Raw genomic sequence first — 107,624 nt, forward strand, 5'->3', positions numbered from 1 at the left:
CCGATGTAAAAATCTCGCACTATTTTCTCTCGTTATGGTAAATTAAAGTCTAATAATCAATAAATTATGTGTTTTGTAAAAAAAAAATAGAAACTCCTAAATTAATTATAGGTCACCAGTAGAGCTAGAACCAGTCAGTGTATATGTGTCTTAACTTGTTGTTTATTTTCTCCTATACTGCATAGAATGCTTACTGTTACATCGTATGCTTTAATTTATTAATTTTAATCGCTTTCTCGTTTATTTAGTTTATCTACCCATGTTGTTCTCATCTGTTGATTGGTTTGTAATAAATACCTTGATCATATCTCCCTTAGTTGTTAACCTATTAATTTATACTACTCATGTAATTATCACTCTATTTTTATGTAAATATGGAATGAATTAGTTGTGTGTGATTGATGGCTGATGAATGATATGAATATGTATGCTAAAGGACTCATCGGGTACCCTGGGCATGGGTGTACGGACCCGGTGTATAAAAAAATCCTCCTACCGTAGAGGTTACTTACGGGACTGAAAAATCTCATACCGTAAAGAGTTAGGAGGTATAGATCACCCTCATACCGGACGGGGTATCGAGATGGTGGTATATTTGGCGTCCATTACTAGATGGGGTATGGGGACGATCAATTAATTGATAAATTGGATATTGGGTTCACGCGCAGGAAGATATCTCTATAAACCCCCAGAGGTACTGGTAAGCAGCTAAAAAAGTAAGTTTATTATTTCTATTCTTTTAAATGTGAAATAAAAAGGCTATTCAGATTATTGTCTTCATAGGTCAATTTTGAAAACTCATAGTGGTAAGTATGAAATGACGGTTTTTAAGTTAAACGAATTTATTTAAAAAGGAATAATGGTTCCATTTGTTATTTGAAGATTTTTACCAACTTTTAATTTTTTGTATCGGTGTTAAGTCTGATATTCTTACTGAACTAGTGTAGTTCATCCCTCTTATTTAATTATTTTAGATTAAGAAGACCAACATTCAGATCTTGATCCACTAGAAGGTTGTGAATAAAAACTACCTCCTACATCCAATCAGAGTTGCCTAGCGGAGGTTAACTTCATAGGACCTTTAGTTGCTTTTTCTTTTATTTATTTCTTTCGTTGCTAAAAACTCCCTTAAAAAAGCATTTTTGAAACTCTATTGGGTACCATGATTTATTGAGTAAGGAATGTAAACTTTAAATTTCTTACGCTTATAGTTACTTAATTCAATATTTTCATTTTCTTAAGTTCTGGGCCTTTACGAAGAATATATGCAATATTTACAAAAAAAGAAAGAAAACTCAACATATTATATACCAATTCTAATCACAAGAGTTAATATCAACATATCTGTGTTTATGAATAAGATTTTTGAAAGTGTGTAATCTCGAACAATCAAACTTGCTCAAGTAAGATCTGAGACATACTTATTAAAGGAGATTAACAAGATCTAACAAGAAACATAAAAAACAAGTGAGTCATCAAATAGGGTTATACACTTTCATTTTTCTCTCTCTCTATTCTTTTACATGTCGTCTAGAGGAGAAAAGTTGTAATACATATACATATATATAGTACTTAAATATCATTTTTAATAAAGATCCACTCTCCATTTTATGGTCCTCTCGGGTTGATTGAATCCCACAATTTATGCCAAATAATATCACATATTACATATATTTGTTTGCCAAATTATTAAATCACAACTTTTGGACACTGCAATAAAAAGATAAATATGTAATAAGATTATATAAATGTTCTAATAACCAACAATGTTTGACCCAACGATAATTTATATTGTTGATCAAATTAGAAATTTACATTTCAACCAAGTAAAAATAGCACTTCAAAATATTAAGGTAGCAATAATTTTTTTAATGAAGAGGTAGTAGAACTTAGTCTACATTAAATAAATAATTTAAGTAATTTCCTCAACCATTACTATTTACACCGTTCTATATAAGAAACTAGTACTAACTTATAGCTACTCTGACTTTTAGGGCCTATATTAAAAGTGATGCCATATGCCAACTCATAGTTCGTATATTTCAATGGTGTTTTTAAAAAAATTCTACATTTAAAATGTTACATGTAATTATGTGGTTAATATATTTTAGGGACACTACTATTAAAGTGCAACAAAATAAATATGATTTTTATACTTTTTGTTTTATTTCCAAATTACAATATAATATTATATATTCAATTTTACACTTTTCATATACTCAAATATGTACTTTCAAAAACAAAAGAAAAAAGTTCATTCACCATCCATAAAAACAATATACAAACAAAATAGTATATTAATTTAGTTTCACAAAATCTAATTCTATTATAATATCTTATAAACTTATAATATAAGTTAAATCACAATATATATCTATTATCAACTACTAGTGTGTGTGACTTGCACCTGAATGGTCATGACTATAGTTATTATTAACTTGTTAATAATTTAAAATATATATTTATGATTACTATAAGCAAAAGAAATCTTATACAAATCCATCAAAAGCAAAGTTTACACTATAATAAATGTAAAAAAATAATGATAATAAATTGAACTAAGATATATAACATGTTATCTTGAGAATGATTTTGTGATTGATTATCCTTCACACTTTTCTTGGTTTTTTACAAAATAATTATAACAACTAATGTACCTTTATATTTAGAAATCAAGTGCTTGCACATCTTACGATAATAAGTACAACAAATGCAAAGAAGAGGAGATAAATAAAAGATATGAGAGGGAAAGAGAAATAAAAAGAGGATAAGCCTATGGGGGCAAGTGAATAAATGAAAAGGTAGATGACATTGGAAAGATGAGAAAAGTGAACAAACCTATAACGCAAGGCCATAAAGAAGGAAGATGAATAAACCTAAGAATGAAAGTTGTACATACTTTGGCATCCACAAAATTAAAGTCCAATTGGCAAAAGTTTAGACTCCCCAATAGTGTTAAGTGGTCATTAATCGACTCTCTAATAGTGTTAAGTGGTCATTAATCGTACTTTTATTAGAAAATATGTCTCTCAACTTATTAAGTCTAAATCACCTATAGGCATAGATATTGGTTCATCTCTTAAGGCTTTATGACATTAACACTAATGACTTTCAAGCTCTGGAGTATAAAATTAACCTCCACATTAATTAAGACCATATATGTTGATTAATATATTTATATAGTTATGATTAAGCTTGCATGATGAATTTCTCAATCAAATCAAATATGAACGAATAATTTATTTATTGCTACTTTCATAATTAGAATTCAAAAAATAACTTATTATGTTCGTCTTTTATGAACTGAATTTACCTCTTAAAGGGCATGAAAAATTTAATGTTGTCAGCTCAAAGTGAAGAAGGTCTGGACCAGCTAGTATTAGTATGTAATAGCTCGAACTCCAATGTCGATTGGTATAAATAATTACAGGTCATAGTAGAGTTAAGGAGACTATAAAGGTCATTCTTCCTTTATTTATTTTTAAGTTAGGCTTAAGCTCTTAATAGATGATATCCAACAGTATGACTTTTTCCCCCATTTCTATCTTCTTCCCCTAACCTTTTTGTCTCTCAACTTAAATCGTTTTTCTTTCCTTTTTCTGTCATCAACACCTCAAGTAGTTGGTTCTCTTTTCTTCTTCCAAAATAAAACTCTATTTTCTCTCTTTTATAATAAAAATCCCAGTTGACAGCCTCTCTAAATTTATTCTCAAATCAATACAACTCTCCTTTACTTATTCTCAGTTCAATCAACCCTAATCATTATTGAAGTATCTGATTTCTCTTCTTGTACCTCTAATTTTTTGCAACTACAAGATTTTGTATTCTCTTTTTAAATCTTTTTTCATAGATATAAGTCGTGAATGTTATAGAAAAACAATAAAGAGCTCATTAGGGACTTTATGTAGCCGTCAACAAATGGAATACTATCAATTTTTATATTAGTGAGACATGTGGTTCATAAAAAAAAAATGTTGTAATTGTGAAATATCCAAAATCAATATAAATCAAATTTAAAATTCAAATTTCTCTGTAATTTTTGTACATATTTCCTATTCTTCTTCAAATATTTCCTTTTTCGTTTATTTCTTCACAAACCAAGTCCAGATTCTTGACATCTACTTGTATTGTAGCATAAAGTAGCAATATTTCTTAAATGGGTAGATATCATTTGTGACACATAACTAGAAACGTTATATTTAAAACGCGTAATATTTCCAAAGTGGACCCCACCACCACGTCAGCAGCTTTGTAAGCTTGTGTTCCATCCCTATCGCCCCCATGTAGTGCCTGTGTGAATATTTAGACATGATAAAAGAGCCACTATTTATCTTGTGACTTATAATTATATTAATTTTAAATAAATTAAATACGAAACTTTAGAAATATTACATACTAATTATACTATATATTGTAATTTTTACGTTAAATGATAAAAATTATGATATAAATTTTTAGTCTACTAATAGAATTTTTTTCTATATCGGACTTCCTAATTGGCCGTTAAAATTTTTTAAATAATCACCATTATTATTTTTGTTTTCTTTACTAATGCTAAATAAAAAAATGCCTTTTTATTAAATATCTAAGTAGTGATTTTGATCAAAAAAGAAAATCTTAGTAGTAATTAAGGACAGTGAATTCATGTTTTCGTATCATTATATTCACATTTTTTTCTCACTGTATATATAAATCTATACTGAATCTAGACGATGTAGATATACTAGCTAAACACTCCTATTATAAGTATATATATATACACACACACACACACACAAGAATAATATTGCATCACAATCTTTGGGCAAATCATGTCGACTGCGGAGATATCTTCAAACCTTTTTAGGGGTATGGAGGCGCTGGTTAAAGAGGTGAAAGAAGAAATGTTGCAAGACTTGACGGAGAATCCTCAACGGTTCATTGCAGCTTCTGCTTATGACACTGCATGGTTAGCCATGATTGAAGACCCTGACCATGGAGATAGTGAACCGGCTCAACCCATGTTTCCTGGTTGTTTGAATTGGGTGCTCAACAACAAGACAGAAGAAGGGTTTTGGGGCGAGCGAGATACTCATGGAAACCCCGCCGTTGAGTCTTTTACTGTAACTCTTGCCTGCATTCTTGCACTCCATAAATGGAATACTGGCAAATCTAATGTCTGGAAAGGTATATATATATATACACACATCTAAGTTCATCTACGTATATTTATAGAAAGACATGTACACATTATAACTGAATTATAATTTTATATAATATAATTGATCAATATTTGCAAGGTTGGTTTACATAGAGAAAAATGCAGAGAAGCTTATTGGGAAAATTTATGAGAGGTACTATCCTCGTTGGTTTGCCATTATTTTTCCTGGAATTATCGAAATTACACATTCAATTAGTCTGACTCTTGCTTTTACTAGTAAATTCAGTGTGTTAATAATGGAGATGATCTATAAATTACAACAAATTATCGACAGGTTCTCATGCATTTCATTATACTGTATATATAAATATATATATATACACACAAATGTTGAGTACATATAACTTTTTTAGTAATAATTTACATTGAGAAATTAGATGAATGCGAGCAGTATGATTATCCTCTATTATCATACTAGGAAGCATTGCCCTGGACATATGAAATTAATAAAAAAGACTTGGTTAAGTAACGATGGATCTTTATTCTAATCACCCGCAGCCACCGCAAAAGTTTTTATGCTTACTGGGAATAAGAAGAGTTTAGCCTACTTGAAATCTCTTCTTCGAAATTCTTCTGATTATGGAAGTAAGCTTAATTCATTGGTTGTATAGTAGATTTAAATCGTTAATTGTGTTTTCCATGGGTTACTGTTGGGAAATTGCAGTGCCACCTGTTCATCCAATGGACAACGAGTTGATAAACCTATGCATGGTTAATCAATTACAAATATTTGGATTAACTGAGCATTTCAAATGTGAGATTGAAAGAATTTTAAAACTAAGTTTACAGGTAAACTAATTGAGTAATAAAAACATTTCTTATTTATTTTTTTTACCTTAAATTCAAATGTTGTTAAAATAATAATTTCTATACATATATGGACTTTGAGGGTGTATAGTAATTAAATTAATTTACATGCTTAATTTTGGATGTGGGGAAAAAGTAGGAATTACAAGAATAAAGAATCAAATGTAATTATAACTGTAACATTCGAGTCCGAAAATTTAGTCCGAAATAATTTAATATTAATAAAATAATAAATTAAAATAATTTAATTTTTAATTTTTTTGTAAATTTTTAAATAAAATTAGGGTTTATATGCATTTAAAAATATTTTCGAAAATCAGAACCAAAATAGTAATAAAAGAGGATGTATTTGTAAAGAAATCTGAAAAATTGAAGTAAAAATAAAATTAACAAAATTTTAGTCATGTGAACCGCCACGTCAGCAGCATAGCCAGTCTCCATGTCCACATGTCTGCCACGTGGGCGATCTGCGTGCCAGCATATCCAATGCCCCAGATCACATCCCTCGTGTACGAATGACCCAGATCCGTTTCCTCTTCAGGCACGATCAAACAACTGGATTTGATCAGATCGTGCAGCTCAGATTAATTCTTCAAATAAGTGAAATCCAACAACTAAGAATGGATTCAAATTTTACCCATTATTCCTAAAATTATTTTCAATTTCATCCCTAATTCATTTTTTTTCAAAATTTCAATCAAATTAAAATAAAATAAAAATTTTTTAATTATATATATTTCATAATTTGTAAAATTATCCTTGGCCAATTTTCGGGCCCGAGTGTTATAAAAGTAGCCAAAAATAACCAAGCTGAGAAACAGTGGCGCCGCTATGCCGAAACCCTAAATCGGTCGAAAAAAATCAAAAAAAAAACTCATTTTGGCCTTTTTAGGGTATTTTAGAATACGTAACGAGTATTTTTTTATTTTCGCAAGAAAAAAAATCCAAAAAACTTGAGAACTGCCAAAGGGTGCAATGAAAAAGACGGTGTTTCGAACACTGATCCTGGGTAAGAATCTCTCACCATTTTTTCTAGTTACAGTAAATTAAAATATAATAATGAATTACTATGTATTTTATAAATATTAAAAATTCCTAATTAATTGAATACAAGTCATTAGTAGAGCTGGTAATCGGTCAATGTATATTTGTCCTAGCTGTGTTATCTTTTTATTTCTATACTACCTAAATTGTTATATTTATTGATTTAAATTACTGTCTTGTCCATTGATTATTTGGCTGATTATTCTCACCTATTGATTGATCCGAAGCAAATTTCATAATCACATTTTTTTTTACGTATTGTTTATCTGCATGACTTACTGTTGATATATAAATATGAAATGTTGGCATGTAATTGGTGATTGGTTGATGATGTTGATATACGTATGAAAAGCTCATCGGGTACCCTAGGGAAGGGTGTACGAAACCGGTACATATGAAAAATCCTACCATGGACATTATCTCAGTTGAATGGGACTGAAACGTCCTATATCGAAAGAGGTTGGGAGATATAGATCATTCTCATATCGGATGGGTATTGAGGTAGTAGTATGTTTGGCGTCCATTACCGGATGAGGTATGAGGATGGTTGGTTAATTGATAAATTGGATATTGGGTCCACGCGTAGGAAGTTATCCCTGTGGACCCCTAGAGGTACTGGTATGTGGGTAAGAAGGTAAATTTACTGTTATTGTCATTTAAACGTGTAATAAAATGTTATCCTGATTATTATCTTCATTAGGTCAATTTTGGAAACTCGTAAGGGGTAAGTATGAAAATAACGATTTTTATGTTAAATGAATTTATTTAAAAAGAGATAATGGCTCCATTGGTTGTTTTAAGATTTTTACCAACCTTTGATTTTCCGTATCAGTGTTAAACGTGATATTCTTACTGGATTAGTGTAGTTCATTCCCCCTTATTTAACCATTTCATATCAGTAAGACCAACATCTAAATCCTAAACAATAAGAAGGTTACGAATAAAAGTTGTCTCCCGCATCCCATCAGAGTCGCCCAGCGGAGGTTAACTCTATAGGATCTTTAATTGTGTTTTCTTTTATTTATTTATTTGGTTATTGAAACTTCTTCAAAGAGATATTCTCGTACCCCTATTGGACATCCTGATTCATTGTGTAATGAATATAAACTTTAAACTCTTAATTGCTTCCACTATTACAATACATATTCATTTTTTTTAAGTTTTGAGCATTTACAATAACGACAATGAGTTTAGTCGCAATGCAACTATACAAGAACTCGTTAACATTTAGAATACTACGGATGCAAGGGTAAGACGTATCATTACGTATGTTATATTTATTATAACTGAACATTTAAAATAATGGTAAGAAATAAACTTTTACCAATAAATATCTGTGTACTTATAGGAATGTTCTGTTGGTTCTTAAATGAGGAAAAACTTCTGAACCACATTGAAGTTAATTGTTAGAGTTTCTCCACTGCCATGCTTAATGTTTATAAAGCAATGGAACTTATGTTTGCCGGAGAATATGAAGTTGAGGATGCAAGATTATTTTCCAAAAAATTACTACACAAGACTCTACAAATTACCTCTTTGAATCAATTTAACTTTGATGGTGCAATCCCCAATTTTTTGTACAATGATAAATTTATTGTCACCCATCATGCATATATATGAATTCAACATTATTAGGTACAACCCATATTATACAAGTACTTAATATACTATTGTCATATTTTTATACTAACTTATTATAATTTGAGATTTTTTTATTTTAAATTTTGTGATTTTTTTTTTATAATTGATTATCTTGTGATTCAAACATCATTAAAAAAAACTAAATAACAAGTTAGTGAATTATTTATTAAAGGAAAAATCGTAAAGTTCTAAAACTGAAAAATATTAAATCACAAGAAATCAAATTGAATCTCTTATTTATGAAAAGATTTTATCTTAGAAAAATTAAAATAAAGTTGGAGAAAGAAATATACACATGAAATGACATAAAAATTTCAAATTGGGTGGCCATTTTATTATATTGCTTATATATTTTTATGAATTATATTTTTTTAAAAAAAAAATTTAAAGCAAATTGAGTACGAACTGAGAAGTCCATGGATTGCTCGGTTGGAGCATCTTGAACACAATGTGGATTGAACAGAAAGACTCGAATGCTTGCTGGATGGGCAACGCATCCTTTCATGGGTTTCGATCTTTCTCTCTTCTCTTTATAAATAAATATACATTTAGCTACATAATATAACTATGAGCATAAATTTGTGGGTATTACTCATATTATAAATAATAATAATAATAATTGATGACACCAGGTTATCTAATCTTCGAATGGACAAGCAAACATGATTAAACGACAAGGCATCCCCATGCAGTTTGTTCGTCGGGCCCAACCCCATTTGATACGCTTGACACGTACTATTAAATATTTTGCAAATGGTTTCCAATTAAGGTAAATATTAAATAAATTATGCTATAAATTTAATAATAAATTTTATCTATTGTAAATAATAGGTAATAAATAATTAAGATTTTTTAGTATAATTATAGCGGCAGGGTAGCTTTATTGTTAATTAATGTGGGGTAGGGCACGTGGTGAATTAGTGAGAAAGTAGGTTGTGAGCGTGAGAGGTCCCCCCCACGGCCAAGTAGTAGGGGACATGCTTGGGTTCGTGGACACTTAACTACAATCCACTTCGCTTCTTTCCCCCATTAATCTCTTCGAAGCCTTTTCCGTATAATAACCACAATAAATACATTAATTAATTTATAAGCCATTAAAATTAGCTTTTTAATGCTAGTACTTTTAAATGGATTAAATCACATTTTATTTAAAACAATCAGGAGAGTTGTTAATGTCACGTGAGTACATCACGTGATCGCTGTCTACGTGTCATCGCATCAATGAAACGACGGGTCAACCTGCCCGCTTTGACCACTCCCGTCTTTTTTTTTTTTTTTTTTTTTTCTTCAGCCCAACCCAAGCGAGCCCAAAAAATTTAAAAAAAAAACAAAAACAAAAAACACCGAGAATAAAGCAGAGAGGACACGCGTACGGCGTACGTTGCGTTGGATATTACTTGGATTGTGGATGCTTTGAGAAGCCTACGTGGTCGAATTTGATAGGTAGAAATCGTAAGGTAAATCAATATGTCACTCCGTAAGTACCTCGGTTTATAAATTTTAATTTCTAAAAAATTAAATTCTAATTTCCCCATATATTTTTACTCAAATTCGATGCCTAAAAATAAATATACTTATTAATAAAAAATTAATTTTGAACATTAATCATTCTTAACGTGCTATATCAGGAATTCACGACTGAATATCTCCCACTCAGCTCTTTTTTTCTTTTTGTTGGGGGGGGAAAAAGGTTCATTTAGCTAATTAATATTAATATATTTCTAAAAATGGAAATGGAAATGGCATATCCAAAATTGATGATGGCAGATGACTCTATGACATGATATAATTTAAATTTTGGTTGTTATAATTTTTTTCAAAATTATTTACTTTAAGTTCCTTTATGGGTTTTTAATTTATTTCCTTTAAATGCTAGTTTATTATTTATATGCTACGTTATTTAATATATATATTTATATATGGGTACGTTTATCAATGTGATAAAATTATGTATCAATTTTGAGTGGTTCAATAATTTACTTTTCAAGAACTTCGAGTAGTTTAATAAGGATAACATTGTTTAATATTTTAAATATTTTGGACAGATATTGCGTGTAATTATAATTATAATCAAATTTAACATAAAATTCTCACTCTGGAAAATAAAATAAATGTTGGGTATCATTTTTAAAATTACTTAAGAGTTATAATAATTATAGAATTATATAAACAATATTTTATACTTTATATAGGTATAAATATCTTCCAGACAATATGATCACGTGGGTAGGCGTCTGGCCCCCCTAGCTACAATTACAAAGCCGTAGGATATCCAAGAAAAGGATCCTCTTGGTACAAAAATTAATAAGCTCCGATGGAAAATAAAATATATTTACAATTCCAAATCCCCAAAATGCCCCCGCTATTATTTACCAACACGATATCTTTGTCCATCCAGCAAAATATATTCCGAGAATCAATTGCGTACTAATAAATAAATAGTTTTTATATTTCTCAAATTTATTGGATAAATATTTGTGTAACATAATTTATAAAATAAATAAATAATATTAGAAAAAGTTTGAAGGAATTAAAAAATACAAAATTTAAAAATAATGTAAAGTTTTGTAATATGTTACAGTCAATGTGTTAATTCTAAGCTTATAATAATACTAATATTTATATGCACAATTTTTATTTTTATTTTTTTAATAAATTTACTCAATAAAACTATCATAAATATGGGAAAGAGAACAAAGATAAGTGAAAATCTCACCAAAATTAAGTTAAATCACCAAGAGTATAAAACATATTAATCATTGTTAAAAAGCATAACAAAAATGTAGGATCAAAACAAAAGGCTAAAATTTGATATATTCTACCTTAAAGATTAAAGATTGAAGTAGTAGATGTTGGATTTCATAGAAAATAGAAGTTCCAATATGAGTTGAAAAATAATTTTTTAAAAAAATAAGTAAATAAAATTCATAAAATCTCAAACTTATTATTGTCATATCTCAATGCTCAATATATACTATATTTTTTTATACTTTTGTTGAGATTAAACATACAAAATGTATAATTTTTTTTTATAAAATTATATTTTTAAATGAATTATATCATTATATTTATTAAATAAATAAAATTAAATATAATATCAAATATAATTCAAACATAATATATCATTCGCTACTGAAGTGGGTACGAAGTAAAATTTAGTATCATATATAAAATAACAAATGTAATATTCGAGTCCGGAAATTTATTCGAGATAAATCTTAGCAATTTCAAAATGTATAAAAAAAGAATATTTTATAATTTAATTTAATTTAATTTTTTTATATTTAAAAAAAATAAATTAGAGATGAGATTGAAAATAATTTTGAAAAAAAGTTGTGAAAATTTGAGTTTTATGGGTGTTTTTGAAAGAAAAATTAGAAATAAGGGGGTCAAAGTATAAATACAAAAAGTTCGATCACATAGAATCATCCAGTCAACAACATTAACGAACCAGAGCGCACCGCGTGGCATGGCACGCTGACATCGGTGCCACGCGAGAAGCCATGCTAACGATCCGCGTGCCCTGCGATCGGTCGGCCAAGGATCGATCCCGTGCACATAGATGGTTCATATCCGTTTTCCCCTTAGACGTGATCAAACGATCGAGATCAAATGCGATGAATGGTACAAATTCGTTTCTTCCTTATGCGCAATCGAATGAACAAGATCGATCGCGATGGACGACTCGAATTAACGCATAATAGGTATAAATATTTCCCATGACGTGCAATTCGATTCTGAGTACCCTTGTAGCCATATTTCCCATGACGTGCAAAACGAATGGTAGGTGAGCCGAAAACTGCAAGCAAAACCCAGCGGAGCCACCACAGCCAAAACCTGAAACCTCCTCCAATGAGCTCCTTCCTAGTTTCCGTTTCGTACAATTTTTTCTCATTTGTGTTTACCATTCTGTTTTCTGTAGGCTGACCGAAGGAGGAATCTCAGTAGCGAATGAGAACTGACAGAGCCGCTGCACCCGGAACCGGTAAGTTTTACTTTCCTAATTTTTTTGGCCAACTAAGGCTTCCTAACGTGTTTTTTCGCAATGATACGTGTAAAGTCGGCCGAAAATGACAAGGCCGAGGCAAACCACTGGAACACAGTGCCGCCACCGTACCAGAATCCCGAAATTGGCCAGAAAGGATTTTTAAGACCGATTTTGAGTTTTTGGGGTATTTTTTAGTTATGTAAAGCATGTTTAATCTCCATATAAAAATTCAAAAAATCTGAGAACCGCCAGAGGCGCGGTAGAAAGTACGGTGTTTCGGACATCGATTCGAGTAAGAATCTCTCATCTTATTCTCTGTTTTGGAATTGAAGCTTAATAATCAATATATAGTATTTTGTGAAATTTAAAAAATTTTGAGAATAATTACAGGTCACTAATAGAGTCAAAACTAGTTAATTATTTATTTGTTCTGTTTAATTGATTATTTACTTGTACAGCCTTAAATACATGATAATATATTCAAATAGTTAAATGATTCAGTTGTGTTTTCTTGATGCATATATCATTTATTTTTACGTGATTTACGGTTGATTTGTGAAATGTAAAATTAATATACAAACAAAAAATTGTTAAATTATGTGAATTAACAAATGGTTGTCTTATTAGATATCTTAGGAGATGGTGAACGGACCGGGTACATAGAGAACCTATCGTGAACATTACCTCATACCGGACGGGGTATCGAGCGATTGTATTTTTGGCACTCATACCGGATAGGGTATGGAGACGGCTCGATTCATCCTCGTACCGTATGAGGTATCGAGGGATGACACTTTTGATGCTCATACTAAATGAGATATGTAGACGGCCAGTTAATTGACAAGTTTAGATATTGGATTCACACATAAAGGGATATCCCTATGAATCCCTGCAAGTACCAGTAAGTAGATAAAAAGAAAATTTGTTGTTTTTACTCACTTGTATAAGAAATTATAATGTTATTTAAGTTATTGTCTTTATAGGTTGATTTTTAAAATCTCCTAACTATAAGTATGCAATAAATAATTTTTTTTATGATAAATGAACTTACTTAAATTAAGAGTTTCATTAGGCATTTTATGTTTTTTTTTTATCAACTTTTAATTTTCGTATTGGCGAATAGTGTGATATTTTTATTGGGCTAATGTAACTCACCCCTATTAACCATTTCAGATCAAAAAGATTAAGATTTATATCTTAATCAGCAATAGGGTTGTGAGTAGGTGTCCCCCGAATTCTATCAAGAGCTAGTAGAGGTTAACTTCCCTACAATATTTATTTACTATTTTCATATATTTTTTTATTTTTTTATAAACCACTATGAAATGGACATTTCTGTAACCCTATTGGAAATTATAATTTATGTGTAAAAAATGTAAACCCTAACGTTATTATACGTTTCTGCATATTTAATTTAAATTTATTTTATCCAAAATTTTAGGTCTTTATAATTGGTATTAGAGTCGCGTTCTTCAAAACCATTCCTTACATAAAGTCTTAAAAACACTAAATACAAAATTATCACTCAATCTTTTCTTGTGAAAAACATGTACAAGAATGAGGAGAGGAAGACATTCACTAAACCGAGTAGCCTGGGATGGCACACTTCGAGAGGATGTTGATCAACTCTTTGAGATGTTGGAGAGACTCATCTCTACCCAGCAGGGTCGAGAGGAAAGGAGGGAGCTGCCTGACCCTCCTACGCTGCCACAATTTGAGCCACCCTTGCAACGGGAAGATTCGGAGCCACCCCAGTACAACTCTGCTCCTCCACCGTACTATCTGACACCACCACAATATAATTCGGTGTCTCCATTGTAACATATGGTATCGCTACAGTACAACTCGGTGCCTCTACCATATCATCTGGTACTACCACCGGGCCACTCGGTCCCTCCCCGGTACGATCCAATTCTTCTTCCACAGGACTCAGTTCCATCCACGATGGATCCAAAATACATTGAGAGATACAATAGACTAAACTCATCTACCTTTGCAGGAGCATCCTCTTTTGAAGAGGCTGAGTTATGGTTAACTGAGATAGAGAAGGTCTTTGCGACTCTTGGGATGGTTCCCGAACAGAAGGTTATATTTGTCACCTACATGTTTGTCGAAGAGGCAGGCCACTGGTGGCAGCTCAAGCAAGCCATCCTGCTAGTTTCAGTCACTTGGGAACAGTTCCCAATGGCCTTTATGCAAAGTACCTCCGGTATTTTAATGAGATGAAGTTTGCACACCTAGTCCAAGGTAAGATGACTGTCTCGAAGTATGTCCAAAGGTTCATAGAGTTGGACCGGTATTCCCCTGAGAGCATGATGAATGAAAGCAAGAATGCAAGGAAGTTCGAATGGGGTATCCACCCTGAGATCAGACAGCAGCTGTACGTATTTGAGATCAGTACCTACTCAGCCGTTCTGGCCAAGACACAGTTACTGGAGTGGAACTTTCGTATCTTTCCTCCAGTAATAGAGAATCTCATACCCCTAGTTTCATAACCTAGACCAGCACTCACTGCACCAGATCAGCAGAATAAGAGGTTTAGGTCAGTGACTTAGACTCCTCTTTAGACTCCTGTAACAGGATGCAGTAGGACTTACCAGCACTGTGATAAGGATAATGGGGATCGACCTTGTCATCATATCAATAATACCTGCTGCATATACGTGAGTACCCAATACTACGCGAGAGAGTACCCGCCAACCAGAATCAGATTAAACCTCTTATCTAGGACAGAGCTTACAACCTCACTCAACAGGATGCTGAAGCTAACTCGGACATGATACAAGATACATACACAATCTGTAATCACCTTGCACATATTTTGATTGATACTGGTGCTTCACATTCGTTTATCTTACACACTTTTACACAAAGCTTAAATGTATCACCATAAAGACTTATTTCTATGTTGTTTGTGTCAACTCCTGTAAATATGACACTACTAGGAGATGTTATATATAAAGCTTGTATCATAGACATAGCAAATAGAAAATTAAGTGTGGATCTTGTAGAGATTGACATGGGGGAATTTGATGTAATCCTGGAGATTGACTGGTTAGCACCGTACCACACCACCGTAGATTACTTCCACAATAAATTTATATTCAACTCTCTTAATGAAGAGGTGTTTATAAGTTAATGAAATTTTTAAATGTAATTTCCTCATTTTATAGGGTTTTAACTATCTTATCTTCTCTATATTAGGCAAATCTAAGAAAGAAGTCTGCATTTAAGAGATTTTGGCAATCTGTCTCTAATGTGTTTCCTAACGAACTACTTAAACTGCTGGTGGACAGGAAAGTTGAGTTCGCCAAAGATCTCCAGCCTGACACCCAGCCTATCTTGGTGGCTTCTTACCGCATGAACCGTATTGATATGGAAGAATTGAGGAAACAAATCAATGAATTATAGGACAGTGGGTTTATCCGGTATAATGTATCTCCTTAGGGTGCCAGAGTCACATTTACAAGGAAATGGAATTGGACATTATGATTGTGTATTAATTACAATGGATTAAACAATGTTACTATCAAGAACAAGTACCCTATCGTCAAAATTAATGGCATGATCAGACGGACGAGATCGATGATGAGTGGTTCAGATTAATGTGGGATGAATATAAATATTTTGCATCACACAAAACCATAACCCTAGCTGCTAGCCCCCCTCCCCCCCGGTTGGAGAAGAAGGACCAGATGCTGGAGAAAGAAGCCAACTGCTGACCACCACCGCACCGGAGCTACTTCTGATCACCAAAAAAGGTAAAAGTATTCTCCTACCCACTCAAAATTTGATTCTAAGCACCCATGTGGCCATATCGGAACAAAACGAACGATAGGTGAGCTGAAAACCATGGGCGAAGCACAACGGGACCGCTGCGGCCCAAAACCCGCAACCTCCTCTAATGAGCCCTTCCTAGTTTCTGTTTCGTGTATTTTTTTATCGTTGTGTTCATCGTTTTGTTTTCTATAGGTTGACTAAAAGAGAAATTCCAGCCGTGAATGAAAGCCGACGGAGCCGCCGCACCCGAATACAATCCACCGATAAGTTTTAGTTTCTTGATTTTTTTGGTCAACCGAGGCTCCCTAACATATTTTTTCGCAGTAATACATGTAAAGTTGGTTGAAATTGGCCTAAACCGGCCGAAAACGGCCTGGCCGAGGCAAACTACCATCGCAAGCGGTAGTACTGTCATCGGAGCACGGCAGCACCGTCGTGCCGAGATCCTAAAATTGGTCAAAAAAGATTTTTAACACCGATTTTGAGTTTTTGAAGTATTTTTTTAGGTATGTGAAATGTGTCTAATCTTCACATAAAAATTCAAGAAATTCGGGGACCACCAGGAGGTGCGGTAGAAAGTACGGTATTTCGAATACAAATTCGAATAAGAATCTTTCACCCTATTCCCTGTTATAAAATTGAAGGTTAATAATCAATAATATGATATTTTGTGAAAGTTAAAATTTTTTGGGAATAATTACACATCACTAATGGAGCTAGAATCAATTATTTATTTATTTGTCTTATTAAACTGATTATTTACTTGTACAGCCTTAAATACATGATAATATATTAAAGTAGTTAAATAATTTTTTGTGTTTTTTTAATGCATATATGGGTTTTTTTGCGTGATTTATGGTTGATTCGTGAAATGTGAAATTAATATACAAATGAAAAATTGCTTGATTATGTGAATTAGTAAATGGTTGTCTTAATGGATATCCTGAGAGATGGTGGATGGACTAGGTATATAAGGAACCCTACCGTAAACGTTATCTCATACCGAATGGGGTATCGAGAGATTGTATTTTTGGCATTCATACCAGACACGATATGAAGACGGTATGATTCATCCTCATACTAAACGAGGTATTGAGATATGATATTTTTGGCACTTATACTGGACGGGGTATGGGGACGGGTGGTTAATTGACAAATTTATATATTGGGTTCACGCGTAGAGGAACATCCCTATGGACCCCCAGAGGTACCAGTAAGTAGATAAAAAAGAAATTTGTTGTTCTTACTCACTTGTATAAGAAATCATAATGTTATAATTATTGTCTTTATAGGTCAATTTTTAAAATATTATATTTTTTACTAACCTTCAGTTTATGTACCAATGAATAGTGTGATATTATTATTGGACTAGTATACTTCACCCATATTAACAATTTCAAATCAATAATATCAATATTCATATCCTAATCAGCAAGAGGACTGTGAGAAGGTGTCTCCCGGATCCTATCAATAACTAGTGGAGATTAACCTTCATACAACATTTATTTACTATTTTCATACGTTTATTTCATTTTTTATGAACCACTATGAAAGAGACATTTCTGTAATCTTATTGGACATTCTAATTTATATGTAAGAAATGTAAACCCTAATGTTATTATACGCTTTCGCATCTTTAATTCAAATTTATTTTATCAAAGGTTTTGATTCTTTACAACAAACTTATTACATATTCGATTTTTTTGCTCAAAAGTATTAATTTTTTATGTTTTGATTTTTTTAAAAAAATTTAAAATACTACTTTTTTGTATAGCACTACCAATATGTGATATGAGAAATTATAATGTTATTCAAATATTTATACAGAAAGAGAAGAAGACGCGTATGCTATTAGATATATGCAAATTAAGTAGACCACCCGTATGTGATTAATTTATAATTAAACATACATAATCGTTTAATTTATGTAAAAATAATAATATAAATATAAAAGAATAAAAAATAATTAATATACTAAAATTATGTATATTTTATTTATATATTAAACTATATCATTTAGTTAAACACAATAAAATAAAATTCTTCATGAAAAATTTGAATGTGAAAAATATTTTCTTAAAAATATTATAGAAAATATTAAAATGTCATGTATGCAAATCACATAATAATTTGTATTAAAATAATGAAAATTAAATACTTAAAAGTATTATTATTGTTTTATCATGTATGCGGATGAACTTAGGGTTAAAAACAATTAATGTCATATAAAATTTAATCATTTAAAATAAAACGATAAACAACCTTAATTAGATACTAAATTATTGAAAATGATAAAACCAATAATAATAATAATAATATTTAGATGTGATGGGAGATGCCGTGAATTTTGATGTCGCGGGAATGGTAGAAAAGGAGTTTAAAAGTCTCGTTCATTTCCAACGATGGACCGCCTTTTTTTGGTTTATTGAATTAGTTGGTTTAATTATCATATTTAAAATTTCGGTTAATTAAATTTACTTTGGAAATTATTCAACCGTATCCAATCTATACCTCATATTATATTTTTATAAATTTATAGGTGTTTTTTTTTTTTTAACTTTTGCATTTTAAGAATACTTTTAATAATTAAAATGATAAAAATTAAAACAATTAAAATAAAAAAATTGAAGTCATAATCTTGTTTTAAAAAACCAAAATTTATTAAAACTTTATATTTAAAATTTTAAAAGTTATTTTCATTAAATATATAATTTTTATTTTTAAACAATATTTTCACATTTATTCTCATTAAATATTATATAATTTTTTATTAAAAATAATTTAATAATGTTTTAAAAATTTATATAATTTTTTATTCGGAACACCAGTATCTTTAAATCATTCTTAACTAACCACCTTTATATATATATATATATATTATTTTTTCATGTTTTTTTTTATTTTGATTTGACAAGGTCGGAAGTGGTGTTTTTTGGGGGTTTTCTTTTTCTTTTTCTTTTAACCAAATCATTATTGTTTTATAAAACTTATAAAGTTTCTCAGTAATTTTCTACTAAATTTTTATTATTCAAATTAATAATTTGTAAATAAAAACATATTATATAAACTTTTATGAGTCAATTTAACCAACAATAATATATGCTATTGAATTATGCTGAATTGACACACATATTTATAAAGTAATGATTGAATTTCATAATTTAACATTTATAGATCTCATTATAATTCCACCCAATTTCAAATACTTTAGTGCAATTTACCAAATATATATATATATATATTGGGGACAAATGTTCATAAATGCTAAATGATAACGTATGGAGGAGAGAGACTGATAGAGCGGACGGGAAACCGGGAGCGACGCCGTTTAACAAACCCAACATGGTTTTGTTTTGTGCAACAGGACAAACAATCTGTGTTTCTAACTCCTCTTTATCTCTTACAATCCTGCATTACGTTACCAAATTCCAAATAACAAATTTTTAAATAAAAAAGAAATTTAAGATTAATAAAAACATATATTTTAATTTTTTATTAAATATTAAAATGAAAAAAAATGTATTTTTTAATTTTCGCTGTTGTCATTTTTACTGGTCTATTATTATTATTATTATTTATTTTTTGAAGTAGAAAGACAAATTTGGCAAGAAAATAGTATCTTTATAAATTTTCCATAAAGAAAGAGGAAGGCTCTCAAATAAAAACAAAATCCAACAAGCTGAAAATATTTTTAATTTTAACCTCGTGATTTCCGCAAAACAGAAAAAAAAAAAAAGACCACTAAATTTATTTAATTTATTTTTCACTTTGGAAAAAAAAACATGGGTATATATATATATGTGTGTGTGTGTGTGTGTGTGCGTATATATGTGCTAGCATGTTCGAGATGTAGACCGTGTTTGGTTTGGGAGTAGAAGTAGTCGTCGTCTCCTAGCCTTGTCTGTTCTCCCCCCTCAGTTTCAACTCCTCTTTCTCTTTCCCTTTCTCACTCTCTCTCCAATTATTTTAGCTATTCTTAAAAATCGCTCCTTTAAAATCAAATTCCAAACAGTACAAAACCAAACCTTTCTTTAAGATGCCCCCTTCTTTCTCTTTCTTCTTCTGCTTCTTCTTCTTCTTCATACTCATGCTCAAGGCTTCAACTTTATGTTCCTTGTCATGAACTCATGCTTTTTGAAGACTATTTTTAGATTGTTCTTGTCTCCGCTATGGATTTCGGTGTTCTCGGGTTGGAGGGTCTGGTGGGTCCTGAGAGCGCCGGCGCTTCATCTCAACCGCCGCCGGCCCCCGACACAAATCACAACGTTCTCGGATCTGGGTTTGTCAGGCAAGAGAGATCTAGGCCCGGCGAAGATGACTGGAGGACCTCCAAAGTCGCTAAGACAATGCCGTTGCACCTGGCAACAACTTCTCCTCTCTTGAGATCTAATACTAATTCCGCCGTCGCTGCTGATACATCCAGCCAACAAGGGCATATGCTGAGCTTCTCTTCCGCACAATCTGAAGTTCCATTTCTGACTAGAGATTGCGGAATGTTGCTGCAGAGAAGCTCGCAGAATACTCCTCCATACCACCAGCCTACTGCTGCTACTGCATCTGGTTATGCTAGAAATGCAGGTCTGTGTTGTCGATCTTTGCGTGGTTCGGATTTAGTCAAATTTGATGAGTGTTATTTGATGCTTGACTTAGAGAGATGGGTATTGAAGGAATCTATCTGAGTTCGGGGAGGAACGAATTTAGTTAGCCACATTCTTGTTATGCTTCTCGTTTCAATCTTCTGTGTGATTGTCTTTTCACGGGGAAAATTTGTTGAAATGTAATTTTGAGGACTATTGGGTCTTGTCATGAAAAGGATTATTTATTTTATTTTTCCTTTTATTTTTATTTTCCACTCTCATACACACTTATGCCGATTTTCTCGGTGTAATGTTGTCAAAATTTGCTGCTACAGTAAGGATTAGGAAAGAAAATCTGTGGACTATAGTCTATACCATATAAGACCTGTTTGGTTCTGTTTCTTTACTTTTCTTTCCTTCCTCTTTTGAGTTTTTTCTCTTTTCCATTTGGTCAAAACTGAAGAAAGTCTCCAGCGTATATGCTCCGCTTCCATGAATATTAAAGTCAAGTGTTTTCTTTTTCTCTGTTACTTTCAGGTTATGTTTCTGGAAGCTTGAATGCGACCATGCACGGGCATTTTGCTGGAGGCAGAGGCCCATTCAGTCCATCTCAGTGGATTGAATTAGAACATCAAGCCTTGATCTACAAGTACATCACAGCAAATGTGCCTGTACCCTCGAATTTGCTCATGTCTCTCAAAAAGTCCCTTTACCCATTTAGCTTGACCGGCTCCTCTGCTGGATCCTTGTCTTCAAATTCCTGTAAGCTCCTAACTTTTTCTGGGTTTGTCTCTTTTGTTTTTCCTTATTCTTTTTTTATCCAATCATGTCTTCACATCGGTGCTTCTGTACAGTGTAATCTCAAAGTTTTTTTCCACAAGCAGGATATACCCAAATGTAAAAGTGAATTTTCTGCTGTAAAGTGAAACTGGGTTTTGAAATTTGATGCTAAATTCTCTCTCATTTTTTTTCCTCTTTTCTGTTCTTTTTTGCCTTGTGTATCTTTATAATTAATTATTCTATGATCATGATCGTTTTTAAGTTTAATTTTGTTACTTTAAAAAAAATGGACGCAGTGGGATGGGGGTCTTTCCATCTGGGTTTCTCCGGCAGCACGGACCCTGAGCCAGGGCGGTGCCGACGAACTGATGGGAAGAAATGGCGGTGCTCCAGAGACGCGGTTGCCGATCAGAAGTACTGCGAAAGGCACATAAACAGGGGCCGCCATCGTTCAAGAAAGCCTGTGGAAGGCCAGATCGGCCATGCAGCAACTGGTCCTGCTGCCAATTCAAAGTTGGCAGTGGTGCCGCCGATGACTTCTTCCATGTCATCAACATCGGCGATAGTACCCAGTAGCGGCGCACCCAACAGTCTTGCAATCTCGCAGCACCAACTCAAGAATTTGAAGCCTGTCGTGGCCAATCGGCCCAATCCTTCTGCTGACTCTCTCATCAACAGGTGAAAAATCACATTGTTTTTTTTTTCGTTTGCATTATGATTAATCTCTTATTATTGTTTGTTTGCATAGCTTTGTTTTCTTTCCTTTTCCTTTACTTTGAAGTAGGACCCCATTATTTTTCTCTCATCGCTTTGGTGATGGTGACTGGTCCTGTAGAACTTGAAACTTTGGATTCCATGTCTGGGAAATTATGATCATCGGTACATTTTTTGTATTTCAATTTTCTTTTCATAATTCCGCAAGATCACAGCTTATCTTGATCCATTTTCCTAATTAGAAACCATATCTTGGTTTATTAAATTCATTTTGTTGTTGTTCGACATCGGTAAGTTGTCGTTTTCGTAAATAATATAGAATCTGTTTGGCAGAGTACAAGATCCGTGCGATCTATCAACTTTGTCTTCCGCGATCAATGGGAAATCTAACAACACTGCTTTTAGCATTCAAAAACAAGACATCCTGTTGGAAGAATCATCTCACTCAGAGTTTGGGCTTGTTTCGTCGGATTCCCTCCTTAACCCTTCGCAAAGGAGCGGTTACATGAGCTCAAAAAACTATGTGTCATACCTTGACTTCGGAGATCAAGAAACGCAAGAACAACATCCGTTTCACCAATTTATGGATGACTGGCCAAAAGATCAATCTAATCATTCTGTTATTACTTGGCATGAAGAGCTAAAATCGGACTGGACCCAGCTCTCGATGTCAATCCCTATGCCATCTTCGGAGTTTTCATCATCTACATCCTCCCCCACGCAAGAGAAACTTGCCCTCTCACCACTTAGGTTATCTCGCGAATTAGATCCAGCAATACAAATGGGTTTGAGGCTGAACAGCAACATTGGTGAGCTGAGCAAAAAGCGAAATAACATGGTGCCACCGATCTCTTGGGGAAGTTCAATGGGAGGTCCTTTGGGAGAGGTCTTAACCAGCACCAGCAACAGTTTGGCTACAATCAAGAACTCATCAGCAGCACTTAACCTGATTAGCGAAGGCTGGGATGGCAGTCCACAGTTAGGCTCTTCGCCAACTGGTGTCTTGCAGAAGTCAGCATTTGGCTCTCTCTCAAACAGCAGCTCAGGGAGCAGCTCAATAGCTGAGAACAAGAAAGGCAATGAGGGGGCCAGCCTCTGCGATGACGTGCTTGGCTCTTCGTTAGCCAGCTCCTCCATCCCATCTATGTGATGCTGAACAATCAGAAAGTCAGAGACCAAACAAGAGGCTTTGTTGTAACTTTGTTTGATCCAATTTGGTTGTTTTGTCTTTGTTTCAAGACGTTTTAGTGTATGAATTTTTAGAATTTTCGGATTAGGGACTTGGGTTAAAGCAATCGAGAATATGCGTTGGCCCGTTCTGACTGATCTTCGATTTCTCAGTAATCTCTCTATAGTTTGTGAATCTGAAGCAACTAATTAATACCCTTTTATTATTTTCTTTTATTCTTATTTTTCAGTTGTCTTATACTTGTTGGTTTTATTTGCATTATTGGAAAGAAATGACAGCTGAAACTGATGTTTCAATACAATTATAAGGATTGATATTTTACTGGCTGGAACCCAAAATCTGTGGGGTCGTATAATGATCAATATGGAGATGAAACTTCCTTTATGATCTATATATATATATATATATATATAATATACATAAAAGTTAGTTGCGGAGAAATACATATAAAGTTCCAAAATACATATTGATAATTGACTAAATGTTGGGCCATAATGTGACAAGTTTTTTTTCAGATGGGTAAGATAGCTTCAAAGAAATGAACATAATTGTATATATACATATAAGTTAGTTGGGGAGAAATACACATAAAGTTCCAAAAATACATATTGTAATTGATTAAATGTTGGGCTATAATGTGACAGAGGTTTTTTCAGATGAGTAAGAGATGAGCATAATTGAGATGAGTGAAGCAGATTGGAATGGAGTTTCCTGGAGTCCAGACAGGAGGCACCCTTGTGGCCTGGCCACCCAGCACAGCCCCCACTTGAGTTGATTAGCCCATTCCTGCCCCATCTGGGGTCCTAGCCACGGACCATACCATTGACTCGACTCCTGTCCTCTTAAAACCATGGGACCAACTGTTGGTCCCTCAAATTTCAAATGGAATAAATGTTTCATAGACAATCTGCCCATCATCATCATCTGTCTTCCACCTAAATATTGGAACAAAGAACTTCACTCCATCTAAACATATTGCAAAACTAAACAAAATGAGATTAACAGACATTGATAATTTTGTGTAAACTACAGATTTTAAACTGTAATAAAGTTAAATTATCTGGGTAAAACAAGAATTTGCTATCTTTATGAATTAAGAAGTTGAATTATGCAGAAACTTATTTTTGATAATGGGCAGGTTTTATCAAATCTAAAACTTGATTTGAATCCTAATCCGTCCTTAATTCATAGCAGGTTTGAATTTTTTTTAAAAAAATTTTGAACGAATTATTTGATCTAAATTCAATTCAATTATTTTATTACGTGTAGAAATTGAAAAGATATTTAGTAACATATAATAGTATATTAATTTTTAGAAAAGAGAGGAAAATATATTATTACTTTTGGAAGGAAGTATAAAAATTTTGTTATAAAAAGTTTTAATATTCTTTATTATTAATTTCTATCCAAACTAAACTTTAATAAAATATCATTAACAGAACAAATTCTTTTTTATTTTTTCATTTGCACGTCATTAATCCATCATCATCTACGTCAGCAGTTCACTCTTTACTTCTTCGATACAGCGTCTTCCTCTCCGCTAATGCGACTTCCATATCTTGCTTCTGCTATTTCCATCTCATGGAATATATATTTTTCCAGCCTCCGAACCCCCTAGTTAGCCAATCGTCCCTGTAAGAGATCCGATCCACCTCTTCCTCCGCATTCAATTTTTCAGCATTCTAGCACATTTCTTCTTTTTCCATTTTCCATTCTTCCAGTTACTTGAGCTTTTCAAAAAATAATAGCTTCCAGTATAGTTCATTGTTCCAACATCTATGTCATCTTTGAGGTTTCCATGGTAGTGTGCTTGCAATTTACTAATCCTACCATTTTCTTTAATTCAAATCCTGCTATTTAAAATGAAGAAAAGTTAAACCCGAGAAAAAAAACTTATTTTGAAAAAGGAAGATTCGGGGGAAAAGCTCATATTCTATGGGTGTAAATGGAGTCTGTCATGCCGGAATCCAGCATTCAGAACGAGGAATTATTTTATAATCATCGCTGTAACCCCCTCCATCTTCCAAATCCAGCAAACGAAAACTACATTTTTCTCTGTTACTTTTTACAAAATACAGAGAGAAGAAAATCATAAAAAAGCAATTCAAGTCATGATTAATTAATTATTCTTCAGTGCATAAAAACGTCAACATTCTGCATTCGACGCTTCTTGCCTCTTCAATCTTCACTTTACATCTTTCCACTTAACCTTATCCTGCATGGTTGATTAATTCCCATGCTGCTATTTTAATTGGATTACACAATCGGACTGATTCAAATCCATGTTTGGAACTTACAAGACAAGTTAAGATAAAAAAACAGATGCAGAAACACACAAATCTTCTTTTAAAAAATTGGTGGAAGAGTGGGGGAAGCTCATATTCTATGGGTGTAAAAGAAGTCTGTCATGCCCAAATCGAGCGTTACAGATCGAGGAATTCTTTTATAATCATCGCTGAACCCCAAATCTTCCCAAACTCAAATTTCAATTATCAAAATTTAAAATACAAAATCATGAAATTAATGGAAGATAAAATTAAGCTAAAAAGAAAGGCTCAGACACGCACAAACGCAGTCATCAAATAGCAATACACACACACATGTACATATACATACACCATTTGCATATCGCTTTTTGGTCCATCCAATTTCAGCATCGAGAAATGTTATCGGTCATCATCGCCTGCTCAAGAGCCAAAATAAAAAGAAATAGTAAACCCTAAAGACCGACATCAACCAAAAAACTACGGAAAGGACTACGAAAAAACAGATTCGTAGAGAGATGAAGACGGCCGGAGAAGGATAGAAATGCCACAATCGACAAGTGCGAAGCACAAAAGGGTTTATGGCATTATATACAACCACGAAACCCTAAAATGGAAATGAAATGACATTCCTGTCCCTGTATAAACTGGGTTGGGGTAAAACGACACCGTGGAAAATGAACTTCAAATTTGTATGGGCTTAATGCAAAGCCCAATTTGCTTTCAGTGAGAATTAGGATTGGATCTTTTACGGCTAGGTTTAAAGCCCATTAAGATTAATTTATACGTAAAGTTTACATTTCCATTTTATTAATATTTTCATAAATTTATTTTATTTTAATTGTAGATGTTTTGTTTTTTAACTGAAGTCAGAAAAAAGTGAAAAATACTTTTACCACCGTAAATATTTCCAATTACGTCCGTGTTGGTGAGTTAGCACCATTGCCCACAGTTCATGCATCTCATCAGTAACTGACCATGTTGACCAAAATAAGTTCGTTGATTTTATTTTTAAAATTAGTATATTACTAATTAATATGTATTTTCATTTTTCTTTGCCGTCAACTTTTTTTTATTTTATTTTACTTGTATATATATATATATAACTATTTGTAAATTATATGATTAGAAAAAAATAAATAACCTAAAGATGACATCGTGAACTATTTAGGAGATTAAGCACTACACTACATAGGAAATGGGTATATACTAATGCTAAAACACCAAATTAAAAAAGAAATTAAAGATTAATTAATAATAAGGGAAATTAAGATTATATTAGAAAAATATATAAGGACATATATTATATACAAAATGTTTATAATAATTCATACTAAAAAAGATTTGACTGATCTAATAAGACAATGGAAATGATTTTTTTTTTTTTTTTTTAAGAGAGAAGTATAATTTCCATGACTTATATAATAAAATAAATTATTTGATTTAATTAATTATTGATTAATCAACTTCATCTACCATAGACTAGACCCCAACTAATTAGTTAAATTGGTGAGTAGTCACAAATCCATGCGTTAGTGAAAATTAAAGGCACACACTGTTTTAGCATTTCTTATTTGCCATATATTAATAACAATGAATTATAACAAACACTGCCTTATTTCCTTTGCTTTCATGATCGTATCTCCCCTTCAATTTTTCATTCCAAAACAAATTCAATCTTCCCCTTCACTTCTTCCTTGTTTGGCTTCCCTCATATTAATCTTGCTTTTAACCGGTAGTACGGTGTGGATTGCATGAGGATTCTAATATAACTCCATAACCCACTTCCTCTATAAGAAAACACATATATGCATGTATGTATATGTGTGTCTTTCTGTATGCAATCTCCACTTGTTGTTCTTCAACAAAGCCATGACTTATCAAAATGTTCACTCACGATGGAGCATACCCTTTTCTTGGGAGGACAAACCCGGTGTCTCCAAGAACAAAACCAATCAAGATTGCCCTATAGGTCTAGGACTTCATACCCTTAATCTCAAATTATCATCCTTGCTAGCACTACCACATTCTCCAAACTTACCTTCTAGTATCACTTGTATAAACGGTTCAAATAAAATTAGGTGTTCAAATGTTACCGATCAAGAAAAACAAAGTATTCCTCTCCCACCATGTTTATCATCACAGACTCTACATCGAAGCACATCTAAGAAAATTCTGAAGTGGTGGCAACAAGATTACAATGGCGATCCCTTTCTCGCAGCTTACAAGGAGTGCACAAAGAGTAGTATCGTTGCAAATGGTAAGTCAAGTCGCAAAATAAAGAAAAGTAATGTAATTTGTAATAGTGATAAAGGAAGGAGGAGCACACGGTCAATTTTCTCTTGCAAGAATTCTTGTGAAGTTAGAGACGATAGTTTCATGATGCATTTTACAAATTTTTCTTCTCTTCATAAGGATCAAATTCGGGTGTCGTCTTTGAAGCACAGACATTAAATTCTTTTTCTATAATTTTTTGAAGATGTTGATGATGTATGCACAAGAGTTAGGAGAAATGTTTTGTCAATCTCTTGTTAATTCTACTTTAGTTTTGCAGGTAGGTAATATGTTGGAGTGAAATTTTAAACATATAATATTATCATGTGGCTGATATGTTCTTCTTATATATGACTTCTAAATTTGGAGGAAAGTTACGAATTCTCATATGAATAAAAGGGCTAATATGCATATGTCTGTGTATATATATATATATATATATTTGTGTATCTACGCATACACACACACATATATATACATAGTGAACGAACTTTCTCGGAATATAAAAAATAGTTAAAATTTATTATTTAAATAATTAACAAAAATTTGGTTTGTTCAAATGTCTTAAGAATTAATAAAAATTGAATTCATTCAAAATATATTTGTTTAAATTGCATCCGTAACTCTAAATTACTTTTTATATTCTTTAAAATTATTTGTTTATTGATAAAATTAATTAAATTGTTTTAAAAAATTAATATATTTTCATAATAATTAAATATAATTTTTTTGCCGTTAAAAATATTTATAAAAAAATATAATTGTGTAATTAAAAATTAAAAAAAAAAAAAAAAAAAAAGAAAAAGAAAAAGCAAACTGATAGGTGAGGGTGTAATATCTTATTGGATGTGGGTGGGTCAGTTTTCATCCAAAAATTTGACGCGATTAAAAAAAGAGAAATGATTTGGTTGCTGTAACACGTAATTAAAATTAGTGGTACCTACAAATTTTCTGGTTTATTCCATAATTGACTACCAAATCATCTTATTGAAATTTAAATTGGAAAATAATTTCAACATACAAAGTTGATTTAAAAATATTTAAAAGAAAACACGATTGTTGTGTCAAACAGGGATCGAACCCGGGAGACGTAGCTCCTCCGCACCCAACACCCGGTGGTTGATAACTTGGGAGTGAAGGAAAGAAGACAAGGCAACGGCACCTTCACGAATCATGTCGTAAACTTCTAAGAACCCTTTTTTTATTTGACAGGTGATTCGATATGGGTTCTAATCTCTACCTACTCCAACTTTGTTTTTACTTTTGTATAATATGATACATATATATATATATATACACATATCGCATATTATAAAGTCTGAATCAAATCATGTGATTCATTCAATTAGGACTATATTTGAACAAATAAATTTTTATCTGAATTTATTTATTTATTTATTTATTTTGACTATAAGAATATATATGGTCCTATAATTTTAGTTCTCAAATAATTTAAAAGTAACATTTTTTACACATATGTTGTTAAGAAATTTGTAGTCATATATTAGAAAATTAAATATTAGTTAGGGTTATTTCAGATATTTAATTAATTAATATATTTTAAGGCTACTTTTTGAGAATTGAAATAAATTATCTACAGTAATTAGAATAAAACTCCAATTTAATTATGTGATGAGAAAAATCAAACAAGAAATCATTAAAATAAACAAAAATACAAAATATATATATACAAACATACAAAAATACTTAGCACGTGCGGTAGGAGAATGAATGTATACATATATATGAGAAGCCAAGATGGGTGGGATGTCTTGCCCGTGTCCATCTGACCAGGGTGGGAGACTAAAAAGTTTTGTATTCATTACTCTTTTTTGCTATATTTATTTGATGTATCGATCACTTTATGTTACTAACATCTACTAATGTTAATATATGATGTCGTGTTAACTAATTTTAACACGCATCATTTTTTGATAAACTATTAAATCACGTAAAATAACACGTTAAACATTTAAATTAGTTTATATTTATTATAAACATATAATATCATTAATATTTAATGTTATGCGTAATTAATTTTGATGTCTAACATTTTTTAGTAAGTAATTGATTCTCATAAGATACTATCTCATAAATTAATAGTTTCTTAGATCAACAAAAATTTATATATGTGTCCGCTGAAATTAGTCTAATATTTTAAAAAATAAAAAATAAAATGTATTTTAAATATTACTAACATGATAGCATATTTTAACCTGTTAGTATCCGTAGTTATTTTGAAGTCGAGGCAAATGGTGTAGTGGAAAGATAATTTATCGAAGAAACCATACAAATAACGTTTATCCTAAAGGTCGAACAAGCATTCCTTGCCCTCTTTTTTAACTATTGATCATGTTTGCTCAATTCGATAATCGTATGTCAAAGAATATATTCTTCATGCACGATTTCTTGAATGAATTATTACGAAATTAAATGCTATTGGTAGATATAAAGATTTTGTATATATTAAAAAATATCACGTAAAAGTAGATAAATTAATAATGTTAGAGGTTAATGATAGGGATTAATTAATTCAAATATTTTTAAAAATATATAATTAATTTAATTAAATTTATAATTGAGGGGAAATAAAAAGTAGACAAGTTAAAATTTTATATTAACCTATAAAAAAATTGTACATATTCTTAAATTTTACTTTCAAATTTTCTTTCAGCTCTGTCTTATACTCTTATTGAAGATAATATGCGAGGAATATCCATTGCACTACTTGATAATGCGCTCTTATATATATATGTGTGTGTGTGTGTGTGTGTGTGTATATATATTCCACCAAAAGCTAATTAAAAAAAATCCAACAAGCTTATTAAATTAACAGTTTATTATTAGGAAAGTAATTAAAATGCGAGTGACGAAGGCAAACTCCTTTTGTTTTCCATTATTCATTTTAACAATATAATTTTTTTGGCTAAAGTTTTGGTTATTATAAGATTGGATTACGTTTGACCAAATTTATGATTATCCACAACATTTTTTGTTAATTATAATAATTAAGAATTCATGTAATAAAAATGTAACTATATTTGCCTCAAATTTATTTTACTTTCGTAAATTGTAGTTAGTATAGAAAAATCATTCATCCTTTACGTATTCAATATAATATAAAATAAATAGTATTTGTGTATTTAATTTTATAATTATAGATTTTGTTTTGTATTTTTATTTATTAAAAAATAATTTACCCATATATCTAATTTAAATTTGTCATACCCTTAACTTAGAATTACCAACTATTTCTATTCAAATTTATGTCATATTTATATTTTATATAATTCAATTATAAATACTAATAATAATAAACTAGCTCATTAGTAAAAATATAATTACACGTTAGAATTTTTTTGCAAGTATATAACAATGAAGTTTGGTTTATCTAAACAATGGAAACCATATTTTAAAAAATACGTATAAAAAATCGAATAATTAGAAAATAAAATTGAATATTTCTGCCCACAAAATAATAATTTTCAAATCTACTCTCTCTTTTTAAAAAAAAAAATATATATATAAATTGGATTACGTCTTTGATCACAAATTTAGAGGGCCCAATTAATTAAATTTTTAAATAAAAAAAGTCGCACGTCACTTTATTATTATTATAATTATATGCACACTAAAGCTTGTTTCACATTTGTACTTATTCCCAACCCAATCATTCTCACAAGAGAAAAAAGAAAAGTAATTAACTTTAGGCTATTAGTTCTTAATTGCTTTATATTTTGAGCAATCATTTAAATTAAGATCTTGTTTGACATGTAATTAACTTTTCTAGTAAATTAATGAGGTAGCTAATTACCTATTATTTTAACACGTTTTGACATTACATTGCTACCAATTTTTAATCTCAATGATGAAGTATCTTTACGTATGTGTATTAGTGTATCTACTTTCACCCATGTTGTCTAACTTTATTTTAATCTGACTGTAAAAATTCAATTACTGCGGTTTAACTTTTTTCATTATTTTACTTAAAATTTTTACTTCTTTAAAAAAAAAAAAAATTGTAGGTTTAGTTTATTATTGTTTTGAACGTCTAAGCAAAAAATTTAAAATTTAAATAATTTATATGACCCAAAAAATAATTATTGAGTTCTACATATTAAATTAGAATATAATAAATTTAAAGTAAACGTGAAATAATAATTAATTTGATTTCATAAATTATCGTAAACATTAATTTAAATAAAATATATATATATATATATATAAAGGTATTATAATAATAAAATCACAATCAAATTATATCAGAATATTTCACAAGCAGCCCAAAATGAACATTTGTCATTGTAGTTATTGCCCCTGCTTTTTGGCCGGTGGATTTATTTGTCAAATACTAACGACTATGATTAGTAATGTAATGTTGTTGAGCATTTAGTTTCAGCATATTCCTCTTTTATAATCCCAAATATAAACAACAAAAAAATATGAGGGGGTGGGAGAGAAATTACAATATTATCCCTGTTTATTTTGGTAATGATTAGATGCCATCGGAGGACATTTAGGACATTACACTTCCTTTATTAATTTACTATTTGTCAAGGCCGGCAAAGTTGATGGACTTGGCACCACTTAGAAATACTTGGGCTCATTGTTTGCCAACCTTAATATTTTTACAATAATTATTAATTAATTATCAAAAACTAAGGATTTTGTAGGTAAATTAGTGATTAATTAATTAATTAATAATAACAAGGCAGAGAAAAATAATTTAATAAACCACCCACTAATTAAAGCCTCTTTTTTTTTTACATAATAATAACACCGGTTTTCTTTTTTAAAAAAGAAAAAACCGCTGATTTTCACCATTTTCAAAAATCACACCAATAATTTCTCAGCCTATCAAACTACCATTTTTAATGAATTTACATAAATATATAAACTATATATATATATATATATATAATAGTATAATGATTTTGTAATTACGGAGAGAATTGAAAGAGAGAATCTGGTCTTGTTCGGTTCTTGTTTTAGGAGTTGATCCAGCGACGCCGTTTATTATGTGTTCAAGATTACGTGATTACTGATTAATGGTGCTGTAAATTGTTCGTTAATACTGGTCACTGTACTGGCGGCGGTTGAATTGCACGGCCAAGCAAAGGAAGACAACTGTTGGACCTGCCGGAGGAGCAAGATTTGTCGTATCTCCGACAGCTTTTGTCGGAGTAAGGTGTGCTCCGATCGAAGCCGATCGTTTTCATTACGCACGCGTTGGCAGTGATACGCGACGAACCGTAACCGGTTGGAGAATTCCCGGTTTTCCATCCTTAGCCGGTTCAACTGGTTCCGTAGGTTCTCCAGGTGCTTCTGTTTCCGCATCCTGGACCGGCGGGCCGATTCCCGGTTGGACACCATACGCCGCAACTTCCTTTCGTCCACCACCGACACCGTCTTGGTCGAACCAGCTGTTCCATCGGAGCTTGACTTCAACTTGGTAGCTGTGTGTTTAGGGGTAGGGTCATCGGAACCGGAGTTGGATTCCACGGGTTTAGGAGATGGGGAGTGCATGGGAGAAAAGAGGTCCGACCCCGAGAAGTCCCATGGGGTAAACCCGGATTCGAAAGCCGAAAACGGGTTGTCAAGAGCCGGGTCAAAAGAAGAAACAGGTGGCATAACAGCAGACAACATGGTCATATAAATAATAGTAAATTAAAGGGAGGGAAAAAAAAAAAAAAAAGAGGAACGAACAGGAAACAAATGGAAAATGCTTTATGCTAAGAGATAGGAAATAGAGCGGAGGAGGAAAGGGAAGAAATGCAGCGTAGGGGGCTGATATTTATGGGCAACGAGAAGGGGTAGTAATGGGACCCACAACAAGGGTATTTTAGTACATTCATAACAATACTGGAGATAGTAAAACGTGGTAAGCGCTCTCTCCGTATTTAGCTTTTGAGTCAGGGGGCACTTGGGTGGGGTTTAATCGTAATCTTAATAAACATAAGATACTCTTTTTTTTTTTTTTTTTTGACAATTCAAAAATTATGGGGTGACGTCACCGCGAGGGGTCCACGACGGTGGCTTGATTTTGTAACTTACTCGCGAAGAAACAAAAACAGGGGGGAGGATCCAAATGGATACGTGTCGTGACGGGGTACGATGACAGTGTGAGAATCCAGTAATTTTTTTGGGGGTAAAAAGTTTTTACTGCGTAAATTATTTGAATGGGAGTGAAATAATAATTAATAAAATAATAAACACTGAAGTTGTGTTTGATTGAGAGTAAAAGAAAACACTAATCGGTGAAATCGATGGCTACACATCAAGATCAGTGACGTACAGTTTGTTTGATTGTTTATTTAAATATTAATCTTTAACATTTTTATATATATAAACAATATTCTAATTTTTAAAAAAATAAATATAATGTATATTGTAAAAAAATAAGAATTAAAAATTAAATTAAATTATTATAATTTACTATTGTAAGAGTAAAAAAAAGAAAAATTAAACATTCACATTATAGAATATTCTGCCAATCTACCTGTTTCAGTTAAATTCGATTTCAAAATTTAAATTATTATCATACTCTTAAATTTTAAAATAATATTCTTATAACACCCCAAATTTGAATGAAGACTATATATTATGACAACAAAAATAATGCATTTTGAACTAGTAAAAATCTTTTGTTAATGTCATTGTTTTCTTAGGAAAGGAAAGATCAAAAGTTTTATTAATCTCTTGTAATTGTCATGACGCATGCACGCAAGTATTGAGCACCAAATTAATTTAAAACAAATACCAACTTGGATCATGACATACATATAAATATATATATTTATGAAAAGGATTTTAATTAATTAATTGACTTAAATAAATATAATTTAATTTGGTGCAACATAGAGATTAATTTTATTTAAGTTAATTGATCAACTTATAGAATGATAATGTAAAATATCATCTAAAAAAATTTAACCATTTTTTATATTTGAACTATATAAAAAGCTTTAGAAATTAAATTTAATTAATTATATCATTTTTTTATCATGAAATTAATTAAACTCAATTAATAATTATTTACATGTAAAACCCTTTATATAAATTTATGTATAATGTAATACTCGGGCCCGAAAATTTGATTCGGGATTAATTTAATATTAAAAAATGTATAAAATTTATTTTTGAAATTAATAAATCTTAATTTAATGTGAAATTATGGAAAAAAAAAATTAGTTGAATATGAAATTGAAAACAATTTTGAAAAAAAAAAGTAAAAATTTGAATTCAGATAGTGTTTTTGAAAGAGAAATTGAAAATTATGAGTCAGAACGCAATTGAAGAAAATTAAGCTACGTAATATTGTGCAGTCAGTAGCCTCGACGAACCGGAGAGCGCCGCGTGACACGGTACGTTGATTCGATGTCATGCGGGAGGCTACGCTGGCGATCCGCGTGCCCTAAGATCGGACGACTCGGAAGTGTTCCCGCACGCATGGACAATCTGGATCCATTCCTTTCTCAGGCGTGATCGGACGGTCGTGATCACACTCGATGAACGGTTCAGATTCGTTCCCTCTTTAAACAGAATCGAACGATCGAGATCAAATCGCGATAAACGGTCCAAATTCATTTTTTCTTTAAATGCGATTGAACGATTGAGATCAAACGCGATGAACAGTCCAGATTAACGCGATACGAGTACAAATATTTCGCATTACATTGAACCTAAACCCTAGCTGCCAGCCTCCCGACGGAGAAAAAGAATCAGTCATCGAAGAAAGGAGCCGACCACTGTCAGCCACTGCGCCGAAGCCACATCCGACCGCCAAAAAAGTAAAAATTCTCTTATTCTCTCGAAATTTGATTTCGAGCACTCCCATGACCAAATCGGAGCAAAAGGAAGGGTGGGTGAGTTGAAAACTGCGGATAAAGTCTGGTGGCATTGCCGCGGGCAAGACTCGCAACCTCCTCCGATGAGCCCCTTCCCGTTTTTCGTTTCGTGCAATTTTTATACCGTTATGTTCATCGTTATATTTTCTATAGGTTGAAAGAAGAAAAATCAACCACGAAGTTGAGTTGGCAGAGCCGTTGCACCGAAAAATCCCACCACCGGTAGTTTCTTTTTTTTTAAAACTTTTTTCGGCCAACTGAGGTCCTTTAACGTATTTTCTTGTAGGGATAGGTATAAAACAGGCCGAAAAATGGCCAAGCTGATGTAAATTGCCGCTGCAGGCGGTTGTGCCGTCGCAGGAGCAAGGTGATGTCGTCGTGCCGGAACCCCGAAATTGGCCGAAAAAGAATTTTTAACACCGATTTTAGATTTTGAGGTATTTTTAGGTATGTGAAGCATGTTTTAATTCCCTACATAAAAATTTAGAAAACCTGGGGATCAAGTGGGGACCAAGTAGGCACATTATAAAGTTCGGTATTCCGGACACAAATTTGGGTAAAAATCCGTCACTTTATTCTCTGTTATGGAATTGAAGCTTAATAATTAATAGTATGATATTTTATGTAATTTAGAAAACTAGAGAATAATTACAGGTTACTAATGGAGCCGGAACCATTTAGTTATTTATTTGTCATGTTTAACTAATTATTGAATTTGAAGCTTTAAATACATGATGATATATTGGAATGGTTGGATAATTCAGTTGTGCTTTCTTGATATATAAATTGCTTGTCTTGTGTGATTTACGGTTGATTTGTGAAATTAAAAATTAATATACAAACGAAAAATTATTTAATCATGTGAATTAATGAAATGGTAGTCTCACTGGATATGCTGAGAAATGGTGGACAGACTGGATACATAGAGAACCTACTGTAAATATTCTCTCATACCAGACGAGGTATCGAGAAATGATATTTTTGATGCTCATACCGGACGGGGTATGTGGATGACCCGATTCACCCTCATACTGGACGAGGTATTTAGAGATGATATTTTTGGCACTCAAACTAGACGGGGTATGGGAACGGTTAGTTAGTTGACAATGTTGGATATTGGTTCACGCGTAGTGAGACATCTTTATGAGCCCCCAAAGATAATAGTAGACAAATAAAAAGGGAAAATAATTGTTATTGCTCGCTTAAAAATGAGATTAGAATGTTATTTGATTTATTGTCTCTATAGGTCGATTTTAAAAATCTCGCAACGGTAAATATATATAATAAATGGTTTTTCTTATGATAAATGAATTTACTTAAATCAAGAGCTCCATTAGTTATTTTTATAATTTTTAACAACTTTCAGTTTCTGTATTGATGAGTAGTGTGATATTCTTACTATGATAGTATAACTCACTATTTCATTAACTATTTTAGATTAAGAGAATCAAGACTCAAATCTCGATCAACAAGAGGGTTGTGAATAGTTTACCACTCGAACTCATTTCAAAAGCTAGTGAAGTTCGTTATATAATGCTCAGTATATTGTCTATTGTTTATTTCTTTAATTTTCGTTTATTTTTTTAGAATAGATATTTACGTATTTCTATTGGACATTCTAAATTATTTTATAAAGAAAAATAAACCTTAAACTCTATTATTTCGCTTCCGTATTTAATTTTTGACTTTATTTTTTTTTAAGTTTTAGGTATTTACATATAATGTATGTACTCTAGAACAAATTAATATTGGAGTGTAAATGAGAATAAAAATTAATCTTTTGATATTTTTATAATAATTCTAACATATTCTTTCCATAAAAGTAAATTATATGAAATTAATTAACCGCTTAACCTATTTGTTTCCTTTTATGTATTGGCTTTCTAAAGTTATTTCTCCATCATCGCAATTTGCGCAAAACAGTATCATGTGTACATATACATATATGTTTATAGGTATATATTATGTTACACAGAAATAGTGAGGAAAAGAAAATCTCCATAACAAATGGAGAAGCTCGATTAAGCAAAAATGCCTGCCAAAGTTTATTGCTAGTTGATTAGTGAATCACACATCACTTACGGCCTAGTTGCCTTATAGACGAATGCATATATATATATATATACATATTTTTAGATCATGAAATTTAATTGAAAATTATCATGGATGATTAATTAGTGGATTCATATATACAATCTTCGTACATATATATATATTGTATCATCATTAATTGCATATTTGAATGTAAAAATTGAAAATTATATATGATTATTATATGTGCTTAATTAACATGTCATACTTGATTATAGTACATTGATCACGACCTAGTTAATAAGTAATTACTTTTAAAAATTTATCAAGATTTAACTTTTTTAATAATTTTTTTTAATAAGAAAGATTAGAAGTTTAGACAAGTAATTATAATTAAAACTTTAATAAAGTGATGTTAACATACCAGAAATTAAAAGTATCGTAAGCAATTAAAGTCAACAGTTGTCGTCAAAAAGGTAATTAGAGGCTGAGTCGAGTGGCTGCTGCTGTCAATTCACTGAACATTTAAGTAGAAATTACGAATTGTAGAGAAAGACACAACTTGTAAAGACCAAGTTAATTAATTAATTAATTAATTTTTAATTAACCCGATTAGTGAAAGTAATTGGGATTTGAAAAGAACCTAATTAATAATTTACTTTTGGCATTCTACGTAGTGGATAAGTAAGTATAATTTATATCTATATACAGTTTCTAATATCTTGGTATAAAAATATTGCTTCATTATGTGACTATTTATAGATACGTCCTATAAAAAAATTGAAGTTAACTAAGTCCAATTTAAAGCTCAGTAGGGAATATATAATACATATATAAATATGTATGCGTAGGTTATATAGGTAATGGGTTCACTGGAATTGCAAAAGCAAAACCCCCCCAAAGAACTCTGAATGAGAAAGAAGAAGATATAAAGATAAAGAGAAAAGCAAAGCTTCTCCTATATATGTTGCAAGATAAATGGTTCGCATGAGGCCGACACTAGAAAAGTTATTGCCTCTACCTAATCATATAATATGTATGAGCAAAAGGGTATTTGTAGCAATAATAATAATATATTATAAGTTTTGTAAAAATATTTCTCTTATATATTAATATTTAACGCATAAAAATTTATTGTTTACAATTAATACTTCAAAACTTGAGCTTAATATAGCAGTCTTTTTGTGTATAATAATAAACAATAATAATAATTATCATAATAACAGTAACAATAATAATAATTATAACATAATTCTGCATCCGCAAAAATAGTTTAATATTTTTTATGTGATAAAAAATTACAGATCCAAAACAGGTAAGGAGTGGATATAGATTTAATATACCCGCTCCATACCCACCTTGCTGTTTATGTAATTTTATTTAAATTAAAAATGTATATTGTATATTTGTATTATTAGTTTATCATTTGTTATTGTGTATTCTTTAAATATTATTTTAGATTATATTTTATTTTCATTAATATTTGATCTTTTTAATTAAAATTATTTAAACATTCTATTAAAATTTTTATTTATTTTTTTTAAAAAAATATATATGAAATGAGAAATGGGTAAAAAATTTTATCCATGGAGCCGGTGGTGGATAGAAAATTTTTTTATTAGTTCAAGTACGGTAGCTGTCTCATATATGTATGGTAGTAATATATATATATATATATATACACAGACACACACTCATATATATAGTACAGCAAAAAGCAGTGGCAGAGAGACAAGGAATGAAACTTTGCATGATCTGCATGCCTTACTTATCGATGAAAGTTGGAGTAGGGCTCATGTGAAAGATACCCTAATGAAAGATGTATCTTTGCTTTTTCCATATTTTCATCTAATCTATTATACATACAAATATATATATATATATATATATATCTGTGTGTATTTATATAGATAAATAAAACATCAAAGTGGGTATTTTAAGAAGTGAATTTTAGAGTAGTCCACAATTTATCAATTATTCTTTTCTCTTTAATATTATAACTGAGAAATACTTTTTTTTTTATTTTATTAAATAGTTAAAATACAAACATTTGACTATGTAAAGATTCGAAAATTAAATGAAAATAAAGTCATGAATTAAATGCGGAAGCGAAATAATAGTTAAAATTTATATTTCTTATAAAATAATTTACAATGCACAATAGGATTACGGGAATATTCATTTTAAAAGAATAAACGAAAATTAAAGAAATAGACGAAAGCTAAATAACTAAGTAATCCTATAATGATATTCACTAATTTTTTAAGAGAGTGGGAGTGGTGAACCATTCATAACTCCCTTATTGATCGGGATCTGGATCTTAGTTCTCTTGATCTAAAATAGTTAATGAATAGGTGAACTATACTAACTCAGTAAAAATATAACACTAATAACAGATATTGAAAATTAAAAATTGGTAAAAATCAGAAAAATAACCAATGAAACTCTTAATTTAATATAAATTCATGTACTATAAATAAAATCATTTATTTCATATTTGTTAACAAGTCTTTACTAACAATAATTTATGAAAACTCATATTCATGTACTATTATTTATCACATATAAGATGACAAGAAACGATCGTTTTACATTTTTACATACTTACCCGTACCTCTGTGGGTCTATAGTGATGTTCTACTACTCATGAACCTAATATCTAATTAAATAATTAACTTACTGTTCCCATACCCTGTTTGGTAGTGAGCGCCAAATATTTTACCACCTCGATACCCTGCCCGGTATGAAGGTGAACAGTATCTCTCAAACCTTACTGGTAAGGGACTTCCCAGCCCTATTCGATTGAGGTAACGTTCACAGTATGATTTCATACGTACTGGACCCGTATGCCCTTTTCCAGGTATCTAGTAAATATTTTCCATACAGATTTCTATCAGTATAACAATCAACCACGCAATAACCATATCTGTAGCGCCCGGACCGAGAAAGAAAAAAAAAAGAAGCCACGTCGGCAGCCACGTCAGCAGTCCCGGCCAACCGGGACCTGCCACGTGGCAAAACTACGTCGTTCCAAAAAGGGCCACGTTGGCGATCCGCGTGGGCGCGATTGGACGGCCCAGATTTAATAAAAAACGGACGGCCCATATTAAAACAAAATGGACGGCTGAGATCAAAAGGCAAGGGGTTATAAATAGAACCCCCACACCAGACCACAAACCCTAGCCGCCTGCCGCTCGCCGGAGAAGACGAACCAGAAGCCGGCCGCCGCCACCCGCCGCCGCACCGGAGGAACTTCCGACCGCCGATCGAGGTAAATTTCGTACCCCGATTCGTTTTTCCACGCTGATTCCTCCTGTGGCCAAATCGGAGCCAAAATCCCGGCCAAATGGCCGGAATGCACGGCCGAAGCCCAGCGGCGCCGCCGCGCCCTTCTCGGTTTTTGCCTCCGATGAGGCCCTTCCCGGCCTCCGTTTGATGCAAATTTTATATCACCGTGATCACCACTCTTTTCTCTACAGGTTGACCGGAGCCGAATCACCAAAACACGAACCTCGCCGGAGAGCCGCCGCACCCGAGAGCGCCACCGCCGGTAAGCTCCGTTTTTCCGTGATTTTTTGGCCCCCCGAGGGCCCTAGGGTTGTTTTCTCGCAGGGACCGATGCGAGTGTGGCCGAATTCGGCCGGAAATGGCCGAAAACAGCCAACCCGAGGCGAATCGCCGCCGCCAGCGGCGGCGCCGTCGCCGGAGCACGGCGGAACCGCCGTGCCGGAGTTGCGATCTGGGCCGAAAGGGGCCCTGGGCCTAATTTGGGATTTTTTTGGAACACGTGCAGGTACCAGTAGTGCGTTTCAGTTCCCCGAGGAAAATTCAGGGAAAATTAGGGACAGCCTGTAGGCGCACTGTGAAGCCGTGTTCGGACCCCGAAACGAGTAAGGACCCCTCACCCTATTTCCTATCACGGTTTTAAAGTTCAATAAATGATAAAACGGTATTTCATGAATCAACGAATGGGTGAAATTGCTTAAGGTCGCTAGTGGAGCCCGAGTCTAGTGTATTTGTCGGTTAACTGTTACTTGGCCTGTTTTACAGTCTTCAGTGCAGCATGAGGTTCGATGTTTTCATTTTATAGTTTCGTGTGCATATTGTACTGTTTTATTGATTATGGATTGAATGACTGGGGTGTTGATACTATATGTTGTTTGTTTGGCATAAATTATCGTTTAGCTTGTTTGTATGTGATTGAAAATGCTAACTGAGGGAAAAAGCGAATGAAAGATTATGTGAATGGAAATTGTATAATGTGTTCAGCCTGACTAGATATTCTGGGAGATGGTGGACGGACCGGGTCCGTAGGGAACCCTACCGGGATTGTGGTCTCCCATACCGGACGGGGTATGGGGACGGCCCGTTTCACCCTCATACCGGACGGGGTAATGAGGTCTATGGTTTGGCGCTCATACCGGACGGGGTATAGGGACGGTTCTGGAATATGATCTCAAGTGTTAAGGATTAACGGGTAGCGGGACCCCTATGGATCCCCATGGATACTAGTGGGCTGGTGAATTGGGAAAATATGTTGTGAAACTATTGAATTACGAAGAGTGTGATAGGTATTATGTTATACAGTTCATATATATGTTTTCATGATGATGATGGTGTTATTGCTTTCGTATATTGTTTTATGAATTTCACCGAGGTAAGTAAATGGTAAATGTTTTATTTTCGATAAAAGGATTTGTTGTAAATTATGCTCCATTGGTCTTTTTGTGTTTTCTACCCACCTTTCCCTCCGTGACGGTGAGATATCGTGATGTCTTTACTGGGCTAGTGTAGCTCATTCCTTATTTAATCATTTCAGATCAAGAGGACATCGTTCCCGAGCCGCTTCCGCAGGAGGACGACGAAGGGGACGCCTAAGGACTCCATAGTCACATTCGTAGTTTTTACTTTCAAGTTTCTCCTTTAGGTAGTTTAATCTTTTATATTTTGTGAGCACGTTTTGGTTTTAGTGTAAGGGATGTTATTCAAATTTTGACTTCGCTTCCGAATTTGATATTTATAATACAAATTCCATTATGAATTACCGGGGCTGTTACAATATCTCATTTGATCTTAACCGTCCGATTGGGTTTAAAAGGAGAATAAAACCGGACCGTCCACGCGCGCGACATCGATCCTGGGTTGTTCGATCGCGAGGCATGAAGATCGCCCGTGTGACATCCTGCATGGCACCGACGTCAACGTGCCTTACCACACAGTGTGTTCCAATTCATTAGAATTGCTGACTGCGCGGCCCTACGTGACAAATTTTTTCTTATTTGTCATATGACCATCAATTTCTGATTTTTCTTTCAAAAATATTATCCGAACCCAAAATGTCACCACTTTTTTCCAAAATTATTTTCAATTTCATTCATAACCTATTTTTTTTCTTTATAAAATCAACAAAAATTAAAATAAATTAATTTAAAAATAAATTTTTTATATATTTAAAATATTAAAATTAATGTCAGACTATATTTCTGTTTCGGATATTACAATAATCATCAAATATAATTATAAGATTGTAGATAATTTTTATAATCAATTACCAGATTACTGACGGATCAGAAAGTAGTTATAAATTGTGATTAAATAAATAACATTTGTATAATTAGATTTTTAAGTAGAAGAAAATATTTTTTGTAAACTATAATTTGAACAGGTGTATGTACACTTGGTATGTGGGAGGAACATGCTTACAAATTAGTGCATGTTTGGTGGACATATAAAAAGCTTCAATTAATTAATGACAACGAATAAAGAAAATTGCTCTTAATAAAACTGAATTAATGGAGAAAACAAAAGAGAGAATTCAGTTAAAGGTGACTTTTTCTTTTTGCTTTTGGAGTTGATTCATAGTTTGTGGTATGGGTAGGAAGAAGTTGATACTCTGGACAACGTATGCATACATACATACATACGTACATACATATTTAATTATTACATAAGTGAAGGAATCAAATTAGCGTATGATGAACATAATAATTAATCGACATACCCAGATAGAAAATTTTCCATCTCGTGACTTACATAATCTAAAATTAACAAATAAATGAATAGCATGTTCACAATTTTAAAGTTCACCATCATTATATATATATATATATACACACACACACGTACTTGATCTTTGTATAACCATCCAAGAATTCCGATGTCACCTTGATTTATTTTTCTGCTGTTGATTATGTTCATCGTCTTCACAAGTTAGCCATAATGGATTAGCATAGCAGCATTGTCGTGCTGATCCTCTTTGGTGTCAATTCGAATGCAGGAGCACCGGTCAAGAGACAAGAAAAACACAGCCGCAACACCATGCATGAGCCACAAACCCACCTCGTCCAGCCTCTTGCATGCACCCATGCAGCTCGGTGGCCTGGCCCTGGTCTGGTCCATCTCCCTCACGACAGGCCTCGCCTTACAAAAACACCATTTTGTGCAAACCCTAGAGATAATTACACTATCCATTACTCATTAATATTTCATGTTAATCACAATTTCATATAATTGTGATGAGAACTAATCGTTAAACTTTCACAATGGTAATACTGTAATGAATTATCAATATCGATTACATATATATATATATATATATATGTCTAAAAGCAAAAGTTGATAAGAAAATAGATGCCACAGAAATTATTGTTTTGCATGTTGTATAATGTTAATCCTTCTCAATTGTGTTTTAACAGGTTAATGCTACTTTTTGCTAAGGATATATACTTTGCCTAAAACAAGAAGGAAAGAGAGAATTAAATATTCCCATGTATAAAAAAGCTAAAATTTATTTAAATTGTAATTATATTAGATTATTATATTAATGTTCACTTTCATGATCGATTATTATAAGATAATTATGATATACAGTAAATGTGAAAGTTTTTATATATAAAAAATTTACAAAAAAAAAGAGAGTATTTTTATAATAAAATAAGTAATTAATAATTTATTTTTGTAATTATCTTCGAGTTAAAAATGTTAAAAACTGACCCAACTATAAAAGAAACAAAGTAAAGGTGTCACAATTAATTGAATAAATTATGTATGTGTATGTATATATATATATATATATATATATACATATACAAAGAATACAAAAATAAAAAATAATTATTTATGTAATGTATTAATACGAATCGTTTTGCCACCTCTAGGTTATATGACATGAGCGCATCAATTATATATATGGGGAAGAAATAATGTTTCTCAATGTTGGGGTGGGTGAGAAATATCTTTCATGTGAACAAAACCATTCTAAAAAAAGAAAGCTTTCACAATCATTTGAACTAAAATAGAACAAATATATATATATATATATATATATAGTGATTACCCACCACATGTAATTTATTATTGTGATTTCCACTTTATTAATATTAATATTACAAAATTCAAGATATTTTTTTTTCAATTTTATCTTTAAAAAAATCAAATTCTATATCAACAGTAGAAACTCAACTTAATTATGTAATAATTCTATGAATATGCATTTATTATGTAAAATATTTTTTATTACGAAGAAATTCAAATGGAACATGAATAAAATTGAAAAATTGAAATGCAAGTAATTGCTTTACTTACGAAGAAATTGAAAATCAAATTCTATATCGACTGAAAAAAACTCAATTTAATTATGTAATAATTTTATGAGTATATATTTATTATGTAAAATATTTTTTTTTATTATGAATGAGATTGAGAATTGAAGTTTGAAGTCCAAGTAATTGCATTACTTGAGGAATCTAAACACTTAAATTAGTAAATTGGGACATAATCAACTCGATGATTTCCAAGCAATTCTTTATCCAAATTTTTACTTAAGGATTCTACATTTGTAGTGTTTCTTGCAAAACTTGAGATGACGAGAATTGGGTCATCTTCTATGATTGGACGGTTCTATGGTCAAAGATCGTGATTAATTATATCATTGTAGCCAGAGACTGGTCAAAATACGTAAAGCTTTATTGTGTATGCATGTGTATTAAGTACATACATATACATATGTGTATTTGTGTTTAATGCACATATCTGTGTTTAAATTTGAGATTTTGGAAAAATGGGTTTTGGTTTGAATTTGAATAATTTTTGAAAGTGACTCTTTACTATTTGGACTGTAAGTAAATATGGCCCAACGGGCTAGGTGTGTGATAATCGATTAACTACGGTGTCCCCCCGCCCGCGCTCACGAGCTTAATTTTCTCTCACCATAGGTTAATGAACTTATCGACAAACATGTTTTTTTTTTCTGATGTACTTGAAATATGATTCATCTTTTTTTAATTTGATAGAGGAACAGTAGAACAAGGTGTTAAGAGAAACACTGAAGTAGAGAGATAAAGATTTTGGTTTGTGTATTGTTTAAGTATTATAATACAAATGCGTAAAGCATCTCCGTTGTAGTCTAGTTGGTTAGGATACTCGGCTCTCACCCGAGAGACCCGGGTTCAAGTCCCGGCAACGGAATGATTATTATTTTTTTTTACATTTAGAAATGATTTAAATAAATTAATTATAATTTAGAGAAAATAGTAATAAATATAACCGAGAATCAACTAATTAGAATACTCTCTGTTTCCAAGACCCGGGGTTTTAATTTCTAAAAAGAGAGGCAATTATTATTTTTATAAATCTTTAGAAAATTTAGTTGTAAAAAATAGTCTCTCATTTTTTACTATATTTTTTCAATTTAATAATTAAATTTTCAGTGTCGCAATTAATTTTCTAGCATTGATTTTTTTGCAATTATTATTATTATTATTATTATTTTAAAATAACATATAATGTATGAAAATAATAATAATAATAATAATTAACAAACGAATTTGGAGAAAATTGTAATTTTCAAGATAGTTTATGAACTACTTTCTCAAATAAATAAAATAAACGAAGAAGACAGAGATAGAAAAAGAAAAATATATGGTAATGATGCAGTCTTCACATTTTCCAAAAAGCAAAAGTTATATATATAGTTAAGGCTCTTTGAGCTTATAACTTACAGCTTAATTAAGCTGTAAGTCAAGACCTACGCTGTCTTTAAGTCCATCTTCCTCAATTCTGCTTTGTGCTAAACTTTAATGACACGTTACTCGTGTCACAAAAGTCTACTTCCCATTTCCATTTTCAAAATAGTACTCTGTGAACCCACCATTATTTGACTTTTGCATACAAAATTATTTCAACATACTCAATGAATTATCTTTTGAACATTTCTAAGTTCGAGATTCCCAATTCAAATTCATTAATGCATTCATGTTGTTAAAGAGTGTTGGGGAGTTCTAAGAACTCCCCAATTGAATTAAGTGGAATTGAGCACTGTCTAAATATTATAACCCACAAAGCCAGTTCCAGAAAACCAACCTTTGGTAAAGTGTTTTGTACCGTACACAATAATCTGAACCAAATATTCTTGGGTGAAAAAGATTTTCTTTCAAATGAAAAAGAGAAAAAAAGGGTATGTCATGACATGAAATAAATGGTATAAGCATTGACAAGGTTGGTTCGTGGGTAATTTTTTCTCCTGCAAAAAATCTGCCTTTCATACATTTTGTGGGTATCAAAATGATGACAACAACTTTTTTGAGTCCTAATAATAAACACCACACAACTGATTTTTCAACTTAGTGGGGGTGCTGCCTCCTGTGCATTTTCTCATCAAACAATCACGCTCGTCAACTTTCAAGTTTTTAGCATTAATTATTTTAATTGAATATCTCGCTTTCACACATTTTTTTTTTCCGTAAATAGAAAATATTAAATCAAAATTTTAATTTATTATTATTATTACAGTTAAAAATTTAATTATAATAAAATATTTATTTTGTTCAGAAATATAATAAATTCGTTGAGATTTAATTCGATTAAGTTAAAAAATTTTATTCATTAGATCATCTGCTGTCGGTCACCCTATTTGTTAATTAGTATCAATTTTATTTACCGTTGATTTTTGCATCAGCATTGTATTTTAGCACGAGTAACAATGAAATGCACTTAATTTATAATTTTAACTTAAAAGAATATTTTGGGTATTCAATTATAGATTTAAAGAAAGTAAATTTTGTAATTTACACCACAAAATGTAGTTTTATATAGGTTAGAGAAATTTCAATACGTAAAAATATATCGTATCAACCGTAAGTCTACTAAACTATTAATGGTTTGATCAAATATAATCCAATAGTATTTTACTTAAACTCGAGGGAACCCTAGCAAAGATTATTTGATGTTTTGTCGATTTACATGCAGCGCCCCACATTCAGATCATGCAATCCCACATATTCTGATCACATCTTTTGGAATTTTGACTCTCTGAATCCATAGACATCAGTCTTTCACATCCAAAACCCCAATCATCAACATCAATTATTGAATCTGGATTCCCCATTAAGCCTCCTTCTTTTATTGTTTTCTTTTCCTTTTCCCCATTTAATGGGTCTTTCTGATTTGATCTACACACACACACAGACACACACACAGAAACAGACACACATATATGGCTCTAGTTTGTTTGGCAATAATAACTCAAGTCTCAATCTCCAAAAAACGGGACACGAGAAAGTCTGTGTTTCGGACCGACAAATCCAGCCCCTTGAAAGACATGCATGTGCCGAGGTGAAGGTGAAAGACGCAAAAAGTCTGCTATTATTAACGTGTTAAGTTATATAAAAATAAACATTTATAACAAAACATTTAAAGTTTACGTCAAGAAAAAGCAGATCGTGAACAGTATAACTTACAGATCGATATTTATTTATCAGTTTACTGAAAATTTTGGAGTCTTTCTGACTCTAATTGCATAACTCTTAATGAAGATCCATATGATATAGTTATCGGAGAATGTGATACAGTGGAGGTAGTGTTTACACGTTTAGAGTCAAAATCAAAACTCCGTAGTTGAATTCTGACATGCAAGGGAAGAAGAGACTAGAAAAGTGGTCAATTAATGAGGCATCATCAATGGAGAGATTCCAGTCATGGAGCCCACGAGCAGTATAATCAATTATACGAGAAATATGGAGTAAACCATCGTTTTGTGATAGAACTGCAATAATCAGATCCATCGGAATCATTTCATGTAGAAATCTGTTCTTATATATATATATAAGAACTAATAGGATTTGTAGCGTTGTAGTTTCTATCATAAACTTTTTAAAAGTGTTAATTAAAATAATTGTGAATTAAAATTATGTTTAGTTAAAAGTTACTTGATATTTGATAAAAAAAATAATTATAATTTTTTTTTGTTATTTTAAATAAATAAAGGTTGTATGTTCAGTAAAATTATTTTTAGAATATAAGTATAAATTTTTAATAAAAATTTAATAATTTTTTAAAAATTACAAATTACGGTCAAAATAATCACAAAATTCACTTTGTATTTTACCAATTTGATTGCAAAAGTATATTTGAAACACAAAAATTGAAATCAAAAGCTGAGTTGAACATTTCCTTAGTACAATTAATTAAGTATTTATATAACTTAATATCCGAATTATAAAATACGTTAATTACTCTAGTTAATAATTAATATCGACACTCTTTTTTTGAGTGTGTTTTTTGGATTGTCTCACAAAAGATTTAATTTTAATACATAATTTTTTTTTTAAAAAATATAACTACTACTAAAAAAGTCTAAAATAATTATTTAATGTCTATATTATTTATTTTTATTTAAATTAATTTTTTATTATTTTTTAATCAAATTAGTTCTTGTACTTTAAAATTTTTTTTTTTATTTAATCTCTTTTCATAAGAAGTTAACACCGTTTATTTATTGATCGACACGTTGCACATTATTATTAATTAGAGTATTAATTAAATGTCATGTTAAATGTTACCTGATAATTATTTAAATTTAAACTGGTCTGAACTAGTTTAACTAAAAATAAAAATCTTTAAATTCTCATCCTTGAGATCACTTCTTCTTCTTCGTCACATACTTCCCCTCCCCCTCGATCGATTTGATGAGATAGAGCGAGTTTGTAAGTTAAAGACTTAACAGAAATCACAAGAAATTTTTTTCTATACTTTTTCGTAATTTATCATGATTATTATTACCACGATTATAATTTATTGTCAAAATCGAGAGTTAGTTTGAGGGGGCTAAGAGAGTTATCGATTTTAACTTATTAATACTCATACCAATAAAAAAAATATCATTTATTAATTTTACTGATACATGATATTTAAAATTAAAGATTTTAATTTTTATTAATAAAAGAAATTAAATTAAATTTTATAAAAACATAAATACCAATTTGATTGAAAAAAGAGACATAAAATAATTTGAGTAAAAATAAACAGTATAAAGATTTTAATCCTTAAAAATATATGATGAAATATAACATCAGCTTTTATTGAATATTCCAAATTCAAAATTGACCATAATTATCAAACTAAAATTAATTACCACGTGAACTTGAAATTTGAGATATATGAAAAATCAATGTTGAAATCAGACTTCATCTACATTTAACTTTAAGTTATAACCCAAGATTAGTTTAAAAAATTAAAATTTAATAATTAATAAATATAGAAAACAGTAACAATAAATTTTAAAAAATAAAACACAACTGTAACAAAATTTGGGGCCACGAGATGGATAGCAACACTTGATCCGTTAGGGCCGAGGGTGATGGTCAGGCAAATATACCAAATTATATGAATTTTTTTTACCAAATTTTACAAGTCAAATAACAATAAATTATTTATTATTGAATAATGAAATTTTAATAAATTATTTATAATTACCAGTCAAATATTATAAATCCCTTTTTTATTTTTTTTCTTTAACAAAAAAAAAAAAAAAAAGAACAGCCGCAGCAGCCTTTTGTAGATTGGATTTGTTTTTTGTTTTTTGTTTTTTTTTGACCGATTCAATTAAGATTATATAATCTTTGGGTTTAAGCAGATCATGTGATTTAAAGCCAATATATTTTCCTTGCTGCATTATTTGAATGTTGCCTTCTACTTTCAAGTTTTCTTATATATCATATATCACTCCCTCTTTATATCTACATATATATATATATAATCTACTTTTTGGATACGCATGCATGAGTATTGTCGGCTTTAATGTCTGCTACTGTTTAATTGCATTTCTTTGTTTCCTAAATCAGATTCCTTTTTTTAACATTTGATTTCCTTAAAGGTATACTTATGTTTTTTGGCTTATTACTATCATACTACAAGATAATATAGTTGAATGTTATTTATCTCAGTTTGTTCAGCACAAAAAATATATATATATATATATATATTTGTCAGTAATTAATAAATTAATTAAAACTGAAACAAACCTCACTTAAAAGTTTTTTAATTGACATTCAAATTTCAAATTAAAGGTTTGATTTTTGATATTCAACTTAGGAATGTATTTGATATTTTGACTAAAGAATATTTAGACATTAATTGTGATACATTGAAAATACATCTTAGTTAATTTCATATGTTTGATATATTTAATTTAGCATTTATATGTGTTTGAAAATATATAAATAGGTTAAAAATATAATTTAAAGTCAAACAAAAAAAAAATTTGATAAGGATAAAATAATTAGAATAACTGTAAAAAGACACGAAAAAATGTGAGAATTTTTAAATGAAGTGATGTAATAAAAAGTGGTAACTTTTAGATAAAATGATATAACAAAAAATTATAACTTTTAGATGAAATGACATGTGAAAAGTGTTAACTTTTAGATGATGTGACATCACATAAAATTGTAACTTTTAGATGAAGTGTCTTATGAAAAGTGATAATTTTTTTAGATAAAACGACGTATGAAGAGTGTTAATATTTAAGATAAAGTGACATAATGAAAGATGACAACTTTTAAATAAAATGGTATGACGAAATGGTGACAACTTTTTTCTCGTGACTTCCCTCCCCTATAAATAGGAGGAAAAAAAGGAAGTTATTCCGAAAGTACCAATATTATACTAGGCTTCAATCTGCCCGTACATAATAGTTATGTATTCAGGTATATTGGCGAAGTGATACGTGTGTTGTAATAACTGGAAAAAGAGAAGAGAAAAAAAGGGAGAGGGAAGGGAAAAACGACGTCGTTTTGCAGAGGGGAAAAAACGGCGTCGTTTTGGAAAAGGAAAAACGACGTCATTTTGCAAGGGGGAAAACGACGCCGTTTTGAGGAAAAACTAGGATGATTTAAGTAGGGGGCGGGGGAAGGAAGAGAGGAGAAGAGAAAAGAAAAGAAAAGAAAAAAAGAGGGAAGAAAGAGAGCAGAGGAAGAAGGGGAGCGGGAGAGAGAGAGAAGAGGAAGGAAGGTTCCAGAAGGAGGGAGAAAGGAAGCAGAGCGGAGAGAAGAGGAGATCGCAGACGGTGATAGCAGATTCGGCCGAAAGAGGGAAAAATAGAAATGGGAGGTACGGTACCAAACTCTAAATGTGTGTGTTGATTTGATTGTGAAATGGTTGGATGTGTGGCGTGCGTGGCCACGGCTTACGGAGGTAGGGGTATACGGAAGAGGCTGGGTGAGGATATGTAGTAAGGCGGGTGGAAGGAAACGGACCCAGTGAGGATCGCGGGAGGAGAGAGAGAAGGTGACAGTACGGGTGGAGGTCGGGAGAGAGATAAGAGTGCGGAGTGAGTGGAGGTCAGGAGAGAGAAAAGAGGTGCTCGAATGAAGGAAGTGACCGCGTGAGAATCACGGGAGGAGAGAGAGAGAAGGTGACGGTACGGGCGGGAAAACGGTGTGGGAGAGAGCGGACTGTGTGAGCAACGCGGAAGGAGCTAGGGAGATGTTGTGGTGTGAGGACGTAGTCTGAGAGAGAGATAGGTAGAGGCAGTGGGGAAACGCTAGGGAAGGGTGGAATCCGCGGGGTGAGTGAGGTGAGAAGAATGGTGTGGCATGATGGTGTGGCGGGAGGTTGTAGCCCGAGAGAGAGTTAGGGAGAGACAGGGAGTGAATGTTGGAGAAGGGAAGGATCTAGCGGGTAAGTGAGATGCTTGGGGAAATGGAGTGGGGTAGCTGGAGCCTTGGGGGAAGAAGGACGGGGTGAGTGGGGGCAATTAGGACATATCGTAGACAGCGGACGGAGAGAGAGACAGTGGACGAAAAGGAGTGGTGTGTGTGTGTGTGGCCGACGGGGGTCGATAGGTAGACGATGGTTGTCGAGGTTGGTGATGCAAGTGAATGAAAATGGTGTGCGTGCGTGGCCTGGTATAGGTCGAGAGATGGTTAGTGATCGTCGATATCGGTGACGAGAGAGAATGATCAGAGTGTGTGTGAGTGGCCTGGTATAGGTCGAGAGATGGCTAACGGTCGCTGATGTTGGTGACGAAAATCAAATGAATGAAAATGGTGTGCGTGCGTGGCCTGGTATAGGTCGAGAGATGGTTAGTGGTCGCCGATATCGGTGACGAGAGGGAATGGTCAGAGTGTGTGTGAGTGACCTAGTATAGGTCGAGAGATAGCTAACGGTCGCCGATGTTGGTGACGCAAGTGAATGAAAATCAGGTGTGTGTGAGTGGCCTGGTATAGGTCGTGAGATGTTGAACGGTTGCCGATGGTGGTGACGGGAGAGAAGGATTAGAGTGTGTGTGTGTTGCCTGATAGGGGGTTGATAGGTGAATGATGGTCGCTGCTGTTGGTGACAAAAATGATTGAAACTCGTGTGCATGCGTGGCCACTAGGGGTCGATAGGTGTTAATGGTTGCCAAATCTTGGTAGTGAATGGTACCACTGGTACACCTGGAATGCTGTTAGGGAACGGACACCTAGGGTATGTAGAGTTGTAGGTGCAGGAGGAAAAATTGGAGTTTAGTAGTGAACTATTGGTAGAGGCATAGGGTTTTATATTGTTGCATCTCACGCATATATTTTGAGTTTTACCATACTGAGTAAAATGAACTCACTCTTTCTCTTTTTACAGATGATGTAGGGATGGAGTCTAGATCGAAGTTGTTGGATTCCGAACCTAATGTGTAGAGTACAGGATGAAGAGTTTCATTTTGTTTTGACTGAATGAAATATGTAGAATTGATGGTAGTATAGATATTGAGTATGGTTGTATTGTGTGTGATGTATTGTCCATGATTGTAGGATTATCTTGATCATTGGATAGTGCTAGTGTTTCCTTTTTATAGATGATGTAGGGATGGAGTCTGGATCGAAATTGTTGGATTTTCGAACCTAGTGTGTAGAGTACAGGATAAGGAGTTTCGTTTTGTTTTGACTGAATGAAATATGTAGAATTGATGGTAGTATAGATATTGAGTATGGTTGTATTGTGTGCAATGTCTTATCCATAATTGTAGGATTATCTTGATCATTGGATAATGGATTATGCTAGTGGTTCCTTGTGCATGACCGTTTTGTTATGGAATTGGTTGATTGTTAAGTACGTCCAATATGAAAAAAAAGGAGCGTTACATGTGTACCCATACATAATCATTCCGTGTTCGGATGTATAGAAAAACAGTCTAATCTGCGTACTTTAACCATTCTGTGTTCGGGGGGCAGCAATGTTTCAACGTATTCATGTATATGTTCCGTATTCAGGTACATAGAGAACCAACGATAAGTATTTGTGCTTACGTATAATGTATAGTAACTGATTGATCCTCTATAATAATGATGAATATACAACATGAATATATTTTTTGAATTGTGCATTCATCTTCTGATTCGTATTTGTTTTGAAAAAAATTATATGATATATATTTTGTTGTATGGGTAAAGAAACTATATATTGTATGTATTATGTTGTGATTTCATAATATCACTTATCAAGATATTTTATCTCACCCCCTATCGCCCTCTAGATATTGAATGTAGAGTGAACGATGATACGGAAAAAAATTTTGAAGCTAAACTCTGATATTAAGGTTATTGTTTCGTACTTTTATTTAGTAATGTAAATAGAGAAATTTAGAGTCTCGTACATATTTTTATATTTTATATTTAAAGAATGTAATACTTCTACAATTCTTTTATAATTACTAAAATTAAGTTATCTGACTTAACTTGAATTTATGTAATTTAAGTAAATATGTTATACTTATTATCCTATAAGACAGGGTATAGTTCGTGACATAAACAAAAATAAGTGCAAACAATAATATGAAGGTCGATCATGATTCACCAACTACGTACTTCATACAATATTATTTTCCAAGAGCTCATTTATAAATATTAGTTTTATAATTACATGTGTTATATAATATTGAAAGGTATACATTAATCTGTTCATGCATATATATGGATCCACGATATATATCTAAGCTCAAGCTCTTTCCGAGAACAATATCTATATGGATTTCGCCCATCTTGTCTCTTTTTGTACATTTGATTTTTAATGAATTAATATCATATAAATGTTTATACAGCACATATACATACACGGATACATGGATCGTTTGTCCGTATATGTTTGAATTAGTACATAGCAAGGTGACAGCATGTTCTAAATTAAAAAAAAAATATTAATTTTTGTGAACAGCTATAAATATAAATAGAAGTAAACATTTGACCAAGATCGATGTTGAATATAATTAATTACAACGAAACATTGTAAGCATGATGTTTACGTACATACATAATTTATTTTATCAAAAATGATGGTAACATAAATTGCACCGTTTACATGATTAATTAATCTTAAACTAATACTTAATTAAATCTCACTCGTGAGGAAGAAATTAATCGTGGGTGTTGGATGATCGAATTATATATATTGTATACGGAATATGTTAGTTGTGTCGGAATAAATTCTTGGTAATTAAAAAATTAGGAGCTTATTATTTGTGTATATGGTATCGAGAATATATTTATTATTATTATTATTCTTATAATATTTTTGCTTATTCTACTTCATATAGTTATAAATTATACATATATATATATATATTTCGAATTAATAATTTGAAGGGAAGTAGTGATTTTTGGTTAGCTGGATCTTACAAGATAAATTGGTAGGTCTAAATCCACTATTGCAAATGGGCAAGCAATATCACATGACAATCAAGCAAATGGAATCTCATAGAATAAAAAGGTTATAGACTAAAACTTTGATTTAATTTCCTAATCCAAAAAGGAAAGAGCATCAAAGTGGCTAATATGGGTTCGTTTCCTTTTTAAAATTTTTATCTTACAAGTTGAAAAAAAAAATTTCCTAAATTCCAATAATTTTATATTCCGTTCTATACAAATATGACCCGTGAAAATTAAACAATAAATAAGTCAAAAATAAATAATGTAGTTATTTATTTTGATTATTTTAATTTATTCTTATAAATAAAATTTTGAATATATTAAAACACAAAACTATTATTGCTAAAACAATTAATATGTTTTAAATTTTATTAGAAATATAAATTGAATTTCATCGAAAATTTCATAGTAATTCAATTATTACTAATTTGGGTAATTATTTTTCTACTTTCTTCAACTAATAGAAGTGTAAACTTTGAAAACAAATTTTTTTTTTTTTGCAAAATACTCTCAAAACTTAATTATATATATATATATATATTAACTCCATCCTATTATTTAATACTTTTAACCTTATGATTCTCTTAGCAAGATCAAATTCTCTTATAAAATAACATGTAAAACGTTTCACAGATCTATTTTTTTTTAATATTTTTTTAGATTTATTCCTCCGGTCGAACTTTTCTTTGTCACCTTTATTTTTTTAATTTTTGTAATATTTGTCTCCTTTTTTGCTATTTTCTTATGTTTTTTATTTAATTTCCTCTTGATAATCATTTTGTCTTCCTTCAATTTTCTCCGAGTTCACACGAGCGTTGTCTCCTCTGTTTTTTCCTCTATAAATTCATCCTAACACCAATACTCTTCTCTTCACCCTCTAAAAACTTTTATCTTCTTCGCCTCCCCTCCGTACATACATCCTCGAGAACCATATATATATATATATATATAATTAATTCCATATATCTACACAAGCTATGGCTAAGTTCACAACCCTGTTCATGATAGCCCTCCTACTCTGTGCCACGCTAAGCTACGCCGCTCGCCCAGACCCCGTCTTCTTCTCTGCATCCTCCGCTTCTCCTGTAAAAACCCAGTTTGAGGTCAGCTTGATTCTTTACTTTTTCTCCTTTTTCTTTTCTATTTTCGATCTCAACCGCTGATTTTGATTTATGGGTAACTGTTATTATTATTATTTTTTTAATAATCGAATATTTGTGGGTTTATTTGGTTTTGGATAGGGTGTTGAAGGAGAAATGGCGGAAGAAAGCTGTGAAGGGCTTGGAGAAGAAGAGTGTTTGATGAGAAGAACTCTGGTTGCTCATACTGATTACATATATACCCAGAAGCAGAAGCCTTGAGAGATGATTATATCTCTAGTAGTATATATATATATATATATATATATATAATCTTGCTATATACATAAATATGTGTGAAATACCTATAATTTATCAGAATATTAACATAATTTTATTCAATACTATAGAGTTTGCTGTTTAATTTTCTTCTATGTTTTATTGATGGTCGTCTGAAGAAAAAAAAAAAAAAGAAGAAAAAACTAGTTCATGTACGTTTCAATCAGAGTTGAGAGTTATATTTTTGTTTAATCATTTTTACTTTGTATAAATTCTATATATATATGTGCTATTTTTTTTTTGTTTATTTGTTGTTTAGAGGATAATTAGCACGTGTATGTATGAAATTACAATTAAATACTAATTAATCACAGGTTTTGTTGTAAATCCACACCAAAATTTGAACTAAGATAAAAAAATACATTAATTGGGATTTTTCAAAACTCAGGGATGAGAAAGCCATACTCTTAATAACCGGGCAGAAGAAGTGTTTTATATCTTCCTTATATAAGTCATTTTTATATATAGTATTTCATATGCGAAAATTTAAATGTATTAAACAATTCTTAATTTTTTTTTAAATATAAATTAGTCTCAGTGCTCCAAAAAAAAAATGTATTAAATTACTCTTATGTGCATCAAATTGAAGCTTTTTTACTTATAAAATAAATCAATTAGGTATTGTTGAGATCTATATGATTTTTCAGTTCAATTAGTGGAAAAAAGAAGAAAAAATGAACCTAATGAATGAGAAAGTAGAGAGAGAAACTCCATAATCAAGCAAATGGGTTAGAGTTTTTTCAAGCTCTAGACGTGTGCATGTAACGAACAAGGTTAAGAGTGAACGTCAATGGCAAACTCTTAGCTGGGTTTTAGGGAAGTACAAATCTGAATGAGAAATAATTGTTCTATATTTTTATTAATGGTATCCAGACTTAGTTCCTACGGTAACTTAAAAGCTATCTTCATGTAGTAACTGAGTTTTGGGTAGAAAAAAAAAAGAAATGGTAATAATAGTATATATATATATGGGAGAGGGAGAGGGGTGAACGGTGTCGTTTGGGAGACGGAATGGACAGTTAGGATGGGTGTAGATTGTAGAATGGAATGGACGGCTATGATGAGTAGTAGGTGGAGTATAAATAGGAAGAAGAAAAGAAAAAAAAAACAGAGGACGAAAGAAAAGGGATAACCGAAAAGGGAAAAAGGAGACTGGTGATAGAATATTCGAGAGATAGAGAAGTTGGAGAGGGAAGGAATGAGAAGAGAGGAAAGGAGGAGTCGGTCGAGGACGGGAGAGAGGGCAGGAGAAGGAGGGACGAACAAGGCGACTGAGTGAGCTGCGAAGGTGCAAAAAACGATGGAGACCGAAAGTATGGTGAATTTAAATTTAAGATATAGGATGATTATCTAATATGGATTTGATCTTGCAAACCTTAAAACGATGTCTGGCCTTTGAGGTTCTAAGTTGTTGTCGAGACAGTGAAAGAAATTGAAATAGGAAATAGGTGCTTGATGGAATAGGAGAGCTGAGAGAGGTGGTAAGTGACAGAAAAGTTCGATTAGGAATGTGAGTGAAGAGAAATTGCGGAAGTCGTGGGAGGAGAGGTCAATAGGTATGTGAACAGTGTTGTTGAGACAATGTAAGGAATTAGAAGAGGAAGTAAGTGACGGAAGAAATATGAGAGTGAAGGAAGAATTTCGATTACGAAAAGATTGGAGTAGGACGGTGAGTGAAGAGGTATAAGGGAATCCGTGGGGATGAGAGGTAAATTGGTACGGGAAGGGTGAATCAATAGGAAACAAAATACGTACGGGAGAATGGGAGGGCCGAGAGAGAGGGAGGCAAGAAGGGACGTAGGGAACGACTTCTGATGGTCGCGTAGGGCACGGAGTGGGTGATAGTGATAGAGAGATTAAAGTGCCGTGAGATGAGGAACACAAAGGTGAGGGAAGAGAGGGACTGAGAGCGGAGAGTGGTTAGAAAGAGATGCAGGTGTTGCGAGGGGTGAAGTTGAGCGAAAGAGAAAGGGGATTGGGAAGTAGGATACAGAACAGTGAGCGTGTGTATGTGCGTGTTTGTATGTGTGTGTATTTGTATATGTGTGTATTTATGTGTGCTATGTAAATATGATTGTGAATTTGAAAGTTGCATGGGAATGTTGATTGTTTATCGATAATTGAAGTTGAAATGACTTGCATGTGGGTTAAGTATGCATATATGTTGGTGTATTGAGTATGGATGTGGTGATGATGTACTAGTGGTGGTTGGGGTTGGGATGCCGATATTGGCTGTCGTCACTAAAAAAGGTAAGCAGAATGCCGATATTGTTATACTTTCTTAAATAAAAATTTATTTTAATATAAATAATAATTATTTATTTTATTAAATATAAATATTTAATTTAATTATGTATAATAAATATTTAATTTAATTATGTATAACCGACGGGGCTCCGTTACCAGCCGCTCGGATCCCGATTCCGTTCTTACTCCACCTGTGAATGATGAGAAGTGAGTTCACATAACTCAATACGATAAAAATCAAGTTGTAGGTGCAGTATGCAGTGACAAGAATTTTCAGAAATGTCTATATGCAGTTATCCTACCCAACCCAAAACAACTCATAACCCCCCTCTCTACACTAATCATCAAGGTCCTACCCCAAGGAAACAGTACGGCCAAGCAACCGCACACACACAACAACCATCCATTAGCTCACGTCACCAACATCGGCGACTCATACTCTCTCCCCCATCGCCCGACCTCATGAGGCCACACACACACACAAGCACCTTCATTCCACGTCACCAATATCGGCGACTCACATCCACTCCTCCACCTCTCGACCTAAAGAGGCCACGCACACACACCAGCACCTTCATTTCACGTCACCAATATCGGCGACTCATATCCACTCCTCCACCTCTCGACCTAAATAGGCCACGCACACACACAAGTACCATCATCTCGCGTCACCAACATCGGCGACTCATACTCACTCCTCCAACTCTCGACCTCGTTGGGCCACGCACACACACAAGCATTATCACCTCCCGTCACCAACACCGGTGACTCATACACTCTCTTTCACCTCTCGACCTTGTTAGGCTACACACACACACGTATCACCTCCTCACGCCACCAACATCGGCAGCTCACACTACACCCCACCAACGTGCTCCAAATCTCCCATCCTAAACCGCACGCTCCCATCTACCCTTACACCATGCTAATCCCAAGTGCTCTACACTATTCGCCTACCTAGGGCGGTTAAACCTCTCGGCTTGCACCGTCTCACTCCATACACACGCCCTTACCACCGTGCACTCGGGGAATACGTCGCCTCCTATTCGCGACTCCCTCCACGCCTCCACCCACGCACACACCTCTTTCTGTCATCTCGGGTTTTTCTCCCACCCGCACTCCCTCGATTGCCTTCTCACTCTTCCTCACTCTGTTCTACCCGCACCACCTCCATTTTTCCCCCACGGCTCCCCGTACGCCTCCAACATCGCCATACTTTCGTTTCTCCCCCGGTCTCCTCTGCGAACGTGCGGAATAACCCCACACTTTACTGCCTACCTCCACCGCTCAACTCCATCGCGCCATTACAGACCCCGCAACCTGCAACTAAAATTCACAACACACACACCACACCAAAACAACTCAAATTTCCACCGTACCTCCCGTTTCCATCTTCCTTCTTTCTGCCGGTCACGTCGTCCGTCCACGACCTCCTTCTCTCTCCCTTCTCGCTCCCCTCCGCTCCGACCCTCTCCTTTCTCCTTTTGGAACTTTCCTTCCATTCTTCTTCTCCGCTCTCTTCTTTCCCTCATTTTCTCTCTTTTTTTTCCCTTCCCTTCTCCCTTTCCCGACCTCCCTTTATACCCTACTAGCCTACCCAAAACGACGTCGTTTTCCTTCATCCCAAAACGAAGTCGTTTTTTTTTCTTTCAAAACGACGTCGTTTCTCCTCTCTTTAAAACGGTGTCGTTTTCTACCTATTATAAATATATATTTTTTTCTTTTCTTTTTGTTTCTAGTCATTACATAGTGATCGAGAGATTAAAGTGCCGTGAGATTAGGAACAAAAAGGTGAGGGAAGAGAGGGACTGAGAGCAGAGAGTGGTTGGAAAGAGATGCAGGTGTTGTGAGGGATGAAGTTGAGCGAAAGAGAAAGGGGATTGGGAAGTAGGATAGAGAACAGTGAGCGTGTGTATGTGCGTGTTTGTATGTGTGTGTATTTGTATGTGTGTGTATTTATGTGTGCTATGTAAATATGATTGTGAATTTGAAAGTTGCATGGGAATGTTGATTGTTTATCGATAATTGAAGTTGAAATGACTTGCATGTGGGTTAAGTATGCATGTATGTGTGGTGTATTGAGTATGGATGTGGTGATGATGTACTAGTGGTGGTTGGGGTTGGGATGCCGATATTGGTTGTCGTCACTCAAAAAGGTAAGCAGAACGCCGATATTGGTGATGCCTGGGAGTTGCTAGACTGGTAACGAGCTGAGTTGTCGATGTTGGTGACGAAAGAAAACAGTAACAGTGTGTGTGTGGATGGCCAATTGGGGGTCAAGTGGTGGAAAAGGAAAAGGAGTAGCCGATATTGGTGACGGATAGGGGGTGTTATTAGGGGATAACAGTATGGGTGAGTAGCCGGGTCAGGGCCGAGAGGATGGTATTTTAGGGTAAGTACACCTAATAGAGTTGACACTTTATCATCAAGGAGATGTGATAATTACACTAGAGTTAGATGAGTAGTAGTGAGGGAAGTGTAGGTAGAAAAGAAGGCGTGACCAATGTAACCGGGGGGGGGGGAGTGGGGAGATGGGGGGAACATAGAATAATGAGTTTTTAATTAGATTTTCATGCTATATTTGTGATTTAAATTTACTGTGCTGAGTTGTATGTACTCATTCTCTATCAATTACATATGAAGTAGGATCGGGGACTGAATCAGAGTTGTGTGTTTTCGAACCTAGCATATAGAGGAGACAGAGCAAAGATTACGACTAGTAAAACGAGATAATTACATATTTGGTAGCAATGTAACTCATGTTTAACACGGGAATTTATAAAATTCGTAAGCTACTATGTTGATGCATATACATTTGAGAAATTTTTAGAAATTGAACAATTAGTTTTTAGTATTTTCTTTATGTGTATGATTGAATTGGTTTATAGAATGAGATACGTGTGTCATATTGTAACGACTCCGAAAATTTAAAAAGAAATTCATATAATAATTTGAGTGCGGAAGCAAAATAAAAATTAAGGTTAATATCCCTTACACGATAACTCAAAAGTACTGACAAATATCACGAAACAAATTCTCTGAAAGAAATACGAGAAATGGAAAAATAAAGGAAACTATAAGGTATTTAGCATCTACTCGTAGCCTTCTTGTAGATAAGATTCGAGAACCGGGTCATCCTGATCTGAAATGGTTAAATAAAGAATGAGTTACACTAGCCCAGTAAGGACATCACACTATATCACCGTCATAGAAGTAAAGGTTGGTAAAAAAAATTAAAACAACCAATGAAGCAGTAGATTTAAACCAATACATTTATTTAAAATAAAACCATTTACCATTTTTCTTACCATTGTGAAATTTATGGAAACACATTATAAAAGCAATAGTATCATACAGATCATAATTTCATGTATAATTAGTAACATAGAACATATCATAAATTCGTATTAATTAACAATAATTAATTATCACAGTTTTTCGTTTCACCAGCCTACTAATATTCATGGGGATCTATAGGGGGTGTCCCCGCTACACGTGAACTATTTTCCTTAACAATCTTAATTCTAGGGTCGTCCCCATACCCCATCTGGTATGAGCGTCAAGACATTAAACCTCAATACCCTGTCCGATATGAGGGTGAAGCGGACCGTCCCCATACCCTGTCTGGTATGAGTACTAAATGACCAAGTCTCCATATCCCGTCTGGTATGAGACAACATTCACGGTAAGGTTCCCTATGAACCCAGTCCGTCCACCATCTCCCAGGATATCTAGTGAGACTGTCATCTTATCCATTTATCAGATCATATCCCATTCTTATTTATCCTAAGTCTCTGTCACCAAATCAAACATAAATACATAAACAAGTAACATGCATCCAATAATGCAATTATATCTTAGATTTTCAAAATCAAACAGTAGTCAAATAAGACAATAACACATGCATTTAAACCATACAATATATAAACTAGATATCATCATGCTTTTAGACTGTATAATAAATCAACAGTAATCGATAGAAAACAATGTCCGATTTGGACTCCATTAACAATCCGTAATTAATCAAGCATATCTATTTAATTTGTACAAAAGATCGTATTATTATTTATTTGAACTTCAATTCCATGATAAGAAATAAGTACTTGATTCAATACCGAAAACTAGATGGTTACTGCACCTACGGGTAGTCCTTGGGTTTTCTGAATTTTTCTTCAGGAACTGAAACGCGCTTACGGTACCTACACATGTCCCAAATAACTAAAAAATTAGACCAAGGGCCTATTCGGCCAATTTTGAAATTTCGGCACGGTGGCTCCGCCGCCCGCGGTGGCGATCCGCCTCGGGTTGGCTGTTTTCAGCTGAATTCAGCTAAACTTGCACTGGTTCCTGCGAGAAAATATATTAGGGTCCTCGGTGGGCCCAAAAAATGTAGAAAACTGAAACTCACTAGCAGTTGGGCTCTCCGGTGCGGCGGCTCCTCTGGCTCATGTTGCGGTTGGGTGTTTTGCTTCGGTCAACCTGTAGAGAAGGAAACGGTGATCAGAACGGTGAAAAAATTACATCGAACGGGAATCGAGAAGGGCCTCGTCAGAGGTATTTTTCGAAACACCCCGCGGCGACGCTTCCGAGCTTCGGCGGCATTTTTCGGCCAATTGGCTAGTTCTTTGACTTCGATTTGGCCATCGATGGGTTTAAAATTGAATTTCATGCAAGAGAAATTTTTTTTACCTCGTTTGGCGATCGAAAATTGCTCCGGTGCGGCGGCGGGTGGCGGCGGTCGGCTCCCTGGCAGCTGGCTGTCTTCTCCGGCGAGGGACTCTGGTGGTTAAGGTTAGAGTTTGGGTGTGGATGGGGTTATTTATATCCATCCGCTTTTGATCTGGTTCATCCAATCGCGATTAAATAGGGAGTGAATCTGAACCGTTCATCGCGATTCAATCTGAGTCGTCCGTGCGCGATGCAATCTGGGTCGTCCGTGTGCATTTTAAATCTAGGCCGTACGTGCGCACGGGAACGGATCTCAACCGTTCGATTGCGCGCACGCAGATCGGCCACGTAGTTCCCCCTGCGTGGCCTCCCGCGTCAGTGCCTCTGCCACCTGGCGTGTCCTGGTTGGTCGGGGCTGCTGACCAGGCAGCTGACACGGCGTAACTTTTTTAAATTGCATTTTGACCTCCGGTTTCTAATTTTTCTTTCAAAAGTACCCCCAGAATCCAAATTTTCACCTATTTTCTCCAAAATTATTCTCAATTAAATCCCTAACTAATTTTTTTAACCTTATTATTATTATTATTAAATCAAATTAAAATAAAATAAATTAAGTTAAAATCATATAAATAATAATTATATTTATATAAAAAATAATAATAATCAAATAAAAATAAAAATACTTAAATGTTGGGTGTTAGAACTATATTAATATGTTTGAGATAACGCCGTTGAAAGAAAAAAAACAGGACGTTACACTTCATGAACTATGTTGTGTTAAAAGTGTATTATTATAAAAAAATAAAATAAAGGTCATATAGGATTACCTTTTTTTTTTTTAAACATTTGTGAGATCTAAAAAAACATAGAAGGGAAAGTATTGGTTAAGATGAGATAACAAGTGTCATATGAGGGGGAAAAAAAAGGCTAGAAGGAAGTATTGGTTAATAGGAAGTAAACGAGAAACTCAAATTCAAAGGAGATGGATGACAAAGATAATTTTTAAAACTGTAAGTACAAGAGAAAGACCTATAATTGCAACAAAAGGAGAAACTAAGGTGGGTCTCATGCGCTTCAATTCTTGTATTAAGGAGTATACTTAGCTTCATACATATGTGGTAGGGGAGCTTAAGAATGACTTTGATTTATAAGTCTCGAGACTGAAAGTTGTAATCAAATTAAAAAAAGAACAAAAGATCATAAGGTTGTATAATGGCAAGTTTTTGTTATTATTTAAATTTGAAATCCATGTCACGTAAGTTCTTACGTCAGGGAGAGCATGCTTAGAGATATGGTTTTACAATTTACAAAAATAAGATAATGAGAATGAATACATTGATTAAATAGATAAGATTAAAGTGGAACAGATGCCACTGAAAGCTTGGGTCTCAAAATCTTTTAAGGCATTTAACAGTTTTATAGAAGAAGTGGTAGAGATCAACAACAAACAAAAACTTAAACGGTTATAGCTAAGTCTAGTGGTGATTACAATTAGGGTCCATTTTGTGAAAAAAAATCCTTAGATCTTTTTTAATGCTTATTATTGATCAATCCACTTGGTTGGCTCTGAAGGCGTGGTGATAATAGAGTATGAAATAAAACACAATGCATCAAGGAAAATAAGTAGAGGAAAAAAGGAGTCACTCGGGGAAGTTATCATGTTATAGGGCCTCTTAAATGCTTAACTAGGGAAATGACAGAGAAAAAAAAAGTAGACTTGACTTTAAGAAGGAAAAAAAAAGAAAAGCTTATAGCCTCAAAGTAGATTAAAATGTGGAAAAACAAAAAGAAAGAAAAAGAAAAGTGTGGAATGGATAATAAAAGAAAATGAAAAGGGTATTAAAATAAGAAAAACTTAATAAATGCCCATACAACAAATAGAGTTCATTCGAGGTAGATGGTTATAAATAAAAATAAAGATAAGAGTTGTATGTGATACGAGGATAAAAGTCAATTCTAGTGGTAGCTTATTCTAAGTCGGGCAAAGGATGGGTTGTCCTTAAAAGGCGAATGGTTCGATTGGGAAGAGGAAGAAGGTTGGGCTAATGGAGTTTAAAAAAAATCAAGAAAAGGCCTACAAAATTGAAAAAAAAAAAAAAGATTAGAAAAGAAGGCAAGGAATAGAGAAGGGTAGACGAATTAGCAATTAAAAAGAAAATAGTAAAAAAAATTGAATATAAATAAATAAATAAATAAACACGACACGACTTCTCCATTCATATGTTTTGTCATTGATGACATATTCCGTTAGAGAAAGTTAATAAAGAAGAAAAATTTTATCATGTTTTTAGGTGTTTAGTGAGAAATTTGAACCCAAAAAAAAAAAATTCAAAATAAATTTTGAACATCTTCAAATAGTTCAAAAGAATATTTTAACCCTTTTTTGTACTAACCATTACATTCCAACTTTACTACCTCTTGTTTAACGAAACTCAACAAAAAATCAATTGTATATTTGAATATTATTATTACATAATATTAAGATGACAAGGTAAAAAATATTGTGTACTTTAAACACACAGAATAAGAAAACTTAAATCCAGCAGACCTCCTTATTTATTAAAAATATAAGTGATTTATATAACTTACGCGACTAACAATTAATTACAAAAAGAGAAAAAAAATTATAGGGGTGTTGGATCATGACTAAAGTTAATGTTATAAATATGGTGTTGGACCAAACACCATGAACAATGAATTTTCCAGCACTAAAAATTGAATAGAAAATTTGTGTTTGACCAAACAGGATTTAAAGGAGCAACAAAGCTGTTTGACCGGAAAAAAAAAAAAAAAAAAACCATTGGAGTTAGTAACTAGAAAATTTGAACTTCCACAAACTAAAATATTAATTTTTAATTTTTAATAAAAATTCATATATTTATTAATTAAATAATATATTAATATTAATCGTAATAATTATTAAATTAAATAGTTGTATGTTATTAAATATTTTGTATTTTAAAATAAAAAAATAAAAAAATCCAACTAACTCGGTCACACGTGTGCAGCCTCTAGCCAAATTTAGTTATCCACCAACCTCTGTTAAACAGAATTTAGTAGTTGGCAAACCTTTTATTTTATTGGTTGGTTTTTCAAATTGTGTTTAGTTGATATTTAGAGTTTTACACAGTACTGATTCTTTTCATACTAGTTCACAACTTTGACTTTTCCTTTTAAAATAAATTAAATCAAATATTTAATTAGCTCATTTTCATTTACCTAAACATTTTAAAATTTACAAAATTTTATTTGATAATAAATGTTTTCGAGCTTTTACGTAATTTTAGTATAGTTTTCTTAAATATTTTATTTTTAAAATACAGATAATACATATATGATAATAAATTTTCATTAATAAACTATATTTCTAAAAGTTAAGTAATTCAAAAATCAATCTTTACTCCCAGTTAAAATCTCAACTAAGAAATTATTTGTTAAGGCAAAAAATATATTTTAAAATTTTAACTTTTTAAATAAACTTCAAATAATTTTTTTGGTAAACAAATAAATAAATTTTAACGGAACCCAAGCCCATAAAAACAGCGAGTGCGATTGGGCCGACCAGAACAGGGGCGTGTTCTGGGCTTAAAAGCAGCCATTTATCCAGTTCAAGAACCGGAAAACCTTGAGATTGCAAGCAGGAAATAACAGAGCTCTTTGATTGAAGACACCTGAAAGAGAGAGATGTTTGGTCGACGTAGGTTTCTCTCGTTTCCTTTGGTGATTGGAGCTGTCGTGTAAGTTTCCTTTATTCTTTATTATTTTCTGGTTTCCATAACTATTGATTTCGCTCCTGTGTTTGCTCCTCAGATTTTTTTTTTACTCACAAGCATCTCGCATGCGTAATTATTCCTGGTCTGGTTCTAATAACATGAAATTTGGAGGACCCAGTTCGAGAGAATTCTGGTTAATCAATGGGGTTGTTTGGTATTAATAATGCTAATTTCCCTTATATGGAATATCGAAATTTACAGTGTCATATGTGGTATGATTCATACAATAGTGGAATTACCCCATTGATTTGATTCAGTATAGAGCTCCAAGACTTGTTTTTATACTTAATTTAGGTATTTAGAAAGTTTCCGAGATTGCTCGTTTGCTGCTCAAGTTATAAGCGATTTGCTGGATTTAAGCAGTTCAAGATTTACAAAATAATAAATATTTATTTTTTTACAATAAACATCTTTGGTCAAGCACACATGTAATCATACAGGTTAATCCTCTAATTTCATGTTAATCTTACATCGAATTCAAGTTAGGGTTTTTTCATGATTTCCTTACTTAACAATTGAAAACACAATTAGGAATTGAAGATTTGGTGAAATTAGTTTAATTATACTTAAAATATATGAATTATGACTGTGAATTTCACATATTAAATTATTGAGATTTAGGAATTGAATAAGAAAAAAATAGATTTTAATCAAATGTAGAGTAAGTGTTTAACTTGAAACAAGTGCTTTAAGCATATTTATTTAAGCAATCTCAAAACACCCTATTATTTTTCACTTTTGAAACCTGAGTCTTGTTGGCTTGTGTTCTTGCATTTTTGTTTGTGATTGTTAAATAATTATAAAGTTCTCAATAATGTGAATAGCAGAATTATATAGTAGAAGCTAAAAATTATAACAAAAGGGAAGGGAAGTTAATGTAAAAGCTTTTTTGGTTCACTTTTTTGGAATACTATGTTTATACTTAATACTAACCACAACTTTTGTTTGATTGATTTGAATGTTGTGGCAGTATTTGAGATTAAATTCATGAAATTTCTGGCTGCCTCTGTCTTGTGATAAGAACCAGGCATCCTATTTCTTGAAATGGTTCGAATTCAATGAATTTAGGAAGTTTACAAGGAAAACTCAGAGTTTTAAATGTAGCTTCTATGGGTATTGCCTCAAGTTGATTCATGCACTTTCCTTCAGGGTCATGTTTATTTACTTCATACATACACAAGTACTAGAAAAAAATTTCATTATATTTAGTGGTTTGGTTTTGCCTATTGTATGTTTTAGCAAAGTGTTTTCTGATCATAATTCTCTTATATGCCAGTCTTGATGGCAGTTGAAAGACTGAATCCTCCACTTTGGCAAATTTACTGTATAACCATGGTTTCTTTCTTTGTTGAAGTTCAAAGGTGGTTAAAGCCTGCAGGATGTCAGGGTTTTCCCTGGTCAGTTGCTTTCAGCAACTGCAATACAAAATTCAAAATATCTAACTTGATACATGGTTTAACATAACTTGATATATGGTCTAACTTGACATATATATATATATATATATAAATATAATGAGAACAAAAGTGTTGGTCAGGCTCATTTAAAACAGTTCAAGCAATGTAAGGTGCAAGTGCATTCTTAATTTTGGAGCTTGAAGATCATATATTTTGATGTAGTCGAGCTCAGGCCTCAGGGCACAGAGCGTTTGTCTTTCAAGATTTTAAAGATTTTAGTTAAGATGGTGTCTAGAAGAGAAAATTAGTAACTCTTAGTTTCTTTGTTTGACAGACATGTTAGGTTAGCTTGATCATGCAAGCTAATGACAAAAAAGGTTATTTCTTTGACAATTTCTATGCAAAACAAGAGTTTTCTGCAACTTCCAATCTTTGATCTTCTGTGATTCTGTTCCACGAAGGGTTCCACTTCACATTTTGCATTAATCTGCAGTCTAATGATCTTAAAGAATGTGTTTGCCACGTGATTAAAGTGAGCTAATATACTCAATATTTGGGATTGTAGGATTGGAGTTGTTTCTGGGAAGGCAATATTTGGACCTCCTCTAGATGAATACTGGAAAAAGAAGCTTCAGGAAGAGGCAGCTGCAAAGGAGATCGATACAAGCTCAACTTAGCTTAGAGGATCTTCTTTTGCAATCTCTCTCTTGATTCATTGTTACACAGAAGTTCAAGAAGGGGATCTTTTTTTCCAGTTTTCATATGGAAGAGACTTGAGCTGGAGAATTAATTTCTTCTGCGTGTATTTACGACAGAGAATCTGAAACGAGGCAAAATGTATTACATGTCATCGTGGGCTCAAAAATAGTAGTGCTGCAGGATAAAAATGAATCTGAATTGTAAGGATATTTTCTGGTTGTAATATTTTTCTTTTTATCTTCAACATTCCAACTGAAAATATGTTGTTCCGGATTGGCAGCTTTGTTTAGATAGTTTTTCCTTGTATCATACTAAGATGGTACTTTGAAGGCATAAGTTATTCTTCTAACATTTCATAGAAATCCAGTAATTTCTAGATTGCCTCAAATATTATATTGTTGCTGCATAAATTTACTGAATTTCGAGTGAATTTTTCGCCTCCAAAGCATCATGTATTTTCCGGTTGGTTGGTCTGGTCTAATCCTCCGTACTTTCTTTGTACAAAAAGCTGTCAAAATCTTTCAAAAAAATAATTTGCAGGTGTAAATCCATAAGGCATTTGGAAGTATAAAATTGATGGTTTCACAAAAGGATAAAACACATTCGAAGTAAAATTGATGAGACAAACAAGGATGGACCATTAGTTGCCCATAAATTTCCAAAAGAAGTCATGTGCTGCCACCAAACTAAACAAGGTAAATCTACAAATTGGCAGCATCTAGACGTATTATTGGCCTGCAGCTTTTAACCGCTAAGCTGACTCCCATACAAACAAGCAAGTTTCATGGAACCCTATCCTCCCCCACCCGCAGCCCACAGGCGCCAGCAGACGTAATTTAGCTCAACAATTTCCAGATGGAAAAAGTCTAAAACTAATTTTTTTTTCGCTCTCTCTAAATAAAAATTAATAACAGACTATGACGTAACCAATTCTTCTTGACTACACTAAAGAATTTCACTTTTACTCGATATGGGAAGTGACATATGTTGATGGATGGATTATTATATAATGACAGTTTTTATGAATTAATTATTCTACACTTCTTACTTGGTCTAGCTTCTTATACGAGAGTCGTGAGTGTTAATTAATTTTCATTTGAGTATGTGGCCATAGCTTATTATTGCATATTCAACTTCTGTTGCAGTTACTATTGTTGTTTTTTTAATCGACCAAATTGTTTATGAAAGTTTATTAAATAATATAATTCTAGAAATCTCTGATACTTTCGATTTGATTATTGTATTTCAGACTGAGCACAACATTTTTATGTATCCATTTCACGTGTTAGGTGTAACTGATGTGTTTGGAAATTCCCTATTTAGTGCTACAATCAAAGTTATTATCCTAAGAATTAAAGAGTAAAGACTATATATCACGAGATCAATTCTTATTATCTTCCTACTTCATGAGTTTGAAACTTATGGTAGTTTTTTGCAAGCTGAATGAAATGCTTTATTACGTGACAAAGCAGTAATAATGTTATATTAACAAAATACAAGTATACTTTTAGGATATTTATGGAATAAACAAAATTTAATCAACCCCATGAATCAAATCAAATGCATGAAATCCATGGAAGAGGTCTAAGCCTAAGCAAGCATCGAAATCCAAGCACCATCAAGAATGTCCAAGCACATGGAAAGACAAACTGTAACCATGGCAGAGGACTTGGCATTGACATATCTCACTGTTTCAATTCCAGCTTCAGCTACAGTCTCATGAACAAGCTTCAAAATCCTCCTTATCCCATCACAGATTCTTTCCAGCAAAAACTCAAGAAAAGATCTCACTGTTTCAAATGTTATCTCCCCTGCCAAATCAAGCAAAACTCTCCTGTTTTTTGGCAATGCTAAAGCAGAAGATAGTTTCCCAACCAAAGATCTTTTTTTAACTAAGTGGTTTGCTTTCAGTTCAGGCAAGACCAGTAGCTCATCTTTGTCTGCAACTGGTCCTCCATCCATGGAGCTTGTTATTTCTTGATGAGATGTCTTTACAAGTGTCTCAATTGCTCCATTGCAGACTGTTACCATCATGTCTCGCACTTTCCTTTCGTGCTTTGGATTCGTCATGCCGGCGAAGAATTCGTCGTAGGTGTTGATGTGCATAGTCTTGTCAAGGTAAACAGCAACTGCTGTGCTCACAAACATCTGAATGCACTCAACAATCAGTTTTCTACACTGATTGCTCGAAACCAAATTGACCCATCTTTCAGCAGAATCCAAGTTTAACCCAACTGAATTGGTTGAATTTGAGTCTGATCCATCTAAATAAAATGCCATGACCAAGTTCCTGGCAAAGCTACCAACAACAACAGAAGCAAAACCAGACCCAGCTTTTGTAAAAAGCTTATCTATGGCTTGATCCAAAAAGCTAGAATCTGCTTTTATACTGTCATTTTTTCTTAATTCTGATCGATAGCCACGCAAAAGCCCAAAGGTTAAAGCTTGGGTAAACCTTGTTAACGAGATGGAGAACTCGTCTGAGTTTGTAACCTTTGAAATTTGTATCAGACTGTTTGGAATTTGATCGGATTCTGATCGTAAAAAATCTTTCAGATCTCTGGAGACGATGCTGATTGCCCCCGCTGATTCCGAGACTGCTTCTGCTAACGAAATCATAGCTTCGAACAGCTTAGAAATTCTTCTCCTCTTTTGAGCCACTTCGGGTGAGTAGTAAACATTATAGACGCCATAACTGGTGAACCCAAAAGCAGTCAAGAGAAGAACCCACATCTTGTTTTTCCGGGCAAAACTCAAACCTTTCTTAACCAATTGCAGGTCCATATAATACAACGCCAAATATTTGCTTGGGAACTGGGAAGACAGAATAGATTAAGAAAATTTCTGGGCTTTTCAAAGAAGGGGAAACGAGTAACTTCTCCTCAGCAAAACCCTTTGTAGCTCAGTGATAGTGGTAAGCAAAGACCTGCTTTTTATCGAGTGTGTCTTCCATGAAAGCAAGAAAGCTTTACTGGGTCCGGAATCATGGAAGAAGAGACACAACAGAGATCACCAGGGAAAGAGTAAGAGGAAGAAGAAGTAAAGAAATCTGAAAGAGGGAAGAGGAAGGAAATGACGTCGAAGCTGTTGGCAGAGAAGAAAGAGGCGTCTCGTGCAGGAAATGAAAATGTTAAATTTCAAAATAAATGTATTATATAAATTCCATAACTCTTTTGTATTATCCATATCATCTTTTTATTTGTTCAGAGGATATAATTTGACGATGATGATGATGATGATGATGATCAGTTTAGTCTTGTTCAAGGTTGAACCGCCACGATAAAATTAATTTAATGGCTTAAAATAGAAAAGCTGAAACTGAAACATAAAGGGGTTGTGGGGCAGGTGGAGATGTAATTTTATGGGCCTAAAAGCACAAATTGTGTGCAGCTTAAGAAAATGTATAATAAGTTTGTCGTCTCCAAGATTGAAGGGATTCTTAACTTCCATTTCTGACCTAAACATATTTTTTACTTTTTATTTTCTAAATCTATATATATATATATATATGTATATACATAACTTTATTGATGAATAATCCAAAATTTATATATTTGTATAATAATTAAGCACAAACAAATTGTTTTTTTTTTTAAAAAATTATTTTCATAATCCTTTATTATTAAATAATTTGTATGTTTTTTTTAAATAAAATACGAATATATCTAAATTAAATACAATCATAGTTGAAGACTATATTTGGATTAACATATCTGTTAATTTTTATGAAATTTATTAAATAATTTATACTATGTTTAACAAAAAAAAAGAATTTTGTTCAAAGTAATAATTCCTAACACAAAATCATATTATAATTAATTTATATATATATATACAGAATATATTAATTAAATCTAAAAATTAATTAAAGATAGATTAAACCAAACAATACTTAATTTCATAAGAATGGTATAGAAAAAAATAAATGTTTAATAGCTTTTAAAATTTAAAGTCTATTTCTTATACATTCAATAAATATTAAGAAAAAAATAATAATATTATAAAAACGATGCGTTTTGAGAAGCTTCAGAGGGGACAGACTTAAATACACGCACATTCACAAGCTTATCTAATTACTTTATTTTTGACCACGAAATCAGTGTAATGATAAATCCAGAAGAAACCTTCGTGGATTTTCAACATGACACGTGGCGTTAATCTGATAGAGACCATGACGGAATGGCCACGTATCAGACAAGAAGTACACGTGGCCAAACTCTCAGCCGCGTTCCAAAAGTTCTGGTCATGAAACCAAGCCTTTCCGGATCAGGTCGTGATTCTAAGTAGCAGTGGCAGAGTGGAAAGGAAACTGCGATTCCAATTATTATTTTATTAACTAATAACTATGATATAATCATTATATATATGCAAATTTTCCTTTAATAAATACCAGAAAATAATTTAAAATTTGAAAAAGAAAATTAAAAGGTGCAATTGGGTTCGGTTTCCAAGTTTGGGGAAGAGTCGTATCGTATTTGTTATATATATATATATATATATAACGTCCATATAGGGAGTGGATTCTCCCACAAAACTCAGTACCCAGTGTTAAGGTTGCCACGCACTCGACGCCATAGCCAGCCTCTGATCAGCTTTCTGTTCTGCGTCGTCGTCTTCTTCATCAGCTGTTTCTCCTCTATTTCTAATTCTAATAAGGTAACTTTCGTTGTTTTCTTTTTTCTTTTTCTTCAATTTTTTGAACTTAATTTTACTCGATTGAGAGCCGTTTTGTTCTAAGTATATCGTCCTTTGTCGTTCAAGGAAGAAATAATCATCAAATCGATCAAAAATCCTTTTTCGTGTTTTTCTTCTGAAGCTAATATTCATCGATCACTTCTTAATTAATATTCATATATTTTTTATTTGATTTGATTTGTTTCCTTTTCTTTTTCTTTCTGACAAATATTCAACGTTAGAGATATTGAATTTATAAAAAATTGTCAACGATATATATCTGGAATATGGGTGTATTAGGTTTTTGTCTAACTTATGAAACACACTACAGCAACGCCGCTTCCTTATCTCCTCCATATACATTTGCTATATATAAATATATAATTTTAATTAATGTAATAGCAGCTATATAAATGTGGAAGGTGGTGTTGATCATAAGGGGTCTCCATTGAGCTAGAACAAAAAGGAACTAATTAGGAAAAAAGAAAAGATGGAGGTTTCAGCATACCAGCCGTATTTCGATCCTGAGTTTGAATCACTCCTCGAAAGAATTCACCCACCCAGGTAACTCGATTCTATTTTCTTTTTATTTTTTAAGGTTTATAATTGATCGTCATTTAATTTTACATGAAATTATCAATGCTGTTTGCATGGCTTAAATAGGTTTTTTGATTGGTTCTGGTGATGCTGCAGAGTTTGTATTGATAATGATGCATGCCCGGACGCCACACTTGTTAAGGTTAGGTCTCTTTATTTATTGTCTAATATATACATATACATAATGTATATGCACATATCACTTTTTATTAATCTCAATTCTCCATATCCGTAAAAAAAATAAAAATAAAACTGTTTTTGGGTCATGGGTCGAGACCAACCAGACTGACGTACGTAATCAGGCTAGCAAGTTGCAGAACGCAGATATTTTTAGTGGAAATCGATATGGCTGATGCCGGAGGTTAATTAAACAAGTAGAAGATAACTTAGTAGGAATTTCAATTCACGTGAAAATACTTTAGTTACCAGTACAGTTTTTTCAAATGAAAATTATCAATCCCCCAAAAATATGAGGTTTGAAACGGTGATTATCATGATTATAATACCAGGCTGCTTTTGAAATTTTGCATTAATGACAGGTTGACAGTGCAAACAGGCATGGAATTTTGCTAGAGATGGTTCAGGTGTTAACAGATCTTGATCTTGTTATATCCAAATCATACATTTCTTCTGATGGCGGATGGTTCATGGATGGTCAGTTCATTTATTATCTTCTCCAATATATCTATATATATGTGAATATATATATTTATATTTATGAAAATTCATATTTGCTCGCGGTGGCTAAAATTCATGTGGGTTTGTTTCGATTCTAGTGTTCCACGTAACTGATCATCTCGGGAGTAAGCTTACTGACAAAAGCCTCCTCCTTTACATTCAACAGGTAATCCATCTCAGCTTCTTTGTATATACGTATACCTATATAATTTACATCGTATATTGAGGATATATATCTCGATGTTTGTACAGTGTCTGTGTGCAACGAGAAGAGGAGGGATTTCGAAGGACATACCAAAAGGCCTCAGGAAGGAGGTGAGGTCAAGATGCATGTCGACGGAGAACACGGCATTAGAGTTGACCGGTTCGAACAGACCCGGTTTGTTGTCGGAGATATCGGCAACGATCTCCGGTTTAGGATACCACATCACAGCAGCTGTGGCATGGACTCACAACAGCCAAGCCGCATGCATAATCTACATAGAAAATGGGTTAAATGGCGGACCCATTTCAGACTCCAAATGCTTAGCCCATCTGAACGAGCATTTAGAACATCTTGTCGAGTCCCATCACGGGAAGGAGGAGAGGAGGAGCGTCGGGTTGGCCATGCCCGCCGCTGACCGGACTCAGACAGAACGGAGGTTGCATCAATTAATGTACGCCAACAGGGATTACGAGCAGTGTCAGAGCTGCGGCGATGGCTGGTACGGTCACTTGAATGAGTGTACGAACACACATGTATCCATCGAGACATGTAAGGAGAAAGGATACTCGGTGGTGAATGTGAGAAGCAGAGACCGGCCAAAGTTGTTGTTTGATACAGTCTGCGCGTTGACTGACTTGCAGTACGACGTATTCCATGCCGTGGTTAGTTCAAAGGGATCGCTGGCCGATCAGGTACCAAATTACAAGATCATGGATTTGGCTTACAGCCCTTTTGTGTTGTTGACATTTTCTAATCTGTGTATTATCATATAGGAGTATTTTATAAGGCAGAAAGACGGTTGCATTTTGGATTCAGAGATGGAAAGACATAAGCTTACCCAATCCTTAATTGCTGCAATCGAGCGAAGAACCTCTCAGGTAAACATGTCTGAATAAAAATAATACTCCAATTTAAATTTACACTGATCAAATATCAACCAATATATACAGGGATTGAGGTTGGATGTATGCACCCAGAACAGAATTGGTTTGTTATCTGATATTACAAGAGTGTTTCGGGAGAACGGCCTGTCGATAGCCAGAGCAGAGATCGGCGTACAGGGAGACAGAGCTACGGGATCCTTCTATGTAACAGATACTGCAGGGAAGGATGTGAATCTGAACACAGTGGAGAGGGTGAGGCAAGAGCTTGGAGGAACTGTTTCGGTGGTGAATAAGTCTTCCAGTAGGAGTTCTTGTTTTACTTCAACGACGAGTCTCGGTAGAAACAGTGGCAGTAGGGCGGAAGAGAGTCCGAGATTCTCTTTTGGCAGCCTCCTCTGGTCACAGTTCGAAAGACTTTCTCACAATTTCAGCTCCATCCGGCCCTGACAAGTAACTTGGGACTTGGGATCTGTTAGATTTTCTTCTGTATTGTACTCGTAGGTATACACAGGGTTTGTACATAGAAGCTCGATAGTTTATCACTTTATTAGTAGTTACTACCTAGCGTAATTATATTTATCTATGCCCTCTATTCTAAGAATGCATCTATGTTCTTTTTTAAAAAAAAATTGTATTTATGTCAGTTTTTGCAATAAAAATATTATGTAGAAAAAACTTTAGAGAAGTTTTGTACTGCTCAGACTCTTGAAATGGATGAATTGTATAAACGAAATCAAATAGAGTTGAATGCGCTGCAAATTACAGCGCATACTTCATGCTCACATTATCATCCAACTCAACTGGCCATTATGTACAAAACATATAGTCTCCAAACCAAACTCAGGCTGAAGCAATGAAATTCAGGATATAATGGCTATTCACAATGAGGTAACAAGATCGAAAGGTATTAACTGGTAAGTGCTATTTGCATTCCCCTCTCCGTAGTAAATGAATTATTGCAAAAGGAAAAGAGGATTGTCAGATATCAATTGGGTAAGTGTGGACAACACTACCCTATAAAACACATAAAACACCTTGAAGGCTTTCATGACATCATCACATCTCATCTATGTCATCCAGATCAAGCCAGTCACTTGATTCCTTGTTCTCGGAGTTATGGACACTTACCTGTTCAGAACCAGTAGTTTTTTCACCAACAGGGTTAATATCCTTAGTTGAGCCTGTGGAGTTTCTTCCCAGCTGAACCCAATCTCGGGAGTCTTTTGCTGAAGAATCAGAACCAGAGGTCACTTTCTTGTAAGTTACGGGCACATCGTCATCATCCTCAAGGTCACTGAATGATACATCTTCATCGTTGGCAAGAGGTATCGGGGTTCCACCCATACTAACTATTTCGGAATTTTCCTCTTTCAACCAATCATCACCATCACCATCATCCTCAAACTTCTCATCTAAAATACTAGATGAACTAGAAGGCATGGGTTGCGATTTGCCTTGATGATGCACTGGTTCTTCCTCAATGACAGATTTATCAATAACTGGCATCTCCATACTTTGAAACGGGTGCTTCTCTGTTTCAAAGTCATCTGAATCAATTGAAGGGGCTTCTTCACCAGTTGATGTCCCAGGTGTCACTGATTCAGATGGAGCATGAGATGGACCAGAAGGCACAGGAAGAGACTCTCCACGTGGTAGCTCGGGAACTTCATTGGAATGGGAAGGACCAACTTCTAACTCATTTTGTTCTGTCATTGGATTTTGCTTGGCTTCTTTCCACAACACGTGTGACAGCATAGCTCTGGCTTCTAAAATCTGCACACAACATCAAATATAGCAAGATGTTGCAGCAGTTAGACAGTTGAAATTTCCTTTATTCTTCTTGGAACATATAATATTCTTCTTAGATATAAAGAAAAAGTAAAACTTTTCTCCAGACAGCTCCAATGTGGTATATTTAAGTTCCAATTCAAGAATTCTTAAGCATTATGTTTGAGAATTTGATTATGTCACAAATATAGAAAGAATGAGAAAATTCTCAAAAACTCCTTTTGCCAACTGAATTGTCTAAAAAGTGAGACAAAGGCATTTACAGTGCTTCCCCTAAGCAACCTTTACCAAGTAGGATTAAACTATAAAACAATAGTACTAGTAAAAATTAGAAAAATTAAATGTTGAAAAGAACAAAAATTCTGAAGCTACTAAAATTATAATAGTAGACTGGTAAATAATATAATAGTTTTACTTAAAAGAATATAATTTCTGAATTATTTCAGAAATCTAAATCTAATCCATTTTGCACCATTCTCATTTTGTTGGAGAAAACTCGTCCACAATTTTTGAAGTGACAAAGGATGTCAAACCTTGATCTTCGGGCTTCATCATGAAAATTCAGCAAACTCTGCGCTTGGTCATTTCTTCAATACCAAAAATAATGGAAATACAAAATTGTCTAAAAGTGTGAAATCAGCATTTTCTTCAATATGTTGACAAATCAGTAGCAAGTTTTTCCTGTATAACTTCCATAGAGCTCCTTTTCAGGGAACGATCTTGAGCAATAGTTCATATGTAGTTCTTGTTTCTCCACCCTAGGCATTGCTAAGATGCAGCTCCCTAAAGGGTGAAAAAAAGGCCTACTTGTTCAGCACCTAAATCATCTTCATCAATAGACATATAATGATTCCCTCTCCCTTGCATCTCTTCCTTTTGTTCCATTTCAACATGTAGGTTGTTCTTCTTTGAGCAATATTAACCCATATATCTAATCTTTTCACACTTGAAAGGCACAATTTTGTTATCTTTGGAAGGAGGGTCGGAAATTGATGTTATCATCTCATACCAACTAAATTCAAATGTTTAATTCTTTAATTTTTATCTATACACTCAATTAGTGAAAATATTAAGGTATGAACTTTCTCACAGATTTTCTCGAAGTAATTAGGAGGTATTTATCTTCATGAATAATAACTTTCTTCTCGTCCCATATTTCAATAGCCGATTGTTCTGTTCTCATCAGATTTTCATCAATATTGTATCATCATATTTTTTTCAGACTCACAAGCTTCATGTTGGCATATCTAACTTTCTATGCCTCCAATATAACATACCAATTGAAACATTCTTTGATGGACTAAGCCAATTGAGGAAGAAACAAGAATCCCTTCTTCCCTCAAAATCAGGAGCTTCAACTTTTACCTTCTTGATATCTCCAGCAATATTTCGACATGTCACCTATTAGCTACAAGGACTTGTGCAACTTATTAAGTTTTGAATTGGCAGGATTACTTGTGCAGCACACAAGTTTCTTAATTTTTTTCAAATTTAAATTAATTGTATTTGCATTATTCCAAAAATGGTATTAGTGTCTGCCTCGTGCATCTTGTCTATTATTAGTTCAACATTACTTGCCATTGTTGAAGCTAGACTCTGCAATCTAAAGAGAGGAACAAAAAACAAAATCTTTGAACCAGTACTGAACTGGTAAAAGAGGACCTGGTCTAGTCAAGCTCAGCTAGTAAAGGAGTCAAAATAGGTCAGATTGGTGAGTCCTACTCACAGCTAAGCATGCATTTGGCTCATGGCCAAGCTTTTTTTCACCTAACAGAGCAAGCCTCATAGCAATTGGCACGATAGGAGATGGTAGTTGTAGTGTGGTAGTGTGAGACATGACTGCAAAAAAGGCTGAAGACTGAGAGAAGCAGTGGCTGGGGGTGCTATTGCAACTGCAAGTGACGAATTCTTGAAAGAGTTTCAAGGCAGGGCTTTGGATGCTGGCAGATTGGAAGGTTCTGCTGTTGGCAGTATGGCTGTGTCAGTTATTTGCCTGCTGTGGTGGTTGACCTGAACTGGCTGCTGTTTTATGGGAGTAAGGGTTTTCTTTTATTTATTTTTTCCTATTGTTTGGTAAGAAGGTGGTTATGTTGGGAATAGACTTTTGGGTTTTCAATGTAAGATTTTAACTCTCATATCAATTGATGTAGGATAAATTATAGCTAATTTACCTATTTAGAGATTTAGGAGTGAAAACTTAGGTATCATATATAGAGTTTGTTAACTAAACATTTTAAAAACTATATTTAAGAGTTTGATTACATCATACAACCAAAAAGCATTGAGACAATTCTCAAAGTCATTATATAACTGAATTTTCTCAAAAATGAGATTCCAAAAGTATTTACAGTACTTCTTAAGTAATCTTTCGCAAATAGGATTATGTTCAGAAATACGAATATTAATAAGTATGGGAAAACTAGATATTAAAAAGAATAAAATCCAAAAATACTGAAATTACAATAAGAGACTCCTAAATAGTATAACAATTTATAGTTTAAAAACTTATCATTTCTAATCTATTTAGAAAATCTAAACCTAACCCATTTTGCATCATACTAGCCACAATATTTCAACAAGCAACAATTGCAAAAAATGGACGAACAGAAAGTACAAAAGATGAAAACGAATGAAGGACAGAAGAAACAAAATGATGGTGACTGCTAATCCTACACAAAACCTCACTTACATCAGGAGTCGACAGAATATCTGCGGCATGCTTACTGAGTCTGGGATGCACAAGTACAAAATAAATTTTCCAAAAGCAATCTTCACTCATATACCCAGGACAAAGTTCAATCCTAAGACTTGCCAATCTTGGTGAAAGTCGTTCCACTGCCAAAGCATGTTCTTGTTGGGCATCAGACATGTCAAAATCTGTGAAAATCAAACGAAAAAGATCTTTGATATCAGCTTGATTTTCATTCTCAAGAGGAGCAAAATCCGATAAATCATAACAGGAATAAACATATGAAAGCACATTGTCATTTCAACTGCACATCAAAATGTAAGCCAAATATGCATATGGAAAAAAAAAGTCCAGACAAATGAATCCTTAATCAAGATTAATCTCAACAAAAAACATGTACAAGAAGGATTGAAGTGACAAGTCTTGCCTAGAGTGCATAGATCGACGCAACTACGACACAGCTCAACAGCCAGACGTCAATTTGAAACTATACCACTCCATTACTCAAATTAAGATATTAAGCTTAAATATACCTCTCTCAGGACACAATTAGTTCAGAAAATTTGTCCACTAGTAGACTTGGTTCCTAAACTCAGTTAGAGATAAAGTCCACCATAGAGCTGTATAATTACTAGAGGAAAACAAAATCAAAAAGGAAAAAAAAAACAAATACGTTTAATGTGAGCAGCAGCTTGAGAGCAACAAGCCAACCCACATCCCATATCTACCGACAAAAACTCCTCCACCTCCAGGTACTAGAAATGTACATTTTTTTGCTAAATCAATCTTCTATATCGAAAATAGTAAAATATAATATATTGTAGCAAGTGAAAATACATACCCTCAAAATCATCATTATCAGGCAAAGGGAAATCTAACCAAGTCTCAGGATGCGTTGCGATATCTCTAGCGAACGCCACAACCTCTTCGGAGACACCAACCGCATTCCCGAATTGGTAATTGGCGACACCCTCTTCCTCAGATCCGAATTGGAGGAAATTCGAAGCAATCTTAGTAATCTCTGATACAGCAATGTTATTAGACAGCTTCGATATGCCTGACCTGAATCTGCCTCCAATTTCGGCAAAATCACTGCGGATTCCTGCAATCACAGCCTCGTCGGAGGCATCCGGATCGGAAGGCTGTTCCTTATCCGGCCGATCAGATGGCTGACTTTGTTCAGGCGGAGGAGGAGCGAGAAAGGAGGCGACTCCCCAGAATTGACGGCTTAGGGTCTTGCTGAGCTCCGAGAGATCCTCCTTGACGCCTCGGGGAATATTAGGCGATGATGATGGTGATTGTGGATCGGTTTGGTTTTGATCTTCCCGCTTTGATTGGTTTGTAGAATTGTCGTTGGAGCTATTACGGTAATCGTCATATTCATCGTCATCAAGCTTGAGAGAGTTGGCTATGGATCTAGCTAACCACGACATCTGGACCTTGCACTTGCAATCGTGACTTGCAGAGAGCTGAAGTCAGGAAAGGATATGGGGGAGTTCTGAGTGGTCTGGAAGCGACATCGTTTCACTTCTTTTCTCCCTTTTTCTGTATTTCTGTATTTTTATTTAATTCCATTTTATTTACTATTTTTTCAGTCTTAACTTTTACGCCTTAGATTGAATTGTAGAAGTAGATAATTAATGTATAATAATGATAATAATTAAATAATAATGACATAAAATATAAATTTTTTTTATATTTAAATAATTATGTATTAATGTATATTAATAATAAATATTTTATTTAAATAATAAAATAGTATAATTATATTTTTAATTAAATAATTAATTTAATAGTAATAAATGTTATATAAAAATATATAATGAAAAAAATAAATTATATAAAAATATAATTAAATAAATATTTATATTTAATAAAATAAATAATTATTATTTATATTAAAATAAAATTTTTGTTTAAGAAAGTATAATGAAAATTAAACATATTTTATAAAAATATAATAACAAAAAATTTTAAATATCATCAATTTTTAAAATCTATATCAAATTTCTCATTTGAATGCAACCGGCAACATCTTATCATGTTAGAAGTAAAAACAAATAGGATTGATTACCATTTAGTACTAAATAAACAGAGTGTTAAGCCCACAGCTTAAGCCCACAAAAGGCATGAGATTTAGCTTCACCAGCATGAAACCCCCCCACCCGAAATTCTCTAAAACCCTCGTATCTCTGTAAGAATGCTGCTCCGAAATCGCCTCTGTACTTTTAATTTCAAATCTATTTCATCAGTTCCATCAGCACAGTCTCATCCGTTCACGCACTGTCTAAGAACTTACTTCTTTTTCTCGACCCACAAACATTCCAACCAGAATCGTCAAATCTCGACTTCAGCTTCAAAAACATCGAAGCGGTCAATCTCCGATGCCGTCCGGTTCGTGCGCACTGTGCTTTTCGTCCCGCCCGGGGTTGAGCCTGACGAAGTCACTGACGAGATGATATTGCCCGGGTCCAACATCGTAATTGGACCCTATGCGGGTCATTCCCAGATTAAAGAGGTAGAGTTCGTGAAAAGCAGCGGTCGGGCTAGAGATTGCCCGAAAGATGACCGTCCCGAGTTTGCCATTCTGGGTCGTTCTAATGTCGGGAAGTCGTCGCTAATTAATGCTCTGGTTCGCAAGAAAGAAGTTGCTCTTACTTCTAAAAAACCAGGTTTGCATAGCAGTGCTATAGATTCCACTTTGATTGGAGGGTTTTTTGTTGTCATCTAATTCTAATTTGCAGGGAAGACTCAGCTTATAAATCATTTCTTGGTGAATAAAAGCTGGTATATCGTGGATTTGCCTGGTTATGGGTAAGTTCAATTTTCTTTATAGATAAGTGGCATGAATAGTAGAAGTTAGGAGCTTAGGAGGGACTTATTCATTGTGATTGGAAGTAATTGAGGAGAAAAAATTGATTTCGATTTAGGTTTTGAAACTTAGAATTATGTCCTTCGTCAAAAAAAAAAAAGGAAAAAAGAAAAAGAATTATGCCAATTTGCATACGTGTATACAGACTTTATGTGGTCTCCAAAGTGAGAATGGAGGGTCGGAATTACTTTCTACTTTCAAAATTCTACAGCTTTTACCTTTTTGGCTTCAGGAATATGGTTTCAAATGGTCGGTTTGAAATGGTAGGCTGGCGTTCAATGTTTTCTGCAGATACAGTGTCAAACATGCTTTGGTAGTTAACTGGGTTCCAGTTCATGGCTGCATAGAATGATATTCTATGGAGGCTACAGAACTGTTGCTTTTATGTTTAATGCCATATGTGTACTATGTTTGATTTGGATGAAGCTGTACACAATTTATTGATGAATCACCGGGATTAACTAGACCAGTGAATTATCTCTCCATGGTCTATAACAATAAAATTACTTATAGTCAATCATTCTTCCAATTAGATTAATCCTATAGAAACATCACTTCCATTATGAAACCTTGCCAAGTTGATACATTGATGCTTTAGCCAGACAGATTTTCTAGGGTGCCTTTGAGAATTATATTGGAATTGAGTAAACTGAGAATTGTTATTGTTACTGATTTTTCACATTGCTATTTACAATGAAAACCTAATAGAATGTCAATTATACGTCAAATAATAAAGGAAAAATAAACTAAATACAGGAATGATTATAGCAAATTACGAAAGAGATTGTAGTTATATGCTTATGTAGCTGACACAAAATCATATAAAACCGGCACTCTGGTACTATGAGAATTATATTTGAATTGTTTAAACTGAGAATTGTGTCCTTTACTTATTTTTTACATCAATTTTTATTAGTACAAACCTAATAGAATGTCAACTATATATCAAATAATAAAGGAAAATAAATTAAATACAAGAAAGATTGTTGCAAATTACAATAGATATTGTAGTCATGAACTTTTATACTTGACCCAAAATCATATGGCAATTGGATCCCAAAGTCATATTATGATCATGTCTTAAAATTATGTCTTACAGGCATTGATGTATTTATTTATATAGTAATCAATTTACATTGCATATTTATTTATTACAGAATCCTGCTGCACTATATTATTAAACTACCACAAAATGTTAGACATATTCTCCGAGGCATGTGCCTCCAAGGAACCATTTAGAACCCATTCTGTATTTTGCACTATAATATGTATGCCTTAAACGTAAAATGTTTAGTGGCTTTCTTCTTGATTTGCAGTTTTGCTAAAGCTCCAGGCACTGTTCGAGTAGATTGGTCTTCTTTCACAAAGGGTTACTTCTTAAATAGGGAAACTCTTGTTGGTGTTCTTCTTCTCATCGATGCAAGTGTTCCTCCACAAAAGATAGATTTCGACTGTGCTAATTGGCTCGGACGCAACAATGTAGTTTAGCTTTCTAGTTTTTGAATGTTTCATCTTATCACTGCTTGATTTTCTCCCTGGTTTCTCACCATTTTGATCCCTTTTTATTCGTGGAAAAATGCAGATACCAATGACTTTCGTTTTCACAAAATGTGACAAAATGAAGGCGGGCAAAGGAAAAAGACCTGATGAGAACATCAGAGAATTTCAAGAACTGATGAGAGAGAATTACAAGAAACATCCCCCCTGGATCATGACTAGCAGTGTCACTGGCTTGGGGAGAGATGAGCTGCTTCTGCATATGTCACAGTTAAGGAACTACTGGGATCAATAGTTATTTTGAGCTGTATTTTCTTTCTTTCTTTCTTTCTTTTTTCTGGTCTGGAAATTTTGAGATTTTATTTTGACAAAAATGAAATGTAATTATAGAAATGAAGCAACCTTCTACAGTTTTATAGTCACGTGACGAAGTGCTGTTTTGGGATTCACATGATTTGTAGCATGATATGTATACATACGTACATTAAATATAGAATTGTATTTCGAGAACTCTCTAACATAAACTATTTAGCTGAATAAATACTTTACTAATAAATTTATTTATGCATATACATATTTGATGAAATTTAGAATGTTCTTTTTTATTTAATTTTATACGTGGGAAGTTTTTGTTTCATCTTAATGCAAATTATTATCTTATAATATTAAAAAATTATCCAAAAAAATATACAGGACAAAGTAGAATAAAATATTCTCTCTTCAAAGTTAATATAATTATTTAATTATAATTTTTTTTATATTTAATATAATCTTTTAAAATCACATATATAAGAAATTAAACCGTTAAAAACTTTTTTAATAAATTTAATTAAAATATTAATCATAATATACCTCCAAATAAAAGTACATAAATTTATAATTTTTTATTAAAGAAATCCACTCAAAATTCATACTCTCTAAAAGTTCCTTCCATGCTCATCTCATACTCCTTTACAAAACCTCGTCAACGACTGTCTCAATCGTCAGCAGCCGCTACACGACAAAATTGAAACCCTTTCTTTATTTTCTGACACGAGCACGTGCACTTTACACGTGTGTAAACAGTACCTGCACACGTGTGTCTCCATTTTCCATGACGCTCGAGCATTGACCCAGCGGAAGAAAAACTTGTTGAAAATAAGGTTCTATTATATACGTAAGTTAGTTACTAATATTAATTATAATTAAATGATTACTGCCAAAAAACGCAGAGAGCTGGCCAACAGGATTATATTACAGTAACGTTATATTAATGTCGTAAGTAAAACCACATGCAATGATCATTATTCAGGGTAAAGGATCAGCAATACAGTAATTGGTTATGGCGACCCAGAAGCAATATCTGGTCTCTGTGTTGCCTGGAAAGAGACGACTGATTCTAAATGTAACACAAACACTTACACAGTTATATATAACCAAAAACAGAGGAGGCCTAAGCGTCAAGTGCTTTATCTGATCCAGACTTTCACAACGTTAATGATATTAATGGTTATGGAAAAAAAAGATTTGCGTTCTTGTTGCCTGATCATGTTGTTTGCAGTACTTAAGATACATAAAAGAAAGATACTTTAAAACTCCCAAACAGTGGAGAAGATTCTTAGAGGTGTATTGTCTGCTCCAGACTGGACAGAGTTCCCGGACTCAGAAGCGGGAAAGAATACCAGTTCTGAGAAGATGGCGACGAAGACGAAGATGATGAGAAATTTGATACTCCGTGAGAATTCATGCTCTCTGCAGTTGGCATCTTTGTCAGCTTATTAGCATCACATGATGTTTCAGCAAGTAAACCTTGGTAAATAGACGAAAACATCGGCCTCTGGGCCAGGGGTTCTGCTATATTAGCTCTAGAAAACAATGGGCGTCTGACGATGAGAGGTGGCCGGGTGAAGTCCGCTGCCTCCGTGCTTTTCAGATGTTGCTGGCGAAAGCTTGACGAGGCCGCCGGCTTACCAGTGAGCTTCTGCACCAAGTCTCTGAAATCCGCAGCGTCTACCTTGTACACCTTGGGCGGAACAGGCGGCATTGGTGCTATCGGCTGCTTCCATGGCTTCATGTTTTGCTTACGAACCGAATGGAGAGCGGAAGAATAATCCCTGCGTAACTCTGCAGGTACCCCTGTCACCTTGCCATGATCTCCCTCTTGCATGTCATCAGAGACACGTAGATAGGAAGATGAATAAAAAGGTGTATGAGGTTTCATTGCGGAAGAAACGGTGTCGTCTTGTAAGGGTGATATGAGAAATGAAAGATTGATGAAGTGGGTAGGATATATATATATATATATACAAATACCTAGAGAGGGGAAGGTGAGATAGGTTGATGAAGAAGAGAGGTGTGAAGAGTAGGAATGAAAACAACGGAGTTGAAAAGGGAAGTTTTATTTGGGAAGGGCAACGCCGGGGAGATCAAGCAACGGACAAGGCAGAGAGAAGGGGAAAAAGAAATTGAAGTGATATGGAGATGGGCGGTTAGATGTAAAGCGACTGTTGCTTCAATGGAGATGACGTGGTCAAGTGCTAAAAATTTGACCCTTTTTTGTATTATATTATTTTAATTTAATATTAAGATTTTTCTCCTCATCGTGAATTCTGTAAACAATATGATAAAAAGAAAATTACGAGTTTATTAGTTACAAACATTTAATATTTTAATTATAGTAATGCAATAATGATATTAACCATAGTTTTTTTATTAAATAATCTCCATCAATCATATAAACCGGTAGCTTACAATAATTTTCAGTTTGACCCCACCAGACGGATTCGATGCATCGGATGCACACAAAGTACTAATAGATGTAACGAACGAAAGGTTGGGTGCGGGCAGACATAGCCGCCTCTCCTTGCAATCACCTGGCGCGACAACATGTCTCCATCTCCGTTCAATTATTGATTATCTGTGTCTTTGACAAAACCCAGTATGATTAATCATATTTATTATTGTAATAATATTTTAATTGACCAATAAAACACGTCGCGAAGAGGTAGTTTAAAAGTATTTTAATTTCCCTAATCTTAATTAACTATTTAAGTACAAAAAAAAAAAATTACCCTCCCCCCCTCCTTCTCTCGTTCCAGTGTGGAATATCACCTTCCATCTCATCATTTGGTCATTAAAAATTTAAACATTATTAAATTCAAAAGAAGAAGAAGCAACATCAGCAGCTGAGAAAGTTTCAAATTGGGTGTGCTTAAGTTCCTCAGCAGCTGTCGGTGGTGTATAGTTTTAGAAGAAATTAAATCTAAACTGCTGGGCGACTAAACGACAACGTATATAAAATATACATAACATCAAATATTATATAAAGAAATCGAAAGTTCATTCAGAAGATTCCAGATATTTGTTGATATTATCCAAACTCTGTTAGAACCATTACAAGCAACTTGATATATATATATATACATGGTTGAAGATACATATAAAAAGTTTCTGGAGTATCAATTCATTTTTTCTTTTCCCAGTGATGATTTAGGGTTTTATTTATACTTTTTTTTATTGAAGAAAATTAATTGTTAAAGTATGCACAATTATATTAAAATTATATATATATAATTTTGGTAGTGTATTTATATTCATACACAAAACCAGTAAAAAAAATTATAATAAATTAGTAAATCTATTTATAAAGAAATTAACAGAATTATTTGTAAATAAAATTATTTTAATATTATATTAAATATTTTTTATAATAAATATAAAAAAAAATTTAAATAAATTATTTTTTAAAATATAAATAAATATCATTAAAATTTAAGACATGTCGACATTTTTAATCTTTTTTATTCTTAGTATCTCTTATTATTAATGTAATAAATTAAATTATCCATATACAAATTAAATTATTTTCAGAAAAAAATTGTTTTCGGAACTATTTCTTTCAGTAAGCAGTGACGTCATAAACATTTTTTTTAAAACATAAACTATATTTAAAAAAAAGGATTTCTCAATTAAACTCTATTATTCACCCTAGATTTTAAGCAGAGAAATTCTTATTAAAAAAAATACGTAGGAGTCAACTTTATTTTTTTAGTAGATGATGAAATTCAATGAAATTAATATATTTTAAGTTTCATAATATTTATTTAATACTTGATATACGCCGAAAATAAAAAAATATATGTATACTGTTTATTAAATATAATAATATTCAAAAAAATTCACAAAATATTTTGAAAATACCATAATTAATTTAGTATAAGTTTAAATAGTCAAATGTAAGTTTAAATTTAAGTCTAATTAATCTCTTAAATATTTAAAATTACTTGACCCAATAAAAAATTAAATTATATTAAGTCTGACTAACATTTAAAAAGAGTAGAAAAGTATTTTGAATTATAAACTAAATTTGATTCAACTCAATTTTTAGAAATATTTCTAAATGTTTTAAAAATATTTTTACAGTTTTAACATACTTACATATTCTTAATATAATTTTTTGGAAAATATTTGTGCGTCGCCAATCATGAGAACACGTGAGTTGCGAGGTCAATCTCCAACTTCTCGTGAATCAAACACGGGACGGCCATTGCATATAATATAACCCGACAGATTTTCCCGTACATATATATATATTTCTTTAATTTAAAATTTTCTATTTTTATAAAAATTTAAAAGTAAATTTATATATATATATACATATATATTTTGATATCCAAAAAGATCCAGATTCCATTATATTTCAACGATTAATTATTTTCTAATTTTAATTCAATCAAAACAAAGTCACGGGTTGATGTTAAAATTTTACAAATTCGCAAGCCATAAATTAAAGTTAAAATAATGATTTTGTTGTTGTATTATTTATTTTTTAAAAATTAATTTTTGTTTTAATTCTTGGTTAAAATAATCTTTATCTTAATTTTTAATTAAATTAATCTCTACATTTAAAAAAAAAATTTAATTGATCTCTCTCGTTAATAAAAGTAATACCATTAACTTTATATTTTATAAATAAAATTATTTTATACACGATATTTTTTGATAAGTCACGAATTCACGTTAAATATTACATAATATTTAATATAACAACTGAATTTTAAAACTATTCTTTATACTTCTTTTTCCTCCCATGTTCATTCCCTTTATATAACGATTCTGGAATTTCAAAAGAAATTAATCATAAATTAAATACGAAAGCGAAATATTTAATTAGGGTTTACGTTTCTTATACAATACTTGAAGTACCAAATAATATTACGGGAATTACTTTTTTGAATGAAATATAAAAAATTAAAGAAATAAATAGAAAATAAATAAAACTAACATGTTACTCGCAACTCTCTTGTGGATTGGACTTTGGATTCTAGTACTATTGATCTGAAATGGTTAAATAAGGAATGAACTACACTACCCCACTAAAAATATAACGCTACTCACCGACGCATAATTGAACTTTAATAGAAAAATAAAAACAACTAATGTAACTCTTAATTAAACAAATTCATTTATCATAAATAAAATCTTTTACCATCTACTTACCGTAGTGAGATTTATAAAACAACTTATAAAAATGATAACATATCACAAATCATGATTTCATATGTAACCGATTTGAACAACAATTTATCATTTATCAACTTAATGGTATCCATGGGGGTTCATAAAAATGTCCCCACAGCGCGTGAACCTTTTCCTTTAACATTTTCAATTAACGGATCGTCCGATATGAGCGCCAAACTACTAAACCTTAATACCCCGTCAGGTATGAGTGCTAGATTACCAAATTTCGATACTCCGTCCGGTATGAGGAAATGTTTATAGTTATGTGCCCGGTCCGTCCACCATTTCTCAAGATATCAAGTAAAAGTGTCGTTTCATCTATTCATTTAATCGCACAATTTTTTATTTTTCTTTAATCTCTATTTTTTCTAATTCAACCATAAACACATAAAACAAACAATACATGCATTCAAAACTATAAAATCGATCAATCAGATACTATCATGCATTCAAATCATAAAAGCAATCAACAGAAATAACAGTAGATAATTTTTAATTCTGTCTCCATTAGTAACTCGTAATTAATTATAGATATTTTCTAAATTGTATAAAACACCGTATTATTGTTAATTTGACTTCAATTCTATAACAGAGAACAGAGTGATAGATTTTTACTCAAATTGATGCCCGAAAAACTAAACTTGTTGACTGCACCTACTGACAATCTCCGGATTCCCTGAATTTTTTTTTTCGGAGATTAAAACCCTCATACCCCGTCCGATATAATCACCTCTGCTGAAAAATACGCAAAAAGGGAATCGAAAAGGGCCTCATCAAAGGCGGTTTTTGCAATTTTTAGCAGGGGCGCCGCCAGACTTTGCCCGCAGTTTTTGGCCAATCCGCCAGTCCTTTTACTCTGATTTGATCGTGGAGGTGTTTAAAATTGAATTTTGAGCAAAGAAAATTTTTTTTTACCTCTTTTGGTGATTGGAAGTGGCTTCGGCGTAGTGGCTGGCAGTGACAATTTTCTTTGCAGCGGCTGGGTCTTTTTCTCCGGCCGGGGGGAAGGAGGGAGGGGGTCTGGCGGCTAGGGTTAGGGTTTGGTGTGAAGAAAATTATTTATATATGACTCCATTTAATCTGAACTATCAATTGTATTTAATATAGACCGTCCGATTGCGATTAAATAAGGAGTAAATCTGGACCGTTCATCGCGATCTAATCTGTACTGTCCGATCGCGTTTAAATAAAAAATAGATATGGACCATTGATCACATTTAAATCTGACCATCCAATAGTTTTTGGGGAGGAAACACATCCAGACCGTGCGTGCGTGCATGAGTGAATTTGATCCGTTCAATCGAGGGCACGCGGATCGCTCGCGTGGCCTCTCTGGTGGCACCGTGTTAGCATCTATTGCCATGCGGCACGTTCTGGTTCGTCAGAGCTGCTAACTGGGCATCTTATATGGCATAACTTTTCTAAATTGTATTTTGATCATCTGTTTCTGATTTTTCTTTCAAAAATATCATAAGAATCCAAATTTTTACATTTTTTTTCAAAATTAATTTCAATTTCATCATCTATCAAATTTTCTTCATTTTTACATTAAATTAAAATTGAAAAAATTAAAAAATTATATTTACAAATTAATTTAGATTACATAAAAATTAATTTGGATATTACACTTTATTTCCATCTCTATTGTGTAATTTTTTTAAACTTTAGCTAAGGTTCTCTCATTCTTTCTCTCTAAACCTAAATGAACAAAACTTCGATTTCGACAGAGCACTCGAAATCTCAATAATCCATAACATGTCATCCAACATTCATCATCTCTCCTCCACGCATTTACCAACAGCAATATCACACCCCAAATACAATTTACCCTAATCAGATACCACCCAACTCACACAGTGTGTTCTTTGTAACCTCAACAACAATGTGCTTTGATGCTCTGTATGTGACCACCATAACTTTTGCTATACTCTCCATTGATTATGCAATTGTAGCCTCTAGGAATCATGATTCTAGTGGTGTGCTTGATTCCCAAAAGTCATGCCATTCACATTCATTTGCATCATGCAATTGAACTCGTTGTTGAAGTTGAGAATGCTCTTGTGGTGCTTTGATTATTTTTCGAGTGCTCCTATGTTTTAGATTATTGAGTTAGACAGAAATAGAGAATGGGGAAAATATGGGAGGAAGAAACAGAAGAAGCATTAATGATAGAGATTTTTGCTTTTCTCTAATTTGGACCGATATAAACCAATCTAAATTAATATAATTCAGCTACCATATCAAACGCTATGTGAGATCTGATGTAGTTAATAGTCTATTAAAAGATGTTACATTTATTTACACATGACATAAATTTAAGTAAATAGTATTAAGAAGGTATTAAATTGAAGATTTTTTAAAAATAAAAGTGTTAATTTAACAAAAAAAAAAAAAAGATAATGGCTACTAATAATTCAAAAGTCATCATATTATTTTAACCTATAAATTATTCAATGAAAATCATGTATATGTAAATTCTACCCACTGCAATTTTTTTAGATAAAATAGTTTAGAAATCAAATTCAACTAATTAAACATTAAATACTAATTGATTTATAAATCATAAAATTTGTGGAGACTAATTCCCGAATAGTAATTAGATTGACATTTAAGTTTAATTACTGGGATTCAATTATTACATATAATATATTACAAGTTAAATTTTAAATATTTTAAACCGATATAGAATAATGCTTTCTTAAAATTATTAAATTTTTTTAATGAAAAAATTAATCTAAAAATACATCACCATAAAATTTTTTAAAAAATAACTGCAAAATTAATTATAAATTTCATCACCAGTCAAGTAAAAGAGAAATTTTTTTTAAAAAAAATAATAATTAAAAAAAAAAGAGTTCATGAAAAATAGCCAATTGGGCCATTCAACACGGCCCAGGAAATATAGGGTACCCTATAAACTGTCCTAACAAGGTTGCTAAACCCAAACATTCAAAAGCTCATTCTGCATTTTCATGTTCTTAGATCTTCAGATTTAACAATTTATACTTTTTTAACTACAAGAAAATAGTATATTAAGAAAAGGGTTGGAGAAAAATATGCCCATCAGTATAATCGGCCTAAAAAGGAAGTACACAGGCCAACACAGGCTTACACATGTTTATATAAGACTATTTTAATGAATAGACTGGAATCAGTCTGAATCAAAGATAATTTTAGCTTGGGAAAACGTAAAACTTTAGAACTATGAAACATGTTGCTATAGAATCAAGGTACTTGCATCTAAATCAAGGAAGATAGAATCCATAAAAATCTCTTCACCCCATGTTCTGCGCCGAGCATTAGTTGCATATCACTGGAAAGGTTGTTTCACAAATTTGGAGCTGTTACATATATATATATATATACACACACACACACTCAGACAATGCAGCATAGCAATTCAATGCATTACCCAGTGGAAGGTGTCAACTTTCTTTTCTTTCTTTCTTTCTTTTCATCACAACAGTGATTGAGTGAGAAGTAACAATGGGACCTGTCTCAAGTCTTGCCACAAAAGGATAATACAAAAGTACATCATGCTGACCAGATGTCCAAATTCTCTGCGCCACCAACCATCGGTTCATCACCTTCCCCCACTTCCCATCTCTCTATGTAAATGTGTATGTGATATTGTAACAGATGGGTAATTTGCACAAATCTCCATCATTGAACGAGAGAGAACTGAGTACGAGTAAACTCGGTACATGACCTGTCTCCCTCCTGATACGTAAATATGTGGGTGTGTGAGATCTTGTAACCCATAGGTAATTTGCATAGAACCCATGATTGAATGAGAAAGAACCGAGTAGATATACTAGTAATCTCGAAGAATTGTTAATAATACAAACAATAAAGATGTAAAAGAACAAGAAAAGAATAGTCCCAATTGCATGGTGCAGGTCAAGATCAGACGAAAGAAACGAAAATGGGTTGATTTCGTTGTACACATTGAATTGGTAAAAGGTAAAAGGTCGAGCACTACAGTCTCTATAAATGTGGGGTCACCATCAAAACTCCCACTAAACTTAAAAAAGGAAAAATGATGGTCTTCGAGATCCAAAGGAACAAATTTGGTGGTAGAAAGGACCATGGAGGAGGAAAACAATTTCCTTCACTATTACAATCTCACCAATTTTCCATTGCAAGCTCCAAGGTGCTTTTACTAGTTTTTCTCTCCCCGTACAAGTATTCTTATCCAATAACTACAATCCCCATATAAACTCAATATACAACACGTTTTACAAAAACTTCCTGCACGGGGTTTATTGGAGAAGAGGCATTGGCCATTGGGCAGAGGACGTAGAATCCTACTGGAGCATTCAAGCCTTGCTAATACCCATATTATATGCTTTTCCTTAAGAGTATTTTGAATCAATTGCTGGAGTTGAACTGCTTGAATATGTACAGGAGGAGCAAATCATACCTCAAACTCCCACTTCATATGGTCTTTAGGTGTAGGAGAATTCACCATCTTGAATCCAGGAGGCCTTGCTTCCCTTCCCACACATATCAGAGGGAACTTGAATTGCACCCATATAAAATTTCCCCCTCATTGAATTGTCCTTGTGAGCTTACATTTAGAAATGAAAATTGTATCTGTATAATTTAGACTACAAAGTTTCAGTAGCTCTGCTGCTCGTTGCTTCACCACTGGATTGCAACCACTTTGGATCACAAGAAGTAGCTTCGCTGCTAGACCCGCTTCCACTGCAATAGATGAGCATTCCTCAGGAGCAAGTCTACATACAGACCACAAAATTGACAATGCATATTGAGTACAATTCTCTGAAACTCTCATCAGTAGCCTGACCATATTCGGTATTGAGTTCCCACAATCCTTCAGTGCCATTTTCCCCTCTTGTAGATCAGACAGAGTATCCAGGATGAACAGAGCCAATTCCAAACAATCAGGATCTAAAGAGGGTAACAATTCAACTAATTGACCAACAGCCCCAATGCTAACAATCAAGGTCCTAACTTGTTTATGCAGACATATTGCTCTAAGCAGGTTAAGTCCAGGCAAGATCCCACTAGTATGCCTCTTATCCTTCACCAGCCTCATCAATCCAACTAACAAACTATGACTAGAGACAATTTCAGGTCGAAAATCCTTCTCCTCCATCAACGTCTCAATCAATAATGTACAATTAATCTTCGTCTCGACAGAACCTTCATTCAGCATATCCACCATTAACGAAATCTTGGCTGGCTGCATCAAATTGGTTTTAGATTCTGAATCAAGGTCCAAATTTACAAGAATCCCAATTGCCTCCGAACCGACTGCATGAGAGGTAAATGGACCTAACAATGACGAGATTACAGCAAGACCACCTTCATCAATTACAGCCTTCCTAGCAGTGCCATGTCCCACCACAACTTGTTGCAGCTCCTTCAAGGCTTGAACTCTAGCCTGACCCTTAACTTTCTTCAATGTTTCAAGAAGCTCACTAGCCCTTCCCTGAACATCTTCTGACCTCTTCTTCATGAGCAAGTATTTCTGAGAAAACCAAGTGTAAATCAAATGGTAAAGAGTCCTATTAGGGGTAATGGAATCATCCCAAAGCTCTTGCATAGTCGTGGGGCAAGTGTAGTGCCCCAAATTGAACCATTTAAGAATGTTGGACCGCTCGTAGGTTTGGCCGGTGCAAAGGGTAACAGGGTCCTGCATTGGCTCAAGCGAGATTGGACAGATGAAGACGGAAGGGATATCTGGTATATCAAGTTCCTCAATCATCTTCTTCAGATCCAATTTCTCACCAAAGCCGGCGCCAACAACGCCACTGCCCACGGCACCCAAAACTCCATCTTTCACGGCTGTGTCCAGATCTAGGACTTGCCCATCACCACCGGCTTCATACCCAACAACCCTATCCCTCTTTGAGGGCTGAAACATAGGCATTTTCACAAACACTTGGAGGACAATCCAACAAACGACACAACACGATATTAAAATAAAAGAAAAAAGGACACAGAAAAATCCCCTCTGCTTCTCTACGTAGACAAACAGAAATGGAGACACATTACGGTTGCCAGCACACGAGAGGTGCGAAAAGGGAGAAGAAAAGAACGAAAGCTTCTTTGTCTACTCAGGTTCTCTGTCATTGACTATCACAACTCACAAGCAAGAATCACCACCACTTACTTTATCCCACAAGTAAACAAACACATATATCCTCCTCCTGTTCTTTTTCCTCTTTTCCGATCTCTTTCCATGGTAAAAAAAAAAAAACTCATTAACCTCCTAATAATAACTCACATCATAAACACATAATCAAGCTCCCTACCCATCTTCTCACTTCTCACTCAAGCTGCTAAAAGGGTTGAATCATCAACCCGACAACAAAACAGTGAAGATGCCAAAGCGAAAACAGCAGCGGAAAACAGAGCAGGAGATTAGCTCGACCACTCAAAAGATCAACAGTGAATAAATACAGTACGAGCAAATCAATTAGCTTTTTGAAAACTCATGAGTGGGTACACAGAATTTGAGAAAAAATATTAAAGACCCAGATGACGAAACTATGAAATTATGAGGATTGAATAGAGATTAAACATGGAATAATAGAGGCCATACCACCGTAGAGAGAGAAAGAGAGAGCAGAGAAAAGCCATGTCCTGCAAAGGCTTCCCTACTGCTGCTGCTTTCTTTTGGGGAAGTAGCTGTTTGTTAATAAAAAATAAAATAAATAAATAAAACTCTTCACGGAAAATAATAAAAAGTAATATACCATTTTAAAAATAATTCACTTTTTTTTATAAACAAGAAAGTCTTTTTTTAATTTCTATTAATTAGTAAATTTTCAGCCTTCAAGTTGAAATTTCGGGTCGTAGCAGGTAATTGAGCCTTCTGACCCGCCTATCACACGTGCACACACCACCCTATCCATTAATTCATTTGAATTTAAAGAAGAATAAAATTAAGTGAAGTGAACTATGTAGTAAAAGCTATATACTCATATAATTTTAGCAGTAAAAACAAAAATTCAAATGGGCTTTTTTGCCCATATGCTAAAGAAAAGTGAGATGTTAAAAAAAAAAAAAAAAAAAAATTTACCAGGGACAAATTAGTCATTTGACCCAAAAGAGAAGTGCCCGCACGAACAAAATACAAGGTCTCAATTTCAATCAAGCAAGTCAGATCCCACGAAATTGCTATAAATCCACTCCCCGCATCTCCATTTTTTATTTTAAGAAAAATATTATTAGTATTTAAAGAGTCTAAATTAAAATTTAAATTAAAAACAAAAGAGATACAGAGGGGAAACGCAGGGGTCCACCTTGGGGCTCGTTTATTATTATAAAAAGTGCCAGCTAAGCGTTTGACCGTGACAGTTTTCTTTTGCTTTGACTGTACGCTAGGCTCGTGTTTTGGCTTTGCCTTTGGCCCTATCCGGTCTTTGCTTTGACCCGCCCATTACTTTGCTCCGCTACTTCGCGGTCCCATACGTCTTTCCCCGTAACCAATGAAAAACCGCCACGTCACCGATATTACATTATTCTCCGACTGGGCCGCACTGTCCAAATAATTTTAAAATTTAAATTAATTATCAATAAAACATCAGAAGATAATATCTGAATTATGTGGTTTTAAAATAAAATTTTTTATTTTTTAAATTTGTGCGATGGGTAACAAAACAGTGCAGAACTGCAAAGTGTTTGGTGTGTGGTGTTGAATTGGGTGTGGGGGGTTTGGTGATGAAAAATCTCGATGGAGATGCAATTGATTTGATGCTAATCACTTTTTATTTTAATTAATTAAGAAATTAAGTTTGAATCAGAATAATTAAGATCTTGAGTAGGTTACAGACTGGATCGAACAGGTTTCTGATTATTGGGTTTTTCTTTACACTCTTTTATATAATTAATAATTAATAATTAAACAAATAGTTATTATAGTCTAAAAGAAAATTTGATTTCTACGTACAAAACCATCGTAAAAAATGAATTTTGTGGAACTAAAATTTTCAAAATAAATTCTTAAAAGAATAATTAGTATATTCCAAACATGCCCTTAACCTAGTTAGACCGAAGGGTACAAACTCCAAGAAGGTGATTGAATCTAGATTTTGGTGTGAGCATATGACATGCATCATATTATATGGGGTTGTCCCTGTCACGTGAGCATTATAATTAAGCAAAAAATTGTTAAATAATTGAAGAAATTAAATTAATTATCGAAGTTTAGACTTAAAATCTTGGAACTAAAACAATGCTTATAATGATGTGAATTTTAAATTCGTTGCTCCAAATTCAAATGGGGGGAATGTGGTGTTATTTTCTGGGATCTAAAGATGCTGGGTGGCATTTGTTAAGTCACTGTTGGTGTTGTTTCTCGTTATTCATGCTGATTGCGATCGAAGAACCAAATCTTGGTTGACCACCATCAGCTTTTCTCCATAACAACAACTTACCATTTTATTCCATTACCCTTTTCAAGCTCCCCCCCCACACACACATATATATATATGTTTGTATATTCTTCTGTTGTTTTATTGCTATGATAATAAGAATTAGCCCACAGCTTTTTTTGGGCCTCAGGATTCTTCACATTTGATTTGAACTAAGGAACTTTTAATGCAAAATTTTGAATGATTCCTACTGTTGAATTGGGTAGGGTTGACTGTTATCATATTTAGTTATGTACGTAAGATTAAAAGTTTCATACAAAGAAGTGTTGGTGTTCGATTAATGTAATCCGTAATTAATTAATTTAATTAATCAGGAGTCCTTTCAACGTGAATTGGAAGATATCATATGCTGCTGATTTAGAGAGAGAAAATTTATTACTTGAGTGTAAATTTGAGCAAATTATTTGATGATTTCATTGAATATTTCAAATAAAAATAACTAATAATATGTGTTAATATCATAACATTTATATGTACGTACACATATGCTAATTTACACACACACACACAAAGGTATATATATTCATTTACAAAGCAACTTTAGTAGAGAATATATATTGTATTTTTATTTTTTATCATCGAAATATATAACTCGCTACATCATTGACTTGGTTACTATCAATTCAATCGTGCCTAAAATCTGGATAATTTTAATTATACAACTCAATATATATTACGCATATAATTGATTGGGATAGGAACAACTCATCAACAAGGGTCGTATTCAAGTTTTTTTAAAAAAAAATTACTTAAAAATATTTTTATTACTAATAAAAATAATATTAATTTGACAAAGTCGACACCACTTTTACGGTTGTACGAAATTTTTTTATGATGATATTTTGTTCGTTGATTTAGTTATTTTATTTGTATTTTTTTAAAAAAATTTATAAATTCGAATCAAATTGTATGTTTTTATTAATAAATGTTATTATCATTGTTTATAAAGAGATAAGAAAATTCACTAGTTGACTGTAGAGGGATTTATTTGAAAATGAAAAAAAAAAAAATCAAGACTTAATTGAATGAGAAAAGTAAGCAGGGGCTATTTTAATAATTTCAGATTTTACGAGGGGCCAAATAGAAAAATTAAATTTCCATTTGCCGGCCGTGGCCGAGTTATTTTACTGCTCCATGTCCATTATGTAAAACCCATATACAAATCTACAGTATTTTTTTTTTGGGATAAATTTTTGTTGAAATTATTATTTTTTAAAAATTGCAAACTATTTACATCGAAAGTAAAAAGAAAATTATCAAAATTAAGAAGAAAAACCAAATTTAAGCTTAATTCATAAATTAAATTTTATTTATTTATAATTTTATGCTAATTGAGTGGCAAACTGTTTAATTATCTTTCATAATTGCTAATTATTGATTTGATTGTTAGTTTAATTTACCCATTTAGTTTAAGGATAGGTTATTAAATATTTATTTAATCGAGAAAAAAGTTTAACATAAAAAAAATATATTTATAATGATTCAAACATGAATTACTATTATCTAACTGATCAATCCAACGACTATTTCAGTCCATTTAATTATTTTTTGTTTCTATTTTGAATATATATATATATATATGTATGTGTATATGTATATATTTGTTTTCTGAATTTTGTTTTTTTCGTCATTCTTCATACTAATCTATTAGTACGTTGTTTTATTAATTTAACTATATATTTTACTTTGACAATTTCCAAACAATATTCAAATCTAATTTTGTTTTGGATGTTACCCCAAATTATGATTCCCTCAGTGCTCAAAGACCTTTCAATATATATATATGTATGTATGTATGTATGCACGTATATATTATAAACAAATCTTCTCTAATTATATATTAATTAATTAAAAAAATTAGGAAATACCCATAATTGTTAAAGTTATTCCCTTTATAAACCCACCATCTTCATCAAAAACCATAAAAATCTTTGTATCAGATAGAAACCCCACATATATAGACACCCACACACACAGAGAATATCACAGAGAAAAAAAGAAGATCACTGAGAAGCTGATTTAGTACAGTAGAGTTATAAGAAGATGAGCAGCAAGAAGAAGACAAGCAAAGAAAGCAAGCTAAGCAAATACCTGAAAGCACCCATTAGAATCCTGATCAAAGCCAAGGACTTATACATAAGTACTATGGCAGAGTGCTCGGATCGGATCAGCTATGGCTCAGTCATGGGCTTCCCCACCGGCCAAGCCGTTCAGTACCCTACCACTCTGCCAAAAAGCTTCAGCACGGGCTCGACAAGATCTAGCACCAGCAATGAAGATTTCCGGGAACTTGTGAGAGCTGCCTCCACGAAAAGTCAGTATAACACTTCTAGCAAATCATCACACAAACACCAATCTGATGCACAAAGGATTGATCAGGTTGATCTTCTCAAAAGGTCGTCGCGGGCTACCCAGCAAGAGAATAGTTATAACCAGTCTCCAGCGGCGATGAACAACAATATGCAGAGAAGTTACAGTGTTGGTATTGGGAGGATTGATGAAGAGAAGGCTTGTGATTTTGGAGCAGATGATGGCAAGGTTTTGGCACAAGTTTTTCCAAGATGCAAGAGTCATGCTGTTGGAAAGAGATCAAATAATGGTTTCTATTGATTATTAATCATCAATAATCCATATTAAGATTCATAAAAATTGTTATTTTTGTTATTTGTTTTGATTTAGATTGATTTCTGATCATGATCTCCTGTTATTTAATTGTTGTATATATATATATATATCTGCTTTTATGTAAGGTGATTTTAAGTTTGAAAATGTATAATGTTGTTAATTAACAGACTTTGTTATATAATAACATCAAAAAATAAAACTTTTTAGGAACATATTCATTTATTTTATGAATTAAACAATACAATATAAATTAATTATGATATAATCTTTTTACAAACTAAATTCAAGTGAAATACATACTTTTTTTTTTGGTACAAGGAGAGTCAAAAATTTTTAAAAAATTAAGAAATCGTCATGCACATTTGAGATCAAGAAACATCCATGAAATCGTCAGTGAAAAGCTGTTGGAGCTCATTCGGCACTTGAACCTAAAAGTGGAGGCCCATCGGTAGAGAGAAGTCAGCATTCGTCAATCAGTCAGCACATTTATTTCATTCGCGATTGACATGTTGGATCTGAACCTGCTAATCCTGCAATATCAAGTACTTGGTCTCAAAAACGAAGGCGGCATGCGCATTAGTGCCGTAATCCTCTTTAGTAAGTAACTACACTACCAGAGCGCTATTCATTTCCAGAATAATGCTACGGAACCCAAAGTTTCAAGCGAATTGAAAACTATCAAAAGCACCCCAAAACTTGGCCTGAAGAACAGAACATTTGCCAATCTTCCTGCTGAAGCTTCTCAGATAAGCACCATCCTCATCCCTAATAAGTCCGCAACAACAAGTGAGATTCGTTGCAGTACGATAAGCACCATTAGTGTTCACCTTCTACCAACTCCTGGGTGATTTCTGCCAAGATACAAGATCTTCCAACCTATGCACCATACCTGAAAGAAAACAAAAATTCAGATTATTAGTCATAAAAGTATAATTAGTCATGAGGAACACATTCTTAACAAGCTCATCGATACTGCCCTCATTCTCTTGGAAAAAAAAATTTATTTCTATGGTTCTATAAACTCCATCAAGTAAGACCAAAGGTCACTCTCCAATCCTAAAATGTCTTGCACTAGGATCAATTCATTTTTTAGGTTTAGAACGAACCACTCATCCACAATACCATGGAAAAAAATTGTTTGGGCTTCAGCAGATATGATTTTCAACTACAGCAGCTTAGCCACGCTGCAATTACAAAGGACATGATCCACATCCTTAATAGGATTGCCACACCTACTGCATTTCACAGTAGAGAACATGTGGTGTAGAGAACATGTGATGTCGGTATCTCTCCCAATTCATCAAAAGCTTCCCCTTAGCAACCAACCAGAGAAACGTATGCACCCGTTGAGCATGTAGCCAACACCAAATATCTCTCCAATTCTGATCCTCCGGGGGTCAATGACTACTCTCCAGGAAGGCATAAGTCGAGCTAACCGAGAAGCACCCATAGCTCGTCATACTCTAAAAGTAAGAGTCTGGGATACTATCATCTCCAAGGGTCGGTATTGTTGCCATATAGAGTAGTATACCTATTAGTAATACCCGGTGCAGGGCCTCCCAATCCCAGATCCCGCAACTAGTATTCTTCCCAAAACCTAACATTTCTTCCCGATCCAATGGACCATTTAATGCCAACTCGAAGGTCCATTCAAAGATGGTTAAGGTTACGCCAAAGATAGGAGATCGGTCCCATAGGTTTATAATTTTACGATAAGTCAGACCATCTGTACTTGTGGATGAGGACCTAGACCCATAGGAGATCGGGCATCGCAACCATAGCAAAACCCAGTTTCATTAAGAAAGCTTGGTTTTTCTTGTGGATAGATCGAAGGTTGCTTTTCCCAGCATCGTAAAACATGCACATGTCATCCTAACTAATAAGGCTAGCCCCAGAGAAACTTCCTGACCACCGCTTCAATATGATCATATAGGGATTTAGATAAGATCGTGGTCTGCATAGCATAAGTAGTGGTAGTCATGAGGATAGACTTGGACAAAGTTAAACACTTGCAAAGGAAATAAGGTTAGCATTCCAGCTAGATGACTTTTGGTTGATCTTTTCAATGATGTAATGATAAGTATTTTTGTTGACCCTATCATTTAACAATGGAACTCTCAAATACTTACCAAGATTATTAGAGACTTGAAAACTAAATATTTTACTAATACGACAAGCCTCACCCTTGGTAACATTGTGAGAAAATAAAGTAAGTGTTTTGGTCGCACTCACTTTGTAGCCCCAGCTCGTACAAAAATCCTCTAAGACCTTCTTTATAACCTGAGTCTGGTCCTCAGTGGTTTTCCCAATAATTACTAGGTCATCCGCAAAAAACAGGTATGAGAGGGCATGACCATTCTTACTAAGGTGGATCAACTTCCACATATCATTTTTTTCCTAGGGGAATGACACAAATATGTAAGATAAAAATGGGTCCCGTTGTCGAATGCATCTAGTAGGTCGCAACTCCTGGGTAAGACAATCATTCCACAACAATTACATGAAGCAATAGGAGATACACTACATGATTACTCTAATAAGGTTAGGAGGGAGACCAACATCAAGCAGAGTGTCATCCACATATTCCCAATGGATGTAATCATAAGCTTTTTCTAAGTCCACCTTAATGGCTATCCACTTGTCTTTCTCTCGTAAATGTCGCATAGAGTGGACCACTTTTTGGGCAATAATAATATTATCCGTAATATTCCTACCAGCTACAAAGCTAGTTTGGGTAGGGCTAACCAAAAAGCATTAGGTTTTTAAGTCTATTGGCAATGAGTTTAATAACGATTTTATATAATACTGTTAATAAACTAATCAGAAAAAAATTCTTTAATAGTCTCTGATATAGCAACTTTAGGAATGAGGGTAATAAGGGTCTTGTTAATCTCAGCAGGTAACTGCTCGCTATGGAAGATACCATTGACTATTGCATAAATCGACTCACCTACAGTCTCTCATTAGTTCTAGAAGAACGCCGCATGAAGGTCATTCACTCTGGGGGTCTTTAACGGGTGCATTGTAACACCCCAAATTATTATTATTTTATTTTATTTTAATTTTTTTTGTAATTTTTATATGAATATTATGATTTATTATGTAATAATATATGGTTTTAATTTAGTTTAATTTAATTAAATATAAATAATAATAATAATGATAATAATAAAAAGGGATAAAATTATTTTTGGGATTTAATTGAAAATAATTTTAAGAAAAAGTGGTGAAAATTTGGGTTATTGGAGTGGTTTTTGAAAAGAAAATTAAAAACCGGGGGTCAAATTACAATTTAGAAAACTTGCACCACGTCAACAGCCCGGTCAGCAACCCCGGCCAACTAGGACACACCGCATGGCAGAGATGCTGACGCAGGAGGCCACGCAGAAGGGAGCCACATAGGCGATCTGCGTCTGCGCGATCGAACGGCTGAGATCCGTTCCCACATGCATGGACGGCCCAGATCAAAAGCGCGTACGGACGACCCATATTGCACACGTACGGACGGTTCAGATTGAATCGTGCACGGACGGTCCATATTCATTTCCTATTTAATCGCGGTCGGACGACCCAGATTAAATCGCGATGGACGGCTCAGATTAAAAGCGGAAGGTTATAAATAATCTCATCCACACCCAAACTCTAACCCTAGCCGCCAAAGCCCTCGCCAGAGAAGACAGCCCAGCCACTGGAGAACCGACCACCGCCACCCGCCGCCGCACTGGAGCACTTTTCGGACGCCAAACGAGGTAAAAATTCTCCAATTGGCTCGGAATTCGATTCTAAACCCACCTGTGGCCAAATCGAAGCCAAAATACCGACCAATTGGTCGAAAAATACTGCTGAAGTCCAGCGGCACCGCCACAGATTTTCTCAATTTTTACCTCCGATGAAGCCCTTCCCGATTCTCATTCGATGTAATTTTTCCACCATTGTGACCATCGTTCCTTTCTCTATAGGTTGACCAGAGCAAAACACCAAATTGCGACTCGAGCCAGAGGAGCTGCCGCACCGGAGAGCCCCGCCGCCGATAAATTTCAGTTTTCAGTGTTTTTTTCGGTGCACTGAGGGCCCTTGGGGTGTTTTCTCACAGGAACTAATGCAAGTTTGGCCGAATTTAGCTGAGAACGGCCGAAAAAGGCCAACTCGAGGCGGATCGTCGCCGTGCCGGTATTTCAAAATTGGCCGAATAGGCGTTGGGTATGATTTTTGAGTTATTTGGGACATATGTAGGTACCGTAAGCGCGTTTCAGTTTCTGAAAAAAAAATTCAGGGAACCTAAGGACTGCCCGTAGGAGCAGTGAAAATCCTGTTTTCGGTTTCGAATCAAGTAAGGACCCATCACTTTATTTCCTATCACGGGATTAAAATTTAATAAATAATAAAACTGTATTTTATGAATTAAGTAGATATTCATAATTATTACGGTTACTAATGGAGCCCCGAATCGGACGTATTCCTCTGTTAGTTCCTGTTTGATTTATTTTACAGTCTAAATGTAGTATAGTATCTGAATTATTTATTCTATGATTTTGAATGTATGAATCACTGTTTACTTCATTACGGCTTGATTTTGTGAACTTGATGATATGTTTGCCTTATTGGATGCTCGTTATTTGTTTAAGTATTCATGATTATGTGAGAAACAGAAAACTAAGGAAAAATAAAAAAAAATATGTGAATTGATAAATGGATAAGTTGACAACCTCACTAGATATCTTAGGAGATGGTGGACGGACCGGATCCATAGAGAACCCTATCGGGAATGTTATCTCATACCGGACGGGGTATGGAGACTTTAAATATTTTGGCGCTCATACCGGACGGGGTATGGGGACGGCCCGCTTCACCCTCATACCGGACGGAGTATTGAGGTTTATTGTTTTGACGCCCATACCGAACGGGGTATGGGGACG

At 33.3% G+C, this 107,624-nt stretch overlaps 9 protein-coding genes, 1 long non-coding RNA gene, 4 other non-coding genes and 2 pseudogenes across 17 annotated transcripts; 8 read left to right on the plus strand and 8 right to left on the minus strand.

Annotated features, from left to right (window-relative positions):
- Window positions 1–4,638: 4,638 nt before the first annotated feature.
- Window positions 4,639–12,654, plus strand: LOC110809064 (S-linalool synthase-like; annotated as a pseudogene).
- A 7,642-nt stretch (window positions 12,655–20,296) lies between these two features.
- On the plus strand, window positions 20,297–23,935 carry GRF1 (growth-regulating factor 1). Its single transcript, XM_022034825.2, has 4 exons — window positions 20,297–21,038; window positions 21,575–21,799; window positions 22,114–22,495; window positions 22,865–23,935. Exons 1-4 carry the CDS (start codon window positions 20,630–20,632, stop codon window positions 23,679–23,681), a joined length of 1,833 nt encoding a protein of 610 aa, XP_021890517.2. The 5' UTR covers window positions 20,297–20,629; the 3' UTR covers window positions 23,682–23,935.
- A 1,706-nt stretch (window positions 23,936–25,641) lies between these two features.
- LOC148266182 (small nucleolar RNA snoR8a) lies at window positions 25,642–25,731 on the minus strand. The gene has a single exon (XR_015818873.1). It is a non-coding gene; the product is annotated as a small nucleolar RNA snoR8a (small nucleolar RNA).
- Window positions 25,732–26,090: 359 nt separating this feature from the next.
- LOC148266183 (small nucleolar RNA snoR8a) lies at window positions 26,091–26,184 on the minus strand. Its single transcript, XR_015818874.1, has one exon. It is a non-coding gene; the product is annotated as a small nucleolar RNA snoR8a (small nucleolar RNA).
- Window positions 26,185–26,270: 86 nt separating this feature from the next.
- On the minus strand, window positions 26,271–26,405 carry LOC148266184 (small nucleolar RNA snoR126). The gene has a single exon (XR_015818869.1). It is a non-coding gene; the product is annotated as a small nucleolar RNA snoR126 (small nucleolar RNA).
- Window positions 26,406–32,969: 6,564 nt separating this feature from the next.
- On the minus strand, window positions 32,970–33,976 carry LOC110809091 (basic leucine zipper 1-like). Its single transcript, XM_022034806.2, has one exon. It carries the CDS (start codon window positions 33,908–33,910, stop codon window positions 33,275–33,277), a length of 636 nt encoding a protein of 211 aa, XP_021890498.1. The 5' UTR covers window positions 33,911–33,976; the 3' UTR covers window positions 32,970–33,274.
- A 12,553-nt stretch (window positions 33,977–46,529) lies between these two features.
- On the plus strand, window positions 46,530–46,602 carry TRNAE-CUC (transfer RNA glutamic acid (anticodon CUC)). Its single transcript has one exon. It is a non-coding gene; the product is annotated as a tRNA-Glu (tRNA).
- Window positions 46,603–56,946: 10,344 nt separating this feature from the next.
- LOC110825278 (phytosulfokines 3) lies at window positions 56,947–57,753 on the plus strand. Its single transcript, XM_022055727.2, has 2 exons — window positions 56,947–57,193; window positions 57,332–57,753. The coding sequence occupies exons 1-2, from the start codon at window positions 57,068–57,070 to the stop codon at window positions 57,449–57,451; spliced, it is 246 nt and encodes an 81-aa protein (XP_021911419.1). The 5' UTR covers window positions 56,947–57,067; the 3' UTR covers window positions 57,452–57,753.
- A 10,225-nt stretch (window positions 57,754–67,978) lies between these two features.
- On the plus strand, window positions 67,979–70,680 carry LOC148266185 (uncharacterized). Its single transcript, XR_015818247.1, has 2 exons — window positions 67,979–68,160; window positions 70,159–70,680. It is a non-coding gene; the product is annotated as an uncharacterized LOC148266185 (long non-coding RNA).
- A 1,052-nt stretch (window positions 70,681–71,732) lies between these two features.
- LOC110809074 (protein PHLOEM PROTEIN 2-LIKE A10 pseudogene) lies at window positions 71,733–73,570 on the minus strand (annotated as a pseudogene).
- Window positions 73,571–74,591: 1,021 nt separating this feature from the next.
- ACR1 (ACT domain repeat 1) lies at window positions 74,592–78,015 on the plus strand. Of its 4 annotated transcripts, none has more exons than XM_088217241.1 (8): window positions 74,592–74,948; window positions 75,369–75,530; window positions 75,660–75,705; window positions 76,103–76,217; window positions 76,340–76,407; window positions 76,494–77,138; window positions 77,220–77,324; window positions 77,397–78,015. In XM_088217241.1, exons 2-8 carry the CDS (start codon window positions 75,457–75,459, stop codon window positions 77,775–77,777), a joined length of 1,434 nt encoding a protein of 477 aa, XP_088073367.1. In that variant the 5' UTR covers window positions 74,592–74,948; window positions 75,369–75,456; the 3' UTR covers window positions 77,778–78,015. The 4 variants fall into 4 exon arrangements, with proteins under 4 accessions (XP_088073367.1, XP_088073368.1, XP_088073366.1 ...); XM_088217242.1 differs by having other exon boundaries at window positions 75,389–75,530; XM_088217240.1 differs by having other exon boundaries at window positions 74,593–74,948; window positions 75,372–75,530.
- A 53-nt stretch (window positions 78,016–78,068) lies between these two features.
- On the minus strand, window positions 78,069–83,341 carry LOC110809066 (BSD domain-containing protein). The gene is made up of 3 exons (XM_088217239.1): window positions 82,649–83,341; window positions 81,808–81,995; window positions 78,069–79,103 (listed from the first exon to the last, which is right to left on the minus strand). Exons 1-3 carry the CDS (start codon window positions 83,238–83,240, stop codon window positions 78,387–78,389), a joined length of 1,497 nt encoding a protein of 498 aa, XP_088073365.1. The 5' UTR covers window positions 83,241–83,341; the 3' UTR covers window positions 78,069–78,386.
- Window positions 83,342–83,912: 571 nt separating this feature from the next.
- Window positions 83,913–86,700, plus strand: EMB2001 (P-loop containing nucleoside triphosphate hydrolases superfamily protein). The gene is made up of 4 exons (XM_022034815.2): window positions 83,913–84,479; window positions 84,552–84,621; window positions 85,996–86,158; window positions 86,262–86,700. Exons 1-4 carry the CDS (start codon window positions 84,008–84,010, stop codon window positions 86,469–86,471), a joined length of 915 nt encoding a protein of 304 aa, XP_021890507.2. The 5' UTR covers window positions 83,913–84,007; the 3' UTR covers window positions 86,472–86,700.
- Window positions 86,701–87,561: 861 nt separating this feature from the next.
- On the minus strand, window positions 87,562–88,651 carry LOC110809097 (VQ motif-containing protein). The gene has a single exon (XM_022034813.2). The coding sequence runs from the start codon at window positions 88,374–88,376 to the stop codon at window positions 87,774–87,776; it is 603 nt and encodes a 200-aa protein (XP_021890505.1). The 5' UTR covers window positions 88,377–88,651; the 3' UTR covers window positions 87,562–87,773.
- Window positions 88,652–95,461: 6,810 nt separating this feature from the next.
- On the minus strand, window positions 95,462–98,337 carry LOC110806471 (U-box domain-containing protein 30-like). The gene has a single exon (XM_022031384.2). It carries the CDS (start codon window positions 97,572–97,574, stop codon window positions 96,225–96,227), a length of 1,350 nt encoding a protein of 449 aa, XP_021887076.1. The 5' UTR covers window positions 97,575–98,337; the 3' UTR covers window positions 95,462–96,224.
- Window positions 98,338–102,013: 3,676 nt separating this feature from the next.
- Window positions 102,014–102,796, plus strand: LOC148266186 (uncharacterized). Its single transcript, XM_088217245.1, has one exon. It carries the CDS (start codon window positions 102,127–102,129, stop codon window positions 102,691–102,693), a length of 567 nt encoding a protein of 188 aa, XP_088073371.1. The 5' UTR covers window positions 102,014–102,126; the 3' UTR covers window positions 102,694–102,796.
- The last annotated feature ends 4,828 nt before the right edge of the window (window positions 102,797–107,624 follow it).

The sequence above is a fragment of the Carica papaya genome, chromosome 4, assembly GCF_054855325.1.
Source record: "Carica papaya isolate Zhongbai chromosome 4, ASM5485532v1, whole genome shotgun sequence".
Lineage (NCBI taxonomy): Eukaryota > Viridiplantae > Streptophyta > Magnoliopsida > Brassicales > Caricaceae > Carica > Carica papaya.

What these genes read in the sequence shown, in the direction of transcription:
- LOC148266186 (XM_088217245.1), top strand. Translation starts at nt 102,127, where the DNA reads ATGAGCAGCAAGAAGAAGACAAGCAAAGAAAGCAAGCTAAGCAAATAC.
- LOC110809091 (XM_022034806.2), bottom strand. Translation starts at nt 33,910, where the DNA reads ATGACCATGTTGTCTGCTGTTATGCCACCTGTTTCTTCTTTTGACCCG.
- GRF1 (XM_022034825.2), top strand. Translation starts at nt 20,630, where the DNA reads ATGGATTTCGGTGTTCTCGGGTTGGAGGGTCTGGTGGGTCCTGAGAGC. An exon ending in ATCCTTGTCTTCAAATTCCT is followed by an intron (nt 21,800 to 22,113) that starts GTAAGCTCCTAA and finishes AAATGGACGCAG; the next exon opens with TGGGATGGGGGTCTTTCCAT. An exon ending in GCTGACTCTCTCATCAACAG is followed by an intron (nt 22,496 to 22,864) that starts GTGAAAAATCAC and finishes TCTGTTTGGCAG; the next exon opens with AGTACAAGATCCGTGCGATC.
- LOC110825278 (XM_022055727.2), top strand. Translation starts at nt 57,068, where the DNA reads ATGGCTAAGTTCACAACCCTGTTCATGATAGCCCTCCTACTCTGTGCC. An exon ending in CTGTAAAAACCCAGTTTGAG is followed by an intron (nt 57,194 to 57,331) that starts GTCAGCTTGATT and finishes GGTTTTGGATAG; the next exon opens with GGTGTTGAAGGAGAAATGGC.
- LOC110806471 (XM_022031384.2), bottom strand. Translation starts at nt 97,574, where the DNA reads ATGCCTATGTTTCAGCCCTCAAAGAGGGATAGGGTTGTTGGGTATGAA.
- LOC110809097 (XM_022034813.2), bottom strand. Translation starts at nt 88,376, where the DNA reads ATGAAACCTCATACACCTTTTTATTCATCTTCCTATCTACGTGTCTCT.
- ACR1 (XM_088217241.1), top strand. Translation starts at nt 75,457, where the DNA reads ATGGAGGTTTCAGCATACCAGCCGTATTTCGATCCTGAGTTTGAATCA. An exon ending in TGGCGGATGGTTCATGGATG is followed by an intron (nt 76,218 to 76,339) that starts GTCAGTTCATTT and finishes TTTCGATTCTAG; the next exon opens with TGTTCCACGTAACTGATCAT. An exon ending in TCGAGCGAAGAACCTCTCAG is followed by an intron (nt 77,325 to 77,396) that starts GTAAACATGTCT and finishes CAATATATACAG; the next exon opens with GGATTGAGGTTGGATGTATG.
- EMB2001 (XM_022034815.2), top strand. Translation starts at nt 84,008, where the DNA reads ATGCTGCTCCGAAATCGCCTCTGTACTTTTAATTTCAAATCTATTTCA. An exon ending in TCTTACTTCTAAAAAACCAG is followed by an intron (nt 84,480 to 84,551) that starts GTTTGCATAGCA and finishes TCTAATTTGCAG; the next exon opens with GGAAGACTCAGCTTATAAAT. An exon ending in GTGGATTTGCCTGGTTATGG is followed by an intron (nt 84,622 to 85,995) that starts GTAAGTTCAATT and finishes CTTGATTTGCAG; the next exon opens with TTTTGCTAAAGCTCCAGGCA.
- LOC110809066 (XM_088217239.1), bottom strand. Translation starts at nt 83,240, where the DNA reads ATGTCGTGGTTAGCTAGATCCATAGCCAACTCTCTCAAGCTTGATGAC. An exon ending in TGATAATGATGATTTTGAGG is followed by an intron (nt 81,996 to 82,648) that starts GTATGTATTTTC and finishes TGATTTTCACAG; the next exon opens with ATTTTGACATGTCTGATGCC. An exon ending in ATATTCTGTCGACTCCTGAT is followed by an intron (nt 79,104 to 81,807) that starts GTAAGTGAGGTT and finishes TGTTGTGTGCAG; the next exon opens with ATTTTAGAAGCCAGAGCTAT.